At 38.4% G+C, this 144,179-nt stretch overlaps 3 protein-coding genes and 1 pseudogene across 3 annotated transcripts; 1 reads left to right on the forward strand and 3 right to left on the reverse strand.

Moving 5' to 3' along the window:
• The first annotated feature begins 31,549 nt into the window (after positions 1-31,549).
• On the forward strand, positions 31,550-32,507 carry LOC129250341 (uncharacterized). Its single transcript, XM_054889973.1, has 4 exons — positions 31,550-31,602; positions 31,666-31,862; positions 31,915-32,097; positions 32,229-32,507. Exons 1-4 carry the CDS (start codon positions 31,590-31,592, stop codon positions 32,505-32,507), a joined length of 672 nt encoding a protein of 223 aa, XP_054745948.1. The 5' UTR covers positions 31,550-31,589.
• A 56-nt stretch (positions 32,508-32,563) lies between these two features.
• On the reverse strand, positions 32,564-34,067 carry LOC129250342 (putative nuclease HARBI1). The gene is made up of 5 exons (XM_054889974.1): positions 34,055-34,067; positions 33,614-33,768; positions 33,365-33,555; positions 33,155-33,302; positions 32,564-33,082 (listed from the first exon to the last, which is right to left on the reverse strand). The coding sequence occupies exons 1-5, from the start codon at positions 34,065-34,067 to the stop codon at positions 32,564-32,566; spliced, it is 1,026 nt and encodes a 341-aa protein (XP_054745949.1).
• A 1,146-nt stretch (positions 34,068-35,213) lies between these two features.
• On the reverse strand, positions 35,214-43,371 carry LOC129250343 (uncharacterized; annotated as a pseudogene).
• A 2,572-nt stretch (positions 43,372-45,943) lies between these two features.
• On the reverse strand, positions 45,944-89,842 carry LOC129250821 (metabotropic glutamate receptor-like). The gene is made up of 4 exons (XM_054890405.1): positions 88,845-89,842; positions 88,106-88,625; positions 87,754-88,049; positions 45,944-46,671 (listed from the first exon to the last, which is right to left on the reverse strand). Exons 1-4 carry the CDS (start codon positions 88,932-88,934, stop codon positions 46,006-46,008), a joined length of 1,572 nt encoding a protein of 523 aa, XP_054746380.1. The 5' UTR covers positions 88,935-89,842; the 3' UTR covers positions 45,944-46,005.
• Between the last annotated feature and the right edge of the window lie 54,337 nt (positions 89,843-144,179).

Genomic DNA, 144,179 nt, shown 5'->3' on the forward strand with positions numbered 1-144,179 from the left:
AATTTCGAAATTTTTTTTTTAACATAATACTAATTTAAACTACTTATTTGTTTCTATATTGTCTGTAAATTGCATTGAAATCCATCCAACGGTTCAAGAAATATTGATTTTTGAAAAAACACGGTACCGATTTTCAACATGGCGTAGATGACTCAATTTTGAAAATTTTTTAAAATCCTTTTAGGCTCGAATGTATCTTACCTAGAACTAATATTTCCCAAAGTTTCAAAGAAATCGAAAGACCACTTGCAAATCTCATATTTTCTGACGGAGTCTTACCCATTAAGGGTAAAATACGCACGAAGTTATGGCGGCCAGCCAACGACGGGCAAACAAAATGGCTGCACATACAATTCTCCTCAGTGGCTCGGCCGGTACTCAGACAAGCCACCAGCAGCAGCTGGTGTTCACCCCGAGGGTGAGCAATGGACAGCGAATTGTGACAATTAGTAACCCTGCGCCCAAAACAGGGGTGTTAGCGGAGTTGATAGTACGGAGATACAGTACGTTGAATCACGTCGAAATGTACATGGCGACATCAGAAAAATGTGTAGCATTATAAAATGTGCACACACAGAGGTAACAATACAACTGAAAATCGATGAGTGCACCACCGGCGCTTTGACTGCACCAGCGCATACAAACAACGGCGGCTGAAAACACTTCAACTCTATCCGCAAAAAGAGATAGAACTAAAACTAGTCCTATTGCAGGTCATGGAACAGAAATATCGCCAGACACCAAGAGGAGAAGGTCGAAATCTCCACAGAATTTACCCCCCCAAGGATCATAGAGAAAAATGGTAGAAAGTGCAAAGCAAAAAGAAGCCGTCAAACAATAGGAAGACCAAGGGTTCACTCCGCCCGCGTTCCGATGTCATCATTATCGAAAGAAAGGAGGAAGGAACAACATACGCGGAAATGCTTCGCGCTATCAAATCGAACCCTATGCTAACCGCATTCGGCAATAAAGTTAAGTCAATGAGACCTGCGCAAAAAGGAGGGCTATTAAAAGAGCTCAAAACAAACAAGGACAGCGAATCATCTAGTTGTCAATCTGTTTTCAAAAAAGCCCTGGATGGTGTTGCAACAGTCAACCTAAAGACCCATTGCATCACACTGCAATGCAAGGGTTGCTGGACGCGATAGCAGAGCAAGCTCAGATAAAGAGGCCAGATAAATCCGCCATTAAAAGTATGCGTGCCACGTACGGCGGTACCCAAACAGCCTACATTTCATTGCGCGCTGTGGAAGCCAAAAATGTTCTGGCGCTCGGTTCCCTTAAGGTGGGATGGGTACGCTGCCGGGTATGAAAGGTCATATCTCCAAAAGCATGTTATAGATGCTGGTCATACGATCATGTAGCGACAGTGTGTGAGTCACCTGATCGCCCGAAACTCTGCCGTCGTTGTGGTAAGCACGGCCACATGGCAGCGAGAGAAATGCAGAAAAATGCGCCCTATGCGATTGAGCACACAAGGCTGGCAGCACAAAATGTCCGCGCTACCAAGAAGCGGTACGTAAAATCAAGCGATGAGAATCCTGCAACTCAACACCCACCACTGCAGAGCTGCGCAGGACTTACTCGGGCAAACAGTCGTCGAAAAGAAATTAGACATCGCAATGCTTTCGGAACCCTTCCAAATGATGGACGGTCACAGCTGGATAGCAGACACCGCAGAGCAAGCAGTAATCTGGGCGGTAAACGACAAAGTTAAATGCGGATGACTAAACCCATGGCCGAGAGGTTGGGGCAGCACGTATACAAACGCAAGGCGGAAAGTTGTAGAAGAAACGATTGCAGTAATGGAACTTGTATTGCTCAACACTCCGGGGGTATATACGTTTGATTGCACTAGAGGGCGCTCTATAATTGACTTAGCATTTGCTGATCGTACCACAACGAAACGCACAAAATGGAAATTGGGCGAGTCAATTTATACTCATAGCGACCACCTGGCCATTGTAATGGACGTACGTACTGTAATGCCAAGGTCTGCATCTAAGGCAGTCAAGAAAAGATGGAAGCAAAAAGATTTTAACGCAGTTGCTTTTGGACAAGTATGGACAGACACTTACATCCTCCGCAAATCAGCAGAGGAGATGACAGAAGAAATAGCCGTGCGATTCGAAGGACCTTGAGGCGCAACGACGCCAAGGTCTAGATACTGGGGAAACCGAAAACCAGCATATTGGTGGACAGATGAAATATATAAACTACGTAAGGACAGTAGCTCTGCTAGAAGAAACCCTCAAGAAGCGCGAGGTCGTACAAACTATTATGAACTACGTTAGGAATATAAATGCCGAAAGTTGTGGCTTAAAAACGCCATTCAAAAAAGGAAAAATCAGTGCTTTAAGGATCTGCGAGAGCAAGCCGACAACGATCCTTGGGGATTAGTTTACAAGATATTTATGTATTTATTTATAGACGTGGAATAATAATACAATTATTCTTACACGTAAAAAAAGGAGCACTGGCTGCCAGGACCTTGGGCTCGCTTACCAGATAGTTATGAGCAAAATTAAAGGAAAATTAATGGAAAAACAAGTTTCAGTACTCTTTCCCTTACAGGAAGCCGGGGACTCACAAAATGGCGTAATAATAGAAATTGCAATGGTTCCTCAAGTTACAGAAGAAGAAGTTCTTAGGACCTTAACGATGATAAAGGATAACAAAGCCGCCGGGCCTGACGGGACTCGCAATATAGCGTTAAAAGAAGCAATACGGTCAACTCCGAACATTTTTTCAGACCTTTACACGGCATGCCTTACCAAAGGAAAGTTTCCAGCGAGATAGAAAATACAATGTTTGGTTCTCCTGCTTAAACCGGGTAAACAATCCGATCTACCTTTGTCATATAGACCCCTATGTCTGCTGGAAACAGTGGGAAAGGTACTGGAACGCATTATCTGCGAACGACTTCAGGAGCATCTGGAAGGCTCGACAGGTCTCTCAGACAACCAATTCGGCTTCCGGAAAGCTAGATCTACGGTGGATGCAATGACAACTGTGGTGGAAATTGCACACAGGGCTATAAGTGCGGGAAGATCGCCAAGAAAGTTCTGCGCTGTGATCACCTTAGATGCTGGAAATGCTTTTAACTCGGCAAACTGGCCTAGCATCATCACGGCCTTCGAAGGTTTCAGTGTACCAGCCTACCTTGTCTGCATTATCACCAGTTATCTAAGTGACTGCATTCTGCCATATGAAACTGAAAATGGACAAAAAACGTACAAGGTCTCCGGTGGTGTACCACAAGGATCACTGCTGGGACCAACTTTGTGGAACATGATGTACGATGCAGTCCTGAAGGTGAAGCTTCCGCCAAACGCTGAAATTGTGGGATACGCCGATGATATTGTCCTGGTGGTAGTTGATAGGAAACTTCAGCACTTAAACGAAAAGTGTGAGTGCAACAATGGCTTACGAGGCTAAATAAGATTTAGCAGGTCCCGAAACCTCGAAAAAGGCGATCAAATATCTTGGGGTCTGGATCGACATAAGTTCCAAGGCGGCTTCTGTCAATGGTGGCCTGACGCGACTTCTCCCTAACACAGGAGGGCCGCAGGGAAATCGCAGACGACTACTGTCATTGGCTGCTGACTCTATAATTCTTTATTTAGCACCTATCTGGGCGGGAACCAAAAAGTCTAATCTATGGGAAGTCACCCAGACATACAAGCAAGGCGCGCTGCGTGTAGTTTGCGCGTATAGAAAGGTATCTGATGATGCAATCTGCGTAATAGCTAGAAAAATACATACAATCTGCCCGAATACTGACGAAAACGCAGAACACGTTTTATTGCGACCACTTTAGAGAGGAACGAGCTATCCTCCAGCACCCTCATACGAGATATGTGCGCAACCAGCGGTAAGTGGGAGGCAGCGCAAACGTTCGCAGGTAAGACTATGACGGGACTTCGCCATATTCACTAGGAATGCCAAGCGTTTCAGCAACAGTTGCAGCAACAGAGAAGGCGGTCAGTTTCTGACAAACTGACAACGTTTGAGTGAAACACTCAATACCGTATCGTTCAGAAGACAAGACGGTAGGGAGTTAAGATAACACTACTGCAAGTTTTCCGATGTCTCCTTTACTTTGGAACCACCTATAAACACAGTGGGAGTAATTGGGACTATCGACGGTGTATAGCCTGCATATGCCTGCAGAAGAGGAACCTGGAAGCAGGTACCTGTTGCGTCCTCGGACATAAACGCTGCTCTACCCAGAAGTTATACTTTTGTTGTCTCAGGGTAGAATTAGCTGAGGTGGAGGATTGTTATAGTATTAGTGGGAGCGTGTCCCACATACCATTGGTGTGACGGCTCCTTTGAGATGTTTCTGACATTTTGATTTCAACCTCCTTCCAAAAAAGCAAAAAAAAAAAAACAGTTCACTCTGCTAAAAGTATCAGTGACGATGTTGTCATTTCTCGGATAAGTTTCATTTGTATCCTGGACAGTGAAGCAATTATCCCTATCTTTTTGATTGCTGCGATAACCATTTACGCGATTTTGGTCGAGTTTAACAAAGCGCGTCAGACGTTTTTTTCTCGTGCTAACCGGCTCCGCTTGGAAACACCAAGTGAACCCAAGTATTTCTCCCCTTGATCTTGCCAACGTAAAGCAGGCTTTCCTCTTCCTCTGCTGCCTCCAATTGGTACCGCATAAAATACTTTTAGAGCTTGGGCGTTTGTATCTATTCGTAAAGCTCACACAGCTCATTGTTCCATCGCCTACGATATTCGCCGTCACCAACGTGGAAAGGTCCAAGCATCTCCCACAGAATATTTCTCTCAAACTCTCCAAGTGACGCTTCATAGTCCAAAATTCTGCGCCTTACGTTAGGACGGGCATGGTAAGAGCCTTATAAAGTGTAAGTTTTGAAGAAAAGAAATTCGAAACCAAAAATATTAAAATAAGAATAGGGATAGCAGCAATTCTTATTAGCATAATTGCAATGCTTACTTTTAGACAATAAAATAAATTCGAAACCAAAAATATTGCAATAATAGCAATAGCAGCAATTCTTATTAGCTATAATTGCAATGCTTGCTTTTGGACAATAAAACAAATTTGAAACCAAAAATATTGAAATAAGTTTAAGAGAAAAAGAAACAAATAAGAATAGCAATAACAGCAATTCTTATTTGTACAAGTGCAACTTTTGAAATTTTACCAACATAGAAAATAAGTTATTACGTAACCAAAAATAAATTGTAGTCAGTCGATGATTAGAGTTCAATAAAGTAACTTTTAAAATTAAGCGAGTTAAAATTTTTCAAGTGAAAACTTCTTTAGAATCGTTGGGAGTGATTTGAGACTCGATGAAATGAAAAAGCGACACTACGAAGCGTTATATGTTGATATACGTATATGTGTGGCTGCGTACTGCTGAGCCACGCTAGTATAGTGAGTATTGCAGTATGTATACTACACTGCCTATTACTTGCTTTGGTGTTTAGTTCAAGCGTCATACGTATGTATGTTTGTATGTATGCTAGTACGTATGTGTGCGCGCCTGTAATGTGTAACAATCGCACTGAATCGACAATACGATCAAAAACAACAATTGACGCGGTATTTCAAAGATAAGTTGACAACATCGAAACCAAAGCATTTGTATCATATAATATTTTAGCTATCATAAGCCACTCGTATCATTTGTTGAAATTGAAAACATTGAGGATGAATAATAATAAAATGAAGAAAATAAAATATGAACTTTATAGCAATATTATAATGAACCTATAATTATCCCGCTCCTAATGCTGCTTTCGTCTCATTCTCTCTCAATTTGTTTTACGGAAGGTTTCACTTCTATCGCGTCTAACCGTTAGACTGGTATTTTGTTTTTTTTTTTTTTATCATCGAACGGCTCGGAAGACGTTATTGGCGAGGTCGGCAAACCTCAAATCCGAAGATTTGAAATAAATAAAAAAATATATACATATATACATACTTCTTAACTAAGGACTAATTTTAAATAACATAAACAAAAAGGGAAAAATTTTTCCTCATACCCAAAGCGCAAAGAGAACGATTTAAGTAAACAAGTGATATATATAAATAAAACATCAAATATGCAACAAGCAACGAACACACAACCTACAATTGCATTAAGCATGCCATCTAGCGAACTAATAAAGGGAGCCACCAGAATTAGAGAATACAGGGGAGACAACAAATATGATTTAAAATCGTTTATTCGCGAAGTAGAAGTCATCTGTTTGAGAGCAACCCAGCGCTGCAGCTCTTCATATTACAAAGGTACATAATAAACAAAATTCAAGGAGAAGCCCTCAAAAGCTTTCGGGAACAACCTTACACGGAAGCAAATAAGAATTTCGAAATTAAGGATACTTACTTTAAACTACATCAGAAGGCACTATATTTAAGAAATTTTGATAATGTAAGTGATTATTTTAACAAACTAAAAAATATTTTTGATGGTTTAAACACAAAATATGAACTTAATACACAAAAACCAACTGAATTCTCACTAAATGCAATCGAAAGTGCAGTTCTTAGTACACTTTTAAGTGGTATAGATTCTTCATTATAAAGCATTATACATAGTAGGTACATTAAAACCCTTAGAACAAACTAACATTAGAACAAACTAACATGCACAGCCACTTCAACAACAAATTTTACAATGAGAAAAGTGATAAGGAAACAACTCTTTTAATATCAATCACCATCAACACAATCCATATCTTCAACATAAAAACCCACATTCAGGCCCTTCACAAAGCACGAACGATAGATTAACCCTAGAAATAACCAAAATCATAACCAGTATAACGACAGGGTATAACCAATAAAAACACCTCAAAATTATTACCAACAAAATCGTAGGGAAAATTCTAACCAATCCAAACAAAGCTTTAATATTCGATCAAGACAAATCAATCGCTATCAAGATACACTCCAACCAATGGACGTAGACTATATTCAAACACACCTCGGCTCGAACGAAAACGATGAGACTAATAACAATATTTACACGGAGGAAAATTTTCAATTGTCAAGCCATCAACTAATTTACCGGTAGTCGACGATAGTAGATGAAAAAATAAAATGTCTAATAGACACAGGGTCGACAACGTCACTTCTCGATGAAAACAAACTACTAAAATATAAAAGACTGAATTTAAAGACATCCATACATTTCAAAATACTTAACGGACTTACCGAGATATCAAAAGAAATTATAACTAACTACCATTGGAATTTAAAGAAAGAAACTTAATGAGCTGGAAAGTTACGAAACTTTCAAACAAACCTTTTGATGCTATAATCGGACATAATATCCTTAAACCAATGGAAGCAGTAATTAATGTTACAGATGAAGTCGTAGGAATTCATAACACAAAAATTGAATTTATTAAGGCTTGCTCTTATGATATAGATCAAATCTGTGAATTGAAAAAATGTCAACCAAATGACGAAATAATGAAAAAACTTATTCATGAAATGAATAAAGAAGAAATATTTCAACTGGAATAGATAAAATACAAAAATATCGACCTATTTTTTAAAGAAGCCGATAAACTTACTCACACACACGAATTTCGCATAAAATTATTACAACAATTAGTAAACCAGTTTACGCGAAAATATATAGATATCCACAAATACACGAAGCAGAAATAAAGACGCAAATAAAGACGAAATGTTAGAGCAGGGAATAATCAAGGAAAGCAATTCGCCCTTCAATTCGCCATTATGGACTGTACCAGAGAAAATGGACAATTCTGGGAATCGATTATAGAAAGCTAAGCGAGATAACCGAGAATGCCAAACATTGAAGGAATTCTCGAAAAACTCGGTAGAGCCCAATATTTCACAACGCTCGACCTCGCTAAAGGCTTCCATCAAGTCTCAACACCCCTAGGCCATTATGAGTTTGTAAGAATGCCGTTTGGTCTGAAAAATGCACCGGCAGCCTTCCAAAGACTCATAAACTCAGTACTCAGGGACTATATAAACCAAATAGTATATCTTGACGACATACTAATTTTTGGCACAAATATCCAGGAACATACAGAGAATGTACATAAAATATTCAATAAACTAAAGGAGCATAGTTTGAAAATACAAATAGATAAATGTGAATTTTTTGCTAAGACAACAGAATTTTTGGGCCCTACTCTGACACAGGACGGTTTAAGCCAAATATGGGAAAAATCGAAAAAATGCTGAAGCTAAAATTGCCGGAGTCAACAAAACAAATCAAATCAGGATATTACAGGAAATGCATCAAAGATTATGCCAACATCGCTCAAGGTATGACAAAATATTTGAGGGAAGGAGCGAAAATAAATAAAAAAGATTCCCAATACATATATGGTTTCGAAAAACTCAAACAACTTCTGACCTATCCTCCTGTCTCAAGATATGTAGACTTTAAGAACATCGGATAAGTTACGCCAGTAGAACACTTAATGATCAGGAGAGGAAGTATTCTACAACCGAACGGGAGTTACTTGCTATATTTTGGGCTGTTAACTATTTTCGACCTTACATTTACGGTAAGCCATTTGATCTTGTAACAGATCACCAACCACTAAGGTGGCTCCAATGTAAACAGGACGGGAAAGACATAAACTCTCGACTACAACGATGGATTTTAAAGTTGGGAGAATACAATATAAATATAAATTATATAAATGGAAAAGAAAATAACGCTGCAGACTTCTTAAGCAGAATCAACACAGATACGTTCGAAATAAACACTGGAGAACAATTTGATAACATTAGTACCTGTGCAACTATCCACTCCCAAGAAGAAGAACATAACGATCATTTTTCAATCTTATATACAACAGTTAACAGATTTCATACCCAACTAATCCTGACGAAAGAAAAAACAAGGGAAATCGACATAATCCACAACAATCGAAAAATTTCACATAAGCCCCGATGACATACAAAGTAATTTTATGACAGATATATTTAGACGTTATTTGCATGAAGGTAAAATAGGAATACATTCAACACTCACCGAAAATCAATACCATCTAGTTCAACAAAAATTAATAGAACTGTTTGACACACAATTGAAATTTTATAAATGCACATATCATGCTAAAGACATGGTGAATGAAGAAGAAACCCTAAAATACATAGCTTAGTTTCATAAAAATGAAACAGGACATGCAGGTATAAATGAAAATTATACCAACTTAAAAAACATCATATATTTTAAAAACTTAAAACATTAATCCAAAAATTTATTAATAATTGCGATGTTTGTAATGAAACGAAATACGGCAGAAATCCATTAAGGCCAAAATTCAATCTTACAGAAACCCCAAACGACATTAATCAGATCGTACATGGCGACACATACACCAATAGCAAACACCACTTCTTGACATTTATTGACAGATTTTCGAAACATGCGATCCCACTTCCGTTAACGGATAGAAACAGTATAACCCTAGTAGAAAAAATCAGGACCTTCTTATCCATAAAAGGTCAAAAGCCACAACTTTTAATATTAGACAATGAATTTAATTGCCTCAACATAAAAGATTTTCTCAGACAGGAAGAAATAGACGTTCATTTTACTAAGCCAAATAGCCATATAGGCAATTCGGTTATCGAAAGATTTCACAGTTCAATTCGAGAAAAAATACGTGTTTTAGAAGCTGAAAACTCACGAATTACTATAACTGAAAAAATTTTAAAAGGTACAGAATGGTATAATAAATCAATACACTCAACCAATAATGCTAGACCAATTGACGTAGTATATAGAAGGACGAATAGACAAACAAATACTTCACGAAAAATTGAAAAATGATAAACAAAAGAGAATTTCAAAACAGTATGAAAATAGAGAAGAATATCAACAATCACAAGAAGAAGGTTACGTAAAATATTACAAAACACTAAACTGAATTTAACAAATATACACCCAATAAACATTAAACGACCAACAAAATTTGCAGGTGCACTGGATACTAATAGATATGTAGATCAAATCTGTGATCTATGCTGATAATGGTGTTACATACAACTATTATAATAGTACACTGACGATACAACAAATAACCGGTAATGGATTCGCCCAAATAAAATTAGATGACGTCAATATTATAACGGAGAACGACATTGTTTTACACATCATCGACCCAAAAGAAATAGACACTATTTTGACATCTATAGAGGACCTTATTTTTGACACCAAATTAATGGAATATAAACCTTTACCCGAGAGTGAAATTAAACGCATCAGGATGAAATTACACACAATTGTACCAAACAGAGAGAAAAGGGGACTAATAAACATATTAGGAGCCGGTTTGAAATGGTTATACTATATTAATTTTTGAACAAGAAGATGTTATTGAACTGAATAATAGATTTTATAAACAGGGAAAAGATTTCTACAAAAACAATTTAAAACAAACTAAACTATGTATTTTTAATAAAAATTGTAGCAAAAGAAAAAATAATAGAGAGGGAACAGTAAGTATCGAAAACGGCTTGATATTATTAAAAACTATAAAAATAGCTATATACAAAGTACTTGCGACGAACGAAAAATGTATGTAAAGAAAAATTTTCTAATACTCTTTTATGATTGTGAAATATATATATTAACAATGTAACATATAAAAACCTAAACAGGAACTTTAAACAAAGTTTCGAACTAAGCAACATAAATTTCAATATGAATACCTAATACAAAACTGAAACCAACTTTTGATGAAATTATATTAAGACAAATAAAAAATATCGAAAAAAAGAAGAACCAAAAAAAATCAACACAACTTATAACTTACTAACATTTATTGCAATTCTGACAATAATAACAATTTTAGTTCTTTTATTCATTTGCCACACAAAAAAGAACACAAAATTTGCATTATATATAAAGTGAGCCAAAAAAGTTTAAGTACACCTGAAATTTTAGAAAATTATCAATAAAAACTCTATCATACAATCTAAAAATAAAATTTATTCTTCGAAATAGATATATTTAAAGGTTAACGAACACAAAATAAGCTTTTTCATGGGTTACGAACTTAAAACATAGAAATAGCTATACAAAAATGAAAAAAAGTCCTGAGCGCACGTCAAATAAGTTTTCGTACACTTAACCGAAAATATTAAAAACATTTGAAAATTTTTATAGGTTAAGTGTTATTAGTATTTCGTTGGCCCTCCCCGGCATCGATAACTGCTTGTAAGCGCCGCCGCATGCTCTTCACTAAGTTTCCGGTATCATTTTGGGTTATTTTCATCCACTCAGTCGATAAAGCCTTCTTTAGGGATTCCTTCGAAGTAATTGTGTGTTTACGTATTCGTTTTTCGAGCAGATCCCAGATGTGCTCGATAGGATTTCGATCCGGGGACTGCGGAGGTGTATGTAGTTGCTTGCAGTTATATAGAAGCCACTCTCTGACCAAATATGACGTGTGTTTCGGGTCATTGTCTCGTTGAAACAAGAACCCATTTTTTTCAAACCCCAATTGTGTCGCACTTGTCTCAAGATTTTCTCTCAGGATTTTTAGGTAGAGGTGCTTATCCATTACATTGTCAACAAACACAAGCTTTCCAACACCAGCTTCTGTCATACAGCCCCAAACCATAATGTTACCGCCACCGTGTTTCACTGTGGGTACCAAATTTTTCACTTTCATCTGCTCATTTGGTTTTCTCCAAACTTTTACGGCTCCATCTGGACCAAACAAATTATATTTAGACTCATCACTAAAAATTACGTTGCTCCAAAATGATTCGGGCTTGTTCAAATAGTCTTTAGCGAAGGCAATCCTCTTTTTTTTATTTACTTTAGATATAAAAAGCTTTTTACGCGGTGTTCGACCATTGTACCCAGCCTTATGGAGTACATTTCGAACAGTTTGTGGGTGGACGCTTATTCCAACGCTTTGAGAGTTTTTTTGGCCGGCCGGATCGCGGCTTTGGCCGAATATTTCCAGAGTTTATATAAGAATTAATTACTCCTTGCACGCTGGAATGTGATTTACCGATAATTTTGCCGATTTCACGCAAAGATTTTTTTTTCTAATGGACTATGAATAAGTTCGTGCGGTTTTTTTTTGAAATTTGAAACTTTATTGACGTAAAATGGTTACAAATTTAATATTCAAAGTATTGTCCATCGCTTACTACTACTTTTTCCCATCTTTCTGGCAATTCACGGATTCCCTTTGTGAAAAATTCGGTCGGTTTTGCCGCAATCCACGAATCGATCCATTTTTTGACTTCATCGTAATTACGGAAGTGCTGGTCAGCCAGGCCATGTTGCATCGTTCGGAAGAGATAGTAATCGGATGGCGCAAGGTCTGGACTATACGGCGCGTGGGGTAGGACATCCCATTTGAGCGTTTCTAAGTATGTTTTGACCACTTGTGCAACATGTGGCCGAGCATTGTCATGTTGCAAAATAACTTTGTCGTGTCTATCGGCGTATTGCGGCCGTTTTTCTCGCAGTGCTCGGCTCAAACGCATCAATTGTCGTCGGTACACATCCCCCGTAATCGTTTCATTCGGTTTCAGTAGCTCATAATACACAACACCCAGCTGGTCCCACCAGATACACAGCATAACCTTCAGGCCATGAATATTCTGCGCCGACGTCGATGTTGAAGCATGGCCAGGGTATCCATACGTTGCCCGACGTTTTGGATTGTCGTAATGGACTCACTTTTCATCGCCAGTCACAATTCGATGCAAAAAACCCTTTCTTTTGTGCCGTTGAAGCAGTTGTTCGCATGCCATAAAACGGCGTTCAACGTCTCTTGGCTTCAATTCATACGGCACCCAATGGCCTACCTTTCGGATCATTCCCATGGCTTTTAAACGTTTGGAAATGGTTGATTGATCAACTCCCAAAGTTTTTGCAACCTCTTCTTGCGTTTGAGCCGGATCTTGATCGAGCAATTCCTCCAATTCGGTATCCATGAACTTTGGCGGCGCACCCTCGCGTTCTTCGTCTTCCAAGCCAAAATCACCACTTTTAAAGCGTGCAAACCACTTCTGGCACGTTCGCTCAGCTAGAGCATGCTCACCATAAACTTCCACCAAGATACGATGACTTTCGGCTGCTTTTTTCTTCATATTAAAAAATTCCCCGCAAAAACACATTATTTGGCACGAAATTCGACATTTTCAAGTGTGGTAAAAATATTGTTGTTTACGCTTCAAATAAAAAACTTATACTGACGTTTGTGCCTTACGACAGTAGCTCTCCAATGAATGTTTGGAAATGTGGATCGATGGAATAATAATCAAGTTACGCCATCTGTTGTCAAAACGCACGAACTTATTCTTAGTCCTATATAATATAATATAATTTTATAATCACTTAACGCAAATCGACTGATATTTCACACCCGCGACCCATCATATACGTTAACTGTCACCATAAACACAAAACTATTAATAGTTATACATACCATTTGCATCAAAATACTATCAACTTTGATCATTTAAGCGATAATAAGAAATAACGGAGAAAAACCGTAAGTTTTGGAAAAAGAAACAACGAAAAAATAACAACGTACGTAAACTTTTTTTGGCTGTTTTAGCTCTCTCTCTCCCCTTTACGACAATTATTCTTCAACTCACAACAGTGAGAGAGGTGAAAGGAGTGAAACTAAGTTAACAATATTCTCTTTTTACACTACATGCCAAAAGTTTATGTTTATATTTAAAAATAAAAATTATTTTAGTAAATTTTTGAACAAAACTTAAGTGTACTTAAACTTTTTTGACTCACTGTAGCTTTGAAAACTCAGAAGAGTTTTCAATCAAAGAAGGGAGGAGTTAGTGCGGAGTCACACTGTGCGTTTTCACCGGAGCGGTTGAAATGCATGCGTTTTCACCGCACCGGATCGACCGGTCACACTGTACGGTCAGTCAGCGTCAATCTGCGTCAGTCTGCTGCATTCTGTAAGCGCAACAAGATGTCCCGGAAAATTTTGAGAAAAAAAATAATTGCAATTTCGCTATTGGAAGCGGAAGGATTATTGAGAGAGCCAGTGAATCGCCAACACTGGGTCCATCCATTATTTTCTCATCGTGAATCAACTGAGAAATTTCGACGGTTTTTCGAAAATATTCGCCAACTTCTATCCACGCTTTTTCTCTTGCATTCTTATCACTATATTCTTTTGCACTTTTATCCCAAAGGGCCGGCTTTTCTTGAATGCAAGTTATAAATTTATCCGTATCGAACATGATTGCAAAACGCTGCGTTTGAACTGCACAGTGTGACGGTATTCGTAAGAATACTTGTGTCGTCGATGTCCTCCGGTCTTGCGGTCAAGCCGGATCGCCGCAGCAAGTTGCGGCAACCGTCCGGTAGGTGCGGCGACAACGCATAGTGTGACAACTGTCATACAAACGCGTACGTCATTGCCATCCTTTCGCGCCGGAGCGTTTTCAACGCTCCGGTGAAAACGCACAGTGTGACTCCGCACTTACATCGCATGAAACGCCAACCACAATTCCCATCAATTGGGAAACATTAGAAAAGAAATTCGAAACCAAAAATATTGCAATAAGTGTTGGAAAGAAATAAACAAATAAGAATAGCAATAGCAGCAATTCTTATTAGCATAATTGGAATGCTTGTTTTTGGTTAATAAAATAAATTTGAAACCAAAAATATTGAAATAAGCTTAAGAAAGAAAAAGAAACAAATAAGAATAGCAATAACAGCAAGTCTTATTTGCACAAGTGCAATGTTTGCAATTTTATCAACATAGAAAATAAGTTATTTAAGTAAACAAAAGTAAATTGTAGTCAGTCGATAATTAGATAATAAAGTAACTTTTAAAATGAAACGAGTTCAAATTGTCTTTTTTGTCGAACGGCTCGGAAGACGTTATTCGCGCTAGGTCCTTGGACATTTTTTGCAATTCGTAATAGTTTTTCTGTGGCAAGTGCACACGGCCGCATATGTACATATTTAAATTCCCATATTTGTAACGGGTGATTTGTTAGCTATTATCTTTTTAAACAGTTGCTTTAAACAGGTGACGCACGTTTCGTGTTTTGTTTCACTGTCGAACATCTTCAGTTTGGTCTATAATTTAACCATGAATCGTATTACAAACGAACAACGCTTGCAAACCATTGAATTTTATTATAAAAATGCGTGTTCTGTTAAGAAAGTTTATCGCGTGCTTCTTCCATTTTATGGTCAGTTTAATCGACCCACTGAAGCGGCTATTCGAGCTATTGTGACTAAATTTAGAACATTTTTGGACATCAAGCCACCAACACGCTTACGTAGAGTGCGAACTGAAGAAAATATCGCAGCTGTATCGGCCAGAGTTAATGATGACCATCAATTATCGATTCGTCGCCGTTCGCAGCAATTGGGCCTCTGTTACTCAACAACGTGGAAAATTTTGCGAAAGGATTTATTTTAAAATACAGCTGGTGCAAGAATTGAAGCCGAACGACAAACTGCAACGCAGGATTTTTGGTGAATGGGTTCTTGGAAAGTTGGCCGAAGATCCACTTTTTTATCGAAAAATTGTGTTCAGCGAAGAAGCTCATTTTTGGATCAATGGGTACGTAAATAAGCAGAATTGTGGATTTTGGAGTGAAGATCAGCCAAAAAAATTGCAAGAGCTACCAATGTATCCAGAAAAGCTCACAGTTTGGTGCGGTTTATGGGCTGGAGGTATCATTGAACCATACTTCTTCAAAGATGCTGCGAATCGTAACGTAACTGTGAATGGTGAGCGCTACCGTGAAATGATATCGAGCTTGACTTGCATGGCATGTGATTTCAGCAAGACGGTGCCACATGCCACACAGCACACGTAACAATGGATTTGTTGAGAGGCGAGTTCGGTGAACATTTTATTTCACGTTCGGGACCTGTCAATTGGCCACCCAAATCGTGCGATATTACGCCTTTAGATTATTTTTAGTGGGGCTATGTTAAAGCTCATGTCTATTCAGACAAGGCTGCTTAAATTAACGCATTGGAAGACAACATTAACCGTCCGTGGTGTGAAAGTTTTATATTCTTTCGTTGTTTAAAATGGCCTGGCCAGGCCACCTATGAGAACACGTGCTTTATTTATAGGCTGGTACGAAAATTATGTCTGTAATCAATTTAATTGTAATACCGATTAAAAAAAACAGATTGATTAGTGTTAAAAGAAATTTATTTATCAAGGTTCATCCTTCTTAATGTTTTTTTAAAAATATTCAATTTATAAATAAATAAAAAAAATATAAAATTTTAAAAGTTGCTTATGAAGTAGGCGTAGTTACTGCAGCTATGCATATGCTGCAAGTGTAGGTTTTGGTTTCTAAACCGTGAGTTAAGCACATTACATCTTTGCAAATGTGGCAAGTGAATCGGGTTTTTCTTTTAAACTTATCCAGTTTGGTACATAGCTTGCACAATGGCCGGTACTGCGAGCTTACGGGCTTTGATGCAGTTTTTTGTGCTGCGGCCGTCGAAGTTGATGGCGGATCCTGTGAGACATACATTATTTAAATGAATTATATATTGCAGTACGAATTCGGATATTTGTATAAATACTTACATAAAATACATTGAACTTTTGCATTGCTATTTTAATTCCTGGTCTACCATATACCCTGGGATTTGCTGCACGTGTTTCCATAAGGGGGATTGTCAGTTGTTCAGCCAACTCTAATATAATATCCCTTCGTTGGTCTGACTTCTTGCTTGGTCGCAAATGCTTGTATATAATATAAGAAGCCAAGCCAGTAATGTCAAGCATATTAAAAAAAATGGTCAATGGCCACCGGTTTGTTGCGCGTTTGCAACTGTAGCCAGAAAGCATTTTGTCCATTGTATCAACCCTAGACTTATTTTCATTGTAGTCTAAGACAGCTGCAGGTTTTTTTTTTTGAAGTTTCTGTGGCTTGCGTGTAATGTTGTGTCGACAATACTAGCACACATTTGTCTACTTTGGCAACGTATAATAACATAGATACATTTTCATCCAGGAAAGCAAACAAAGTCTGATATAGAGGTCGAAACTTTTTATACGGCCTTGTCTTTTTGTTCAGCGGTAAAGCATAGAAGAACAAATTTTCTATTTGGGCGCACTGTGCCTACGACAGCTAATCCCTTCTGCATAAGACACTTGGCCAATTCGAGTGATGGGAAAAAGCTATCGCAATACACCGTTCGGCTGGAATTACGATACCTCTCTACCAAATCCAGTACCACTCTTTCACCTTGGTTAATTTCTCGTTCTTCATTTGGCCGTTTTCCTGTGTAAATCTGTCCCTTGAGAGGGTAGTTTGTTGAAGAATCGCAGACCCACCAAATTTTTATTCCGTACTTTGCCGGCTTAGACGGAATATACTGCGTAAACCTAGTTCGCCCACGGTACGGAAATAGTTGCTCATCTACTGTTATTGCTGCATTTGGAGTATATGCTTCTTGCAGATTGTGATTCATCATAGTCCAAATGTCGTCGATTGGTGCAGATTTCCTCAACAGCATACGTTCAGAACGAGTATTAGCTCCATCAAAACGAACAAACCGAAACAACATTTTGAATCGATCTAACGACATTGTTGCATTATAAATATCAAAATGCCGAGAATGCCATAGATCCTTTGCTTGCATATTATTACAGTGGAACACACCGGAAAATAATAGCAATCCAAACCAAGCATACATTTCCATTTCGTCTGTGGGCTTCCACTCTTTTGGTTTACATGTTGGATTAGTCTCGTTTCAGGCCTTGATCATTTCTCCTGCTTTCTGATTCGTCTGACGAACAATTATATCGACTATTTCAGGTGACATTATGTCACGAAAAATAGACACTGGATTTGGCAGAAATCGATGAGCAGGTCCCACTGGTCTGGTGCTGGTACTGGTAAATCGGTTCCAATGGCGTGCTCTAGGTTCTGGCGGTTCCTTTTTCCAAAACATATTGTCAATCTTGCACTCGTAACATTGCTCTTTTTCATCTAGTAATCGATTCACTCCACTGGTAAGATTTGAGACACTAGGCTCTGGTTCGATTACTTCATCCCATTCAACTTCATAAATTTCTTCGTTTCCAGGCAATTCTTCTTCAACCTCAAGCTCATTCTCAATATCAGACACCATCATTATCGTCGTCGGTGGCAAACGGATAATCTTCCTCATCCTCCGCTGCAATAAATTTGCTCAACACTTCCTCCACTAGTAAAACTGTCGAAAATGCGGTGAGAGCGACTAAAAATTCAACTTCTGAGTGAGAGAGAACCGTATTCACTCTTTCTTGTACTCTAATTAGTCAGAAGACCAAGTACGGTGCATGACTATACTAAAATTGCAGTGGTGGCCTGTGCAGGCCATTTACCCTAACATATGAAGTTTTTGTGTACCTTCTACTCAAATATGAACGAGACGATATCAATAAAACGGTCCGCTGATGACATATGGCAAAAAGAAATTTTTTACATGGCAAATTTCAGCGTGATATGTCACACAGTTTGTTTTCTGTGCTACTGTAAACAAGTCAAGCTCGAGTGTGTTCTTCGAATTTAACGATGGAAATTCAAGTTGAACAAAGAATTTGTTTGAAATTTTGTTATTCCAACAAAATTTCGGCTTCAGACGCCTTAAAAATGTTGCGGACAACCTATGGGAACTCTGCTCTATCGCGTGCACGTGTTTTCCAGTGGTACAAATCGTTCAAAGAGGGCCGTACATCGGTTGAAAACTTGCCTCATGAACGTCGTCCAGCAACATCAGTAAACGACGAAAACATTGGAAAAGTAAAGGAAATTGTGCTTGAAAATCGCACAAATCACAAAATCGGTTAACGCTGAATATTATTTAGACGTTTTAAAGCGTTTGCGCGAGAACATTCGTCTTAAAAGGAAGGAATTGTGGGACAACAAGTCATGGTTCTTGCATCACGATAATGCACCAGCTCACACATCACATCTTGTTCGCGATTATTTGAACAAAAATAATGTTAATATCGTTCCGCAAGCACCGTATTCGCCTGATATGGCTGCATGTGACTTTTTCCTGTTTCCCAAGCTCAAGTTGCCGCTCCGTGGAAAACATTTTGAGACAATTGAAGCCATAAAAGAGAATTCGAAGAACACACTCGAGCTTGACTTGTTTACAGTAGCACAGAAAACAAATTATGTGACATATCACGCTGAAATTTACCATGTAAGCTTATAACAGTCCTATCAAAAAATAAAAAATTTATTTTTGTCATATGTCATCCGCGGACCGTTTTATTGATACCATCTCGTTCATATTTGAGTAGAAGCTAAAATGTATTTTTTTTTATAATCACTTCGCTGGAAATGGTTATAAAATTTTCAGAAGATTCATCTAATAGACCTGTATGGTATATTTTCGCAGTTTTTTGAAAACTTAACGAAAGAAAAAGATATACCCATCTAAAATTCGGAATGGCCTGCGTAGGCCACATCACACAACGGACGGTTAAAGCATTTATATGTGAGATACCGGCCGAAACATTGGAAGAGTATGCCAAAATTGGACTAAGCGGATGGACCATTTGAAGCGCAGTCGCGGTCAACATTTGCATGAAATAATCTTCAAACATTAAATTATATGGACTGTACCATCGATTCAAATAAAAATTTCATGCATTTTTCTGAATTTTACGTGGGTTTTTTTGAAAAACTTTCCTATAGCTCTTAAAAAATCACGGCATAGGCCATCTTCCTGTGTACCTGAATCATTTCTCTAAAAAGATTATTAATTTGATATCCTGGAAGAATGTAAAATAAATCCCAATATACATACATACATATGACCTATGCTAATATATATAAACATGCATACATACAATTTCGCGCAATTTTCATTAAAAAAAAACCCAAAAAGACAAACATGCATACAAAGCATATCAAATGAACAAATCTTATGTACGCAAGCAAATGTAAGCCAATGTAAACTACATACATTCTTTTCCTCTCATTTCTCTCTGTCAATCATCTATAGTATTATTTTAAAACATGGTGCTTATTCTGACTAGACTAAAATATGTACAGATATGAAATATATATCAAAAGAAAGGTTTTGATGAGCATATTTCCGGAAAATTATAAAAATTAAAATTGGTTAATTTGTTCATGAAATATTTGCGTGTAAAGTTATCAAAATTTTCATATTGATAACAGCGATGTTTATGCAAAGCGGGACGACACACAAATATACGCATATATATGAGTACGTTTGCTTTGTTTAGCTCTCTTTCTAATGCGCACAGCATTGTATACATTTGGATTCTCAATAATGGTTTTGTTTTGTTCTCTTTACTAATAAATATGTATTCATGAACATAGTCCCAACGGGTGTTGCGAATTTTTTTCAAAATTTTGTTGTGATGGCAATAATTGGTATGAATCGAGAATTGACTTGAAATTTGTCAATTCACTTAAAACAACGGTAACAGTGAAATTAGAAAGAGTTTTGGACAGACGCAAAATAGAATTTATTTTAAGAAAAAAGTACATCCATATTTAATTTTAAAATATGCCTAGAGGACGACCAAGAAGAGTTCGTAGAAGAGTTCCTACTTTAAGTGGAGGAATAGAGCAGGTAAGTAAGTGATAAATGTTTGAAACGTCACGTATTGGATATGACTGGTAGAAGCATCCACTTTGGTTTTCGTTCATATATGGTACAATTGAACTACAATATATAAACGTATGTATGTATTTAAAAATTTTGGTTGCGTTTGATCCTTTTTGCAAAACTCAAAATATTAAATAGTTTTAAAAAAAATGAGGAGAGAGAGACAAATTAGTTATTTATTTGATACTATTTCAAAGGTAAACTGTATTTGAGCTATTCTCAGTAAAATTTTATAGTAATAGACGATGCCCAACGCCATTTAAAAGAACACTATTACCCATCAAATCAACGAACTTTTTGACACAGATATATGTACATTTTTAAGTGTTTTTTTTCTTTGTATTGTATTCTATGTGTGTACATGTATATTTTTATGTATGCAGCCATTATCAAATCATATACGAATATGAACTTTGAAATTTTTTTTTACCATTCTTCTTAAAATTTTTTAAAACGTAAAGATCTGTGAAAAAAAAATTTTTACTTTTGCAAATCCAAAAAATGTTACGAATGGCAAAAAAAAAATTGTATAATTGTGTTGGTGAAACTTGACGTTGAATGTAGTTTATAATGAAGTAGTTTAAAAAACAAAATTACTGATTTAACTGAAAAAATTTTTAAAAATGTTATATTCATAAGTTCTTACATATTACATATGAATAAAAATATACACTTTTCTAATCAGCATAACTTTTAATATATAAAAGTGTCACATATGCTGCTTACTTTCCCACCCGATTTTCGGGGGTTACATACTAGTATTAATTAATTTCCTACTGTTAACTTGTGGTGAGCCTTTTGTTAGAGCCCAAAATTACGTTCTCTGAACTCATGATGGAAAGAATAATGAGATGGCTGTTATCGTGCTAGCGTTACTTTGCTCTTAGCGCATTTGATGAGTTACGTCGTATTAGCACCAGTATGGAAAATAGGTGTCTTTTCGTAACTTGATTTAGCTTTTTTTTTGTTATTTAGTCTAGGAGTTTTAGTTCTTTCTTCATGTCATTTTTCTAGCTTTTTCTAATTAAAAGTAATGTTTATAATTTTGTAAAATATACATTTTGTAAAAAGTGGTTCAATAATTCACTCAGTTTTATTTAGCTTTACTTTTTTTTAACATCTGGTCGCATTGCCGCGATTGCAGCTTTTGTTGGTGTTCTTCTGCTTTCAGCAGTCAAATCTCTCTCTCGCTATTGAAGTGTTGCCTAGCTTTGGATATAAAAACGTTCTAAAATGCCCATTTAAAGAAAATAAAACAACAAATCTGAATCTATTGAATTACTTAAAGAACTTTGTATGCGTGACAAATTGTCTTTGAAATGTGCGTTTTTTTAAATAAATGTGTCATGGTTATGTACAATTTAATTTAAGAGTTTTTTTTGTAAAGACAAACTCTTTTGTTAAGGGGACGACTTTTACGCTTTTTGTAAGAATGCCGTTATAGTTTCTTCAGTAGTATTTTGTTGCTTATTTTTATTATGAATACACCTCTTGATGCTCTATGTCCCACTAAGGATTGATAACGGAAGAAACGATTACACCTCTATGGTTTCAATTCGCATTCAAACGCCTATTAAAATGTGTAAAAAGGTTTTCAATATTAATAAGAGTTGAGAGAGGGGCATTTAATATTCTTGCATAACTTTAAAAGGAGCAAAAAATTAAATTTACCCTTTCAAAATATCAAATTTTATAAGAACCAACAAATTTTCATTAACACTAAAATCTTCTCAGAGTGACCTTTTTGAACATTCTTTTGTTTAATAATAAAGTTTTTTTTTTTAATTAAAAATTTAAAAAGTTATAAATTTTCGCATTTTGATATATTATATGTATAAAAAAGCAGTATATTTATTGCGAAGAGCAAATGGTTAGCAACACTGCACAACTCGGCCAATGTGACGTCACGCACTCTCTGATGGGCGCAATCTTGTTTCTATCATTCTTGCTCTGAACTTAGTAGGGTGGAACGAAATGGAATTATCGAGAGAGGTCGCGGACCAATAGAGAGGGTATCAAATTTAGTAAGGGAAAAAATGGTAATTTGCGATTATGTATTGACCCAAAAGAGGTAAATGCTGATATTCCTTCCCTTGAATCAATTTTGGCACGTATTGCAAATAAGAGCATCTTTATTGTATTAGATCAGAAGGACGGACTCTTTCAAATTGGACAAAAGGCTAGTAAACAGTTTCAATACACCATTTCAATACACCAATCGTTCCAGAATTGTTTAAAAAATATAATGAAAGAAATTTTGAAGGTATAGAAAATGTTATTGTGTTTATTGGCGATGTACTGAATATGGCTGATACTCCCGAGGAGTGTTTGACAGAAAAAAAAATTTCAATACAAAGCTAAAGAGATAAGATTTCTAGGAAAGATTATATCAAGTGACGGCATGAAATGTGATCTAGACAGAGTGAGTCTTATTTTGGAAATTGGCCGAACGGAAAACAAGAAAGATTTGCAAAAACTACTCAATATGATCAATTATATACGAACGGGTGGGCCCCATAGCGTTTGCTTTTTGAACCACTTATTTTTTTGAGAACGGTAACACAAATGACATGTCAAATGTGTTCATAATTACCTTAAGGGTTTACGAAATAAGACGCTATACGCTTGAACAAAATTGGGAAATATTGAAAACCTATTTCCAAAGTGGTGAGCCTTCTTCTTCTTTTCTGATTTTCACATCGGTGGCTACGTCAATAAGCAAAATTGTCGGATTTAGGGCTCAGAAAATCCACACGTTACTGTAGAGAAGCAAATTCATCCGCAACGAGTCACTGCTTGGTGCGGTTTTTGGTCTGGCGGCATCATCGGGCCATTGTTTTTCGAAAATGAGGGAGGAGCCACGGTTACAGTAAACGGCGACAGTTACCGTGACATGCTGAACGAGTTGTTTCCAAAAATTCAAGACGATGACATGGACGACATTTGGTTTCAACAGGACGGTGCAACTTGTCACACTGCCAAAGTTACACTCGAACTTTTGGCTACCGTTTTTGAAAACCGAATAATCAGCCGAAATTCCGATATCAATTGGCCGCCTCGGAGCTGTGATTTAAGCCCGTTGGACTATTTTTTGTAGGGAGCCGTTAATGACAAATGCTATGCGAACCATCCAGAGACGATTGATGCTTTAAAACACGAAATCGAAGTTGCCATTCATGAAATTGGAGCCCAAACAATCGAAAATGTGATTAAAAATTAGGTTGATCGAATGGCCTACTGTAAAGCCAGTCGTGGCAGTCATTTTAACGATATTATTTTTCATTAATAAATGACAATGTTCAATCTTCAAAATAAAAAAAAAGTTTCAAAAAATATTGATTAGCTTTTTTTATAGCCGATTCAAAAAGCAAATTTTACATGGCCCACCCTATATATATATGTATATAATTGGTGCGTACACCCTTTTCGGGTGTTTGGCTGAGCTCCTCCTCCTGATGGTGGTGTGCGTTCCATACAACCGTATAATATGCCACATTTATCTAAACTATCAAGTCCACTACGAGAATTTTTAAAACGTAATACAATACTTAACTGGTTATTATTGCATGAAAAATGTCTAGATTCAATAAAATGAACTTATTGCCCATGCACCCATTTTACAGACATTTGATGAATCAAAAAATATAACGATTGAAAGGGACGCCTCCAAATACGGATTAGGTTGTTGCTACAAGAAGGAAAACCGATTGCATTCGCTTCGGGAAGTTTAACAGAAAGATAAGTCAATTACGATCAGATTGAAAAAGAGTTCTTGGTGGAAGTTTTTGCGTGCAAGAAATTCCAGTTCTATATATATAATATATATATTATATTTTCTCATAGTTCCTAGATGGAACATAGGGCTTCAATAAACAAGTTATAATCTCGTTTGTTTCGAGCTAGATGTTTAATTTGACTCCAGGAACGGCCTGCTCTTTCCGCCTCTGCTGCTTCTTGTCGCCTCCATGGGTTGGCTGGTCTCCGGCACCTTCACCTTCCTTGGAGTCTAGCCCTGTCCTTGCGATGTAATTCCGAGGTTTGCGCAATGTGTGTGAACCGGTGTTTGCCCGGTAGCCGCCTAAAGATCATCGTTGCTGATAATATCAGGCCAGAATATCCGCATTATCCTTCGTAGGCAACGGTTTAGGAAGGAGTGCAATGATTGTTATATGCTTGTTGTTAAGTTCCATGTTTCACATCCATACAGAACTTCACGACTTCACGTTGGTATCAAATATTTTCCGTTGCGTGTGCCTGGAGATGTGGGTTGATCACCATACCTTTCTTTATATGCGGCCGTAAACCTCAACCTGGAGGATGGTTCTATGTGTAGAAGTCCACGCAAGTGGGAAAAGTTACTGATCGCCATTCACTTGGGAGTGGCCAGGACGATTCTTCTACATATGGTTCAAGCAGCTCACAACGTCCGGGATTAGCCCACGTATCCTCTGGTTAGCTTCCGAACACCCGTTCGGGAGTGAGCTAACGTGAGAAGGCGAAGCATCCCAGCATAGCTGGTTGTGCGCTGGGTTTGGGACCCGCCACTTAAAAATCCCCCCCAATGAAAACAGCAACAAAGCCTCGGATGAGAACTTCCCACACTGATGACGACCACTGCAAACGAAATAAGGAACACGATTTGAGGGCATGCACCTGGAATGTCCGGTCCCTTAATGGGGAAGGTGCCTCTGCCCGGCTGGTTGATGTCCTCGTGAGAGTAAAGGCTGACATCACTGCCATCCAAGAGATGCGATGGACGGGGCAAGGCAAGAAAACCATAGGACCTTCCGACGTCTACTACAGCTGCCATGTAAAGGAGCGCAAATTCGGTGTCGGATTTGTTGTGGGAGAGAGACTTCGTCGCCAAGTACTGTCGTTCACTCCGGTGGACGAGCGTCTCGCAATAATCCGCATCAAAGCGCGATTTTTTAACATCTCGCTAATTTGCGCCCACGCCCCGACGGAAGAGAAGGACGATACGGCCAAAGATTCCTTCTATGAGCGCTTGGAACGTTCCTATGAGCGCTGCCGCCGCCACGACATAAAAATCGTGCTTGGCGACTTCAACGCCAGGATGGGCAAGGAGGGAATTTTTGGTCCCACAGTCGGAAAATTCAGCGTACACAACGAAACATCCGGTAACGGACAGAGGCTGATCGACTTCGCCGGGGCCCGAAACATGGTAGTCTGCAGCACCAGATTCCAGCATAAAAAGATACACCAAGCTACCTGGCTGTCTCCTGATCGAAAAACGCGAAACCAGATCGATCATGTTGTGATAGATGGAAGACACGCTTCTAGTGTATTAGATGTACGTACGATCCGAGGAGCCAACATCGACTCGGATCATTACCTTGTTGCAGCCAAACTGCGCACCCGCCTCTGTGCAGCAAAAAACGTACATCTATCTACGCAAAGAATGTTCGACATCGAAAAGCTGCAATCACAACAGACAGCCAGAAGATTCGGCACTCGACTCTCACTCCTGCTCTCGGAGAGCACTGCCCAACACACCGGCATGCGCGAGCAATGGAGCAACATTTCTCGTTCCCTACGTACCGCCGCCGAAGAAGAAATCGGATTCCGGCGAACCCGAAAAAACAATTGGTACGACGAGGAATGTCATGCTGCCGCCGAAAGAAAAGATGCCGCCTATAGAGCTACGCTGCGATCGGGCGCAACACGAGCCATGTGGGATCGCTACAGAGAGCTGAAAAAGGAAGAGAGACGTATTATCCGACAGAAGAAACGAGAGGCCGAAATACGTGAGTGCGAGGAGCTTGAGATGCTGGCCAATAGGAACAACGCCCGAAAATTCTACCAGAAAGTTCGGCGGCTTACAGAAGGTTTTAAGACCGGGGCGTTTTCCTGTAAGAACAAAGACGGCGATCTGGTGACTGACGTACAGAGCAATCTTAAAATATGGAGGGAACACTTCTCGAACCTGTTAAACAGTGACAGCTGCGCATGTCACAGAGAATGTGCAGATCCCGATACCCCAATCGATGACGACGGAATTGTAGTTCCGTTACCCGACCATGACGAGGTGAGAATAGCAATAGCACGGCTAAAGAACAACAAAGCCGCGGGCGCCGACGGACTGCCGGCTGAGCTATTCAAACATGGCGGCGAGAAGCTGGTAAGGTGCATGCATCAGCTCCTATGCAGAAAATGGTCGGATGAAAGCATGCCTGCCGATTGGAATTTAAGTGTGCTCTGCCCAATCCATAAGAAGGGCGATCCTGCAATTTGTGCCAATTACCGCGGGATTAGTCTTCTAAATATCGCCTATAAGGTTCTAGCGAGCGTATTGTGTGAAAGGCTGAAGCCCACCGTCAACCAACTGATTGGACCTTATCAGTGTGGCTTCAGACCCGGAAAGTCTACCATCGACCAAATATTCACAATACGCCAAATCTTGGAAAACACCCATGAAAGGAGAATCGACACACATCACCTTTTCGTCGACTTCAAAGCTGCATTCGACAGTACGGAAAGGAGTTACCTGTATGCCGCGATGTCTGAATTTGGTATCCCCGCAAAACTAATACGACTATGTAAGATGACGTTGCTCAACACCAGTAGCGCCGTCAGAATTGGGAAGGACCTCTCCGAGCCGTTTGATACCAAACGAGATTTCAGACAGGGTGACTCGCTGTCGTGTGACTTCTTTAACCTGATGTTGGAGAGCATCGTACGAGCCGCAGAACTTAATCGCTCAGACACAATATTTTATAAGAGCGTACAATTGTTGGCGTATGCCGATGATATTGATATCATCGGCCTTAACAACCGCGCTGTTAGTTCTGCCTTCTCCAAACTGGATAAAGAGGCAAAGCGAATGGGTTTGGTGGTGAACGAGGACAAAACGAAGTACCTCCTGTCTTCAAACAAACAGTCGGCGCACTCGCGTATCGGCACCTACGTCACTGTAGACAGTTATAATTTCGAGGTTGTAAAAGACTTCGTTTATTTAGGAACCAGCATTAACACCGACAACAATGTCAGCCTTGAAATCCAACGTAGAATCTCTCTTGCCAACAAGTGCTACTTTGGACTAAGTAGGCAACTGAGCAGTAAAGTCCTCTCTCGACGAACAAAACTAACACTCTATAAGACTCTCATCATGCCCGGCCTGACGTATGGCGCAGAAGCGTGGACGATGACAACATCCGATGAAGCGACGCTTGGAGTGTTCGAGAGAAAGATTCTGCGTAAGATTTTTGGACCTTTGCACGTTGGCAACGGCGAATATCGCAGGCGATGGAACGATGAGCTGTATGAGCTTTACGACGACATAGACATAGCGCAGCGAATAAAGATCCAGCGGCTACGTTGGCTGGGTCATGTCGTCCGAATGGATACAAACGCTCCGGCTTTGAAAGTATTCGATGCGGTACCAGCTGATGGTAGCAGAGGAAGAGGAAGCCTCCTCTGCGTTGGAAAGATCAGGTGGAGAAGGACTTGGTTTCACTTGGTGTGTCCAACTGGCGCCGGTTAGCACGAGAAAGAAATGACTGGCGCGCGTTGTTAAGCTCGACCAAAATCGCGTAAGCGGTTATCGCGCCAATTAAGAAGAAGAAGAAACCTCAACCCGTAGTGATCACAGACCGTTCGTCTCGATTTTGAAAAAAGAATTTTCTAAGACTCCGTCGGCTATGTTAGAGCGTATGAAGCTTGCCCTGACCGAATTCGACATAAACCTGATTTACGTGCCCGCTAAAGAGCTATATATTATAGGCTTTTTGTTCCGTTACTATGACAAAAAAACTTTAGATAACGACGTTCAAAATTTCACTGAGTTCCTACACTCCCTCAACGTTACCTACGAACGTCTTGAATCACTTAGGAAAGATTTGCGAGATGACCGCTCTCTGCAACAATTACAGCAATTTCTACAGAACGGATGGGCAAATGACAAAAAGCAGCTATATGAACTACAATATACTATTGGAAGTATAGTAATGAGCTAATATTAGATAATTATTCATTATTGTGTATCATGTGTCATGTATCATTGTTTCAAGTAGCTAGAGAGAAAACGTTCTAATTCAGTTGCACATCTCACATTTGGGAATAGAAAAAACTAAAAGGAGAACGCGCAGCTGGTCGGCAATAGATGATAACATCAAAAAAGTAGGGTCTCAATGTACGATATGCCAGAAAAGTCGACCATCAAATGCCAAAGCACCTATATACTTAGATATATAAGTATATAGTTCCCCTTAGATCAAAAACGGGCAGTGAATACATAAATAAATTTAAGATTTACTTTTCAAACCTTCGTATTCTACTGAAAATCATATGCGATAGCATGCCGTTCAACTCAGTTGAGTTTAGAAAACTTTGTTAATCGTTCGAAACCACAAATCCGGGCTACTCGCAAGAAAATAGTTTCGCTGAGAAGAAGTTTCGCGAAGGCCTTAATTAAAAAAATCCAAACAATCCAAACGTTCTTCCTAAAATAGAGAGAAATTTGGAAAATTCTAATAAACTTCACAAGATGACCGCACTACCAAAACAAACTGGATTTTACCAAGGGACAACAAGTATAGTATCAAAGAAAACCATTGGATTGGGTTAAAGCAGTGATTGTCCACGTTGATGGTCCTCCGATCGTATTGGATACAACTAAAGGATGAAACGATACTGCGTCCAAATTCAAAATGGCTCCGGCCCCGAAATGGTTTTTCCTTTTTTATTCTTTATAAACACGCTGGCACGTACACCCTTTTTTTTTGTGTTTGCCGAGCTCCTCCTCCTACTTGTGGGGTGCGTCTTGATGTTGTTCCACAAATGGAGGGACCTACAGTTTCAAGCCGACTCCGAACGGCAGATATTTTTTTATGAGCAGCTTTTTCATGGCATTGCCTGCCGAGGGGCGACCGATATTAGAAAAAACTTTTTCTTCATTTTGGTCTTTCACCGAGATTCGAACCTACGTTCTCTCTGAATTCCGAATGGTAGTCACACACAAACCATTCGGCTACAGCGGCCGCCAACACGGTGTATAGTAGCAACAAAACTAACATGAATTTGATAAATTGAACTTATGCAACTACTATAATAAGTACTATTTCACGATATAAATCATCAATGATTTTTATATTAATATTTGTACTAGTATGTAACCCCCGAAAATCGGGTGGGATTTTTGCCCACGGAAAGTAAACAGCATATGTGACACTTTTATATATTATATTAAAAGTTATGCTGATTAGAAAAGTGTATAATTTTATTCAAATGTAAGATGTAAGAACTTATGCATATAACATTTTTAAAATTTTTTTCAGTTAAATCAGTAATTTTTTTTTTAAACTACTTCATTATAAACTACATTCAACGTCAAGTTTTCGTTATTGCCCATTTGAACTCGTATATTTTCCCAGGATCTAACCCGGCTTAACGCAACATAAAGTTGGCCGTGAGCAAAGCAATCCTCCTTTAAATGAAGGCCCACCTTTGATAATGTTTGCCCCTGGGTCTTATTTATTGTTATGGCGAAGGCTATTGTAGTGGGAAATTGGCGCGCTTCAAGGAAGTGTGGTTTCGCTCGGCTGCAAACTTATACGAGGCAATAGAAATCGCCTTCCCTGAGCCTCTCCGCATAACACTTCCGCGTGCAAACAATTCGGATGCAATTGTTTTATGATAAGTCGTGTGCCATTCACCAACACAATTATACAATTTTTTTTTTGCCATTCGTAAAATTTCTTGGATTTGCAAAAGTAAAAATTTTTTTTCCACAGATCTTTACGTTTTAAAAAATTTTAAGAAGAATGGTAAAAAAAAATTTCAAAGTTCATATTCGTATATGATTTGATAATGGCTGCATACATAAAAATATACATGTACACACATAGAATACAATACAAAGAAAAAAAAAACACTTAAAAATGTACATATATCTGTGTCAAAAAGTTCGTTGATTTGATGGGTAATAGTGTTCTTTTAAATGGCGTTGGGCATCGTCTATTACTATAAAATTTTTCTGAGAATAGCCCAAATACAGTTTACCTTAGAAATAGTATCAAATAAATAACTAATTTGTCTCTCTCTCCTCATTTTTTTAAACTATTTAATATTTTGAGTTTTGCAAAAAGAATCAAACGCACACAAAATTTTTAAATACATACATACGTTTATATACTGCTCTATCACACAATCCATCGTAGCAAATCTCCAAATGTAAATGTCCGCTCCGAATCGGAGCAATTTTTTATCATGCAATCCATGTGAATTCGAAAAAGTTGTTGCCATACGCATATTTTAAATTTTGACGTTTCGAGATCAAATGTTTTGCAATAAATTGAAATTTCAATAAAGACAAGCGTAAATAAATTTAATTACACTGAAATATATATTGGAAAAACAAAGCTTTTAAGTGTTATGGATTCTTCGTTGATATTTTCTATAATTTTGGTGGAGGCGGAGGGTGAAAGAAGTAGATCGAATATGAAAATTCAACGAAAAATATTAATCGAGGACACAATGCAAGTATAGGAATAACTTCATAACTTCATAGGTTAACTTTATGCCGGAATTCTGTAAGCGAATCTCATCTCAAGTCACTAAAATTGAGATTATAAATTAGTGACTCTTTTTGTGACTTGAGACGATTTTGGTATTCAGTAAGCGAAAGTCACAAGAAATTCACCAAATATCATGGTGAAAATAAATAGAGACAGTCAGCTGATGGCACGTATCGGCTAGAGATAGTCAAAAAGTTTAGCAAAAATTCCCTTATCGATTCCATACGTAATGTAATTTTTTAAGCTCATTTTCAAGCGAAATTCTTCATCAAAAACATAAAAAAAATATGAATATTACTAAGTTCATACAAAATAACATTTTTAATATCTGTTTTATAAACCTTTTACCTGAATCGGATTATCAACAATTCAATTGAGACAAACAAAATTAGTAATCGATAAATGTTGAATTGCATCTTTATATACAATCCGTTGAAATGAACGAGCTGGGTAAGTAGTAAAATAAAATAAATTTCCTAATTTCTTTTAAAATATGTATTATCTGTTTTACAGATATACATTCTAAAACCAAGCGGACAAGCAAGGAGCAATTAGATTGCTATCTTGCTTTTGTTAGGAGCCATCCAGAAATCAAGCTCCACAAAAATGATCCTACGTGCCCAAAAAGGATTGAGGAGCTGTGGAAGGAGATCGCGGAGCAGCTTAACGCTCTTAAAGGCCCAAAACGAACAGCGGCTAAATGGAAAGATGTATGTTTTAAATATACCAAACAAATTGCTTAATAAAATATTTATTTCACAGTCGCTAAACCATTGGAAAAATCAAATCAGAAGCAGAGCTAGGAAGTCAAAGGCTGATCGACTAGTGACAGGTGGAGGTCCCCGGTTGCAAGAGGAGTTGACAGAGAGGGAGAATCTCGCTTTGGAAACGCTCGGGTCAGTCGTGGTCGACGGAATGCCAGATATTCCAAATATTGGGGCCGAGGTAAATAGACGTGTACATATAATTATATATATATATATGTGTTCATTTCAATGATAAAAGGTCATAAAATGAACATTTTTGAATTGAAAAAATTTGCACATTAATAACTTAACTACTTTTTATTTTTTCAGAGCGAAATAGTAATTACTAACGACCCCGTGACTCCTTCTGTGGAATCAACCGACGAGTCACTTAACAGTCCACGACCTTCACGTCGCCGCAAAACCAATTCGGATGACTTGATCAAACAAATGATTAAATCCTTGAACGAAAGGAACGAGGAAGAAAAACAATTTAGAGAGCGAAGTCTTAACTGCATGGAACAGTTTTGTAACTCCATGAACAACGTGGCCAATGCTATTCTAGCTTTATCGCAAGCCGTTGTAAATAAAGACAATAATAATACATAAAATAAAGTGTATATATGTTATGTTATAATTCATGAATTTTATTTTTTACAAAAGTTTTACAGTATAAGTGCGTTTATGCAATTTTGCCTCGCCCTTCTGCCTTCAGAATAATATTCTGTTGACCTTATTGGTTCACTAGCTTCATCATTCGATGGGTCTTCTGGTGGCATGGCCTCATCAGTGAATATGCCACGTTTTTGCAGCATATTGTGGAATATTACACATGTATAGATGATAGCTGCCGCATTTTTGTGTGAATATCTAAGAACGCGCTCTTTGGATAGACACCGAAATCGTGATTTCAGGACTCCAAAGGCACGTTCAATTGTGTTCCTTGCTTTTATATGTGTTTTATTGAAAATCTCTTCGCTAGCGGAAGAAGGTGTTGCTATTGGTGTTAGAAGCCATGGCTCCAAAGGATAACCTGAATCACCTAAAAGCCATTTAAATGCCCCCACAATGTGTTCCCTGATGAGTTTGATTCTCACCGGCGAAGTTGTCCATATACCGGCGTCATGACAAGATCCTGGGAATCGTGCATTGACGTTTTGAAAAATTAGTTCGTCGTTGCAAATCTAGGAATGGGGTTATTAGTTATAAACATTACAAAATGTTGATAAACCAGTATTTATTTTTTATAAACTCACGGCTTCAACATTAATGCTGTAGTATCCCTTGCGATTCATATACTCATGAGGTACTACTCCAGCAATTAAAGATTGCGGGGAAAGTATTGCAATATGTGTGCAGTCAATAGCACCTATGACGCCTTTTATTCCGAATTTGTTGTGGAAACTGCAAATTTTAAGCCGTTGAAATGGTGCAAATGCATATTTTGTACCATGTTTAAAACTTACCCCCTCTTTATGCTGTTGTAATGCTCCGCCTCATTGGGAAAACTAATTTCAAAGTGTTTGTGTTCCACTACCATCTTGCAAATTTGCTCAATACATCTCGACACGCTTGGTTGACTCATTGCCGAGAAGTGGCAGTTTCCAATAACGCTTTGGTAGGAGCCATTTGCCAGAAAATATAGTACTGAAACAAACTTAAAGTAATATGTTGTAAAGCCTACCTATATATTTTTATTACTATATCAAGCCCACCCGAAGTTCAAATGGAATTCTCGAAATCCGCTCAAACTTGTCAAGTGGTTTGAGATCTTGAATAAGTTCCCAGCAGAAGGATTTCGGGAATCTTAAAAACCTCCTGAAAACGTCTTCTTCCAGAAGGAATGGGTCTTCCGCGCTGCGTAAACTTGCTACGCATGTTTCTAAAACGTCAATAAATACACAATTATTCGTGTTCTTAAGAAATTTTTACCCAAAACATATTACTTCGCTTCATTTTCGCGTTTTTTTTGCAATATATATAAAATAATTAATTCCTCTTCCATATTTTTCGTTTTGTGAGCTGCTCAGAAGTAGATCACTAATTAGTGACTTTTTTTTGAGACTAATGACGAGAGATTGCTTACTGAATACCAACTAGTCTCAAAATCAAATTTCACCACGAAAAGTCTCAATTAGTGACTTGAGACTGCTTACAGAATTCGGGCATTATTTTATGAAACAGGTTTACTAAAAATTACCGTTTGAATAAGGCGGCGTTTTTGTACGTCTTAAGTGTCCTAGATGGAAATGCACGCTCAGTGAGGTCGTACTCCAGCATGGAGTGGGAAAGGACTTTGACATTCCCATGGCTCAATCCACATTTTGTGGCGTATTAAAAGACGTGTTACACACTCTTCAATGTCACCTATGTCCTCAGTGGGTGAATCTTGATTTAAGCAACGAAGAAAAAAGACAAGCAAAGATGGACTTTTATCAAAAATATGGATTTCCTGGTGCGATTTTATGTGTAGACGGAACACACATTAAAATTGTTGCGCCAGCTAAAGACAAATTCCTGTATTTTAATCGTAAAGGGTACTATAGCATCAATGCTATGATTGTAAGTCTTGCAAAAACTGATATTTCAAATATCTTTCTAATTTTTTATTTATTGCAGATATGCGATAATAAAATGAGAATTCGCTACGTGAATGCACAGTATCCTGGCAGCAACCACGATGCTCATATTTGGAACGTAAGCAGCGCGCGAAATTTTTTTGAAAATAAATACCTAAACGGCGAACGAAACACTTGGCTTTTGGGTATGTGCATACACATATAGACCGTTTAAATAATTTTTTGCTAAAATGATTTTATTTATTCCACAGGAGACGGATATGCTCTAGAGCCATGGTTAATGACACCTTTTCGTTCACCTACAACGGGAAGCGCCGAAGGAAACTACAATATAATAAAATACATTCAAAAGCCAGAAATACTATAGAAAGGACCATAGGTGTATTTAAGAACCGATTCAGATGCCTTCTGGGTGCTCGTGAGCTTTATTATGAACCCATGAAGGTTTGCCAAATAGTGAACGTTGCCGCAGCATTGCACAATGTTTGTATCCATTATCGCGTGGTTGATGATTTTTCAGAAAATGTTGAAGAAAACCATTTTAATCAAACGTATGAACCTTCTCCTTCAACATATACTGATGCAGCTATTCGGATAAGGGCATCTATATCTTCAACATTAACACGACTATAATATTCAATTAAAAAATAGCAAGACTTTTATATGTATTATGTATTATATGTATGTCTGTTTTTTTTGTTTCCCGCTAGCTTCCTTTTAATATACACCTTCCAGTCTAGCCATACCTAGTAAATACGATATATATACATATATACACACAAGTAAGGCACAGTAAACATTTGTAGTTTTCAATAAAAAATGTGTATTAATTTTTTTTTTTTTTGACAACGCTTCGAGGCTCTTATTTTCTACTTCTAACATTTGTTGTTTTATTTGATTTTTTGCTGCATTCAAGCACTCCATGTTTCTATGGTGCCTACGCGTTTGTTCCAGGTCGGCTGCTTTCAGGTCGCACATTTTTTCCACTGCCGAACACATTCTCTGCATAGTCGAAGCGAGATTGTCTAGCTTCATATCTTGCTGTTCAAAATGCTGCAGACTCTTTGCTTGGAAATCCTTTTGAAGCGCTAGCTGCTCTTTAATAAGATCTGCAGTACTTGTACCGACTCGCTTTTGGACAGTTGGTTCACGTCTCGTGAAAGAAGGACTGCAGTTATCCGACAGCATGGATATGTCGGGATCGGGTCCACTATTCTCTGCCTCGACAGTAGCAGGTAGTCCCACACTTACTGTGCCTGTGATACCGTGCGTGCTGGTCTCTAAAGCGGTTAGTCTGATGACTTCTTCTTCCATCTCATTAAAGTGTTGCTGCTTATATCGGCCACCGCCAGTTGTTGTTTGCTCTCTCTTGTTTTCGGACAATTTTCGCTTTATATAAGCCTTCCAATCTAACAACACCTGAAAAAAAAATATATATATACAAACGGTTAATGTACTTATATACAGCCCTTTATTACCTTTTTCCAGCTTGATACATCTTTGGTTGGTGGGCCTATACTGTTAAGCTGCTTCGCAACATTTTGCCAAAACTCGGCTACCTCTTCCTTCGAGCATTTGGAGAACCCCTGAGCAATTTCTGGCTTCTACTTTATTAGTTCCAACAAACTGGCATACTGCTGACTTGTTGTTACAACTTTGTACCTGTAAAAATTAAATAAAAGTACATATACTTAAAAAATTCCTTTTTGTTTATAGTTTAGTTAATATAGGACTTACATTTTACAGCTTTCTTATTTTTCTCCTTTTAAATTTTCTTTTTATTATTACATCTAATTTTTGTCCGTTAGTCTAACGTTGTCGTAGAAAAATTGTACGAAACGATAAGATTTGACGCTACGAGTGTATTCAGTGAATGCTACTCTACGAATTTCGAATGTGCGTTCGGAGCTATTCGAATGGTATGATTACAATTTCTTAGTTTCTACGAAAAACAGTCTACGACGGATTCTATGATAGGGCTGATATTGTAGTTCAATTGTACCATATATGAACGAAAACAAAAGAGGATGCTTCTACCAATCATATCCAATACGTGACGTTTCAAACATTTGTCACTTACTTACCTGCTCTATTCCTTCACTTAAAATAGCAACTCTTCTACGAACTCTTCTTGGTCGTCCTCTAGGCATATTTTAAAATTAAATATGGATGTACTTTTTTCTTAAAATAAATTCTATTTTGCGTCTGTCCAAAACTCTTTCTAATTTGCACTGTTAGCGTTGTTTTAAGTGAATTGACAAATTTCAAATCAATTGTCAATTCATACCAATTATTGCCATCACAACAAAATTTTGAAAAAAATTCGCAACACCCGTTGGGACTATGTTCATGAATACATATTTATTAGTAAAGAGAACAAAACAAAACCATTATTGAGAATCCAAATGTATACAATGCTGTGCGCATTAGAAAGAGAGCTAAACTAAGCAAACGTACTCATATATATGCGTATATTTGTGTGTCGTCCCGCTTTGCATAGACATCGCTGTTATCAATATGAAAATTTTGATAACTTTACACGCATATATTTCATGAACAAATTAACCAATTTTAATTTTTATAATTTTCTGGAAATATGCTCATCAAAACCTTTCTTTTGATATATATGTTTTTTATATCTGTACATATTGTAGTTTAGTCAGAATAAGCACCATATTTTAAAATAATACTATAGATTAAGTACGAAGACTTAATTTAAATTAATCTATAACTTTCTATACAATAAGGTAACTTTCTTTTAATTAATACTGTACGTAAGTGATTCTTCTTCTTTTTTAATGGCGCGATAACCGCTTCGCGATTTTGGACGAGTTTAACACAGCGCGCTAGTCGTTTCTTTCTCGTGCTAAACGGCGCCAGTTGAAAACACCAAGTGAAATCAAGACCGTCTCCACCTGATCTTTCCAACGTAGAGGAGGCCCTTTTCTTGATCTGATGCAACCAGTTGGTATCGCATCGAATACTTTTAGAGCCGGAGCGTTTGTATTCACTCGGACCACTTGACCTACCCAACGTAGCTGCTGAATCTTTATTCGCTGCACTATTCCTATGTTGTTGTCAAGCTCGTTCAGCTCATTATTCAATCGCGTGCGATACTCGCCGTCACCAACGTGCAGAGGTCGAAAAATCTTGCGTAGAATCTTTCTCTCAAATAAGAGACGCCTCATCGGATGCTGTCTTCGTCCAAGCATCTGCGCCATACGATAGGACAGGCGTGATGGGAGCCTTATAAACATTTAGTTTTGTTCGTCGGCAGACTCAATTGCCTAGGTAGTCCAAAGTAGCACTTGTTGGCAAGAGAAACATTGAAACGAAGTCTCTTACAACCTCGAAATCTTAACTGTCAATAGTGACGTGGGTGCTAATACGCAAGTGCGCCCACTGTGCCTTTGATAACGATAGGTACTTCCTTTCTTTCCCCGTTCACCACCCAGCCCATTTGCTTTGCTTCTTTGTTGTAAGTGATAATATAATTTAAGAAAGGAGATGTTATATAAATTATATTTAGTAAGATTACTTTGTACGTAGTAGGTAGGTAGTACTGTAGGTGAAATGGTTAAAATGCCAGTCTGGCACTCCACGAGTAACACTACAGCGCAGTTTTGATACCATTATGAGAACTCCAACAGGCAGATGTCTACAGCCAGCCAGAGCTGTTCATATAATGGAAAAGATTGATGGGATTTCGGTTGGCGCACTGCCGCAGGCTGTCGAAGAAAGGAGGAACGTTAATCGTCTAGCTGCCAAGCCCGCACATTTACAGAGAAAGTGCTCAATGCTCTCCCTCTCACAAAGGTCCCCATAGCTTTTGGTTGTTAAATGGTAACACTAGCTTTTTCGCGTGTGTGGCGATCATCCAGTGCCCGGTAAACACAGCTACAAGTTTGGAAATTGAATGGCGAGGAGTCCAAAGGACTTTCTGAGTCCTCCGTATATTGTACTGGGCCCAAGGGTTTTCGAAATGGCACATGAAGAAATGGAGCTGCATCATTTCTGTGCTTTCCTAAGAAATAATTTATGCAGTTCCCCTTTAACAACTGTTAGGGAGTTGCCGATGACCGGGTAGGAGGTCTCTGAGGCCAATCAAGTACTCTTCCTGGCAAGCTCATCAGCAATTTCATTTCCCTCTATGTTCTTATGTCCTGGAACCCAGATCGAAGAAAGATATCCCAAGAGATGTGATCTCCGCCTTACAGGAGGCTTGACTATCGGAGAAAATGTTAATATCTCCCTCGCGGGAGAACGTGGTTGTTTAATTTGGGAAGCAGAACGGGTGGAGGTTTATATTTTCTGCTAAGTGTTGTCAGAGTTGACTCGGAGGCCACAGGTGATAGCCCAGCGACTGAGTACAGCCAGCGACCTTTCCAAAATCTCTGTCCCAAGACTGAGGGAAACGGTCCCGATACCATTAGGACCAACTCATCGGCGTATGGTAGTCCTTATTTAGCATTATCAGAACTTTGTCAATAGCAATTAGCCGAAGTAAGGGCGAAAATACACCACCCTGTGACGTAGTACACATAAGTAAGTATCATGGCATATGGCACATGAGGGGCATTCTCTAAATCCTGCCTTGGATCGGAGCCGACTTTATCATATTTATCTACGGAATGCTTAGGGACGGTATGGTCATAGCAGATTTTTGATGTCTCTATCCGCGGCCGATCGGTAAATTTAATTACAAGCAGCTCTACTCCCCTCAATAGAGGGCGCTTCATTGCTGCTTTCTGACAAAGTGAAATAGTTAGGTCTAATCCTTGGCAGAAAGTTAACGCGGAATCCCAACATTGAGGAGAGGATAAGGTAGGTAACAAGACCTTTGTATGGTTGCAAGGGCGCTATAATACCTGTACTCATTGCCGGCAAAGCTGCCACTCCTCGTGCCGCAATCAGACTGGAAGGCTCAGGCTACAGGTTTGACCTCAATTACGGACACCCAGTTATCCTTTGAAACTTTGGGCTCATACCCTGCTTAATCCAAGTGGAATATTTTCCACTCACATTCCTTCAAAGAAAGAGTGAGCGTGATGCAGTATTTGGGGGCAGGGCTTCCGTGAGCCCCGAAAGCGAGAGTAATTTTACAAAAATGGGCGTAGAAGAAAATGTGTGAAAGGTGATGAAATACTCTTTGAACTAAACTACAAGTAAAAGCACTGACTGCAAATTCGAAATCAAAATACCCTCCAACAATGAAGAAGAAGAAACAATTCTTGGATGTGTACTTATAGATGATACAATTAAAAATTCTTGTAAACAATAGGCAAGTAACTGGGCTCACTTGACTAAAACTTTGCATGTGAAAGCAACAAGAAAGTTAACGAGTAAGATTCGACACTAGAGGGTATGGTATACCTCATAAAACTGAGTTATATCAGTTACAAAGCTACCAATTCTCTCTCAAGATAGTTTCAAGATTATACCACGTTCATAACATAAATTCTCTTTTGATATTCCCGTCTTTTTCAAATACTGCAGAGAACGTTAATGTATAGAGAAGTCTCAACGACAGGAAGGTATGGAATTTTGAGGGGTACTCGTTTTGCGCACGGATTTCACCACAGACATATTTTTCACCAAAAGTTAACAGAAATATACTCAACTCGTCAAATTAAATAGCTGTTCAGTAAAATTCGTTTGCATGAATGAATGCTGTAGGCTAGCTACAGGCACTTTATCATAGAAAACAAATACATATGCTAAGTTCAAAAGTGACTTAGAAAGAGCAAATCATCCCAAAATATATACACATATTTTGTCTCTAACGTATCTTCGTAAAACTTTGTTGAATTCCCTTCAACCAAATCAAATCCTTCATAGAGAATTGATTTAGTACCAGGCACACAGAAAGGTGGCATATGCAAATTTAAATATGTGAATTTATATGCATATGCGCATATATACATATATGCTGTGTGTATGTATGTGCAATTGCGACAGCAAAAATATTACGGTAAAACTTCTCAAGAAATCCAGCGCGCATTCATAGGCCCAGCATTGTATGTACAGTAACCTTCAAATATGGACATTAACCTTCAAATACTGTGATTTCAGAGTAAATTTCTACCCTTGCAGACATATGCATATGTGTTTGAACACTTTTTATCAATTGAAGAACTACATACGTAAAGTACTATACTAATTAACTATTTACCTACTATCAGTGAACATAAAATAATTGTTTCGAGATCTTCTCTCAGTATTGAAATGTCCGACACAGAACATTTTTATATGCTACTTATGTTATTTTCTGCAAGTTATTGTATGCTCATGCGCGCACTTGACGCACAGCAGCTGCGGTTGTCGAGCATTTAGAAAGACATATTTACGTACATATATTGATGCAAACGTATGTACGGAGCCGCGGACACTCGACTTGACAAAAATTCAAGATTTACCAAATATTAGCAAATATTGTAATTCTACGCGAAATATTCCATATTGATGCATACGTATGAACGGAGCCGCGGGCACTCGACTTGCCAAAAATTTAAGATTTACCAAATATTGGCAAATAATTCAACGCGAAATATTCCAATATTGACTATTTTCGAATGGTCGAGAAAATTGGCATATAGGCGGCTCGTTTTTTGAATAAAAGTACTTTGCTCTTAGAACTATGAGCTCGAATTTATGAATGAACTTTTTGGTGAGGTGTTTTTGTTGTACAGTACAATAGTTGAAACTGTTCGGCGCCGCCGCGACTATTTCAGACTGTTCAGCACTATGGCAACTAGAATGATGGCCGCTACGGCTGCGCCTATGAATGCATTTTATTCTTGTAGTCGCTAGGCATAGAAATTTAGCTTTGAACGGCATACGCATTTAGAGGAATGTAGTGAGTGCCCTGTGTGTGCGGTTGTATGTTTTGCTAGAAGTTCAGAACACAAATATGTACGTACATAGGCTAGGGCATCAAGTGTGCACATACAAATATGCGTGTAGCATAGTATGTAAAATAGAATTTTTTGAGCATTCGTTAGGCAGGAATTGCTTCAGTACATAAATACATATGCGTGCAACACTATATTTAATAACGATAATTGAGCTTAGTTGTCCCATATATGCAAATACGTTTCTTTGAAGTTTTCCTTTATTTATTTCAAAGTTTTATACTATCTAGAAAATGCATGCATATATTATTCCCTGTAATAAAATTTAAATTGAAAAAAATTTCGTTTGCCAAAGGAATGTATATTTTAATGTAAATATGATAAGGCGATGCGTCGTGATTCCTGCAGTGCGTATGCACATATGAACATATGTAATATAAAATACATAATATAATAACATAATATAACTTCTGCTCAAATATGAACATATGGCAAAAATAAATTTTTTGTTTTTTTGTAGGACTGTTATAAGCTTACATGGCAAATTTCAGCGTGATATGTCACATAGTTTGTTTTCTGTGCTACGAAGAACACACTCGAGCTTGACTTGTTTACAGTAAATATGAAAAGGCCATGTATGCTTATAACAGTCCTACCAAAAAACAAGAAATTTATTTTTGCCATATGTCATCCGCGGACCGTTTTATTGATACCGTCTCGTTCATATTTGAGTAGAAGCTATGTATGGATATATTGGTATACATATACATATGTCAATATACCAAAACACTTGTATGCTCTATTAATTAATTTCGACTCAAAAAATTAGTAAAAATTTTCATAAAATTTGTATAGTTTTAAATTTACTAAAACGCACACACCAAAATGTGAGGTCGTTTTATAATGTATTTTTTTAAATTAAATCAACAAACATTAAAGTTATTTTGATTTTAAATGTTGGAGCGAATTGATACAATATCAATACCTTTCGGTAGGAGTCCTCGAAATGTGGACTGGGACAGGTATGGCGAGCTTGTAATAGAGCGATTACCAAAACTGAAAAAACTCAAATCCGTAGAAATGATTGAAGATGCTTATTATTATAGAAATTGGAAGGTACTTTAATCAATTGCTTTGAGGAACTGTGTCCACTCAGGCAAAGTAACAGGGGAAAGCGGTTCCTTTGTGGATTCCTGAACTGTCGAAGCTTCGTGTACGGCCCAGAAAACTTCTTAATAAGACCTTAAGAACCAAACAGAAGAGGACTGGGCTAATCATCGGCTTACACAGAGAGAGTCTCAGAAAAAAGAACGGAAAGCCAAACTTCAATCCTATAGAAATTTCTGCAGTAACGTCGAAGAAATGAAGGAAATAGCGAGACCTTGTAAGGTCCTTCATCTAGACCGCTCAGTAAGGCTGGATTTCATTCGAAAACCTTATGGTTCGTACACCATTTCCAAATCGGAGACGTTTAATGCTCTACTCGAAACCCATTTTCCGGGTATTAGAACTCTCTCTGAAGTAGAGAGTGGCATAAACAATAACGGTAGCAACGGTGGAACCTCTAGGTACAGCTGGTATATTGCTATTCGGATAACGACAAAAGAATCGATAAGGTTTTCCTTGTCTTCCTTTGAGAACTTTAAGTCCCCTGGACTGGCCTTGCACGAAAGTGCAGAGGATTCTTGACAAAATCGATGACTGGTGCATGAGAAAAGGTCTTTCCGTTAATCCGAACAAAACAAACATAGTCTTGTTTACGAGAAAACGGATTTTGGATGGACTCAGTCTTCCAACACTGAAAGGTGTGACACTTGGTCTTTCCGATGAAGTTAAATATCTACGAGTAATCTTGGATAAGAAGCTGACTTGGGAGACACACGTTTCACTGAAGGTGAATCGCGCATTGCGGATTATTCAGCAATGCCGTAGAGCCTTTGGTAAAACCTGGGGTCTGAAACCTGCTGTGGTACTATGGATATACACAGCACTTATCAGACCAATCATCACTTACGCTTCTGTGGTCTGGTGGTGACGGATCATGGTTAAGTCCACCATCCGGGCTACATACATACTACATACAGGCTACAAAGAAGTGTATGTTTATGCATCACGGGTGCCATGAGTACAAATTATGGTGATGCCCTAAGTGCTATGCTTGATTTGCTCCTCTTGGATCTTAAGATACAACAGGAAGCAATAAAAGGAATGTGCAGACTCCATAAATATGGTTTCTGGCACGAAAACGGAACTTCGATCTGGAGCCTCATGGTACTTAAACGATAGTAATAAGTATCACTATGCTATGGGGGGAAATGGCAACTGTTTTCCAAACAGAAGCTTTTCCCATCCTGAAAGTAGCCGATTGGATAATCGAGAGGAGATGGGGCGGGAAGCAGACTGGAGTTTTCAGTGACAGTCAGCCTGCACTGAAGGCCCTGGAGAACGCGAAGCAAACTTCAAAGATTGTTCAAGAATGTAAGAAGAAGCTTAATTCTGTCGTAATACAAAACAGGCTTGTACTTATATGGGTTCCTGGACCCTCCGGTGTTCAAGGAAACGAAATCGCCGATGAATTGGCCACCCATAGATCAGCGGTGCCCCCACAGGGGCCAGAGCCAATAATCGGAATCAGTTCCGTACGAATCATGAATTGGATCAGCGATTATGTAGGCAATCTACAGAAAAAGCGATGGTCCGGTCTAGAACGCTGCAGAACTGCAAAGTGTTTTGTGACTAGTCCGAACAGAAAATGGTCAAACTTTCTACTAAAACTTAGAAGGAAAGACGTTCGGTTGATAGTCGGTATCATTACACGACACAACTCATGGGGTCAGCATATGACCACCATTGGAATCATTGAGGACCCAATGTCCCTGTCATGCTTGGAGGAGGCGGATAGCACTGAGCACTTTCTCTGTGAATGTCCTGCCTTTGCTAGAGCACGGCTACAAGTTTTGGATTCCGATGTCATGAGAATGAGTAATATTCGTTCCCTAAAACTAGAGGATATTTACAGATTTGCCGAAGAATCTGGAAAATTCTCACAGAACTAACTATCTCTATCTCTGTCTCTATTCTTTTCTATCTCTTTCTCTGAGACTTTTCTCCTTCCCTCCTTGACTATCTACCCCCTTTCCAGAGGTTTAAATACAATGGGCCTCTTAGCCTGAGTATTTTAGGAGCCACCAAATCCCCTGGTGCTCCTTGGCTCGACCTTCTCGAATTTCAAATTTCAATTTCAATGTTGGCGCATATAATAAATTCAAATTTGTTCTGCATTCATCAGTCATTTAAGTTTGTTTGAAAATACAAATTAAATAAATATTCGTTTATCAAGGGAACATAAAAATCCACAAGCAAATTCCTTGCAAAATGCTGTCGGCTATTCGTCAATTTGATTTCCTACAGAAGCTAAAAACTGTGCAGAGCCAATATACTAAAGAGAGAATTCGCTGTAATCAGCTCTGTTAAAAGTTTTACCACACTCCGGCGGTGGTTAGACTTCATTTTTGACAATTCACACTATTCGTAGCTCGTGAGACTTCTCTATACATTAACGTTCTCTGCATACTGTCGTGAGCAGAAAAGTCGCGAATCGAAGGCACCTATTACTTTATAATCAACGACCCTTAATTAAATACTATTGGGCCTGCTTTAGTTAACAAATATTCTTTGTTTACGGTATTCTTTGAGGATTCTAAAACCTTAAAATAATAATGGGAGCATTTTAAACTTAATTCTCGTATATTGTATTTTCTATATAATATTTAAATCTTACTTCGTCCGATATACAGATAAAGTATATATATAAATACATTGTGTTGTATAGAGAGATACCAGCAAACGTAGCAAACGGCCCGAAACATGGGCAAACAATTCTTGGATTTTGCATGACGATAACGCGCCATTCGACTGAGCCCAAACTGTGCTGGATTATTGGACCAAACACCAAGTAAATACCATCGTGCAAGCACCGTATTCACCTGATATGGCCCTTGCGGCTTCTTTTTGTTTCCGAAGTTGAAGTTACCACTTCGTGGAAGGAGATTTCAGTCGATAGATCAAAGAGAATGCGACGATGGAGCTGAAGGCCATCCCTTCGTCGGCCTACCAGGGTTGCATAGAGGACTGGGTTAAACGTTGGCACATGTGTGTTGCTTGGTCATATTTTGAAGGAGATAAAATAAACTTGCCTGAAATTTAACTCTGTTTAGTTTTATTTAAACATTCCCGATACTTTCTGATCATAGGGTATACGATCATAGGGTTATAAGAGTTCTTTGTCAAAGTCAAAGTAGATATTATGTGAGTATGCGGAAGAGTCGGAGGGAGAATGTTCTTTGCAAATGGCTGGAACTGTAGAGAAACAATTCACAATTTCATCAATAGGACAATGAACTAGCTCATGTAACTCATTTATACGTAACTATTTGACCAAAAACAACGCTAATATAATTCTGCAAACTTCATATTCACGGAATGGCTCCGAGACACATTTTGCACTTCCCATGCGGAGTTCAAAATCGACTTATGAATAGTGCTTTAAAGTTATGAAGAAACATTAGAATTTTGTGAATTGGTTTCGTTTTATTGATGAATTCCGAATGTTTATTGAACACAAGATATTTTTAATTTATAATTGTAACCTTAGCTCTTATTGTTAACGCATATTATTTAGCCTTTTACTGATTTAATGCTGCTACTACTTGCGCTGATATTAAGCATTGCACGATCATCCAGTTTTTGATCAGTAATATTGACACATTCGCATCCGATAGCTGTGTCTGCTATAGCAGCTCCATTTGTGCTGGTGCTTGCATTAAGTCGCCGCCGAATCGTTTCTGCCATGGCCAAAAATTCGGTTGCATGTTTATCATCGTCAGAAGCGGTTAATTGTAAGTTCGCACAAATATATATATCGTTTTCCGCTATATTTTTTATATAGCCTGCTTTCTCAATTTCTGGAGTTAACTGTTGATTTTCAGAAGGTTGTGCGGCAACTCGATCGCTTTGTGCTATCATTTGTGACTGTCCATTTTTGTTGATTGTCGAACCAGACGTGATGACTGCATTGGCGCTACCAGTGACTCGACTGCAGCCCGAAGTGCTGCCAGTCCCACCACATCCGAAACCACCAAAAGTGCCAATGGGAGCTCCTTGACCTGTGGTTCCGCCACCAAAAGCTCCCGCTGAACGGCGATAAACTGTGCTGTTCATAGTAAGTTTGCGCACATTTTTATCAGGATGGAATACTAAAATGTATACCTTTGGAGAATATAAGCAAATGAGGGCTACTGATGCGCTTAGGCTTATCGATATGCATAACGTTGTTATTTGTATCTGAAACGAAAAAAAGGAATACAAAATATTATATACATAGGTATATATATAAGTGTTTTTTCAAAACTAAATTTTTCAAGGTGACCGAGCCTATGACTTGTACACTTTTTAACTGTATTTACATATTCACAATTGCAGTCCATACGCTTCAGAAAAGGCCTCACTAAAGAAAATTTGTGCAGCCTTACTGTTTGGTTATGCAGCTCAAGCAAGCAGTGAAACAAGCACAAGCAGCGCAGTCAACAAATTGACTTAGCGGCATGGCTCTCACCTTCATACTAGTGCTTAATCTATATATCACTACTAGTCCAGTCAAAAGAGGATTTAACTTCGTAATTTTAGGAGTATGCGAGTTTATGGTTTTATTATGTAAAGCCCATCACTGTGAACTTAAGTTTGAGTTTTCGGGGTCGGGGGTTGTGTCCCGCGGCCGCCATCTTGGAAATAAGGGTGCAACTGGTTTTTTGCATTTATCTCGTGAATTTCGAAAGTTACGAAAATTTTGTAAAATACTTTTTTGTAGATAATATTATTATTTAGATAAGGTTTGAGGGCATGAAATATATGGATTAATAGTATGTAAATTTGGAGTTTGTGGGAAAGCCTGCTCGCGGTATGATAGGTTAGGGCTGTTGTGACTCGGTACCCAAAGGTTAGATAGTGTAGGGATGTGGTGAGTCAGGACACTTATGGTGTGAGACAAAATTTTAAGAAAAATAAGACTCAATTCAAGAAAATTAGTAATCGAATATATCATGTCTATGTTATCTTAATCGATTTTCAGGTGTAGGAAAATTTCGAAACATGAAAATTTCAAAATGCGATATCTCTGCGAAAAAAATGATATTTGAGCAAACAAAACGCCATTTGAAAAAAGAAGGATTGTATTTAAAGATGCCATCCTTTAATTTTGGTGAAAGAAAACATCTGTTCAAGTTCGCGGAGTTATCTTGCAATGTCGCCAAAGTCAAACGAAACTAGGAGATTAATAATAAATATGAACAAAAACGGAAAGTCTTTACGCGAAATTGCGAGAACATTGCAGAAAAGTGTGTCTACAATACAAAACTTAGTCAAAATTTTTAGAAGCAGTGGAAGGATTGACAAAAAGCTTCGAAATGTGAACAGGGCGAAGCTTGGGCAGAGGCACAAGACTTATTTGAAACGCCTTATGAGAAAAGACCCCACCGTCAGTGGAGTTTCACTAGCTGCAGAACTAGAAAAATACTTTTCTATCAAAGTTACACCTCAAACAGTGCGCAGTTATGTAAAAAAATTGGGATTTAGAAGCAGAACTGCGGTTAGAAAACCGTATGTAAGCTCAGTCAATAGAAGAAAGCGTGTTATATTCGCCAGGCAATATTTAAACAAAAATATGCGGTTTTGGAAAAGGGTAATTTTTTCAGACGAGTGTGAATTTAATATAAAAATGTCCGATGGACGCATAAAAATTTGGAGAGAGTGTAATACTGGCCTTCAAAAACGAAATCTGCAGCCTTCTTTCAAGCACGGTGGTGGTTCTCTGATGGTATGGGGATGTTTCGGGGCAAACGGAGTAGGAAAGTTGCATTTTATTGATGGAATTATGACTGCGAGGCAATATATTGATATTTTAAAAAAGAATCTACGCAAAGGTGCCAAAAAATTGGGTTGCAAAAAAAAAATGTATATTCCAACAAGATAACGACCCTAAGCACACGGCGTTGGATACAAGGTTATGGATGCTTTATAACTGTCCAAATTATCTCAAAACACCACCACAAAGCCCGGATATTAATCCCATAGAAAATGTATGGTCGATTTTCAAAAAGCAGCTGGAACATCATCAAATAAGGAACCGAGAACATTTAAAAAAAGTCCTCAAATCAGAGTGGAAGAAGATTTCTCCAAATCTCACAAAAAAATTGGTGGAATCTATGCCGAAGAGATTGTCTGCTGTTCTAAGGCAACGAGGGTATCCTACAAAATATTAATTTTCTGAACTATTTTTTATTTACTCTTTAAATCATTAAAAATACATGTGTACTAATACGAATTTTGCTTCTGTGAAAAGTGTTCATTTTTTTCTTTCTTATTTTTTTTTTTGCATTTCAATACACTTTGTGAGCGGTTTTTTTATTTGGCCTTATTTTAGTTAATTATCTATAAAATAAAACGGTTTCAAGCATTTGTTTTAAAATTAATTTGAAAATATACGTGGTTTTTTTATTTATTAGGGGGTGTACTAATACGAATTTTGCATACTGTAATTAAAATACAGTTTTTGAATAGTTTTTATTGATTCGGAGCGCGTTTAGCTTGCTATCGATTCCACACAATAACATTTTTTGTCATTTACTTTTTACGACAACTAATAGCTTATTTTCGAAGCGATTTCAACAAATAGGTACAACATTAATCCTTATCCAATTAAATACCTTAAATACATTTTTGTTTTCATATAGATCTATGTATATGGCTCTTTACAGCATATAATTAAAAACAATATTTTTCAAGATATTACATCAGTAGTTAGTATCTACCGGAAAAATTGCGTTAGCTGTTGCGTCATCCGGCATTGCCGCTACTCCTTTGGAAGGAGGCCGAACCGCACACTCTACATTCAAGCTCCCGCTGAAAATCGCAACCGATGATGATAACAGCGTCTGTAGTGTTTCTAGACAGAGCAATACAGGAAAATTGATGCGTGACTGCTCATTAATAGTCTGGGACGAAGCTATCATGTCAAACAAGACGTCTGTGGAAGCATTGGATAGGACAATGCCCGATTTGAGCAACAAAAATTCACCTATGGGTGGATGTACAATTCTGTTCTCAGGAGATTTCCGTCAAATCCTACCAGTTGTGACTCGAGGAACACGTGCTGACGAAATAAATGCTTCGCTAAAAAGATCCCACCTTTGGTCGCATGTCAATAAATTAGATCTTAAAACTAATATGAGGGTTTCGTCATCTTCACGTGAGAACAGGCTATTTCCAGAGATCCTGCTAAAAGTTGGCAATGGAGAATTAACACAAAGTGAGGGAAGGATTAACCTAGAAAACCTTTGTGTTTTGATAGACAACATCCAAGAGTTAGTCAACAATGTTTATCCTGACATTGATAACATAAGTTATAAGACAATATCTTGGTTTAAAGAAAGAGCTATTCTGTCACGAACAAGTAGATAAAGTAAATAACTTGAATAACAAGGTCGCAATTGGCAAAAGATGGGGCCTCTCGCCTCGAGTTGTTTTCTGGCTGTATAATACCATTGTAAAGCCTATCTTGTTATATGGAGTCATAGTCTGGTGGAACTCACTAGAGAAGACGACATTGATTAAGAAGCTGGAAAGAGTTCAGAGGTCGGCACTCATTGGAATCAGTGGGGCGCTTCGAACGACTCCTACTCTGGCGCTCAACGCAATGTTAAATGTGGTACCCGTAGATATCGCAGGCAGAACTGCCGCAACACGTACCGCAATCAGACTGAGGGGCTGGAGCTATAAGCTCAATCTCCCTTATGGGCACTCAAGCATCCTCAGAAACTTTGAGTTCATCCCTCTGTCAACAGACCAGTGTATACCCTCATTTAGTCCGACCGGAACATTCACCACTCACATCCCGTCAAGGGAAGAGTGGACGGGGGGCTACACTTGGCGGCAGGGCCTGGTGAACTTGTTCACGGATGGATCGAAGTTGGAAGGAAAGGTTGGCGGAGGAGTCTTTTGCGAAGGGCTCCCCATCAGACTTAAATTCAGGCTACCGGACCACTGCAGTGTGTTCCAGGCAGAGGTAGCCGCAATCAAGGAGGCAGCTGATTGGCTGCTCAAATGTGTACTAACAGTCAAGAAGGTAAATATTTACTCCGATAGCCAAGCGGCAATAAGGGCCCTCGGGTCTATGACGGTGCATTCGGAATTGGTCAAGGAATGCTTGACCTCACTTTCGACTGCGTCCGAATTCTTTGACATCAGCCTCATCTGGGTTCCCGGTCACAGCGACATTGCGGGAAACTGTGAGGCGGATGAGCTGGCTAGACAAGGGACATGTGAGGCGATTTCCCCGCGGAGGGAGAAAATTGGAATCCCCCTGACTACCTGCGGTCTGCTCCTGGAAAGATGGGCATCGGGCAAACTCAGCGAGCGCTGGGAAAATGCACAAACGTGCAAAGTTGCGAAATCCTTCTGGCCACGTGTGGACCAAAGGCGCTCGGGTGAGCTTCTGAGGCTGACAAAATATCAGCTCTCCAATCTAGTGGGTTCTCTCACAGGACACAATGCGCGAGGAATGCATGCTGTGAGACTTGGAATCATCTCGAGTCCTTTCTGTGCTGGATGTATGGAGGATGAGGTGGAATCATCTCAGCACCTTCTCCTTAGCTGCCCTGCCCTGGCGGGGCTAAGATTCAGGCATCTTGGGTCTTACTTCTTTGCCACGCCTGCTGAGATAGCTGGCGCTGACATTAAAAATCTGATGAGTTTCATCAGCAGCATTAAGCGGTTGACGCAAACATAGTCATCGTTCATAATCCGCACGCTCCTAACCTTCCCATCACCACCTCTCCCCGCCCTCTCCCTACACCTCATCGGTCCTTCCCCTCTCCTCACTTCCTTGACAATGGTATCACAAAGGACGAATTTCTCTTCGTCCAAGTGTGCCCACTCCCTGGGCAACCATACTAACCTAAATAACTTGATTATTTCAAAGATTGATGCGCCGACGAAAATATACTACTCGGTCGATACTGTTCTCGATTTGGAAGAAGCTGTTCAATTTCCTACAGAATTTCTAAATTCTTTGAACCCGTCTGGACTCCCTCCTCACAAAATGGAGCTGAAAATAGGTTGTCCTGTTATTTTATTAAGAAACCTAAGTCCACCTAAACTTTGCAATGGCACGCGTTTGCTGGTAAAATCACTGAAAACTTTCATAATAGAGTGCACAATACTCACAGGATGTGGTACCGGAAAAGATGTATTGATTCCCCGAATCCCTCTGATACCATCGGATCTACCACTCCAATTTAAACGCTTACAATTTCCGGTAAAGACATCTTTTGCAATGACCATTAATAAATCTCAGGGTCAAACCTTCAACGTTGCAGGCTTAGATTTGAGTGTTGACTGTTTTTCACATGGCCAACTGTATGTCGCTCTTTCAAGAGTAACCTCTAGAGAAAACATGTTTGTATTGTCTAATGACAAGAAGGCTATGAACGTTGTATATAAAGACATTCTGTAATATAGTAATTGTTGTAAAAATAAAATAAATACATATGTAAAAATGCAAAAAGTTAATATGCAAAAATGTAGGGTATGAATTTAGATATCCCAAAAATAGCAGGAAATCTTCTTGCTATAAAGAAAGGGGAATTGTTTTACTCCAAATTTAACGCGGGCGGGCCACGGGCAGTAATGAATAAGCCAAAACTACTGGATCGATTTTAATCATTTTTTCAGTGAGTGACATAGGGTATATATTTTATACCCGTGCGAAGGAGGACGAGTTGCTAGTTATATATAAAAATTCAGCCGTTTTTCGCGTTGTGATGAACTTTACGGAGAATGGCTCAACCGATTTTAACCAAACTTTGCCACATTGAAGAGACACATTTGGAGAAGGTTTGTAACTATGTTTGGTTAAAATCTCCTTTACTTCTTCGTCAACACACAGTATACACGAGGCAGCGTTCTTTTTACGCGTGTGGTTGTTATTGTAAACGGTTGCATGGAGCGTACATTTTACTCACATATGTACAAGTTAACGCAGCAGTATTTATGCCTAAATTTTCATTCCATTACATACATTTCAATGGAATGCAAACATACATGCATATACATATATTCATACAGCAGTGGCTGCACGTCTGCATTCGCATAGAATAGAAACATACAAATTAGCAGGCACAGCTGTAGCTGACCGTCTGCAATAATTAATCGTAACACAATGCTGCTGTGACTAACTTAACACTTTGCTTAAATACTTCTTCTTTACACCCACACTTCGGGATAACCGAAGCAAAACCATTAGCTCAACGAACCTGAACAGGTCGTCGCTAAAAAAGTACTTAAGCAAGGCCGTTTTCTTAAAAGATTACCAAAGGTTATCAGTAATAGTGCATAGTGAAAGTAAGTGTTAAAACTAACAAGAAAGTGTTTTATTTGGTAAAGTGTTCAAGTGAAGCAGTTTTCAGGCATCAACCAAAGAGATAAAAAAAGTGCGTCAGAAATATTGAAGAGAAGAGATTGTTTTCACATTTTCTAACGATATTTTCACGAAAAATTTTAAAAATAATGGACTATGAATAAGTTCGTGCGGTTTTTTTCGAAATTTGAAACTTTATTGACGTAAAATGGTTACAAATTTAATATTCAAAGTATTGTCCATCGCTTACTACTACTTTTTCCCATCTTTCTGGCAATTCACGGATTCCCTTTGTGAAAAATTCGGTCGGTTTTGCCGCAATCCACGAATCGATCCATTTTTTGACTTCATCGTAATTACGGAAGTGCTGGTCAGCCAGGCCATGTTGCATCGATCGGAAGAGATAGTAATCGGATGGCGCAAGGTCTGGACTATACGGCGGGTGGGGTAGGACATCCCATTTGAGCGTTTCTAAGTATGTTTTGACCACTTGTGCAACATGTGGCCGAGCATTGTCATGTTGCAAAATAACTTTGTCGTGTCTATCGGCGTATTGCGGCCGTTTTTCTCGCAGTGCTCGGCTCAAACGCATCAATTGTCGTCGGTAGACATCCCCCGTAATCGTTTCATTCGGTTTCAGTAGCTCATAATACACAACACCCAGCTGGTCCCACCAGATACACAGCATAACCTTCAGGCCATGAATATTCTGCGCCGACGTCGATGTTGAAGCATGGCCAGGGTATCCATACGTTGCCCGACGTTTTGGATTGTCGTAATGGACCCACTTTTCATCGCCAGTCACAATTCGATGCAAAAAACCCTTTCTTTTGTGCCGTTGAAGCAGTTGTTCGCATGCCATAAAACGGCGTTCAACGTCTCTTGGCTTCAATTCATACGGCACCCAATGGCCTACCTTTCGGATCATTCCCATGGCTTTTAAACGTTTGGAAATGGTTGATTGATCAACTCCCAAAGTTTTTGCAACCTCTTCTTGCGTTTGAGCCGGATCTTGATCGAGCAATTCCTCCAATTCGGTATCCATGAACTTTGGCGGCGCACCCTCGCGTTCTTCGTCTTCCAAGCCAAAATCACCACTTTTAAAGCGTGCAAACCACTTCTGGCACGTTCGCTCAGCTAGAGCATGCTCACCATAAACTTCCACCAAGATACGATGACTTTCGGCTGCTTTTTTCTTCATATTAAAAAATTCCCCGCAAAAACACATTATTTGGCACGAAATTCGACATTTTCAAGTGTGGTAAAAATATTGTTGTTTACGCTTCAAATAAAAAACTTATACTGACGTTTGTGCCTTACGACAGTAGCTCTCCAATGAATGTTTGGAAATGTGGATCGATGGAATAATAATCAAGTTACGCCATCTGTTGTAAAACCGCACGAACTTATTCATAGTCCTATTATATATATACTATATATATTAATTTTGCAAATGATTGATAATAAGTAAAACAGTGAATAAATGGTGTGAAAAATAAACACAACAGAAATCGGCAAAAATAATTAATATTTTAGAAGTTTTTACTTAAGATATTTAAGAAAAGACATTGTTTTCACACTTTCCGTAGATATTTTCAAGAAAAATTTCAAAAATATATATTATTTTTGCTGATCATTTCCCATTTCTGTTCTGTGTAATTTTCATTTCAAAGTGTGCTCACAGTTCAATTATATTTTTAAAAGATGGCGCTAACAGTATGTTAATTTGAATTCCAGTTTAAAAACAAGAAAAGTAGCAATCAAGAGCGCAGAGTGACATAAAGAAGACCACTTTGATTCGGTAAAAGAAATGCCAAGAGGTAGAAGACATGCTAACATCGGACGTAATACACGTCACAATCGAAATGTGCAATATCACAGACAAAATGAAAGTGAGCAAAATCATGCTGATAGATTAAGTCAACAAAGAGATCATACTAGGTCACGTTCTCAAAATCGGCCAATAAATATCAATTCTGTAAATTTGAATGGTGCAGCATTTCAATATAATCCACAACTTGATTATTCATCTCACAAATACGTTGTCATTGGAAGTATGGATAAAATTTGCGGATTTGGTCAAGCATTGAAATTCAAAACTGAAACACCAGGCATGTGTTGCGCTGCAGGAAAAGTTCGTTTACCAGACATACAATATCCGCCCGAGCCATTAGCTACATTATTATCGGGAACATCACTCGATTCCAAACATTTTCTTCAATAAATTTCCACATATAATTCATGTTTTCAAATGACATCTTTTGGTGCTGGAAAAATTATAACCGATAACTTCATGCCAACGTTCAAGGTAATACATAAACTTCAACGTTCAACAACATTCGCTGACACATCTAATGAATCATTAGATTTTATGGACACAAATTATGGCTTTTTTCAGATTCAAGCATATCACTTAATAGGCTCATTACTACCACTACCCGATCAAGAGTCAAAATTTTTGCAAATTTATTTCATTAATGACAACGATGAAGAACTTGAAGCACGGTGTGCATTTTCCAGAAATATAAACAGAGTCATTATGAGAGAGTTACAAGATTTATTACACACACACAATGTTTTGGTGGATTGTCATCTGTCATTGAAAACGCCTGCCGGCGAACATCGTGGAAGATACAATCAACCAACTTCAAGCAACGAGGTTACAATTGTTATATCTGGAGATGAATTTCAACCAAGAGATATTGTTTTGCAAAGAAGGAATGATACACTGCAACGTGTTAATGAAACGCATCGAAAATATGATGCATTACAATATCCTCTTATGTTCTGTCGTGGTGAAGATGGTTATTCGATTGATATAAAACAAATAAATCCAGCTAATGGTCAAGAAACAAATAAAACTGTAAGCGCAATCAATTATTATGCATACAGAATCATGATAAGAGAAAATCAAGAGTATCACATTTTAAAATGTCGTAAATTATTTCATCAGTATATTGTTGACATGTATGCGAAAATAGAAATAGAACGATTGAATTACATTAGATTCAACCAAAGAAAATTACGCTGTGACGAATACATACATTTACGAGATGCAATTAACAACGGTACCAACGTTAATATATTAACATTGGTCAAATGGTAATATTACCTTCATCGTGTACAGGCAGTCCAAGGCATATGCATGAATACGCCCAAGATGCAATGTGTTATGTCAGAAATTATGGTCGACCCGACTTATTCATAACTTTTACATGCAATCCGAAATGGGATGATATTAAGAATCATTTATATACTGGGCAATCAGCTACTGATAGGCATGACATTACTGCAAGAGTGTTTAGACGAAAGCTACAGTCTCTAATGGATTTCATTGTAAAACATAAAGTTTACGGAGATGTACAATGTTTCTTGTATTCTGTGGAATGGCAAAAAAGAGGCTTGCCTCATGCGCATATTTTGATTTGGTTAAAACAAAAACTAACCACAGATAAAATTGATCATATTATATGTGCTGAAATTCCAGATATAAATGAAGATCTAGAATTACATACTACTGTAACCAAAAACTTGATTCAAGGACCGTACCACACGGTTAAATCAAAATTCTCCATGTATGGTCGATGGTAAATGTTCAAAAAACTACACAAGGCAATTAATTGCTGAAACAATGACTGGAAATGATGGATATCCATTGTCCGTAGAAGATCACCAGAAGATAATGGAAAAACAGTCACTGTGAAAATAAATAATCAAGATGTGGAGATCGATAACCGTTGGATAGTTCCGTATTCCAAATTATTATCAAAAACATTTAACGCACATATAAATGTTGAATATTGTAACTTCGTAAAATCCATCAAATACATATGCAAATATATCAATAAAGGAAGTGACATGGCAGTATTTGGAGTTGTAAATCGAAATGATGAAATTACTAATTACCAAATGGGAAGATACATTAGTAGCAACGAAGCAGTTATCATCAATCATTTCCAATTCGTGATCGCCATCCAGCTGTTATTCATTTGTCAGTCCATTTAGAAAATGAGCAAAGTGTTTATTTCACTGAAAATACTGCTCAACAAATGACCGAACGACCACCAGCAACAACACTAACTGCATTTTCCAACTTATGTGAAACAGATTCATTTGCAAGAACATTGCTTTATTCAAATGTTCCTAAATATTATACTTGGAATGCATCATCAAGGTCCTGGGTACAAAGGCAACGAAGAATACCTGTAGATGGATATCCAGGTGTTCATTTGGGTGATGCAATTGGACGACTTTACACTGTGCATCCAAGTAAAGTGGAATGTTTCTATTTACTTTTACTCTGAGTTGATATTCCCGGCCCAAGATCATTCGAAAGTTTGAAACGAGTTAATGGTCATCTTTGTTGTATTTATCAGAAAGCATGCAAAGAATTGAATTTGCTTGAAAATGATAATCAGTGGGATGCAACTCTTATGGATGCATGTGCAACAAGTTCTCCACACCAAATAAGAACACTATTTGCCATCATTATTGCTACAAGTTTCCCAGCAAACCCAAAAGAATTGTGGAGTACTTACCAAGAATACATGACTGAAGATATCCTACATCAAGTACGTCGCATTACTGCAAATCCAAATTTGAATTATACAGATGAATTATATAATGAGGCATTAATTAAAATCGAAGAATTTTGCCTGATGATTGCAAACTCTGAGTGAGTTAGGTATGATCGCAACAAATCGTCCGATGCATGATGCATGCAATGCAGAATTAAGACGTGAAAAAGAATATGATCGAAATGATCTGAACACATTTGTAACAACAAACCTATCAAAATTAAACACAGAACAAAGGCAGGCATATGACACAATTATAGACAATGTTGCAAATGAAAGAGGAGGAATATTCTTCTTAGATGCACCAGGTGGGACTGGAAAAACGTTTTTGTTTTTGTCGTTAATTTTGGCCACCATTCGATCACAGAATAATATTGCATTGGCTTTGGCATCGTCTAGAATAGCGGCAACTTTGTTGGACGGCAATCGCACTGCAAATTCTGCATTAAAGTTACCATTAAATATGCAAATAAATGAAGAACCCACTTGCAACATTTCTAAAAATTCTGGAATGGGAAAGGTTTTACAAACATGTAAAATTATTGTATGGGATGAATGTACGATGGTTCATAAAAAATCACTGGAAGCCTTAAATAGAACACTGAAAGATTTTCGAAATAACACAAACATATTTGGTGGTGCACTAATTCTATTGGCCGGTGATTTTCGACAAACTTTGCCTGTTATTCCCAAATCAACAGCAGCTGATGAATAGAGAGCGTGCCTTAAATCTTCTAATCTGTGGAGATATGTTCAAAAACTCACATTAACTACTAATGTTCTTGTGCAGTTACAGAATGATCCAACAGCTGCTGAATTTTCCGAACATTTGTTGCAAATTGGAAATGGACGAAAGCCAATTGATAAGAATACAGGCATGATTACACTTCCAACTAATTTTTGTACCGTAACAGAATCAAGAGTACAATTAGTGCAAAATGTATTCCCAAATATTGCACAAAACTATCGAAATCAAGATTGGCTAAGCGAGAGAGCTATATTAGCTGCCAAAAATGTCGATGTCAATGAAATCAATGCCAGTATTTTGACTCAAATTCCAGGTGAAGTTGTCACCTATTAATCAATTGATTCAATCACTAATCCCGACGATGTAGTGAATTATCCAATTGAATTTTTGAATTCACTTAATTTGCCTGGCTTGTCACCACATCGTTTGCAATTGAAAGTCGGCGCAGTGATCATTATGTTGCGAAATATCAATCAACCGAAACTAGAACTAGAACTAGACAGTGAAACGGACAATGAACAATGTAATTGAAGCAACAATTTTGAAAGGCAAATTTAAAGGTGAAGATGTTTTGATTCCGCGTATTCCAATGATTTCAACAGATTTGCCTTTTGATTTTAAGCGACTTCAATTTCCCATTCGCCTTGCTTTTGCTATTACAATAAATAAGTCTCAAGGTCAAACACTGCAATTATGTGGAATTGACCTAACTTATCCATGCTTTGGACATGGGCAACTGTATGTAGGATGTTCTCGAGTAGGGAAACCATCGTTACTTTATATTTATACACCGCATGAAAATAAAACCAAAAATTTTGTGTATCAGAAGGCTTTAGAATAAGTTGTTAGTTTACAATCATTAGAGTAAGTCACTAAAATAAATAAAACATTGTTATTAGAATAAGTCACAAAATAATGGCCGAGCATGAAATAAACGATGAAACAAGAAAAAAACAAAGAACACTTTTCATTTATATATTTTATTTTTCTTTAAGCCAGCGAAGCGGGTGAGGGTCCGCTAGTATTATATATGTACATACATACATATATATACATCCATATTGTAACTTGCTCTGCGAAGCAAGGTTCACAAAGCGGCATGTAATGTAAATAAGCAATATTTATTACTATCCACTACGCTCGCCTTTAAGCACGTTTACATATTATGAGGTTAAGGTTATTTCAGAGTTAACCCGAAAAGATAATCTATAGCAGGCCCGTGCGCAGACCCTAAGATTTAGGGGGGGTTCCAACTTTTGTTGCAGCGCAATTTTTTTTTTTCATATCGATTCATATCAAAAATTTTTTTAAAACTTCGTCTGGGGGGCTTAGAACCCTGCAAGAAAAGCTGAAATCGCCAAGCGAGATTCTTTCTTTAGAAACTTCATACAACTGGAGAAGAGAGTTGCTATCGCCTTATACACACTGCGATCTTCCGCAGGGTATGAAGCAGTAGGACGTATTTTTGGTGTTTCTAAGGCGATTGTATTTAACATGTTGCAGTCATTCTGCTGTGAGGGGTGGAAAGTCCTTGCTCCTGTTTATTTGAGTGGAAATATCGTTAATGACGAAAAAGTGGACGACTGTTTGAAAGGCTTTGAGGCCCCAGGTTTTCCCCAATGCTTTGGAGCTATAGACTCCTGCCATATCGAAGTCAGACCCTCTGCAAAGGACTGTACGGACTACTACAATTATTTATAAGGGGTGGTATTCCACAGTATTACTGGAACTTGTTGACTGTAGGATTGTAATTGAATAACTGTTTGTTAAAAATGTACACAATAATTCTTCATTTGCAGATATCGCTTTCTTTATGATGCTTTCCATTTCAATTCAACCGGGCTATTCGGGTCATGTTCTTCGATTTCGATGTAACTCAAATATGTTGCTCTCTGGTCAAAATAATGAGACACGTATTTTTTTGTTCGCCCGAAAAACATTTTTTTCAAGAGTTATCGGCAATTTTGTTTTTCGGCTCAAATTCGATTTTTTTTAATTATGTAAGAAAAATTTTTTTTTAAATGCCCATACCTTAGTCAAAAATGAACCGATTTTAATAATTCTGGGTTCAAAATGATCGCAATTACTTACACGAGCGACTTCATGTAGAAACAATTGCAAAAAAGTAGTTGAAAATTTTTTTTTTAGCAAAAAAGAAAAAAAATTTAAATTTTTTCGAAATTCAATATTTCAAAAAGCGTATTTTTGTTTTTTTTATAACTTTTTTTAAATCAAAAGGACATCTCAAACTTTAATTGAGCTGAATGCCTAGTAGCTAAAATGCGTTGTTTTTGAGTAATGAATTTTTGAGTAAAAAACCGTGTTTCGCACTTTTTGTTTTTTGCAAAATAAAACATTTTCAACTTCTTTATTGCAATTGTTTCTGCATGAAGTCATTACTTATACGAGCGATTTCATGTAGAAACAGTTGCATAAAGATAGTTGAAAATTTTTTATTTTGCAAAAAACAAAAAGGGCGAAACAGGTTTTTTACTCAAAAATTCATTACTCAAAAACAACGCATTTTAGCTACTAGGCATTCAGCTCAATTAAAGTTTGAGATGTCCTTTTGATTTAAAAAAAGTTATAAAAAAAACAAAAATACACTTTTTGAAATATTGAATTTCGAAAAAATTTAAATTTTTTTTCTTTTTTGCTAAATAAAAAATTTTCAACTACTTTTTTGCAATTGTTTCTACATGAAGTCGCTCGTGTAAGTAATTACGATCATTCTGAACCCAGAATTATTAAAATCGGTTCATTTTTGACTAAGGTATGGGCATTTAAAAAAAAATTTTTCTTACATAATTAAAAAAAATCGAATTTGAGCCGAAAAACAAAATTGCCGATAACTCTTGAAAAAAATGTTTTTCGGGCGAACAAAAAAATACGTGTCTCATTATTTTGACCAGAGAGCAACATATTTGAGTTACATCTAAATCGAAGAACATGACCCGAATAGCCCGGTTGAATTGAAATGGAAAGCATCTTATATAAATGTCGGGTGCCCTGGTCGATGCAAGCTTTCAATTATTTTCGAAAATTGCAAGATGAAAAGCACTTTACAGAACCATATCTTCAAAGAAAAAGGAAGAATAATTTCTGACGTTAAAGTTCTGTGGGCGTCATAGGTGATTCGGCTTTCAGATTCTCGGAAACTTGCATGAAACCCTAACCGTTTAGCATTGATTCTCCTATGCACGAAAAGTGTTCAATCACCAGCTATCCAAATGCTACAGGGTAGTTGAAAATGCTTTTGGCCATCTGAAAGCCCGCTTCAGAAGAATCGGAAAGGTAATCGACAATGAAATAAAAAACGCTCCCATGTCCGATTTCAATAATGATGCTGAAAACATAAGAAAGGCTATTGCAACGTTTTTATGTAAGTATTCCAATTTATTTCTCGTTTGCGAAGGAATAAATGAAACAAATATGTAGCTTCAAATTTTCTTTAAAAGCTGCGTGTAAAAGCTGTTCGAGTTTTCCTTCATTTCCTCCAAAATAGTATTCTTATTTTCATCTACAGTCAACGCCTTCTTCGTAATATCCATCATTGTGGCTTGAATTTCTTTGATATCGGTCAAGCCTTTTTCTAGACATGCAGTCGAACGCTCCAAGCAGTTAAGAATCGCTTACTGACTCATTGTTTTATTTTTTTTAGATTCAGTCGAAGTTGCTGGCACTGGAGATGGCAGCGATGTTCTTGTTTATTTGTTGTTTATTGCCGTGAAGACTTCGCGGGTTGATTCAAACCCACCGGCAGTAATTTAATCAGAAAATAAATAAATTGAAAATATTAACCTCCGAAAAGGCTCACTGGCTAAACACGTACTTTAAAAAATAATTTATAGAGTTAAGATATGTAAAATAAAGTAAATTTTTCATAATTATTATTTACGTATTTCATTGTAATGAAATTTTTGGGAACTTGAAAGCATTGGCTCTCCAAGGTAAAAAAAATCATGCAAGAACTTGTAAAGTTATAAAAGCTAATTACTAAATTTTATATTTCAAAATCAGCTGGATATCATAACATCGGAGCACGTTAAATTTGCTATCCATTCCAACGACTATATTACTTTACTTTACAACACTACAACTAATGGGTAATTTTCGAAGCGATCCTAATCCAATTAAATACCTTAAACACATTGTTGATTTAATATAGATAGCCCTTTAGAGTATGCATATTACATCAGTAATTATCTTTTGTTTTTAAATGGTAAGTATTTATTTAGATATGTTTTACTGCGGCACATACTAAATAATAATATGACAATTTGTTCATAGAACTGAGTAAATTTTGTACAGAAATCATAAAGTTATGTCTGGAAGACGTCGTCGTTCGAACATAGGTCGTAGTACAGTGAATGTTACAAGAGTACGTTCAGCAAGAGGTGAATAATCGTCAATGGAACGAGAGGTTCGACTCAGTACGCTTCGGGATAGATATAGAGCTGAGAGAGAGAGAGAATCTTCAGTAGAGCGCGAGGTTCTCCGCAGACATAGACATCGAGTACAAAGAGCCAGAGAATCATCAGCATGAGTTACTAATTCCTGGGTAAGTAAAGAAAATTCTGCCATGAATTACGATCCTTCGATTTCTTACAAGGACGATCGTATAGTATCAATAGGTACCATGTCAGTAGTGTGTGAACATTGCTTGGCATTGAAATTCAAGGACGAATCGAAAGGCATATGTTGCTTACAAGGAAAAGTCAAGTTAGAAGAATGGACTCTGGAGTCCCCAACCATTACCCAAGACTCTCAGCTCTATGAGCGAGAGCGCATCCTGGAGGAGACGGCGGTTACTATCGCAATCTCCTCTTCTTCAGAGACGGAAAAACGTTTCCCAGTTTCGGAGGCCTGAGTTGTGAGGCTGCTTCGGTGGCGGCACGACCTCCCAAAGGAACCGGGAAATCGAAGAGAGAGAGGAAAGAAGAAAGTGGCAGGGAAGGCTCATGCGGGAGAAATCCTCATGCGGCTCTCTCGGCCCTTCTGCGTCTGTATCCTCCCCCCTGCCTTGAGGCTGATGCTAATATCCACGCCACGACCCCCCAAGGTACGGCGCCAGTCAGTGTGGTGGGCGATGGTTCTACTGTGCCGCGGTCTAACCGCCCCTCGACAACAAATCCAACACAGCTGTCTGCAAGGTGAAAATTTTGTCAGTGGAGGATGGCGAGCTGGATTTTCGCCCGAGCACATGCAAGGGTGTGGTGAGAAAGCTGCTGGCCCACGACCTATGGCTGTGATTGGAAAGCTCGGGCCTGACCATCAGCTGACTGATGCAGAAATTAAATACTGCAAAAGCCGGCTGATGCGTTGGGTTGCGTCCTCCGGTCCTAAAGCCGCGAAGGGCTATGAGACAAAGTACGGCAACATAAGGATGACGTGCGCATCTCTGGCCACCTTCGAGTGGATCAGCATCGCTGTAAAAAACGTGCCCCACATGAGGACCACTCCTTTCGCGGTCTACAGGGAGGAGAGTGTATCATTCAGGAAGGTCATCTGCTGGATTCCGGATCCCGATCTGTCCACAGCTGATGTCCTGTCCTGCCGGCGGGCCCAGAACCCGGGCATCAAAACGAGGCTTTGGCCGACCCTCTCGCAAACCAAGAGTAGTAACCGGGAAGGAAAGGAAGAGGCTTCTCTTGTGGTAACTTGCAGCATTCCATAGCCGCTACTGCACTCTTATGTAGACAGATTACCCAGCTGCTCACATTACCTCATATAACAACATAAGTGCGAGAGCCCTGGGTCTTTAGGGGCCGCCTCTGTGGCCTTAGCGCGTTGAAAGGGGCCACGGTATTAAATGACAGGAGTTCGAATAGACCTTGGACCGGTCTTATAGTATCATCCCATTTCACTGTGACGAGTCTTCTGTTGTTAGGACCTGGTAGCTGCTGAAGTGTGTTATAAGGGTAGAAGCGGATGGGTGAGATTTGGGATTCCATCTGCTTATTTTCCTTACGCAGGGCCAGCAGCAAATGCAATGAGCGGGACTCTCGGCTTTTCGAGTTTATCGCTTCCTCTTGCCTAAACATACACAACTAGGGCAGACAGCCCATGTGTGTATCAATATCAAAATTTGGGTGGTCAATCAGGAACTGGAGAGTCCTTGCCGAAGGTTCGAGCTCGGACCACAGGTAAATTGAGTTTCAGTGTGTCGAGGAGGCACAAATACCATTGCCCCCTAGAAAGCCCAAAAAAATAAACTGGCTGAAGTTTAGGGGGGCGTTGCGGAACACAAAAATGAACACAAAAATGAATGTTTGGAGTCAGCTTGTCCAATTCGACCTCTCCTTGATCGGACTACCGTTCCGTAGTGGAACCGAGAGCTCCAAACATTGAGGCGTGAGTCGAGAAAACTTCTAAACCGCGCCCTCAAGACTAATCTTGCAGAGGACTGGGAGCGATACAGCCATATTCAGACGAACTACAAGAACCTAATTCATGAGTCGAAAAGGGCTTCGTTTAGGGAATTATGCGGCTGTGATAGGATCCTGAAAAGGGATCCAACCGCAAAGGTGGGGTCACTTGGGAAATCTGATGGCTCCTTCACAGAGAAGCAAAGTGAGACATTCAGCTTGTTAATGGACTCTCATTTTCCAGGAAATCAGATAAGCATTGGCCGGCAGCAGCCTTTAACGAAAGAGGCTGCTGTCAGAGCTGCTACACCTTCTCGGTGTGACGGGTACGTTACCAGGTCTGTGGTGAATGAAGCCGCTATTCGATTTGCCATCGAACCTTTTGGCGGCTATAAGTCTCCCGGATCAAATGGCATTTATCCCGCCATGTTGAAGGAAGGCATAGAGCCAGTGACTGCAGCCCTGAAGAAAATATTCACTGTATACTTGGCATTGGCTTTTATACCACGCTCGTGGAGGATGGTGAGAATCGTTTTCATCCCTAAGGTTGGGAGAGATGACTACTGACATGACCTCATACTGAAAAGTCTCGAACGGGTAGTGGAGTGGCATATGCGTCAGAGGTCGCTGAATGTTCACCCTCTCTCCATTTCAGCATGCCTATCAAAGCGGAAAATCCTGCGAGTCGGTACTGCAAAACCTTGTTGCTAGTATAGAGCGGGCCATCGAAAGGAGAGACTACGCTTTGGGCATTTTTTTGGATATAGAGGGGGCTTTTGATAAAGCTAATTTTGACAGTATGTGCAGACATCCAAAGCACTGCAAGCTTTCTAGCTGGATGAGTAGACTCTCTCTCGTGGGAGTCAGGAGGGCCTTATCGAGACTGCAATGCACTGTGGTCACCTGTTGCTCCGGAGCATTTCCGACTACTTCAGGCCCGGCTTGATGCTCTCATTCAAGGAGAGACCTTGAAGGCCATCTGCAGGCTGAAACACAATGGGAACTGGTAGGGCCCCTGTCTTGCATTGGAAAACAGAGAAGGCATAGACTTCGATAGAACGATTCTCTCTATGCCATCAAGAGTCGTACTTGAAAAGAGATACAGAGTAGTGCTGCCAGAGGCTCAGTTGTAGTTAAACTCTGAAAATGAGCCCGGCAAACACTGTTTCACGGATGGCTCCAGGACCGAGCTTGGCTCCGGCTCTGGGGTCTACGTGGAATCCAGCAGGACAAAACTACACTTTGCTCTTGGAATGCATGCATCTGTTTTTCAAGCGGGGGTGTATGCGGTTCAAGAAACGATGAACTTTGTTGTGGAAAAACAATGGAGCGGCAGATCTACTATATGTGTCTGCCCCCAACCACATCAGGGGTAGTTGAGTCCTGTAAATCCAGGCTGAACTATGTCGGTAGACATAATAGCCTGCTGCGAACATGGGACCCGGGACTGGTGGGTATCGTGGGAAACGAGACCTCTGACTCCTTAACTAAGATGGGCTCTAAGGCCAACTTTTTTGGCCCAGAGCCCGTTTCGCCACTCCCTTTTTTCAGCCATCAAAGCCACGGTTAGCTTCACCCCACAAGCGAGCTTGGCAGGCTGAGAGAGGCTGCAGTTCGATCGACTGTCGCAAACCCTCTTGTCATTAAGGAGAAGGGAGTGCAGACGGCTGGCTGGACTGATGATGGGCCATTTTCTGTGGGCGAAGCACATGGAAAGGTTGGGCATCTCAGATAGTGTTCTCTACCCAGCTTGGGAAGAGGAGGATGAGACGGTGGACTACTTCCTGTGCGTCTGCCCCGCCTTCGCTCGAATCAGGTTTGAGGTCTTTGGCACTGATTTGTTAAGAAGCGACCATCTTGGCTACTTGGCACCACAAGATCTACTCAGATTTCTTCGGAGATCGGGTAGATTTAAAGAAAATTAAAAGGGAATCCAAGACTAGTTCAAAGGGCTTAGTTAATGTCTGAGTGCTACACTTGCTAGTTGTCCCGAAAAGAAAAAAAAATAAAAATAAAAAAGTCGTTGAGCATGGGTTCATGCCTACATGTAAAATTCAAGGGCAAGTGTTCCACTTAGGTGGGAACGTGCTACCACATCGACCTGATAGTTACAAATTTCTGCAAATATACATTCTCATAATTGCTATATACAGTCTTTCAAAACTGCGATTGAGAGTGTTCCAGCAGATACTCCTGACTTTAATGTCATAATCCATTGAAATAAAGTTCCTGTTGCAGAGCACAGAGGACGAAATAATGCGCCTTCCCCGAGTGAAGTAGCAGTGGTGATAGCTGGTCAGCAATTTGGCAAGAGAGATATTGTATTGCATAGTTGTGATCATAATCTTCAAAAAATTTCCTTTGATGCTATGTTGCCAAGAAAATGGTTATGCCATTAATACTTCTAAAGTTGACCCAATGTGTGGTACACCTCTGCGTAAAACCGTGTCATGTATGAACTACTATTGCAACCGTATAATGACAAGACGTAACAATTTCAACACTTTGGTTAGATATGGAATGTTAACAAACCAATACTTGGTAGATCAACATGCGAAAATTGTATCTGAGAGATTGGTCTACATCCGTAATAATCAAACGAAATTGAGAGCCGAAAATTACGTTCATCTTCAGGATGCTTTACAGGCGAATGATCACCGCAACGGCAGTTGGTTGTACTACCTTCATCATTCACAGGTGGACCTCGATATTTACACGAAAAATCGCAAGACGCCATGGCTTACGTCAGAAATTACGGCAAGCCTGATTTATTTATAACTACAACATTTAACCCAAATTGGTCGGAAATCAAAGAAAATATTAAGTATTATCAATTTAAAAATTAAAGTAATATCAATTTAACTCCACAAGACAGATACAAAATAATTATCAAAGTATTTCATTTAAAAGTACAGAAACTCCTGCACCTCATTAACAAGTCTCATTTATTCGGTCCGCCGCGCTGTCATATATGTATACACAATAGAATGGCAGAAACGTGGCTTATCACATGTACACCTGCTGGTGTGGTTAGTGAACAAAATTAGACCAAACCAAATTGACAGGGTTATTTCAGCTGAATAACCGGGTTAAGATGAAGATCCTGTCCTGTAAGAAATCGTAAAGAGCCATATGGTACACGGCCCTTGCGGGACTTTAAACCCGAATTCTCCAGGTATGTGAGATTCTAAATGCAGCAAAAAATTTCCGAAGCCGTTCCAAACTCAAACAAGTACTGTCGATGACGGATATTCCAAACATCGTCGACGATCGCTAAAGCAGGGTGGGCAAAATGCTACCGTCCGAAACCATGATATTGATAACCGATGGAGCGTTCCCTATAATCCACTTCTTTAGAAAATTTTTAATGCACATATCAACGTAGAGTTGTGCAATTGAATAAAGTCAATCTAATATGTTACTTAAAACATTAATAAAGGCAGTGATCAAGCCACTTTCAGTATACAATTACCAAATGAAGTGGAAATATATCAGTCTGGACGTTGCATCTGCAGCTCTGAAGCTGTATGGAGGATTCTATCATTCGAAGTGCACGACCGGGCACCCACAATTGTCCACCTTTCAGTTAGTTTAGAAAATGGACAAAGAGTAATTTCACTGAGAACAATATACGAGAAGTTGTTAATAAGCCTTTGGATACAACGTTGACAGCATTCTTCAAGTTATGGGCTCAAGATGATTTCGCGAAAACACTGACATATGACAGAGTTCCAAGTTACTATACATGGAACCAGTCTACAACTTTTCAACGGCAAAAACAAGGTACTGAGGTTGATGGTTTCCCCGGAGTAAAAAAAACATATGCTCTTGGCTGAGTCTACGTGATTCATCCCAACAACAGCGAATGCTTTTATCTGAGAATGTTACCGCATATTGTAAAAGGCCCGACATCCCTTGCACACCTAAGAACTGTATAAGGTGTTGTTTACAATACTTATCAATCAGCATGAAAACATAATGGAAAGAATAATGAGATGGCGCCTATCGTGGTATCGTTACTTTGTTCTCAGCAAATTTTACAATGAATTACGTCGTTCTAGCACCAGGATGGCCGGGTTACCTTTTTCGTAACTTAATGTAGGATTTTTTTTGTTCTTTCTTCATGACATTTTGTTAGCCTGTTCTAATTAAAAGTAATGTTTATAATTTTGTAAAATATACATTTTTTTTTAATTAGTTCAATAATTCACTCAGTTTTATTTAGCTTTACTTTTTTAACATCTGGTCACATTGCCCGCGATTGCAGTTTTTGTTGGTGTTCTTCTGCTTTCAGCAGTCAAATCTCTCTCTTGCTACTGCAGTGGTTCCTAGCTTTGAATATAAAAACGCACTAAAATGCCCATTTAAAGAAAATAAAACTCCAAATTTTTATTGAATTACTTAAAGAACTTTTGTATGCGTGACAAATTGTTTTAAAATGTTCGTTTTTTTTTTTAAATTGTGATATAGTTATGTACAATTTTATTTATAAGTTTTTTGTTAAGAGAAACTCTTTTGTTAAGAGAACGACTCTTTTATTATATTTGAGGTTATGTAACAAGATAAAGTGCTCTTTTTGAAAAAATGTCTTTATAGTTTCTTCAGTATTTTCTTTTTTTTTATTTATTTTTACTATGAATACACCTCTTGATGCCCCATGTCTCACTAAGGATTAAGGACCGGAAGAAACGATTACACCTCTATGGTTTCAATTCGCATTCAGTAAATTCAAACGCTTCTTAAAATGTGTAAACAGGTTTTCAATGTTAAGAGGAGTTGAGAGAGGGCCATTCTTATTCTTGCATAGCCTTAAAAGGAGCAAATAATTAAATTTACACTTTCAAAATATCAAACATTATAAGACCAACAAATTTTCATTAACACTAACACTTAATAATACAGTTTTTTTTAACTTACAGTTTCGGTAGCTTAATTAAAAATAGAAAAACAAACACCTTAAAAATTTTCGCATTTTGATATATAAAAAAGCACTAAATTTATTGCGAAGAGCAAATGGTTAGCAACACTGCACAACTTGGCAAAAGTGACGTCACGCACTCTCTGATGGGCGCAATCTTCTTTCTATCATTCTTGGCATGCAAAGCTATGGGACTCTTGGAAGACGATTCTCACCGGGAAAACACATAATCAGAAGCAGCTGTTTGTGTATAGTTCAGCTACATCATTAAGATATTTATTTGCTGTCATAGTAGTGTTTTATCAAGAAACTGATTCTGTTAATCTATGGAAAAAAATTTGAAGAAAATATGGCCAATGATATTCTGATTCGACGACGGCGAGAGTTAAAGCAATACAGGATTTGCGCAACAAAAATTCACCTATTGCTGGATGTATAATTCTGTTCTCAGGAGATTTCAAAGTAGACAAAGTAAATAACTTGATTCTTTCAAAGATTGATGCGCCGACGAAAATATACTGCTCGGCCGATACTGTTCTCGATTTACAAGAAGCTGGCTTAGATTTGAGCGTTGACTGTTTTTCACAAGGCCAACTGTACCTATGTCGCTCTCTCAAGAGTAACCTCTAGAGAAAGCATGTTTGTATTGTCTAATGACAAAAAATCTGTGAACGTTGTATAAAAAGACATTCTGTAATATTATATATTAACTGTTGTAATTGTAAAAATAAAATAAATAGGTAAAAAGTAAATACATATGTAAAAATGTAGAATATGAATTTAGATATTCCAAACATAGCAGGAAATCTTCATGGTATAGGGAAAGGGGGATAGTTTTAATCCAAATTTAACGCGTGCGGGTCACGGGCAGTAATGAATAAATCAAAACTACTGGACCGATTTTAATATTTTTTTCAGTGAGTGACATAGGTTATATACATATTTTATACTCGTGCGCAGTCGGGGCGGTAGTATTGGATAGCTGATGTAAGTAAAAATGTATCCAATGAGAATTAAGACTTTACCTCAAAATGAAATGTAATTTTGCTCCCTCAGTTTGCCCTTCCTTTCAAGTATCTTCGGACAAAATACACTAAAAATGTATCGTTATTGTTCGTCGATAGCTGAAATATTGTATTTTCAACTGATAATAAAAGTAATTTTAGAAAAAAAAAAATAATAACACAAAGAGACGATGTAAGTATTAAAACTTTATAACTTTAGCGCGTTTCACATAATTATAATACAAATATTAAACCAATGTTCCTTGAAAGTCTACACATGGATTCATTTGAATGATGCATGAAATACCAAATTATAGAACAAGTTTTCCTAATAGCAGTTGCGCCTTGGCAGGAAATCACACACCTCCGAGTGTATTTCTGCCATGACAAAAACCCTCATAAAAGAACATCTGCCGTTCGGAGTCGGCTCATATGCTGTAGGTCCCTTCATTTGAGGAATGACATCACTATACATGCCACAAATAGGGGGAGGAGGAAACTGGCCAAACACCCGAAAAGGGTGAATAACTGAAGAGAAATGGCAACACAGTTTGCCATTCTCAGCTGTCAAACCATAGTTACTGATATCGGTAGTTCTTATATATACAGTTAAAAAAACACGCTATATTTCCGGAAATTATGCTACAATTTAAAAGTAAATGCAAATATCGAAAATCAGCCTCTTGTGCCAAGTGAAAATATTTGTCGCCACTGCACTTAAAATTGGGCTAGTCAAAACTATTTTTTCAAAAGTAAGTACTACAAAAATTGGAGGAGGTATTTGCAATTTTTTGAGGAATTTTATTAATGTTTATTAATTGAGTTAAGGTGTTTTCATGGATCTCAAAAAGCCAAAACACCCATTTTTAATCCCCTTTTTAATATCCAGTTAATAAATAGGATGGTTCCATATGTAGAAGTCCAAGCAAGCGGATAACGTTCCTGATCGCCATTCCCTTGGGAGTGCCCAGAACGGCTCTTCTGCATATGGTCCAAGCGGCTCCCAACTTCTGGACTTCACCCCAGCTTTGGTTAGCTTCCGAATATCCGTTCGAGAGCGAGCTAATGTGAGAAGTAGAAGTAACTTAAGATATCTAGTTGTGCGCTGGGCTTGGAATTCTCCACGCCAGGGAATTTTTGGTCACATAGTCAGAAAATTTAGCCTGCACAATAAAACCTCCGGAAACGAAAAGAGGCTGATCGACTTCAGCTCGAAACATAGTAGTCTGCAGCACAAGATTCAAGTATAAAAAATACAGATCACTCATTTTGTGACAAATGGAAGACACGCTTCGAGTGTTTTAGTCTTATGTACGATCGAAGGACCCAACATCGACTCTGATCGTTACATTGCTGCAGCCAAATTACACACATGCCTCTGTGCAGCAAAACACGTATATCTAACTATGCAAAGAATTTTCGACATTGGAAAGCTGCAATTGCAACAGACAGCCAGAAGATTCGCCACTCGACTTTCACTCTACTCTCGGAGAGTACTACCCAACAATCTGGCATGCGTGAGCAATTTAGCAACATTTCATCTTCTTTACGTACTGTCGCCGAAAAAGAAATTGGATTTTGGCGAGACCGAAAAAACAATTGGTACGACAGGGAATGCCTGCTGCCGCGCAAAGAAAGGATGCCGTCTACAAAGCCATGCCGCGCTCGGGCGCAAAGCGAGCCATTTAGAATCGCTGCGAGTTAAGCTGAATGAATAAGAGAGACGTATTATCAGAAGTAAGAAACGAGAGGCTCTTCGTCGGCCATCCAGCGTACCAGCACCCACGCTGGCAGTTACGATTTCGCGGTTGTAAGAGATAACAGGCTTGGAATTTAACGAAGAATCTCTCTTACCAGCAAGTTCTACTTTGGACTAAGAAGACAATTAAGTATTCAAGTATTCTACAGGGCTTTTATCATGCCCGTCCTAACGTATGGCGCAGAAGTTTGGGCGATGACAATCTCCGATGAGGCCTTTCTTGGATTGTTTAAGAGAAAGATTCTGCGAAAGATGTTTGAACCTTTTCACGTTGGCGATGATGAGTATCGTAGGCGATGGAACAGTGAGCTGTATGAGCTTTCCGACGACATAGACGAATAAAGATCCAGCGCCTTGGTTGGCTGGGTCATATCGTCTGAATGGATACAAATCTTCCGGCTTTAAAAGTACTCGATGCGGTACCAGCTGTTGGTAGCAGGGGAAGAGGAAGACCTCATCTGCATTGGAAAGATCAGGTGGAGGCACACTTTGCTTCAATTGGTGTGTCCAACTGCCGCCGGTCAGTGCGCGAAAGAAACGAGTGGCGCGCTCCTCTAAGCTCGGCCAAATCGTTTAAACGGTTATCGCGCCAATCAAGAAGAATAAGAATAGATGAATAAATACATGAAATAAATAGTTGTGGTTTTAAATCTAGAGATAACGAAGAAGAAGATAATATTTATTTATTTAAATATATGTACAACAATCCTCCACCTTGGCTAATTCTACCCTGGGACCACAAAAGTATAACTTCTGGGTAGAGCCGCGTTTATGTCCAAAGACGCAACAGGTACCTGCGTCCAGGTTCCTCTCTTGTAGGCGTATGAAGGCTATATACAGTCGGTAGTCCAATTACTCCTACTACGTTTATACGTGGTTCCAAAGTAAAGGAGAAATCGGAGAACTTGCAGTAGTGTTATCTTAACTCACTACCGTCTTGTCTTTTGTACGATACTGTATTGAGTGTTTCACTCAAACGTCTGTGCTTGTTGTCAGTTCGTCAGAAACTGTCCGCCTTCTCTGTTGCTGAAACGCTTTGCGTTCCCAATCAATATGGCGAAGTCGCGTCAAAATCTTACCTGCGAACGTTTGCGCTGCCTCCCACTTACCGCTGGTTGCCAACATATCTCATATGAGGGTGCTGGGGGACGGTTGATAATCCAGGGCTTGCTCTAGTATAGCTCGTTCCTCTCTAAAGCAGTCGCAATAAAACGTGTTCTGCGTTTTTGGGCAGTTTAGACAGAAAGGGCTGTCTGCCAGCTTAAAACGGTGCAAGTATAATATTTCTGAAAACAGCCATATCCGCTGAGCAACTGCGAGAGGTGATAAATGTTTACTCATTAACCACTCATCCACACGTGGTATGAGTTTGTAGGTCCAACGACCGCTTTGTGACTTATCTCACCGCTGCTGCTACAGGCCTTTTTCATACCTCCTGGTGTAGGCCGCGCTCCTTGTCCGTTATAGAGCCAAAACATTTCATCTGCCAAGAGGTTCAGATGTATCTTTTTAGCTATTACGCGGATTGCATCATCAGAAACCAGCGCGCCTTGCTTGTATGTCTGATTGACTTCCCATAGATTAGACTTTGCGGTCCTCGCCCAGATCGGTGCTGCATACAGAACTATAGAGTCAGCAACCAATGACAGTAGTCGTCTGCGATTTCCCTGGGACCCGCCTATATTAGGGAGAAGTCGCGTTAGGGCACCATTGATAGAAGCCGCCTTGGAACTTTTATTTATTAAATGCTGTCTGAAACAAAGTCTTGTGTCGATCCAGACCCCAAGATATTTGATCGCCTTTTTCGAGACTATACGGTGTGTACCTATGGTCAGCTCAAAGGACTTTCGCCCTCCAGCCGTTATTAGAACTGCCTCGGATATGTGACCGGCTAAATCTAACTTAGCCTCGTTCAGCCATCGTTGCACTCTCGCTGCAGCATCGTTGCACTTTTCCTTTAAGTGGTCAAGTTTCATATCAACTACCACCGGGGCAATATCATCGGCATATCCCACAATTTCGGCGCTTGGCGGGAGCTTCACCTTCAGGACTGCATCGTACATGATGTTCCACAAAGTTGGTCCCAGCAATGAGCCTTGTGGTACACCACCGGAGACCTTGTACGTTTTTTGGCCATTTTCAGTTTCCTATCTCAGAATACGGTCACCTAAATAACTGCTGATAATGCGGAGAAGGTAGGCTGGTACTTTGAAACCTTTGAGATACTAGGCCTGTTTGCCGAGTTAAAAGCATTTCCAGCATCTAAGGTGATCACAGCGCAGAACTTTCTTGGCGATCTTCCCGCACTTATAGCCCTGTGTGCAATTTCCACCACAGTTGTCATTGCATCCACCGTAGATCTAGCTTTTCGGAAGCCGAATTGGTTGTCTGAGAGTCCTGTCGAGCCTTCCAGATGCTCCTGAAGTCGTTCGCAGATAATGCGTTCCAGTACCTTTCCCACTGTGTACAGCAGACATAGGGTTCTGTAACTTCTGGAACCATTGCAATTTCTGTTATTACGCCATTTTTTGAGTCCCCGGCTTCCTGTAGGGAAAAGAGTACTGAAACTATTTTTCCCATTAGTACCGGACAGGTCGGCTGTGGCGCTCTTGTTCCTTTAATTTTGCTCATAACTATCTTGTAAGCCAATCCGCAAGAATCGTTGTCGGCTTGCGCTCGCAGTTCTTTAAAGCAACGATATTTGCTTTTTTGAATTGGGTTTTTAAGTCACAATTTTCGGCATTTATAATCATCCTGAAGTCCATCGTAGTTTGTACGACCTCGCGCTCTTTGAGCTTTTCTTCTAGCAAAGTTACTATCCTAACGTAGTTTAGATATTTCATCTGTCCACCAATATGCTGGTTTTCGGTTTCCCCAGTATCTAGATCTTGGCATCGTTGCGTCGCAAGCTCTTTCTAATCGCACGGCTATTTCTTCTGTCATCTCCTCTGCTGATTTGCGGAGGATGTAAGTGTCTGCCCATACTTGTCCAAAAGCTACTGCGTTAAAATCTTTTTGCTTCCATCTTTTCTTGACTGTCTTAGATGCAGACCTTGGCATTACAGTACGTACGTCCATTGCAATGGCCAGGTGGTCCCTATGAGTATAAATTGACTCGCCCAATTTCCATTTTGTGCGTTTCGCTGTGGTACGATCAGCAAATGCTAAGTCCATTATTGAGCGCCCTCTAGTGCAATCAAACGTATATACCCCCGGAGTGTTGAGCAATACAAGGTACATTGCTGCAATCGTTTCTTCTAAAATTTTCCCCCTTGCGTTTGTATACGTGCTGCCCCAACCTCTGGACCATGCGTTGAAGCGACCTGCATTTAAGAAAAGGTCGCTTACCCCTAAATTCTTACTCTAGTGCGCCATCATCGAAGTAGAGTTTTCGATTGACCATTGTGGAGGTGCATAACAGCTCACAAAGAGAATGCCGCCCAACTTCATCCACGTGAACCTCTTACAAGGTGTGGACATTCTGCTCTGGGGAGCTTTTGCAGAGCGACGGCAGAGTTTCGTGCGATCAGGTGATTTACATACTGTCGCTACTTGATCGTATGACCAGCATCCATAACATCTTTTTGGAGATATGACCTCTGATACCCGGCAGCGTACCCATCCCACCTTAAGGGAACCGAGCGCCAGAACCTTTTTGGCTTCCACAGCGCGCAATGAAATGTAGGCTGATAGGGTACCGCCGTACGTGGCATGCATACTTTTAATGGCGGATTTATCTGGCCTCTTTATCTGAGCTTGCTCTGCTATCGCGTCCAGCAACCCTTGCATTGCAGTGTGATGCAATGGGTCTCTAGGTTGACTGTTGCAACACCATCCAGGGCTTTTTTGAAAACAGATTTACAACTAGATGATTCGCTGTCCTTGTTTGTTTTGAGCTCTTTTAATAGCCCTCCTTTTTGCGCAGGTCTCATTGACTTAACTTTATCACCGAATCCATATAGCATAGGGTTCGATTTGATAGCGCGAAGCATTTCCGCGTATGTTGTTCCTTCCACCTTTCTTTCGATAATGATGACATCGGAACGCGGGCGGAGTGAGCCGCTAGTCTTCCTATTGTTTGCCGGCTTCTTTTTGCTTTGCACTTTCTACCATTTTTCTCTATGATCCTTGGGGGGTAAATTCTGTGGAGATTTCGACCTTCTCCTCTTGGTGTCTGGCGATATTTCTGTTCCATGAGCTGCATTAGGACAAGTTTTAGTTCTCTCTCCTTTTGCGGGTAGAGTTGCAGTGTTTTCAGCCGCCGTTGTTTTCCTTGTATGCGCTGGTGCAGGCAATGCGCCGGTGGTGCGCTCATCGATTTTCAGTTGTATTGTTACCTCTGTGTGTGCACATTTTATAATGCTACACATTTTTCTGATGTCGCTATGTACATTTCAATAGGATGCAGCGTACTGTAAAAGACCGTCGATATCCTTTCCCATACGCTCTATCAACTCCGCTAACACATCTGTTTTGGGTGCAGGGTTACTAATTGCCAGAGTTCGCTGTCCATTGCTCACCTTTGGGGTGAACACTAGCTGCCATGTTTGCTGAACTATTTTCCGCTGTTACTGCCACCGGTGTATTACTTGTGGTTGCTGCTTTTTCTGGAGGTGTCCTGCTATTAACAGAGGTCCTCCTGAAGGGCGGTGCAACTTCGTCCTTGTGCTTGTAGGTTATTTTACTGCTTTTTTTCAATTAATTTTTTATTATTTTCCATGCTACAGGGCCCAAACTTACAGACGCTATGGCCGCGCGTGTTTGTAGTACCCGTAAGTCCTATGATTATCTATGAAAGCAGGGAGGCCATACTAGGGTTGACAAGGGTCCTTATGGGTACCTGTGTTCAGAGCCAGACTTCGAAACGGGACTAATGGGGAGTTATCTCAAGCCAACCTACATGGTAAATTAAGATTACGCGCCTTGAGCGCTCTGTAAGACCTCTCAGGTTTTAATAGGGCAGAGAAACAGAAAACCCTTCTGTAAGTTGTTTCAGTAAGATTTCACGCTTACTTGGATTACAGAGGTTCACTGCTCCAGCCCGCTTGCAATCTGTTTCAACTCCAGTATGCCGGGATCAGGATCTTACTGGAATCGATCCTGATGGCCCTCAGGCCCCACCATTGTTTTGTAATCAGCCGGTCCTAACGTGAAGAACAGACGCCGACCAGGATAACCGCTCATTCTGGGTCCGACGCTCCTGGATTTTTTTTTTTTACATGGACTGTGCGTAATGAAAAATGTTTAAATGTTTTGCTTGATTTGGTCCACGAGTGGTATTTTATTTCTCACCTAACCAGCATATCTGCCGAGCATTCCCCAATCCGCCGGCTGGGGACGCATCCGATGAGAGACAAGCAACTCCGCACGGGATAGAGGTGGGGTAGAAGCGGTGGCGCGCGCTGATGAGGTGGTGCTAATGGCATCAGGACTGTGTCCAAACATGATCAGTGGGATCATTCAACGGGCGGTGGGTGAGCTTAATTCTTCACCATAGGCTGTGGCTGAAGCTTAAAGCGCGTAAAACGGAACTTATGAATTTTACCACCAGATATAAGGTACCAATTTTTACCCAACCAAATATAAATGGACAAATTCTGTCAATTTCAATCAGAGCAAAGTACCTAGGAGTAATTCTGGACTCCCAACTTAGCTGGAAATCAAACATTGAGGAACGGGTAAAGAAAGCAGAAGTTGCTTTATATGCTTGTAAACGTATGCTAGGAAGAAAATGGGGTATTCAACCATAGTATACATTATGGGCATTATGGGACAGACGTTATTCCGGTAGATCTACATATCAAGAAGATGGCAACCATGAGTGCATTTAGGTTAAATGAAGCGGGTCGCTGGAATCAAAAAACTTATGATCATGCTAGTCTATTATTGCGACAAACTCAGTATACCGTGGAGAGGACGTCTTATATCATCCCTAAGGTAATATTCAATAGAAACTTTGCCACTCTCATTCCATCTCAGAAGGAACGGTGTAAGGGATTCTCACTTAATAACTTCGACACTACTGTCTACACATATGGTTCAAAACCGATTGTGGTGTTAGAGCAGGTATATATGCATTCTCAGAGACTTAGAATTGAAAAATCTGTACGTCTTCCTAAGACTTGCAGTTTCTTTCAGGCGGAAGTGCTGGTAATCGGGGAACTTTTTAGGTTACAAATCTCAGATTTCTATTTTAAGGGCAATATCGTTATTCTTTCGGATAGCCAAGCTGCAATCCAGGCAGTGCACTACAACAACCTCTAAACTGGTGGAACAAAGTAGCAATAGCCTTACCGCCTTGAGTTACCTTAATCTGGGCCCAGGACATTGGAATATTGTAGGTAACGAAAAAGCAGATGACTTGGCAGGAGGGGGATGTGCCATGAATAGCGCTTGAATCTTGCACCATTAGGTGCAGTCAAAAAGACAATTTCCCTAAAATACCTCCGGATAGCGGATTGTAGATGGAGAGATCAGGAGAAGTGCAAAATTAGCAGAGCGTTATGGCCCACCTACAACTTCAAAAAGTCATCAACACTGATAAACATGAAACGATGGCACACCTGGAGACTCTCGACTTTTGGTCTGCCAGAGAACAGGCAGCCAAAATGGGCATCCCTCACAACACATAATGTCACAGATGCAAATAACCGGAGAAAAAGGAAACAATCTTCCATTTCCTCTGTGGATGCCCTGCCCTATGGAAGGACAGAATGTTAACCCGGCGCAAACCGCTGTTCGAGAGTCTCAAACAAGTGTCCAGAAGCGCTAGTCAGATTCTGAGTGAATCACTAATTTAACCAACCAACCAACCATAGAATTGTTCGAATTTGGCAAATGGTGATGTTTTTGCTATGGCGAGTGCGTGCCCGTGCATATGCATATATGTATGCCGACCTATATGTGCGTACATTCATATGTATGGATTAGGGACAGGGAAAAATTGCCGCAGGGAATAGTGCATGCTTTATTGTATGTGTGTTTTTTTTTCTACGTTTTCATAAGAATGATGATATTTCGTATGCACATACATACTCGTACATACATTCACATCTGTTTATAAGTACAAAAATGCGAAATGGTGAAAATTATGAAGTTTGTTTAAATCTGAACCAGAAGAACTTGGAACTTTGGATTGATAATTGATAAATGTTTTTATTTACACCTGGCTGGTTTACTGGTGAGTGTCGAGAACCTAGGATTCAAATATTAGACCTTTTCGTCCTAGTGTTTCTGGGAAAGCACTGCTCCTGGGCCGTTGAAAAAGTTCGACGGACCAAGTAATGTTTTCGTATCGCATCCTATTTAATTCGAATTTCAAAGAGTGTTGGTTCGACTCTTTGGTAATATCATAATACAGGGTTTTCCAATAAGAGGTGTAATTTCCGTAAAATATCATTGGTTTCGTTGCTTGTTTTGCACGTAGCGCCGTCTTGTTGAAAATAAACGTTGTCCAGATCAATACCATCCAATTTTGGTCGTAAAAAATCGTTTATCATCTCTCGATAGCGCAATCCAGGATAAGGATAGAGATGTTTTTCAACCATAACTCTTGGATTTTCTGAGCCCCAGATCCGACAATTTTGCTTGTTGACGAAGCCACCGAGGTGGAAATGGGGCTCATCACTCAAGATGATTTTTCCATGGAATTCCGGGTCATTTTCATGCATTTCAACGACCCAATCAGCAAAGACACGACGTTGTTGATGATCGGCCGGCTTGAGTTCTTGTGTTAACTGGACTTTATATGCCTTAAGACCCAAATCTTTATGCAAAATACGGTGTAATGACGTTTATGGAATGCCTAATTCCAAAGAACGACGAGGAATGGACAAACAGCAATATTTTCGGCTGTTCTTGAGCGACGTGCACGGGTTTTATTCTTCACATCACTAACTTATCCTAACAGCTCGTATTCTCTCACGAATTTCTGTATTGCGGTCCAAGAAGGTGCTTCACGATGACCCAAAAATGTTCGAGTTTTACGAACCGTCTCTGCCAAATGTTCACCATTTTTATAGAGAATTTTAATAATTTCAATGCGTTGTTTAATCGTGTATCGTTCCTTACTTGTTATATATTAAAAAATTACAGCTTCAAAAGTGACATCTACCGAAATAGCGGGCTATTCAAAATAACACCTCATGTTGGAAAACCCTTTATTACATACCCAATGCATAAAGATACGCAAACCATCGTGCCGAGTACAGGGTCCGGCACTCGAAGTGGTATATCCATATACATATTTTATATGGTCATTACAATAGGTACAAATTTGTCGCTTAGTAACTTGGACTGTTCAAATATTTTGTTGTAAATGCTAAGAACATAAAATCCAGCGAACGGTGGTGGCAAGTTGAAAACGACTGGCACTACATACTGATAATTTAGTTGTGACTCTTGCCAAGACGAATCCTTTTAAGTCCCAAAGGCCATCGCAGCGGAAATCAACAACGTTGTATCACCGAGAACTGTACGGCATCGATTATACAACATGAACCTACCAGGAAGAATAGCTCGTAAAGTTCCTCTCTTGAAGTAAGCAAATTTAAGGAAGAGGAAAAGTCTTGCTCAAGAGCAGAAATCATGGTGTGGACCAGAGGGTGTGAAAGAAGAGGTATAATATACTTTGGGGCGATAAACCAAAAATAAATTTATTTGGAAATGATGCTGGGCGATACGTCAGACGTCCAAAAGGACAAGAGTGTTCACCGCGGTTCACAAAAAACAAAACAGTTAAGTGCGGTGGCGGCGACATATTGATTTGGAGATGCTTCCCTATTAACCTGATAACCAACGAAGTGGGAAAATTTATTCACAAGGCCATACTTCAAGACCTCATACTGCCTCATATTATATTGAGGCCAAAAATGTCCAGTGGAGCAGAAGCCCATAGAAAGGCTAACCGCAAACAGAAGGCTGTATATCTATTGTGTGGCGGGTCGCAAAGTCGTTATAGGAAACGAAATAGTAGATAAGATAGCTGTGTTGTGATAGTAGTGGTGTTAACCTACCATTTGAACAACAGAACGACATACAAAACCACTAAATATAGGCAAGTGAAAGCTAGGTGGACTAATCTGACCATATGCAAAATTGCAAAACTCATGTGTAGAAAAGACTGCAGATCTATTAAAGGTATGCTGACAGGTCATAATCTATTGTCTGCACACGCTTACAAGATAGGGATTGCTAGCAACGACAAAAGCAGGAATTGCATAGAGGATATAGAGGAAACTTTAGAGCACATTCTAAGTCTTTATATGTAGGTCGGTCTCCATCTGGTATCACTAAGGACTAAATGGTCTATGCTTGACTTAATGCCAGCCAGGTTAACCTAACCTAACCTAAATTTTATCTTCGTTAATCGTTACTTTTATTTTTATTTTGCTTTGACTTATGCTGTTCCTTGTTTTACAAATATGTTTTTGTTACACACTTTTTATGATAATACATATTCAAAAATTGTAATTTATATACATATGTATGTATTTTTTCATATCTATGTTTTTTGTACTGACTACTTTTATGTTGGGTAATTTAATTTAAATCGAATAATTTGCTTATTTACATATTTTATACGGATTGGGCTGATATTTATTGTATTTATGTGTATACGGGTGGTATAAATCTTCTGGGGAACCGCACACTAAATACTAACGTGTGGAAACGGAAAATTCCCAATTGCTTAAAAAATACCCAATCGATGTTTCTTCGGGTGTGGCATTACTGACGAATGTTATAAAAAAAGTGCGTGTAGCGTAGTACACATAACAGAAGTGAATCTGTCAAGAGTCCTGAGGGAGAAAGAGAGAGAGAGAAAGAGGAAGAATATATATCTAAATAAATTCACAACATTTGCAGAGGATTCAAATAGACAAAATTTACAAAAATAATTTTAGACGAGAATTCATAGAGCACACAAGTAAGTGTTGCACAATATATACATAGATATGTATATTATGTTATTTATGTTTGTGCTAAAGTTCAATTGCATCTTCAATTCGTATAGTGTTACATAGTACGTGCGTACGCACTGCAGCAACCATGATCTAAATATTTTTCGATTTACATTTTACTACATATATGTATGCATTTTCTAGATAAACTATTAACTTTGAAATTTAAAAAAAAAACTTCAAAGAAACGTATTTGCATATATGGGACAACAAAGTTCAATTGCATCTTTATTAAATATAGTGTTGCGCGCAAGCAACCATGACCTACCTCACGAGCATCGTCTTATAATATTTCATGCAATAATTAGGGAGTAAATATCCGAATGATCAAATTCCTGCCTAACAAATGCTAAAACAATTATCTTTTGCATATGCATGTAAAGCGTTTTTCAGTAAGAGCGCTTCAACTTTTTTTTTTGAATAAAACACAAACGGTTTGACTTTTTTAACTAATTTGAACATATACATACATTTAAGTATGAAATTCGATTTCTTTTGCATGACCACCGCGTGCACGTTTTACGAAGTCCAATCGTTGAACCCAATTTTCGACCACTCTTTTGCATAAATCGCCCGAAATTCCAGCAATTTCGCGTTCAATATTTGCTCTGAGCTCACAAATCGTCGCCGGCTTGTTACTGTAGACCAATGACTTCACATAACCCCAAAGAAAATAGTCCAGAGGCGTCAAATCACACGAGCGCGGCGGCCATTCGACCGGTTCATTTCTGGAAATAGTGCGCTCATCGAACTTACTCTTCAACAAATCAATTGTAGCGTGTGCTGTGTGGCTTGTGGCCCCGTCCTGTTGCAACCACATGTCGTCTAAGTCCATACCATTCAATTGCGGCCAAAAATAATCGTTTATCATGTCGCGGTATCGATTTCCATTCACAGTAACGTGGCTATCGTTCTCGTCAACGAAAAAATATGGGCCAATTACGCCGCCGGCATGTAAACCGCACCAAACAGTGATTTTTTCGGGATGCAACGGTGCCTCATGAATCACGCTTGGATTGCTTTCAGCCCAGTAACGCATATTTTGCTTGTTGACAAAGCCATTGAGCCAAAAGTGAGCTTCATCACTGAAGATGATTTTTCGACTTTAAACTTTCTTAACAGAACACGGATTTTTATAATAAAATTCAATGATTTGCAAGCGTTGCTCAAGTGTGTAGCGTTCCATGATGATATGTATACTAATGAAGTTTACAAATGACAAGCGAAAAATAAAAAATATTGCGTCGTTCGCCCTCCCTATCGGAAATAAAAAATAGTTTAAAAAAACTAAAAAGTAGAAAATAAATTTTAATGACAAAGGGACCTTTAATGAAGTAATAGCAAATCGAACGATCAGTCATGGTCAACTGCCTCAGAACAGAGTTATAACAAAAATTAAGATACAAATAGAGTAATTCAAATTAGAGTTAAAAGCGTGGGATGCATTTTGCTTCACTTTCATAACCTTCTGTACATAGGTAGTTGCCAATAGAATGATGGTAATATTTACTATATCAAGCATCCCACGCTTTTAACTCTAATTTGAATTATTCTATTTGTATCTTAATTTTTGTTATAATTCTGTTCTGAGGTAGTTGACTATGACTGATCGTTCGATTTGCTATTACTTCATTATAGGTCCCTTTGTCATTAAAATTTATTTTCTACTTTTTAGTTCGATTAGCAATAAAAGCGTGTTTTTTAGTTTTTTTAAACTATTTTTTATTTTCTACTTCTTAGTTCGATTGGCAAAAAAGCGTGTTTTTTAGTTTTTTTTTAACTATTTTTTATTTTTAGTATATGTAGGTGTTTACGAGTAATATATAATACTATTACACAACCGCACACTAAATACTAACCTCAATGGTGGTGTGGAAACTAAAAATTCCCAAGTTTTGTTTAAAAAAAATACCCAGTTCATGTTTCTACCGGTGTGGCAATATTGGCAAATGTTATAAAAAATGCACATTTTTCAGCGCTCTCACGAGAAAAAGAGTTTCCCATCTAGTCATCTATGTTGTGTGTTCCGAGTCGATCAGATTTTTAGAAGCCAGTGAAAATTAGGCTCAAAGATTCCGTTACATACATACAACCCGAGCTAATAAAAGTGTGTTAATTATTCTTTTTGTATCTTAATTTTTGTTATAATTTTGTTCTGAGGTAGTTGACTATGACTGATCGTTCGATTTGCTATTACTTCATTATAGGCCTCTTTGTCATTAAAATTTATTTTCTACTTTTTAGTTCGATTAGCAATAAAAGCGTGTTTTTTAGTTTTTTTAAACTATTTTTTATTTTCTACTTTTTAGTTCATTAGCAAAAAAGCGTATTTTTTAGTTTCTTTAAACTATTTTTTTTATTATGAATGAAAATTATTGTTATCATTGCAGTCAGTGAATAAATGATTCGATATATTCGTGTTATATTTAATTCCTTTCTTATCGACTGTGAGTCTAAAGCTATTCAGTTATCGGCCGTGATAAAGAAGTAATCGGGATGAAGAACTTATTTCGTGGAGGGAGCCTGAGAAACTGATTTGCAAGAATAAATAAAGATTTTTCATTTTACAACCAAATTCACCTTACTTTTTGCCCACAGTAAAAAAAAGAAAATATTAATCCTGGCAATCCTAATAAGGATAATGGAAAACTTTTATCAGATTATTGCATTGTCATCGGTCCTTGATATTTCAAGTCGATGAGATTTTTAGAAGTCAGTGAAAATTAAGCGCAAAGATTCCGCTACATACATACATACAACCCGACCTAATAAAAGTGTGTTAAAAAGTTGAAGCGCACCTATTGAAAAACGCTATACATATTTGTATGTGCGTATGCACACTTGATGCCATAGCTTATGTACGTAAGTATATATTTGTATTCTGAACTTCCAGCAAAACAATGCTTATTAATATACACATATGCACGTACATATAACCGCACACACAGGGCACTCACTTTATTCCTCTAAATGCGTATTATTCCTCTAATGCATTAATAGGCGCAGTCGTAGCGGCCATCATTCTAGTTGCCATAGTGCTGAACAGTCTGAAATAGTCGCGGCGGCGCCGAACAGTCATAAAATATATATAAGGTATAGCTCTCTCTCTCCTTTTCCTCTACGTTAAATCTTTTTTCTCTCTCGTGGAACGATAATGCCCAAAACGTTGCATGTCCTTGAATATTTACACTCCATTCTCGCTCGTCCATCGACGCCTAAGAAGTTTCACTTCAAAAATGCACATTTTAAAACCACTCTCACGAGTGTCGCATCTAGTTATCTATGGTGAATAACTCCAGTGATGTCCATTGTGTGTGTGCAGATTCCCTAACCCTAAGAGTGTATGGACGAATCGCAGAATCCCTGAAGTTTATTTATGGTAATTTTTTTAATACTATGCTGTTAATTTTAACACTAGATTAACCAGACCATTCAAAATTACATATAACATTTTCTTTCCGTAATGATATTAGTGTAGCTATAACTAAATAATCAGTTTTATGAACTTTATATTATTTCATATATATTCGTAAAAAATATATATTTCTGTTATTGACAATTATACCAGTGCCAGTAAAAGCAGGAAATGTGGTCGCTCCTTGCTGCAACTTATTTTTATAGTTATCACCATGCTTTGAAAATGGTTAAATGAATGAAACTAATGAAACCTTCTGCGTATATTGCGTAAAATCGAATTTGCATACCTATGCAATGTCTTATTATTATTGTTATTATTAATTGGTAATTCCCATAAATCTATTTATTTATTAGAACTTATTTTGTCACTTTTAAAGGTAAATAAAGGCTGGAAACCTCGCTAAGCACTTCTTTTAACGACTTGTCATTTTTAATGGTTTTGGTAAAAACAAGTATATTCAAACATCTGCTAAATCTAGTATTAACGTTACGCTACTAACGCTAATATCATTACACTATTATTTATATCGACCTTGTTATAACTCCTAGTTCATTTATTATAGCTCTACATTCAATTGCTACTTTAGAGGAAGTATTATGGTAATGTAGAGATTCCATGCCAGCTGCGACAGATCCCTGATCAACAACGCAGCCACTTTTTCGGTTATTAACTCAACTTCAAAGAGGCTGCAATAGTGAGGTAGCTGTGTGACTGGATGTTAATTTCGACCATATTATTTAGTTTTGAACCATAAATAAAGATTTTCATTGTGTAGAAAAAAGTATTATATTTTGAAAACAGAATTGTGGAGCAGTGTAATATAGCTCATGTGTTCCTAGACAACATGAAATGTTTCCAGGGTCGGCATTCATGCAATCTGTTTGAGATGCAGTTAGACCTGAATTTTCATTAGATATTTATGAATATAAGGTCTAATAGAGTCTAAAGATCCTTGATTTGGGTTCTTGTGATAAGAATGTTCCCTTTCCAGTTGGATCTTGGTACTTGACCCCGATAGCAAGTGTAAGAAGTGAAGAGACTTGAAAGCAGGTATTTTATAATTATTTGTGAATATCACTATTATGATTTCTGTGGCATTGACATTCAGCCCACTCTTCCTAGACCAGCTATCCATAAGGTAGGGAGAATTCTTTCACAGCTCGGTTAGAATTTGGAGACGCCCTCCTGCTGTTAGCGTAAGGTCGTCCGCACAAGCGATGACATTACCGCCAGTACTTTGAAAATTTAGGAATAGAGTATTTACAGTGAGAAATCTTATGTATGTCCTAATTCTTAGTAGACCGCTCGAAAACGAGCAAATACTCCTATAGATGTGCATAGAAGTTTTTGTGTAAAAGTGCCGTAACAAAACATTTTCTGCAGGTTTTTTAAAACATTATCAAATTATTAGGATTTTTAACACTGTAAGACAAAATCGAACTTTAATTACATATGCATATTGGAATTTTACCGAAACTATTTTTTCAATACACGCTAACGAGGCTTAAAAAAATGCAACATACCATAGTAAGTTATCTACTATATAGTATATACATTACGCTTTGACTTATTTCTGCCATTTAAAAGCTCTTCATAGAAACAACCTTATGCCGTTTAGAGACGGCATGAAACTGAAGGCTTATTTGCGGTGGGTCCTACATTTGTATACATACATTTATGTACATATGTACATATATGTCCTCTGCTATGAGTATTTCTTGCCCTTTTCCACAAAAGAGGCAAAACAACCCGAGTATTGAAGAGTTAAAAATGTAAAATGTTAAAGGAAAATGTCCCCTGTTGTTTTTTTTTTACGTAGAACTGATAAACACATGATATGGTATATCTAAAATGTAAAGATCCCTTACGAATGTGCAAAAATCGCAAACTTTAACCAAAATGAAAATCCGACGTAAATGTAATATAAATGCCGTTTTTTTGCTCCCTTTACCAGTTTCCTATGCCGATTTACCATAAAAAATGCACAAAAGGTGGAAATTTTGACTTCCTTCCGCCCCTTCAAAATTCTAACGTAAACTTTCAAATTGGCGATACACGTATATTTTCTTATCACCTCTACCAAAAATCGTTGTCGAAATTAAGTTCTTTTTATATATTGTAAAGTGTAATTTGAAAAATAGCTCAAAATTTCAATACACAATTTTCAAGGGATCTATGTGCTTTAACGTTAAAAATGTACTTACCTCGTATGAATTTCCCGTTCCGAAATAAATAGGTATAAATGCCAGCCATATTATGCATGTTGTGTACATTGTTAATCCAATAAATTTGGATTCGTTAAAGTTTTCTGGTATTTTACGTGTTTTAACGGCATAAAGTGTGCAGACCGTAATCAATATCATATTGTATAGTTGAGAGAATAAAAATGACATATCTTGCATTTTGCATTTTAAAATAACTTCTTTTCGATCAGGATAATAAAAACGAGTCCCTGGCGGTTCGACTACCATCCAAACCATGGTGATCAGCACTTGTATAGCTGTGAGATTAACATATCATCAATTAAGGTTTTCTAGTTCATAGTTTCATATTTACCTATAAGGGATACTGTTATAAACACCTGAGATTGTGGACTTATATACTTTAGTCGTTGAGCCGATTTCGACGCTGAATGAAATATACGCGATATTCGGTTGGTTTTTGTTAATAGTGCGCTATAAATGATGGAAAATCCGACACCAATACCAAATCGTTGTAAAATACATGATACTATCGTAGGTTTGGCTATCAAAACAAAAGTATTACAATAGCAAACTAAAATTCCAAACAACAGAGTATAGCTTAGTTCGCGTCCTGAAGCCCGCACCAGCGGCGTGTCATGGTTCTTAGCAAATAATACTATAACGATGACGGTCATTATAATGCCAAATAAAGCAATTGCCAATGGGATCAAGGCAAATAAGGATTGCCAGCGAATGTATAACACCTCCAACGCAAAGCACGATAATTTATCCGGATATGGCCAAAAGCCTGGGCCACAGTCCTTACATGTAAACTCATTTATTACATATTCATACGGTTCGCAGTTGTCACATATCCAACAACATGTGTCCCCCTTGAATGAAAAGAAGTTAATAATTATGAATATATCTACAACGGGCATTACGTTTTTTTTCTATTTATGATTTAAAACTAACTCCGGTTAAGAGTTAAGTTAAAAAGGTCATGTTTCACTTTTTATAATTGTTATAACGTGGTATGAAAATAAACATACATACGATGCATGCACGCTTTTCTCTAAGAAGTTTGATATAGGTTTTTCTGTAATACTTACATCTTCTATCGGGTGTTTTCTAGCTGTATGAGAGTTCCTGATATCGATAACTCTGGTTAGACAGCTGAGAATGGCAAACTGTGCTAGCATTTCTGTTCAGTAATGTTCGGTAAGTCTTCATGAATCGCGCCTCTGAATTGTAGGCATTTCATTTTAAATAAATAAGTCTGTTCGTGAAGTTCATAAAGCACTTCGCCTATTTTGCGTGCGCTTTACACGCTGGCAGCATCATCGGTTTTTATTTCTTCTAAATATGTTTTGAAAAATTATTCACTTAAACATCGACGACAACAAGTTGGCGCAACTTGCCATACAGCGCACTTAACAATCGATTTATTGCAACATTCAAACCACCTTGCACGCCATACGGCCCGGTTTATTGGAAGAAGTAGTCAAAAAAATAGGGGTTTTTAATAAGAGGTGTTCTTTTGATATTCAAAGAAAAATGTTATTTTTTACATAATATAAATGATCGGATGTTTATTTCATTAGAAAGAGGAAAGTATGCCGTTAATAGTAGAAAATAACATTAGGCCAATGACCACCGCGACCATGCTTACAGGACAATATCCTTTTCTGAAATTTTCCATAACCCTATGTCCTCAATAGCCTCACGAATTCCATGTTTGTGGTCTTGAATCAACCCTGGGCTGTTGACGTAGACCTTCTCTTTCACGTGGCCCCAAAGAAAAATGTCACAAGATGTTAAATCACAAGATCTCGGTGGCCAATTGTGATCACCTCTTCGAGGGATAACACGGTCCGGAAACTTTTCCCGTAAAAGATCAATGGTGTGGCACGTAGTGCCGTCTTGTTGAAAATAAACGTTGTCCAGATTAATACCCTTCAATTCTGGCCATCTCTCGACAGCGCAATCCATTCACCTGTAACACCTGTTATTGGAAAACCCTTTAGGACTGATGGAATTGACCATGCATTATTTTCAAAAAATAAATGCCATTAATTTATGGACCATCCCTACTAATATTATAAATGTGAATGTAAGTTTGTTTGTTACGCTTTCACGCCAAACTACTTAACCGATTATTATGAAACTTTGTACACATGTTTTTGGAGGTATTATATTAGAAGTAACATAGTATACTTTTTATTAAAAAAAAATATTTTTTTTGAATGATAAAAAAATTGTTTGTCAAAAAATCTCAAAATTTCAGCTGTTTGAAATTTTTCTATATATATTATTCTTTTATTAAACAGTTTTATTTAGCTTGCCCAGTTTATTAATTTGTTTGTTTGGGTCATATTTAGTAATTGAAATTTTACCCTTTTCTTGATGACAGATTGATCTGATATTTGATATTCTTCTGTCATTTTTATATTTTTATATAAAATATATAAAATTTTGATTTTTGAGATTTGGTGTCATTTTTGTGGTTAGATGTCACTTGATTATTTTAAATCTTACCATTGATTTTAATTCTTACTCTGTTCTTCTTTAAAAATGCCTCGGAAACGGAAATCTGATCTATCCAAAAATTCGTCGCGGCAAAAGTTTCACGAAATCAAGACTCAGAAAGACAAGCTGAGCTGCAGGCAGCTAGAAGAGCAATAGAAACGCCAGAGCAATCGCAGGTGAGAAGAATTCATAATGCAGAAATGCAGAGCACGCGGAGTAGAAATTTTATAAGTAAGGATTGGTCTGTATTTAATGGTACTGGATTTCAATATGATCCTTCAATTGAATATCATAATCATCCTTTAATTGTTATTGGCACAATGGATAAAAAATGTCAGTATTGCGATGCTTTCAAGTGGAAAGACGAAACTGCTGGAATGTGTTGTTCCAGTGGTAAAGTTTCACTTCCAGTACTTGGTGAACCAGAAGAGCCTTTAAAAACTTTATTGTTAAATGTTACAAATGAGTCAAAGCAATTCTTAAGCAAAATAAGAAAGCATAACTTTTGCTTTCAAATGACATCCTTTGGGGTTGATAAAGTGATAAGAATGCCCGGATTTTCACCAACTTTTACTGTACAAGGGCAGATATATCAAATTGGATCACTATTTCCGGAAGAAAATGATCAACATAAATTTTTGCAAGTTTATTTTATGGGTGATGAACAAAATGAAGTCAACCATCGTTGCCAATATATTGAAGGAGTAGGAAGAGAAACGGTATTGAAAATTCAACAAATGTTACACAGTCACAATAATGTGGTGAAGATCTTCAAAAGTGCAATAGACAACTGGCCTTCAGATAATTATAAAGTTGTCATTCATGCTGATCGAACTCCACGTGGTGAACATGAGAGGCGTTATAATACGCCGATGGTCAATGAAGCTGCTGTTTTGGTCACTGGTGACCCGTGCTCTCCACGGTGTTACGGGCACATGATAACACGCTACAGCGTGTTGTCGATACTCATAAATTTTATGATACTTTGCAGTACCAATTAATTTTCAGTAAAGGTGAATCAGGATATCATTTTAATATTCCAGTTATTAATCCAACAACAAAACAGCCAATTTCAAATAAAAAAGTTTCCTGTATGGACTTCTATGCGTATTACATCATGATTCGAGGATTCTGGGTACAAGGCAACTTTTCCATCAATTCTTGGTAGACATGTATATTTAAGTAGAGAGCAAAACGTCTTCGTTACATTTCCCTAAACCAGAAAAAATTACGAGCTGAAAATTATATACATCTACATTGTACTGATGAAAGAAACTGTTCACAGTGATAAGGGTTACCCGTTACATAGACGAAGGGCGCTTGCTGATGGTGGTAAACAGGTTGACATTCGGACTCACAGTGGGGAAATCAAGAGTTTTGATAATAGCTGGGTTGTGCCCTATTCGCCGATTTTGTGTAAATTATTCAACGCCCACATTAATGTTGAAGCCTGCAATTCTGTGCGTGCGATTAAATATATTTGCAAGTATATCAATAAAGGAAGCGATCAGGCGATCTTCAATCTGCGTAATGAAGGTGTTGTACAGGCCCTCAATGAAGTACAAACTTATTAAGCAGGAAGATATGTCAGTAGCAATGAAGCAGCATGGCGGCTGCTTGGCTTTTATTTACATGGAAGACATCCCACTGTTATACATCTTGCAGTACACTTAGAAAACGGACAGCGTGTTTTTTTTATGAAAATACCTTTCTGCCTTTTTGCACCTTTGTCAGAATGCTACTTTTGCAAGGACATTATTGTACTCTGAAGTTCCCCGTTATTATACATGGAACACCTCAAAAAAAGAGTGGCATCGTCGTGTTCAAGGTACACTTGTTGAAAATCAACCTGGGGTAAAGCATCGGATGCTCTTAGTCGTGTCTATACTGTACATGTTACAAATTTCGAATGCTTTTGTCTGCGTATGTTATTGCATCATGTTAGAGGTCCAACTAGCTTTACACAACTTAAAATTGTCAATGGTCAGGAATGTCAAACATACAGAGAAGCATGTGAATCTCGGCGATTGTTAGAAAACGATAATCATTGGGACGAAACTATGGAGGAAGTGGTACAATGTAGATCACCAGATAAAATCAGGGAACTTTACGCTACGCTTTTATCTTCTTGCGGTCTTTCTAATCCTCAAACTCTTTAGGATAAGTACAAAGAATACATGGCCGAAGATATTTTACATCAACTGCAGCGAGTACATACAGATATGACTTTCAATGAAGATATCTACAACGAAACGCTAATTATAACCGAAAATAAGGGTTTTACAATGGTTGGAAAAAAATTAAATGATTTTGGGATGCAGAGCCCTCGACGAAAAAATACAGATGACTTTAATAATGAAATTGCTGGAGAGCTAGATTATGATTTTATAGCACTGCAACATCAAGTAACAAAATTAGTCGCTCAATTAATTCCAGAGCAAAATCATGTTTTCCACCAAGTTTTACGTAAAATAGACTTCGGCAATGATGGACTCTTCTTTCTCGACGCACCAGGAGGAACCGGAAAGACGTTCTTTCTTAACCTATTATTAATGTCCGTCAGAAAAGACAAACAAATAGCAGTTGCTGTAGCCTCTTCGGGTATTGCCACGACGCTATTAAACGGCGGCCGTACAGCACATTCTGTTTTAAGATTACCATTAAATCTGGCACAGGAAGATTCACCCATCTGTAATTTCAGTAAAAATAGTTCGCGAGGTAAGATTCTGCGAGAATGTAAGCTTTTAGTGTGGGATGAAAGTACAATGTCTCACAAGAAGGCTATAGAAGCTTTAACCCGGACTCTCCAGGACTTGCGAGATAGTTCAGATATAATGGGAGGAATGGTAGTTTTATTGGCTGGTGATTTCCGACAAACCCTCCCAGTCATTCAGAGAGGGACACCAGCAGATGAAATTCAAGCATGTATTAAATCATCATGCTTATGGTCGAAAGTTGAAAAACTCAGCTTGAAAACGAATATGAGAGTTCATCTTCATAATGATGTGGACTCGGGACTTTATGCAGAAATGTTGTTGAAAATTGGTGATGGTTGTTTTTATACTTTTACAAAGAAGGTTATATATCACTATCAAGAGAATTTTGCGATTTAGTAGAAAATGATGTGGATCTCATCGCTCATGTTTTTCCGGAATTGCAACAAAATTTGAGTTGTGATCAGTGGTTGTGCGCAAGAGCAATATTAACGCCAAAAAATGAAGTAGTTTCTAGGATCAACACTGACATTTTAAAAGAGGTGCAAGGAGAAATGAAGGAATATTTGTCAATGGATACAATTATGGATACGGAACTAAGTACTTCATATCCTATGGAATTTTTAAACTCACTTGAACTGTCGGGTGTACCGTCACATAAAATTCAATTAAAATTGATTGTACCAGTGATGCTTATACGAAATCTAAATGCTCCTCTGCTATGTAATGGAACAAGGCTTCGGATAACAAAATTGGGGCAAAATATACTTGGTGCTACTATTTGAACAGGTATGGATAAGGGAAAAAGTGTTATCATACCTCGCATTCCAATTATTTCCACTGACCTTCCTTTCCAATTCAAAAGGGTTCAGTTTCCCGTTAAGCTTAGCTTTTCTGTTACCATAACCAAAGTACAAGGGCAGACATTGCAAGTAGCGGGAGTGCATTTAGAAAAGCCATGGTTCTCTCACGGTCAACTATATGTAGCATGTTCGCGAGTGTCTAATTTTAAATACTAAATCACATTGATTCAGCCCTATTGAAATGTAATGATCTTTGATATTTATTTAATAGCTTCAACGCGAGTGAAGCCGCGGGTAACAGCTAGTATTATAATAAATAAAAAAAATATTTCAACAATATTTCTGTTTTGTATTATCATTTTATGTTCTCAAGCTCTTAAAGAGCATCTGATATAAGGTTATGCGTCTTTCAAGTTCGAAAAGAAATGGGGATTCCTTGTACATATAGTCTCCTTCCATCCCTCTATAGTTATTTGTTTATTTTTATCGGGATAGTAAATAAACTGCAAAAGTTCTTACTGACTAAAACGATAATCTAGATTGAAATATTTTGAGGAAAATATTAAAAAGAAAAATCAAGCGGAGTACAATTTAAAATCTCATTTAGTTCTCGTACTAAATCTCTTGATATAAGAAGAAAATAAGAACCTAGAACCTTGTTTAAATAAGGAACAAAATATCCCGGAGAATTTAGGGGAAGTCAGTATTGTCATTTATCACGCCAACCACAAAATATAGAGAGAGTCCTTCTGCTTTCAAGGAACTTTAGGTAAATTAAAAAGAGAGGGATTTGTAGGGAAGGAAGTCATGTGATTAGAAAATTTAAGGGAGCAGCATATTAGAACTTGAGACGAACGAAAGATGTTAGAAATGTTTGAAAAAACTAGATCCAAGTTAAAGCTACAACACCAAAAATATAATTTAGTAAAATCATACATACATCTTCAGAATTTTTACAGTCGAAAAAACTTGTTGATTTTCCGCTTAGAGCAAGGATCTTGAAAACGTGAAGTACATATATTATTTATATAAATTTAAATAGTAAAGGTCTTAGAATACTTCCTTGGAGCACGCCTCAGGAAGGGAGTGGAGAATACCTTCGTCGAGACACGCAGACCTGTTAATCATACTGAGAAATATAGAATAAAATCTGAGATAAGCTTGTGAAAGGCTTTTGAAAAACCAATGTATAGGTACGTAGTCAACTTGTAGCCTATTAAAAAATCCATCTGTTCAAAGGTGGCGACGCAAAATGAATATTGTGTTTTTCACGGTCGCCCAAATGATTTTTGATTTGAAAAGGAAAGCGTATTATTTCTATCCCATCACCACTTTATTTTGTAGTACAATATATACCTACAGTACCTACTGAGTAGTAAATATAAATTTGGTATAATTAAAGTTTTTTTTTTGATAGATTCCTCGCTTCTGAATTTCAAGCATTGCTTTATAGTTAAATTTAAAAGAAAGTAACCTCGCGGCCGCCGTAACCGAATGGCTTGGTACGTGAATACTATTCGGAATTCGGAGTACGTTGGTTCGAATCTCCGTGAAACACCAAAATGAAGCAAAAGCTTTTTCTAATAATGCTTGCCCCTCGGCAGGCAATGGCTAATAGAAGGAGGAACTCGGCCAAACACCTAAAACACATACATATACAGGTAAGTATAACCAGAGAATGTTAATGCAATGAGAAGGTGCAAATGTTACTGTGAGCTTCTTTTTTGGTACAATTGAGATTTGAAAGATTTGAAGCAGAGAATGTTAATGCAATGAGAAGGAGCAAATGTTAAATGAGCTTTTTTCGAGTACTATATTAATTTGTAGATTCATACTAAGGTAATTTCAGATTCAACTTTTCTCACTAGTGGGGAATTGCAGATATTTACCACGCCAGTGACGCAAGTGGAGGGTTTCTATATTTACTTACCATGCTAGGACAGGAATTCAGATTTTTTCTGCGTTTACCAAACTACTGAGGAATTTCATAAGATTTTTCGGCACACTACTAAGGAAATCAACTTATTTCATGCCCACAGCGAAGCGAATAAATTTGCGATTAAGAAGGCCGCGCGGTTAATTTGTGGTGCAGAAGCTAAAGTCGGCGGAATTATTCGTTTTGTTTTTTGGCACGTATTTAATTCAGGTTCAAGTCCTGAAGTCATATTTTTTTTTCTTGCATATTTATTTTTTACAATTCAAACCAGGAAAGTTTGGTAAAATTTTTGAGTTTATTTTAATCAAAAATTTCTTTAAAATACTGTTTTTTTTGTATTTCATAAATGGAAATTTCTTTTCGGTATAAAATTGTTCATACTGGATATGACCTGATTTTTATATAAATCAATCAAAACAGAAAATATGTACATATGTCTTTAATCTCTTTCATCAAATCCAAATTATATTGATGAGAAAATATCATTCTAATATCCGTCCAGAAAGCCAAACGCGCATACACAGATACATATGCATATAATTACGCATACAAACTTTCAACTAACGCAGAATATGTGCATATAAAACTGCGAATCGAATAAATGAGTGACTTAGAAGACTTCATTACTAATTATGGTTTAGCGCAATCTTGAAAGACGTGTCGTATATGGAGTACATCGTCCCATATTTGACTCAGGTTCAAGTCCTGTACACACTTTTCTTTGTTCGATATTTTTATTTAATTTTTTTTGTATTTGGTTTAATTAGAATTGATTTAAAATAGTGTATTCAGGTTTTTCTAATACCTGTTATTTAGAAATTTTATTTTCTATATAACATTATTCAATTCTTTTGAATTGATTTATATGTAAAACGGCCACAAAGGCAATCATATGAATATGCATTCCTGTATTTAATCTCTTCAGTCAAATCTGAACTACTTACCTACATACACATATTGATGAGAAAATATTCTAATATCCATGGATGCATCCAGAAAGCCAAACGCGCATACACGCATATGTATATAAATATATATAAATATATACAAACCTTCAACGAACGCAAAATGTATGCATTTAACCCTTAACTGGTATCGTAAATTTGACTAACGAAACTAGTATCGTGGGGGCCGCGCGGCCCCCTATTAAAATTAGATTCTAGGATACAAATGTCTACATTTTTTTTCAAGAATTATTTTGACAGGACAAATAACAAGCTTGTTTTATGAAATTAATAAGTTTTTATTCATATACTTCTTTTAACTTATTTACTACAAGAGATCACAAATTTTGGACAATTTTTTGGTATTTTTTTCTTACCACTATAAAAATAAAAAAAAACTATTATTTCGAAAGTCTTTAGCTAACATATGTATGTTTTCTTATTTCTTATAAAATCAACTTTGAAAAAATAAACTAAAACATAAGTATTTCAACGTATAGTGGGGGAATAGTGGGGTCCGCACGGCTCCCGCAACGTACGTAGCTCCGCTCTGGTAAAAGCTTCAGCGCCGAACGTCCGACACCCGCCGCGTGTCGCGACGTAATGAGATTACTCGAAATGGCAGCCGCGTACTATGCGTAGTTTTTAAGAAATTCAAAAAAATAAAACGCGTGGGGTCTGCGCGGCCCCCACGATACCAGTTAAGGGTTAAAAAACAACAACTGCGACCGTCTTCTTGTCCCTCAGTGAAAAGATGGGATATATATACCCTATGAGCAAAAAGAACCGGGAAGGTGATGTTGACTGTTTTCTTCGATTGCCAAGGCATAGTCCACCATGAGCACCTTCCATCGGGCCAGACAGTCAATAAAGAATATTATTTATCCGTTTTGAAGCCTTTGAGAGATGCTGTATATTGCAAACGGCCGGAAATGTGAGCAAACAATTCTTGGATTTTGCGTGATGATAACGCGCCATCGCACCGATCAAAGAGATCAAAGAGAATACGATGAAGGAGCTGAAGGCCATGTCGGCCTACCGGGGCTGTTTGGAGGACTGGGTTAAACGTTGGCACATGTGTGTTGCTTCAGACGGGTCATATTTTGAAGGAGGTAATATAAATTTGCCTGAAATTTAACTCTTTATGTTTTATTTACACATTCCCGGTAATTTTTGATCATAGGATACATATATGCGGCTTTGCGGACAGAAATATGTGATTCGCTGGAATTGTTCAAGGAATCTCAGTCGCATTAACTCGCGACTGTCGAACAGTTAGAAGACATATTTACATACATATAAGGGTGCATACATACATACGGAGCCGCGGCCACTCGATATGACAAAAATTCAAGATTTATCAAATATTGGCAAATAATTCCACGCGAAATATTCCAATATTGACTATTTTCGAATGGTCGCGAAAATTGGCATATGGGCGGCTCGTTTTATGAATGAAATTGAAATATGAGCTCGAACTTATGAATGAACTTTTTGTTTTTGTTCTAAATTGTTCAGCGCAGTCGCTGATAGAATCATGGCCGCTGCGACTGCGTCTACGAATGTATTTTGTTTTTGTAGTCGCTAGGCTTAGATTTTAGCTTTGGGCGACATGCACATGTGAGGTATGTGTTTTTGTTGTGTTCTAGAACATTTTAGAATGTGTGGTGGCAAAGCGGTCATCGCGGTCCCCTTGCTGTTGCTTTTGCGTCTATCAAAGTATTGTGTTTTTGTAAGTACAATATTAGGAATATCGACTGGTGAAAGACAAAAGCACACGGAAGCAAGAAGGGAGCGCTGTGCTCGCGCATATATGTATGCATGAATGTATGAACGTGCATGGATGTAGTAACATATGAATACAATTATTTTGTAGGAAGTTTAGAAGGCAAGTAGGTAGGACATAAAGTGGGTATATATAAGTTAACACACAATATATTTTGCCTAACGTACAATCGTACAATCACCTTTTCCCAATTAATTCACTCAGAAGTAGCGCAAACCCTCAAGCGGAAGCGTTTACTGTTTCACAATATCGTTGTCAATTCTTTTTGCAATAAAATTCTTACTAATTAAAACTTGGGAAAATAAATAATGCTTGCGTAGGAAACTCACTCAGCAGTAGCGCAAACCCTCAAAGCGGAAGCGTTTACTGTTTCACAATATCGTTGTCAATTCTTTTGCAATAAAATTCTTACTAATTCAAACTTGGGAAAATAAATAATGCTTACGTAGCGTCTGGCTTGAGCAACGCCTTCCTGTAGAATTAAGTTATTCGTAGGTGTAGAGTTAAGTAATTTTTGTAAAGTTTTTGAGTTTGATTCGGACAGTTAATAAAGGCGCACGCACCGCACCTAGTAAATTACCGTGTTTTCATTTTCATTAAGGTTTTCCGCGCAAGGAAACCTAACTGGCGCCCGGGCGAAGTATTTTGCTAACTCGAAGTTAGAAGAACCGCGAGTGCGAGGAAAGAGGTCCCAGAGTAGTTTTTTTCTTTTCTTTTGATAAGAAAGTAAAAAACAAAAAGGACGCGTTTGAACGCAAGCCGCCTTGCCCGCGAACAAACATTTTTAATAAAGAAAACGGTACTAGTGTGTCCAGTGCGTGCGAGGGAAAAGCTAAAATTACTCTAACAACCAACCGAAAAAAAAAGATTTAGGCGAATCAAAGTCAAGGCGCGACGCCATTGAAAAAGCTAAACAAAATATACTTTGAACAGAAGCAACCAACGGAATATAAAAATCAACGTAGCGGTATTACCAGAAACAACCAACTGAGTGCATAATCTAAGGCAGCATTATGAAATTTATAGCCGAAATTCTAACGTAAGTCATAACGAATTAAATAAAGAAATATTGTGGAAAAATAAATCATTGAATATTAAAAGAAAAATTTTATAAATCCTGAAACGAAAGAAAGGATAAAATTAGGAGATAAGACATATTGATATTGTTTAGAATTTTTTTAAATAATTGAAATAGAAACAAAAAGCCGAAACAAAGCTTCAAAGAAATTTATTATAAATACAGAAATTTTTTTTTTTTTTTTTTTTTTTTTTTTGTATTCATTTTTATTGTAACTAGGTTACAAAAATAAACTAACGAACAATTTTCTTCGGTTTTTGAATGATACAATTAATATGATGGTGCTTTGCACAAAACTTGCAAAGGAGTTGATTACTGCACGAGGTGGTGCGGCTTTTTGCGTTTCAGCCTTACAAACCATTTATGTTGGTCAGTGAGGGCTGAGGCTTCGCTGTTGACATGATGAGATAGCCTATTTATATGAGATAGGGCATTTTTTTTAATTACGACGGCAACTGGTTCTATGCCGAGATCGCGTTCGAGATCGCTGATGCGTACATACCAGGGCGCGTTAGTAGCGCATCGCAAAACTTTATTCTGGATCCTTTGAATTTGAAGTATGTTGCTGGAGCTTGAGCAACCCCATAGTTGTATCCCATACGTCCAAATTGGTTTAAGTATTTGCTTGTAGAGAAGTACTTTATTGTACATGGATAAAGCAGATGTTTTACCCATAAGCCAATACATGTTTCTGAATTTAATATCGAGTTCTTCTCTTTTCTTCTTTACGTGAGAACTCCATCTCAGTTTAGTGTCAAGAGTCATACCCAGGTATTTAGCCGTGTTATGATATGGGATTTGCACTCCATTTATATATAGTGGGAGATATCTGATTTTATTGTACGTAAAATCAATATGAACGGATTTGGTTTCATTTAGTTTTATTCGCCAAGTAACTGTCCACTCATATATTCTGTTTAAATGTTTTTGAAGATTTGCAGTTGACTCAATTTGTGTATTTCCAACTGACAAGATAGCGGTGTCGTCTGCAAACGTTGCTGTGACGCAGTTCTGATCGGTAGGCAAATCGGATGTGAAAACTAGATAAAGGATGGGCCCCAGAACGCTACCCTGTGGGACACCAGCTTTAATTTTTTTTCAGGTCAGAATACGTGTCGTCGTATTTAATTCGGAAAAAACGATCGGATAGATAGGATTTTAAAATGTTATAATATTGAATTGGTAATAGCTCTCTTATTTTGTTGAGAAGGCCATCGTGACATACCTTATCGAAAGCCTTAGATACATCTAGGAAGACAGCTGAGCACACTTTTTTCTTTTCGAAGGCATTTTCTATAACTTGAGTTAGCCTGTGAACTTGATCGATTGTCGAATGTTTTGGGCGAAGGCCAAATTGATGCGCTGGTATCAGATTCCTCTGCTCAATAATATTGTTAAGGCGTTTGGCAAGTAGTTTTTCCAATAGTTTTGACAAAATGGGTAGGAGGGATATAGGTCGATATGATGAGACGTCGTGTGCTGGCTTTCCTGGCTTGTTGACCATGATCACCTCGACAGCTTTCCAGTATATAGGGATGTGTTTCAATCTGAAGATAGCATTCATAATTTTGGTTAATTTCATTAGAGTAATTGGTGGGAGTTGTTTTAAGATTTCCCCGGTGATGAGGTCAAAGCCAGGTGCCTTTTTGGATTTTATTTTTTTTATTTCCTCACATAATTCAGAATCCATTACTGGAGGAATTTCGTCGTGATCTTTGAGGTACCATGATTCCATTTCAGCCGCTCTTGATACGTCGTATGGCTTGAAGATATTTTCAAGGTATTCAGAGAAAGTATTCGCTTTCTCTAAATTGGTTTTTGCCCATGTGGTATCTGTTTTTCTTATTGGTGGATATTGTATAGCTGGTTGTGAAAATCTTTTCACGCATTTCCAAAGTGAGTAATCGGTGCTGCGTTCATTTGTTAGCCTTTTTAGGTAGTCACTATGAGAGCGGTTTTTAAAAGCCTTTATCTTTTTAAAGAGTTCTTTTGTTATTTTATTTAAAGTTATTTTATCAGGTGGGGATCTGGATTGCTGCCATCGTCGGCGTGCTTTGCGTTTTTCTCTAACCATTTCTTTTATTTCTCTAGTGTACTTATGTCCCGCTGAGATAGTTCTTGTAGCTGGGGTACTGCGCCACGCTGCGCGTTGTATGCTGTTTGACAAGTTCAATACTTCATAGTCAAGAACCTCATTACTATTTATTTCTGGATTGTCTTTATCATCCGACAGTATCTTTCTAAAGTAATCCCAGTCAGTGTATTTATTCGATAGTGTAAATTGTGGTTCTCGGGTAATTACACTTTTATGTATTGTTAAGTATATTGGAGAATGGTCCGAGTTTAGATCTAGTCCACTTTCTATGTGCATATATTCTGAAGAAAAATTTCTTGTTATGAAGAAGTCTATAAGATCAGGAATCTTCTGTGGATCTGTTGGCCAATACGTTGGTGCTCCAGTAGAAAGTGTGCTGCATCCAGTACTTTGGAGCGCCTTGTATAATTCTCTGCCTTTTGTTGTGATAATTCTCGACCCCCAATGGGTATGCTTAGCGTTAAAATCCCCGCCCATTATGAATCCATGTTTATGGTTATTGATTAGCCGCAGGTATTGATCACATGTGATCATATGTCTGAGAGGGCTATAGACTGCTGTAAGTGATAAATTTTTACCGCAATTAATCGAAATGGTTATCGCTTGAAATTCATTTGTAGAGAGTCTACCGTCTTCAAAATGTTTTATGCTTTTTTTTATAATGATTGCAGCACCTCCACGTGCGCAGTTATTTGGATGTATTGTATGGTATGTCACAAAATTTGGTAAACTAAAATATGATTCCTTGGTAAAATGAGTTTCCGAAATCAAACAGATGTCGATTTTTTCAGAATTGAGGATTATTTCAAGATCATTTTGATGCTTCATTAAGCCGTTTGCATTCCATAGCATAATTTTAAAAAGATTGGTCATTGGGCTTGAGCAAAAATTGTTTCAAGTTTTAGTAGCTGCTTTTCAAGTGCTAGCGTGAACTCATTTTGTTTAGTTAATTTCTCTAGGATTTGATGCAAAATATTAGTATCTTCCGAATGATCATTCCCTTTTACTATTTGGCAGTATGTTGGTCCATTAGTTATTGATGCAGTTTTTTGAAGAGTGGGATTACGTGCAGATATTTTTGGATTGCTTTCGGTGGGTTTTATAGCTGGTTTTTTTGCATTAATATCTTTATTTTTGATATCGCTTTTTTTGCTAGATCTTTGATTTCGTATCTTTTGCAACTCCTTAGTAACAACACAGCCTCTATAACTAGCTGGGTGAGCTTCACCACAATTGCAGCATTTTGGTTGTACTTCTTCAGGCTTATTGCAATCAATTGTTTTGTGTTTTCCAGTGCATTTGACGCACCTTGGCTGTTTGCCGCAATAATTTTGCGTATGACCATAAGACTGGGAAAGTGGAGCTCAGGTGGCACGGACTACATGACTCCGTACTTTAATTGGGAGAGAAGGTTTCGCACTACAATTGAAGAGGAGGGATGGCACAAAGGCATGAAGCCTGGCCATAGAACTTTTCACATCTATACAGACGGCTCGAAAACTCCAGACGGAGTGGGAGCAGGTATTTACTGCTCAAAACTAGGAATAAGGCAGCCTATCAAGCTACCAGACCACAGCAGTATTTTCCAAGCGGAAGTTTTTGCTGTGGGGAAGGCCGCGGAGCTAGCCTACTCTAGAACAAGAAAGAACTCAACAATTAATATATACGTGGATAGTCAAGCAGCAATAAGAGCAATAAGCTCATATTGTATTAAGTCCAAAAATGTTCGACGGAGCAGGGAGGCCATAGAAAGGCTAGCCGGAAACAATAGGCTGCATATCTACTGGGTACCTGGTCACAAAGGCATTATGGGGAACGAAATAGTAGATGAGATAGCAAAAAGTGCTGTGAGGCTACCATTTGATCAAGAGAACGACATACCAAAACCGCTAAACACAATATACAACGAAATGGACGACCACATGAAAAGGCAAGTGGAAGCTAGGTGGACTAACTTGACCACATGCAAAACAGCAAAAGTCATGTGTAGGACTAACGACAAAAAACTGACTCCATTCGTACTTACGCTCTCGCGAAAGGAATGCAGAACTATCATAGGTATGCTAACAGGCCACAATCTACTGGCTGCATATGCGTACAAGATAGGGATTGCTAACACGGACAAATGCAGGAAATGCAGAGAGGATGTTGAGGAGACTTTAGAACACCTTCTGTGCGCTTGTCCGGCATTACTAAAAACGCGACTAAAATGCCTGGGAGCACCACTGTTTGAGGGTCTGGAAGACGTCTCTAAAGCGGAGCTCCCAGCCCTACTTAGATTCGCTAAAAGCGCTGACATCCTACATGATGTCTACTTCAGGTATTCATAGAGGTCGGTCTCCATCTGGTATCGCTAGGGACCAAAAGGTCTATGCGCGGCTTATTGCCAACCAGGCTAACCTAACCTAACCTAAGACTGGCATGATTTACATTGAGGAATTAGTTTCGATTGTTTCACAGCCTCAATCTTAACTACGGAGTGCAGAATAGTTTTTATTTCATAAATTTTTTTAATGCTTTCACTTTCATCAAAGGTGAGAAGAAACATATCTAAGGGTTCTTTTGATTTCCACTTTAATTTATTGACGGCGTTTGTGGCCTTTAATCCTTGGTTTTGCAGATCAGCGACTATTGCTTTTGCATCGTTTGAGTGATGCAAATTTTTCACAATCACTTTAATAGGTCGAGATTGCTTATTTTCGTATGAGTACCATGAAAGATTCATGGTAGATAACGTTTTCGTTAATTTTCTATGCATTAATTTTGTATACGTTATTGTTGAGAAGTTTAATAGAGAACGATTTTTTTGTCTCTTTTTTGGCAATACTAAAGATTTTTTGGTATTCGCATTCTTCCGATATCATTATTGGTGGGGGCCGTGGAACCCTCTTTTCTGGTTGACCGCCGAGCGCGTCGGGTAGATCCTTCGAGATAGTAGGCCCTAGGGCTTCAGGTAATAATTCCGGTGATAATTCAGCCTTCCTTTTCTTACTGGGTCTCTTTTTTAATATCCAGTCCGTTTCGCGGGCAAGTTCATCTTCATCTGTTTCGTACGTTTTATTTATTTCGTGTTTTTTGGAAATTGTTTTATTCGATTTCAGATTTTGGTTTTCTGCTTTGAGTAGAGCTATTTCATTTTTTAATTTGATACAACATTTTTCCATATCTTCCAGTTTTTTAGCTTGTTGTTTAATTAATGTTTCATATTGGTTTGAATTAGTGAATCCACCTCCTGGTGGAGGAGTTCGGAAACTTTTCATAATTTGGTTAATTATAAATATCTGGCAACACCAAAATGCGCCTATTAGAGGTCGATCGCTAACCCAGTATTTGTGGGACAAAGTCAGCTGATTGTTTAGTGTGGACTTTAAATTTGTATATGTGCGACAGAGTCAGCTGATTGTTCAGTGTGGAATGCAAATTAGCAAGTTTTTTTTTGTTGTTTATTTACAATATGCGCGCTTTTGAAATAAATAGGAATATTTCAATAGTTCAATTTCGGCAAATTGCACGATGAGAAACTGGACAGCAGCAGCAGCTACCGCCGTTGTTATCGCACCACCTCAGCCGGCTGCCCGTCGGGTTTGTAGATTTTAAAATGTTGCTATCAGAGTTTATTTTGCAGTTAAAGCAGGAACACCTCAGCAACACGTCCGTTCACTTTGCAATTGAATTAATTTGATACAGAAATTTAACCGAAAAATAAATTGGTGAATATTGAAAAGCAAATTTTGTAAATTTTAAAACGAAGAAAGGGCGAAAGTAAGAATCGCAGACTTTAATTTATTATTAAAAAGGAAAAAACATTTATTGTCAAAACTAAAGTTGAAATAAAGCTTCACGGGAATTTATTACTCGAAAAATGTCAAACCCAAGCAATCTGGTACGACCAGCTAGGCTAAGCACAAATGACACAGCCAATCCAAATCCTCAGGACCCATCCGACTCCAACAATTCTCCAACCCAAAGGCAAATAAATTTTTCAGATCTAAGAGAACTAGTTTCACAGATAACCTTAGAAGTCCTTAGCAGTCAAGCACCAACAATTGTGCAGGCCGCACTCAATCCCAACGCGAATTTTGTTAACATGGTAGACCAAACAATAGAAACACAACATCTAGATAGTTTAGGCGACCTCGACAGAATTCCCGACGTTGTTAAATGCTTAAGGGAATTTTCAGGCAGACCAGGGGAGTTTAACTCTTGGAGGAAGAGCGGGGAAAGAATACTCAGAATTTTTGAGCCCTTACGCGGAACAGCAAAGTACTATGGAATCCTAAACATAATTAGGAACAAAATCGTAGGAAACGCTGATATCGCGTTAGAGTCGTACAATACGCCGTTGGACTGGACAGCTATCGCCAAATTCCTTACACTGCATTACGCAGATAAGAGAGATGTGTCAACATTGGAATATCAGATGACAGGACTCGTTCAAGGCAACTCTACAGAACAACAATTCTATCAGGCAGTGTACTCTCATTTATCCCTTATCCTCAACAAATTAGGTAGTCTGGACACAGGAAAAGAAGCCTTAAGCTTACTTACCGAGACTTATCGAGGAAAGGCCCTTGATACGTTTATCAGAGGTCTCAACGGAGATTTACCGAGACTGCTAGGTATGAGAGAGCCTGCGGACCTTCCGCAAGCTCTACATTTGTGTCTCAAACTAGAGAATCAGAAATTTCGAACTCATTATGCTCAAAATCAAAACGACTTACCACTAAGGAAGCAGTCCTACTATTCACCACCACCTTTGCCACAGAGAGGCCCCAATAATCAAAGACAAAGACAGACTTTTTACCCCCAATTAGCTCATGTACCTAGATTCCAAATTAACCCAAGATTTTTTAATTACGAGCAAGTACCAACAAATAGCAACCAGCCAAGACAAATCCCACCTAGACCCATAGCACCCAAACCACTACCACCGCCAGAGCCGATGGATATCGACCGAAGCATTCGCTCCCAACAAATAAATTACGCGAACAGACCTCAGGCAAATCAATTCCTGGGAAAAAGACCACCCCAACCATCCTCTCAAAGGAATATCCAGCCTAACAAAACCCAACGCGTATTTCACATTGACGCAGGCAGCGAAGACACTTACGAAATAAATGACGATTACGACCAGACATTGACAGAATACGTCGATTCCATAGAATCGGAAAACAGGGACGAAGAATTGGTATTAAGCGACGTAGATTTTTTAGGATAACCAGCTCTTCGTTATCATACTTCGAATGTAGAACGAAGAGCGGAGAAGTGTTAAAATTTTTGGTGGACACAGGCTCCAGTAAAAACTATGTCCAACCGAGGTTAGTAAAAAAAGAAATACCTAATGACACCCCATTCTAGGAGACATAAAAATTCAATCGCATACTTATGCTAACTTATTCAATTTAGACGACAAGCTCAAATTTTACGTCATGCCTACCCTAGAATCTTTCCATGTAATACTGGGAAACGACAGCTTGAGAGACCTGAATGCAGTCATTTTTACTGACAAAAACCTCATGGTTATCCGCGACAGAATCAAAATTCAACTTAAGCAACTTAGTAGCCAAAGTATAAACTCTATCGGACTACAAGACGAGCACTTGACTGATTACCAAATGGAAACTGTAGACACTTTAGTAAAGCAATTTCCGAATCTCTTTTCGGAACCCGACAAAAACTAACTTACATGACAAAAGTCACTGGAGAAATACGAACTACTATGGACACTCCTGTTTACAGTAAATTTTACCCATATCCAGCTTCGCTTAAAAGTGAGGTAGAAAAACAAATCAGTAAACTTCTAAGTGATGGAATAATACGACCATCACGATCGCCGTATAATTCCCCAATTTGGATTGTGAATAAGAAACCAGATTCACAGGGGAATAAGCAGTATAGAATGGTGATCGACTATAGAAAGCTAAATTCACTGACAATACCAGACAGATATCCTATCCCAGAGATAGCAGACGTCCTGTCTCAGCTAGGCAATAGCAAGGTATTCTCAGTGCTCAATCTCAAAAGTGGATTCCATCAAATTCCACTTAAAGCCTCGGACGTAGAGAAAACCGCACTTTCCATAAACAATGGAAAATTCGAGTTTACCCGTCTGCCATTTGGCTTGAAGAACGCACCCGCGGTATTCCAGCGTGCGTTAGACGACATCCTTCATGATTTTATTGGAAAGATATGTTACGTCTATATAGACGACATCATCATTTACAGTAAGTCAGAAGAAGAGCATGTACGTCACATCGAAAGTATTTTTAAAACTTTGGAAAACGCCAATATGAAGGTACAACTCGACAAGTGCCATTTCTTCAACAGGAAGTGGAATTTTTGGGGTTTGTAATATCACGAACCGGCATAAAAACTAATCCAAAGAAAGTCGAGGCGATAGTTAATTTTCCTGTACCAAAAACTTTGAAAAACTTAAGATCGTTCCTTGGCCTCTCCGGCTACTATCGTCGGTTCATAAGAGACTACGCTAAATTGACCAAACCTTTAACAACAATGCTAAGAGGCGAAGAAGGCCATGTGTCAAAACGTCAATCCTCTAAAATTGCGATAAACCTCGATAGCGCAGCAAAATAAAAAACTCCCTAGTCTCAAAAGACATTTTATTATCATACCCTGACTACGACAAAGAATTCGAACTCACGACGGACGCATCGGATTTCGCGCTTGGAGCTGTCCTTTCCCAAAAGGATAAGCCCAAAACTTTTATTTCTCGGACATTGAGTAAAGCGGAAGAGCATTACGCGGCAAATGAGAAGGAGATGCTCGCCATCATCTGGGCCCTAAACTCTCTTCGAAATTACTTGTATGGTTCCGCCAAAGTAAAGATCTATACAGACCATCAACCGCTTACTTATGCGCTCAGCCATAAGAACAATAACAGCAAAATGAAGCGCTGGAAGGCTATACTCGAGGAGTATAACTATGAGCTTCATTACAAGCCAGGAAAAAGTAATGTTGTGGCTGACGCCCTGTCAAGAATTCCATTAGAATCGGGAGTCCACACTATGTCAGAAATGACTAAAAGTGACAGCAGTTCAGGACAAAACCTTATCTGCAGCGTCGAAACCCCATTGAACGTCTTCAAGAATCAAATAATTCTAAACATAGATCCAACATCGGCATATGAATTCCAAATCGTTTTCCCTACAATTCACCGCCATACTATTACAGAAAATGAGTTCACCTCCAAGAAACTCGTTTCACTTTTAAAAAAATATTTAAAACCGTCGGTGATAAACGGCATCAAAGTTCCAGAGTCCCTGATGGGAAAGATTCAAGAGATTTTCCCAGATAATTTCGCAAAGTATAAAGTTAGGTTTACACAATTATTAGTAAAAGATATTAAAAATGAAAAGCAGCAGGAGGGAATTATTATATATTAGAAACACACACAAGAGCACATCGCAACGCTAAGGAAAACAAAGTACAAATTTTGGAAAAGTATTATTTTCCCAGCATGAATAATAAAATTAATAGAATTGTAAAACAATGCTCAATCTGCAAACTTAACAAGTACGACCGGCAACCAATAAGACCAGAACTGAGAAAAACCCCCATACCTACCTTTCCGGGTCAAATACTTCACATAGATATCTATAGAACTGAAAACAAACTGGTATTAACGGCAATCGATAAGTTCTCGAAATACGCCCAAGGACGAATTATAAACTCTAGAGCCATAGAAGACATTAAAGAACCCCTTCGAGAAATCCTCTTCCTATTCGGAGTACCGGAAATGGTAATATTCGATAATGAAAAATCCTTTAATTCCGCAGCAATCAATTTCATGTTAAAAGATCAATTAGGTATACAAATATTCATATCGCTGCCATATACGAGCTCTGTGAATGGCCAGGTGGAACGGTTCCATTCCACTCTTACAGAGATCATGCGCTGTCTCAAAGCTGAAGGCACTTACAAAATATTTTCTGAACTCTTAGAAAGAGCGTTATATGAATACAACTTTACAATTCATAGCACAACAAGAAAGAAGCCTTTAGACTTATTTTTCGGACGAAAAATTAATACTGATCCGAAAACACTCGAGAAAGTACGACAGACTAACGTACAGAGACTCATAGACAAACAAAATAATGACGTAGATAACCACAATAAAAATCGCCAACCATCTCGAAAATATAACCAGGGAGATATCATATATGTTAGAATAAATAAACGTTTAGGAACGAAGCTTACCCCGAAATTTAAAAAAGAGATTGTGAAAGAGGACAAGTCAACAACTGTCCTCACAGAAACAGGAAAAATTGTTCACAAGAGCAATATCAGAAGCTCAATATCCATTAAGCTTTTATAGATCACTCTTCATCACCAGCATATTGGCAAACGAACTGCAAATAACAAACTATACTCTATCGCACCTGGTCACAATTAACAATGGACAAGCAAAAATACAAGACGGGACATTTAAAATAATTCATGCTACAAGACTTGACCAATACGCATCATTCCTGAACAACATACGAACTTTCATGGAGGAAAACATCCCAAAAAGCAATTCCTTTTTCCCACTATTAAACCTTGAATTATCCCAAATTACCAATATCCTCAGCTCAATAGAACCAATCCATAAATTCCGGAACAAAAGAACCATTAATATGCTTGGTACGGCCTGGAAGTATATTGCTGGGACACCGGACCATGATGATTTCGAAATGGTCAAAGACATTATAGATAAAAATATCATAAATAACAATAAGCAAGTTTTGATAAATCAAGCATTTAGCGAAAGAATAAACAATTAGACAACAATAACGAATATGTTAAGTAACGCTATTAGAAAAGATAATAGACTTATAGATGAAATTGCATTACTTTTACAAACAAAAATTAGATTAGTTAAAGATGAACTGAAAGACGTTAAAAACGCAATACAGTGGGCAAAAAACAATGTAATAAATTCAAGCCTACTAAATAAAAAAGCAATTGATGTAACTCTTAGCAAGCTTAGAGAAGAAAACATTTTATTTACTTCAACAGAAGAAGCCCTTAGCTTTGCCGACGTTGATATTTTGTATTACGGCACTACTCTACTGTATGTTGTTAAAATCCCGCTCACAAGCAGGGAGAATTATGTTAACATTATTTTGAAACCCGTAAAGAAGGGAAATAAAATAATTAAATTGAAATACGATGAAATTTTAAGAAACGAGGAAAAAATATTTGGATTACTTGAGAATTGTAATCAAATTAATAGAATTAAATTATGTAAGAAAAGTCAATTGACTGACATTTCCAATGAACTTTGCATCCCCGCGCTCCTTAATGGTTTAAGCTCATCATGTTCAATTTCTGATGGGTACCATATTTCAACAATAGACAAAATTTCAACTGGCATAATACTTTTGAACGACTTTAACGGCACGGTCAATAATAACATGCTTAATGGCACATTACTACTAAAATTTTCAAATTCAACTGTAAAGATAAATAACCAATTGTACAGAAATTGGGAAACACCCCCTATGGAGGTTGCTCCACCGATAGTCCAACCATCGCCTATAGAAAAAGAATTCGTGAAAATACTTTCATTGGAGATGCTAAGTCAATTACACGTTAATAACACGGAGGAAATTAAATTGCTTAAGTCGGACTCTACGTTTAATAAATACATAAATATTTTCTTATTTGCTATCATAACAATTTGCCTAAATTTTCTGAGGTTTTCCTTTAAAAAAAAGAGGGAAGATATTTTTCAAACAACTATTCCGAGTTTAGAACAACCGCGACCCCCGGTAAAGCCTCGAAGTCGAAACTCACAAGTCAAAATTAACGACCTTCCGTACTTTTAACGATTGAGGACAATCGTTCTTAAGGGGGAAGAGTTAACACACAATATATTTTGCCTAACGTACAATCGTACAATCACCTTTTCCCAATTAATTCACTCAGAAGTAGCGCAAACCCTCAAGCGGAAGCGTTTACTGTTTCACAATATCGTTGTCAATTCTTTTTGCAATAAAATTCTTACTAATTCAAACTTGGGAAAATAAATAATGCTTACGTAGCAAACTCACTCAGCAGCAGCGCAAACCCTCAAAGCGGAAGCGTTTACTGTTTCACAATATCGTTGTCAATTCTTTTGCAATAAAATTCTTACTAATTCAAACTTGGGAAAATAAATAATGCTTACGTAGCGTCTGGCTTGAGCAACGCCTTCCTGTAGAATTAAGTTATTCGTAGGTGTAGAGTTAAGTAATTTTTGTAAAGTTTTTGAGTTTAATTCGGACAGTTAATAAAGGCGCACGCACCGCACCTAGTAAACTACCGTGTTTTTATTTTCATTAGGTTTTCCGCGCAAGGAAACCTAACTTATACATACATAGAGCAGAATTGTTTTTGCACTTGTTAGGAAGAAACTCGTTCACTAGTGCGTATGTGTATTTGATTTCTTGTAAGAATGTGATGTGCTGTGACATGTGTACATACATAAGTCAAGGTTATTGGGCATACAAGCATATGTACATATGTATGAAAGGAAGATGATGTTCTTGCGCTTGTGCATTATTGTTTTTCATATACAAATGTACATACATACATAAGTATGTAAATGCTGTCGAATATATAAACTATAAATTGACATACAATATAAAATAAGCGTTGATTTATCTTAAACCGTTAATTTTTTCTGAATGCAAATACTTCCTATTGACATGTACATACATACATAGTATGTACTTATATTGTCATATACCATCATTTATGTACGTATAAAGTATAAGTTCATTTATGTACATATGTATGTAATAAAAAACTTCATGAATTACTTTCAGAACTTTATTAAAATTAATTCGCGTCGCGCGCATGCTCAAAACCTTGGTTCACAACACAGGCGCAGAAACTAACGCACTGCGTATTTATCCTCCCCATGTGACTCTAAGTAAAGAAATTTAGCACACCGAGTTTATAGACACCTCACTGACTTTTCCCCGCACAAAAATTAGAAACACCACACATCTTTCACCTCAACACACAACACATTTCTCACCTCGACATTAAACCAATTAAATTTTTACTATTTTCGTATTTTTGAAATAATAAGCGAATACGTAAAATTTATTACATAATTTTTTTCAATTACATTAAAAAAAAAACGATTTAAAAAAAAAATTTATAAAAAAAAGTTTGCGCCGGGAATTGAAATCGAGTCTAACATGTGGCGAGGAAAAATGGGCGGTGCGTTTATTTCTTCGACTGCTTATTTTTTTACCATTTTGTTACAATACTTTTGAAATAATAAGCGGATACATAAAATTTATTACAATTTTTTTACGATTACATTAAAAAAATAAAAAAATTTAAAAACGAAAAAGAAAAATTTGCGCCGAGAATTGATGGCGAGTCACGTGGGGAGGATAAATACGCAGAGCGTTTATTTCTGCGTTGTGAACAAAAAGTTTGTGATGCCTTAGTAGATATGTATGTATGTATGCGCGCGACGCGAATAAGTTTTAATAAATTCTGAAAGTGATTCATGAAGTTTTTCATTACATACTTTCATACTCTATATGTACATAAATGATGGTATATGACAATATACATAATATGTATATATGTACATGTCAATAGGAGGTATTTGCATTCCGAAAATAAAACGGTTTAAGATAAATCAACACTTATTTTATATTTTACGCCACTTTATAGTTATGTATGTACATTTGTATATGAAAAAAAAAACAATAATGCGCAAGCGTAAGAACATCATTTTCCTTTCATACCTACATATGTACATATGCATGTATGCCCAATAACCTTGACTTATGTACATATATACACATGTCACAGCACATCACATTCTTACAAGAAATCAAATACACATACGCACTAGTGAACGAGTTTCTTTCTAACAAGTGCAAAAACAATTCTGCTCTATGTATGTATATATACCCACTTCATGTCCTAGCATATATATGTACATACATATGTATATACCTACTTGCCTTCTAAACTTCCTACAAAATAATTGTATTCATATGTTACTACATCCATGCACGTTCATATATTCATACATATATGCGCGAGCACAGCGCTCCCTTCTTGCTTCCGTGTACTTTTGTCTTTCACCAGTCGATATTCCTAATATTGTACTTACAAAAACACAATACTTTGATAGACGCAAAAGCAACAGCAAGGGGACCGCGATGGCCGCTTTGCCACCACACATTCTAAAATGTTCTAGAACACAACAAAAACACATACATACCTCACATGCGCATGTCGCCCAAAGCTAAAATCTAAGCCTAGCGACTACAAAAACAAAATACATTCGTAGACGCAGTCGCAGCGGCCATGATTCTATCAGCGACGGCGCTGAACAATTTAGAACAAAAACAAAAAGTTCATTCATAAGTTCGAGCTCATATTTCAATTTCATTCATAAAACGAGCCGCCCATATGCCAATTTTCGCGACCATTCGAAAATAGTCAATATTGGAATATTTCGCGTGGAATTATTTGCCAATATTTGATAAATCTTGAATTTTTGTCATATCGAGTGGCCGCGGCTCCGTATGTATGTATGCACCCTTATATTTATGTAAATATGTCTTCTAACTGTTCGACAGTCGCGAGTTAATGCGACTGAGATTCCTTGAACAATTCCAGCGAATCACATATTTCTGTCCGCAAAGCCGCATATATGTACCCTATGATCAAAAAGTACCGGGAATGTTTAAATAAAACATAACAGAGTTAAATTTCAGGCAAATTTATATTATCTCCTTCAAAATATGACCCGTCTGAAGCAACACACATGTGCCAACGTTTAACCCAGTCCTCCAAACAGCCCCGGTAGGCCGACATGGCCTTCAGTTCCTTCATCGTATTCTCTTTGATCTCTTTGATCGGTGCGATAGCGCGTTATCATCACGCAAAATCCAAGAATTGTTTGCTCACATTTCCGGCCGTTTGCAATATACAGCATCTCTCAAAGGCTTCAAAACGGATAAATAATATTCTTTATTGACTGTCTGGCCCGATGGAAGGTGCTCATGGTGGACTATGCCTTGGCAATCGAAGAAAACAGTCAACATCACCTTCCCGGTTCTTTTTGCTCATGGGGTATACATATCCCATCTTTTCACTGAGGGACAAGAAGACGGTCGCAGTTGTTGTTTTTTAAATGCATACATTTTGCGTTCGTTGAAGGTTTGTATATATTTATATATATTTATATACATATGCGTGTATGCGCGTTTGGCTTTCTAGATGCATCCATGGATATTAGAATATTTTCTCATCAATATGTGTATGTATGTAGGTAAGTAGTTCAGATTTGACTGAAGAGATTAAATACAGGAATGCATATTCATATGATTGCCTTTGTGGCCGTTTTACATATAAATCAATTCAAAAGAAGTATGAATAATGTTATATAGAAAACAAATTTCTAAATAACAGGTATTAGAAAAACCTGAATACACTATTTTAAATCAATTCTAATTAAACCAACTACAAAAAAAATTAAATAAAAATATTGAACAAAGAAAAGTGTGTACAGGACTTGAACCTGAGTCAAATATGGGACGATGTACTCCATATACGACACGTCTTTCAAGATTGCGCTAAACCATAATTAGTAATGAAGTCTTCTAAGTCACTCATTTATTCGATTCGCAGTTTTATATGCACATATTCTGCGTTAGTTGAAAGTTTGTATGCGTAATTATATGCATATGTATCTGTGTATGCGCGTTTGGCTTTCTGGACGGATATTAGAATGATAAATATTTTCTCATCAATATAATTTGGATTTGATGAAAGAGATTTAAGACATATGTCCATATTTTCTGTTTTGATTGATTTATATAAAAATCAGGTCATATCCAGTATGAACAATTTTATACCGAAAAGAAATTTCCATTTATGAAATACAAAAAAAAACAGTATTTTAAAGAAATTTTAATTAAAATAAACTCAACAATTTTACCAAACTTTCCTGGTTTGAATTGTAAAAAAAAATGTGCAAGAAAAAAAATATGACTTCAGGACTTGAACCTGAATTAAATACGTGCCAAAAAACAAAACGAATAATTCCGCCGACTTTAGCTTCTGCACCACAAATTAACCGCGCGGCCTTCTTAATCGCAAATTTATTCGCTTCGCTGTGGGCATGAAATAAGTTGATTTCCTTAGTAGTGTGCCGAAAAATCTTATGAAATTCCTCAGTAGTTTGGTAAACCCAGAAAAAATCTGAATTCCTGTCCTAGGGTGGTAAGTAAATATAGAAACCCTCCACTTGCGTCACTGGCGTGGTAAATATCTGCAATTCCCCACTAGTGAGAAAAGTTGAATCTGAAATTACCTTAGCATGAATCTACAAAATAGTACTCGAAAAAAGCTCATTTAACATTTGCTCCTTCTCATTGCATTAACATTCTCTGATATAATATCGCGGAACAGCGCTTTAGCATAGTTAACGTTGTACCAGTTCGGCGGGGAAATGGGTTAACGGCCTTAACATTGCAACGGCCAGAACCGGTTGGCTAGCTAAATGGTCGCATCAGCTTTAGGTTTTAGGATTTTAGGGTGGTGCTTAAACATACCGGCCCCCTTGCAAAGAACAATGGTTGTGTGAGGGCGCTGGTTTCAGCCATTGGAAATCCATCGTTAAGTTTGAGACATCTAAAGCCGCCCGAGTTGTTTCTTGCTGTAAGGGCGAAAAGAAATTAGTACAACGAAGTTTTGGCTTTAATTATTCGGTGTTTGCTTTTGTAGTTCATTGCTATTAATTTTTGATGTATGTTCACAAAAAATGTCATGTACATATGTGTATATATATATAATATCTAATTTTTAGGAGGGGCAGACCCCAGACAGTACCCAGCCAAATATAGTGCTTTGTGCCAGGAGGGTGCCGAAAGAGCCTGGTAGGATTCCTGGCATTATAATGTCGGATTACAGCTACGCACATACGTACATACATCGATGAGGGCGCGCACCAAGTGGAGCTGCCCTCCAGCCCTAGTTTTTACGACTGCTGCTGGCGCTGTTGAAGTCATCTGCAGTAGCATCTGTCGCGCAGCTAAGGTTCCCGCCCGGAAAGCGGGTGGCCATGGTAGCTGGCAAGGCCTAGACGCCAGTCAGTTGTCTTGTGTCTTCCTATTACGTCAAACCAACAAAAGAGACCTTGTTTCCGATCCACGCTTGCACCGGAAAGGACTAGTTTCCGCTCCAGTTTCTTCAGTTTAACGGTGAGACCTGGGCTCCGTGCCAATGTTCGATGCATAGACGGACATTTTATCATCGCTTCGCCGCATTGTCTGCATCTGCCCTCCCTCGTGCAATTGCGCGATACCGATAAGCAATTCGCCCAGTAGCGACCTAGGAGCGCTTCCCGTAGTTTGTCTATTAGCTTCTTTGCCCGGAAAACGGTGCACGGGCGTATAGGGTGCCTAGCGTTGAACAAGCAGCAGGCTGTGGAGTAGCGATGGGGGTGTAGTTCAGCTCTTTGGCGCATTGATGAGTAGCAAGGTATTTTTATGTATAGTATACCTGCAATGATAAATTGTTACTTGTAGGGTGGTGAAATGTTTTTGGAAACAAAATTGTGAATCTAATTTGTTAGATTCACACCTAAAATGTGTAGTGCTTACACGGCTTTTTGGTTGTTATATTACCTCAATGTACGACTGGAATTTGTAGGACACACTATCACTGGTGCATTTGCGGCCCAGTGTTGACAGTTTGTTTTTCTAATAATGCTTGTGAAAGTGTCCAAAAAAGAAGAAAAATAAAAGAACAAAAAATAACATTTGGCCATGAGTAAATTTAGTCCTAAGAGACACTCGACAATGTAACCTGCCGCCCACAAATTGTGCAGGTAGTTTCGGTTACTACCCTTAATTATTCTCGTCCGTCACTTTTGCATGTTATTGCTCATATTTAAGTATTTAAAACTATTCGCCACAAAAAGGAATAACGTCTTGGTTATGTGTACATCGTAACCAAGTGCAAGGTGGCCAGTAGTTCTAACTTTAATTTTTTTGTTGTTATTATTTGTCCATGATAAAAACAACACTGGTAAAACCTCTTTCAAATACACATATGTTTATTTAAATATAATTAGTTTAGCATGTGTATACATGAATTTATGATGCCTAAATTAGCAATAATATAGCTTGCGGCAGTTTGTGCAGACTATTTCTCTAAATTTTAAATAATGTTCATGTATCACCGGTACAGGTCGCAGCGATTCTCGATTATAAAAGTATTGGTATTTCAGTAGTGATCTCGGTAATTATCTAGTATACAGGCCAACGGCAATAATGTATTAAATTTGTTGTGGGTACCAAAGGAAGCGTTTTAGACCCATTATCAATATTCCAAAAACGGAGCGTAATATTTTTAAACCGTTCAAAAGTTATTAACAAAAAACAGTTTCGTAAAAGTGGTATTTTGCACATTAGTTTCTCATGCACTAACGCACCAAATCGCCGTAATACACCATCTTCTTTTTCTTCCCCAGCGACGCGACTATAGTCCTAAAGGCGCCACCATAGATACTCAATTCGCCTTGTGCTGCTACTCTCTGCATCATCGGTATCATCACCATTATGTGGCTCATCAACTGCTTCAGTATCCTTTTCACAAATGCTGCATTTACCTATTTTCTCGATGGATTTTGCCTCACCGATGGATTTTGTCTCATCGTCAATTTACACGATACATCCCTTGCCGCCCAGCATGCTATTACCGTTGGGCATTGCCCACTTAAGGGGGGGGTAAGGGATAAAAATCGATTTTTTTTTTTGCATGTTATTGTAGTAAAACATTTCAAAAAATACCGTGTTAAAATTTTAAGTCAATCCGAGCAAAACTTTTTAAGTTATAGAGCATAAAGCCGAGCCGCCTCAAACATCTGCCGAGACGCAGCAGTTGCGCGCGTAGTCCGTTACAAACTTTAAACGCGGTTTTCTCGAACCTTTTTTTTTTAAAGTGCGTAGTCATTGGCATTTGAAAACTACTCAACCGATTCTTTTGAAATTTTGCACACATATTTTACATATAAAAAACCTCCCCCCAACGTTTTTTTTCGCCATTTTTTTTATATTAAGGTGGTTTTACACCTACAAAATGGCGGCATTTTTTCGTCAAAAATCACTTTTTACTTCAAACGACTACCAAATGGCTGAAAATGAAAATAAATCGTCAAAATAAACGTTGGGGGGAAGTTTAACTCATACTTTAACTAAATTATTCGATTTTTTTGATTTCAGATGATTCTACGCTGAGATATGCTGACTACTGCAAAATGTATTTTTGAAAAGACGTCTACGTAAATGTGCTCTCATTCGCTCATTTTGCAATATTTTTACATGAAAATTTTATCAAATATTCTTGAAATGTTACTTTATAATATGCAATAACTTTTAATAAACTGACTTGAACCGTTTCGCTACAATAAATTCATGAAAAAAGTGTTTTTTTTTTTAGCGTTTATCCCTTTAAGATGTGTGGTGTTTCTAATTTTTGTGTGGGGAAAAGTCAGTGAGGTGTCTATAAACTCGGTGTGCTAGATTCCCTTACTTCAAATCTTTCAAATCTCAATTGTTCTAAAAAAAGCTCACAGTAACATTTGCACCTTCTCATTCCATTAACATTCTCTGGTATAGAGAAGTCTCAATGACTGGAACGTATGGAATTTTCGAGGGTACTCGTTTTGCGCGCGAAGTACACCACAGCCACATTTTTCACCAAAGTTAACAGAAATATGCTCAACTGGCGAAATATAACAGCAATTGAGAATTAAGAGCATTTATTTTGGAAAGTTTCCCTTTGGTGCGAAAGTTAGATCACAGGTGCTTCTTCATCTCTTTATTTGCATGCAAATTCAAATAATTTTTGAATTTGAATTGATTTTTGCGTTATTTGCGCCATCAAATAAACTTTAGTTTGAGAAAAACTTTTTTATTTCAAATGAGCAGAACGGGTCGTGTGCGCGGGTGCAATTTAAAAAATAGCGAAGTGAAGTTGTTTTCCTTCCCACAGGAGACCATACTAGCAGAAAATTGGAGTCAGAATCTGCATATTCCCTTACGGATAATCTTCCACCCCACAACTCATTTGTTTGTATAAAACATTTTGAGGCATGTGTTATGGGGGGACAATGCTTAAAGAAGTGTGCTATTCCCACCCTCCACTTAGGTAAGTTTTTCAATAACATGAAATGTGCAAACATAAACATGAATGTGCGTTTTTATATTGTGCTGTATTTCAGTAAAGTAAGCCTACTAATTGGCAAACACGCACATATGTATCGGGTGGGCCATGTAAAATTTGCTTTTTGAATCGGCTATAAAAAAAACTAATTAATATTTTTTCAAACTTTTTTTTTTTAATTTTGAAGATTGAACATTGTTATTTATAAATGAAAAATAATATCGTTCAAATGATTGCCACGACTGGCTAGACAGTAGGCCATTCGATCAACCCAATTTTTAAGCACATTTTCGATTGTTTGGGCTCCAATTTCATGAATGGCAACTTCGATTTCGTGTTTTAAAGCATCAATCGTCTCTGGATGGTTCGCATAGCATTTGTCCTTAACGGCTCCCCACAAAAACAGACCAACGGGCTTAAATCACAGCTCCGAGGCGGCCAATTGATATCGGAATTTCGGCTGATTATTCGGTTTTCAAAAACGGTAGCCAAAAGTTCGAGTGTAACTTTGGCAGTGTGACAAGTTGCACCGTCCTGTTGAAACCAAATGTCGTCCATGTCATCCTCTTCAATTTTTGAAAACAAAAACTCGTTGAGCATGTCACGGTAACTGTCGCCATTTACTATAACCGCGGCTCCTCGCTCATTTTCGAAAAAAAATGGCCCCATGATGCCGCCAGACCAAAAACCGCACCAAGCAGTGACTCGTTGTGGATGCATTTGCTTCTCTACAGTAACGTGTGGATTTTCTAAGCCCCAAATCCGATAATTTTGCTTATTGACGTAGCTTCTTCTTCTTAATTGGCGCGATAACCGCTTACGCGACTTCGGCCGAGCTTAACAAAGCGCGCCAGTCGTTTCTTTCTCGTGCTAACCGGCGCCAATTGGATACACCAAGTGAAGCCAAGTCCTTCTTCACGTGATCTTTCCAACGCAGAGGAGGCCTTCCTCTTCCTCTGCTACCACCAGCTGCTACCGCATCGAATACTTTCAAAGCCGGAGCGTTTGTATCCATTCGGACGACATGACCCAGCCAACGTAGCCGCTGGATCTTTATTCGCTGCGCTATGTCTATGTCGTCGTAAAGCTCATACAGCTCATCGTTCCATCGCCTGCGATATTCGCCGTTGCCAACGTGCAAAGGTCCAAAAATCTTACGAAGAATCTTTCTCTCGAACACTCCAAGCGTCGCTACATCGGATGTTGTCATCGTCCGCGCTTCTGCGCCATACGTTAGGACGGGCATGATGAGAGTCTTGTAGAGTGTTGGTTTTGTTCGTCGAGAGAGAACTTTACTGCTCAGTTGCCTACTTAGTCCAAAGTAGCACTTGTTGGCAAGAGAGATTCTACGTTGGATTTCAAGGCTGACATTGTTATCGGTGTTAATGCTGGTTCCTAAATAAACGAAGTCTTTTACAACCTCGAAATTATAACTGTCTACAGTGACGTGGGTGCCGATACGCGAGTGCGCCGACTGTTTGTTTGAAGACAGGAGGTACTTCGTTTTGTCCTCGTTCACCACCAAACCCATTCGCTTTGCCTCTTTATCCAGTTTGGAGAAGGCAGAACTAACAGCGCGGTTGTTAAGGCCGATGATATCGATATCATCGGCATACGCCAACAATTGTACGCTCTTATAAAATATTGTGTCTGAGCGATTAAGTTCTGCGGCTCGTACGATGCTCTCCAACATCAGGTTAAAGAAGTCACACGACAGCGAGTCACCCTGTCTGAAATCTCGTTTGGTATCAAACGGCTCGGAGAGGTCCTTCCCAATTCTGACGGCGCTACTGGTGTTGAGCAACGTCATCTTACATAGTCGTATTAGTTTTGCGGGGATACCAAATTCAGACATCGCGGCATACAGGTAACTCCTTTCCGTACTGTCGAATGCAGCTTTGAAGTCGACGAAAAGGTGATGTGTGTCGATTCTCCTTTCATGGGTCTTTTCCAAGATTTGGCGTATTGAGAATACTTGGTCGATGGTAGACTTTCCAGGTCTGAAGCCACACTGATAAGGTCCAATCAGTTGGTTGACGGTGGGCTTCAGCCTTTCACACAATACGCTCGCTAGAACCTTATAGGCGATATTTAGAAGACTAATCCCGCGGTAATTGGCACAAATTGCAGGGTCGCCCTTCTTATGGATTGGGTAGAGCACATTTAAATTCCAATCGGCGGGCATGCTTTCATCCGACCATATTTTGCATAGGAGCTGATGCATGCACCTTACCAGCTTCTCGCCGCCATGTTTGAATAGCTCAGCCGGCAGTCCGTCGGCGCCCGCGGCTTTGTTGTTCTTTAGCTGTGATATTGCTATTCTCACCTCGTCATGGTCGGGTAACGGAACTACAATTCCGTCGTCAACGATTGGGGTATCGGGATCTTCACATTCTCTATTGACGTAGCTACCGATGTGAAAGTCAGAAAAGAAGAAGAAGACTCACCACTTTGGAAATATGTTTTCAATATTTCCCAATTTTGTTCAAGCGTATAGCGTCCCATTTCGTAAATGTCAAACCTTTAAGTAAATTATATATGAACACATTTGACATGTCATTTGTGTTACCATTCTCAAAAAAATAGGTGGTTCAAAAAGCAAACGCTATATGGCCCACCCTGTACCTATGTATGTTCATATGATATAGTATTAGGAATTGCGAAACAATCGTGTAAAAAAATACATCTGATGGATAATTGATAATATGATGAATTATTTCATAAAAATTATTGTTTGAAATAAAACTCATAGTTCTTTACTGCATTAAGTCATTTATAGGACATCCAATTAATTTTGAATATGGTCTAAGTTTAGAGCTTTAAAAACCACATTTTCGTATGAAATTCATGAATGTATGTTCTCATCGCTCCTGTTATGCACAGAGCAGCGAGTCGTTGAATCCTTTCCAGTGGCATTAAGTATGTCAGTTTTCTTGTCGCAGTCTACCATACTAAGGCCCCATACAGCAATATCGGTCTAACTACTGCCGTGTAGCACCAATGCATCAGAGAGGGTGATAGACCCCAAGTAACGCCCGGCATTCTTTTACATGAGTACAACGCATTACTGGCGTTTTTCACCCATTCCTCAACATTATGGTTCCACATCAATTCACTGTCTAGTATTACTCCGAGGTACCTTGCATGATCTTTGAGAAGTAGTTCGTTGTTGCCTAGCTTCGGGAGGTTCCACGTCGGAACCTTGTACTTCCTGGTAAATGGTACCATGTCCGTTTTTCCGGCGTTTATCTCTAGCCCTGCGCGAGATGTCCATTGGTGTACCGTTTTAAGTGTGTTATTCATCACATTACTTTCCCGTAACTACTATAGCGGTGCCATCTGCATATGCCACTAGTTTTGGTGCCCCTCCGTCAAATTTCTTGAGCAGTTCGTTTACTACAAGTAACCATAATAGCGGCCATAGTACTCCACCTTGCGGAGTGCCTCTGCATGCATATTTGGTGACGTTCGTATCGTTCAATTCCGCTCTTCCTGCTAGCTACTAGCTGCCTTATCCATAGATAAATCGCGGGTTGCGCATTAAGTGACTCTATGCTATTTAAAATAGCATCTTTCGTCACGTTGTTAAAGGCCCCTGATATATCTAGAAATACTCCTAGAGCATACTCCTCATACTCTAACGCCTTTTCTATGTTTAGTGCAAGTGAGTGAAGTGCAGTTTAAGTAGATCTGCCTTTAGTGTAAGCGTGCTGCGCCTGGGACAATACGTCCGGCGCAATTGTGTTTCTAATGTATGTGTCTAGAATCTTCTCTAATGTTTTCAGGAGAAATGAGGTCAGACTAATGGGTCTGTATTCCTTCGAGTAGAGAGGGTTGCTTTTTCCAGCTTTTGGAATAAACACAACTCTCGCTTCTCTCTACAATACAGGAACATAGCTGAATCTCAAGCATCCCCTGAATATCGTTCTTAACCATGGTACCAAAAGATGGATTACCTTTTGGAGCATGGCTGGGAAGATTCCATCCAGTCCTGGCGATAATATAGGTCGGAACTTTGCGTAGCCCATTCTATCTTGTTGGTCGTAATTACGTTCGTCGGGATGTCGTGCACAATATCTCCTCTAAGTTCGAGATCTGTAGTGTCCGCACACCCTGGAAGATGTGTGCTGACTAGGTGTTCTAGAAAGTCCTCAAGGCGAACAGCCCACTCCCCGTTCATTTTTCGTATTGTTCTTGGCATAGACGGATTCTTGGATAACAGTTTCCTAAGTCTAGGCACTTCGTTAGTGTTTTCCATACTGCTAAAGATGTCCGACAGAAGTCATTGTCAGCAACTTTGGCTAACCTATAGAACTCATGTACCCTAAGCCTTTGTGCTCCTAATTCCTTGTTCCACCAAGTAGGTTTCACCTTGCGTCTATAACGTGCTGGGGGCAGGATCTTTTAAGGGCGTTGACGAGAGTAGTTCCAAACAATTCAACGCTTTTCTCAAGTGTGACGTGTGACCTGTATTTCCGGGGTATCATTGGTGTTTTTGATAGTATATCCCTATACAAGTCCCAGTTCGTATTCCTAGGATTTCTAAAAGATACAAGTTTATTTTTTGAGCGTAATATAACCTGAAAGCTCATGTATCTGAAAGTTCCATTCCTGTACCATAACATGCTTGCTTGTGTAAAGTGTTAAATCAAGTACATTCTACGAGGTTGGTCCAACATATGTTGGTTTCTCACCTCAATTAGCTATTTCTAGGCTACTCTGAAGAATATATATATAGTTAAATAGTGACTCACCTCGGTCTTTGATGTCTGCACTACCCCAGACCGTGTGATGTGCGTTAGCATCAGTTCCTACCACCAGAGCGTGCTTCTTTCTGGCAACTGTTTCTACCAGCTTTCGAAATTCTATCTGTGGTGCTACTTCATCATGTGGCATATAGCAAGACCCAAAGAGTAACGTCTCATCTCAGAACATATACTTTTTTTAAACATTATCGCGGTTTTTACCTTACTCTTTGCAATCGGGATGTAGGTGTTGTAGTTGTGTGACTTTAGACCGGAGACTATGTTGCCCTATGCTATCCATGGTTCCTGGACTAGAGCCACATCGTAGCCGACTGCCTCTATGTTGACCAGAAGCTCGGCTGAGGCGTTCTTACTTCTGTGGAGGTTTATCTCAAGGACCTTCAGCATCTGGCTTCAGCACCTTCTCGGGGTTGGATACTTCCTCCAGCTCACCCTTCTCCACTTCCTGTATATTGAGGGAGGCTTCCAGGAACTCTGAGGGAATGCAGCTGCGATCTACAATTTCTACTGATGCCCCCTCCCACAGGTTTTGAAACGTTTTTACTGATTCCTTTAGCTATGTGAGCGTGGGACCATCCGTAGCCCGCTACAATGGAAGTTTGTCGTTTAAACGAGGCGAGCGCAGTGGTCTATTTAAATAATTATGAATATGAAAGAATGTATGAATTTCATACGAAAATGTGGCTTTTAAAGCTCTAAACTTAGACCATATTCAAAATTAATTGGATGTCCTATAAATGACTTAATGCAGTAAAGAACTAGGAGTTTTATTTCAAACTATAATTTTTATGAAATAATTCATCATATTATCAATTATCTATCAGATGTACAATATTTTTTTTTACACGATTGTTTCGCAATCAATCAATCCTCCCTAATACTATATCATATGAACATACATAGGTACAGGGTGGGCCATATAGCGTTTGCTTTTTGAACCACCTATTTTTTTGAGAATGGTAACACAAATGACATGTGAAATGTGTTAATGTATAATTTACTTAAAGGTTTGACATTTACGAAATGGGACGCTATACGCTTGAACAAAATTGGGAAATATTGAAAACCTATTTCCAAAGTGGTGAGTCTTCTTCTTCTTTTCTGATTTTCACATCGGTAGCTACGTCAATAAGCAAAATTGTCGGATTTGGGGCTTAGAAAATCCACACGTTACTGTAGAGAAGCAAATGCATCCACAACGAGTCACTGTTTGGTGCGGTTTTTGGTCTGGCGGCATCATCGGGCCATTTTTTTCGAAAATGAGGGAGGAGCCGCGGTTACAGTAAATGGCGAGCGTTACCGTGACATGCTCAACGAGTTTTTGTTTTCAAAAATTGAAGAGGATGACATGGACGATATTTGGTTTCAACAGGACGGTGCAACTGCGACAAGAAAACTGACATTCTTAATGTTACTGGGAAGGATTCAACGACGCGCTGCTCTGTGCATAACAGGAGCGATGAAAACCACTCCAAAGGCGGCGCTGGAAATGATACTCAGCATGCCACCTATTGACCTTATGGCGGAAAACATGGCAGCGAAATCCGCGAGGAAGTTGGTGGCTGCTGGAGTATTCACCTGCAGAACTTTCGGACACAGCTCAATATTAAAGTGGAGCTCAGGTTGCACTGACTACATGACTCCGTACTTTAATTGGGAGAGAAGGTTTCGCAATACAATTGAAGAGGAGGGATGGCACAAAGGCATGAAGCCTGGCCATGGAACTTTTCATATCTATACAGACGGCTCTAAAAATTAAGAGGGAGTGAAGCGGGTATTTACTGCTCAAAACTAGGGATAAGGCAGCCTATCAAGCTGCCAGACCACAGCAGTATTTTCGAAGCGGAAGCTTTTGCTGTGGGGAAAGCTGCAAAGCTAGCCTACACTAGAACAAGAAAGAACTCAGCAATTAGTATTTAGGTGGATAGTCAAGCAGCAATAAAAGCAATAAGCTCATATTTTATTAAGTCCAAAAATGTTCGACGGAGCAGGGTGGCCATAGAAAGGCTAGCCGCAAACAGTAGGCTGCATATCTATTGGGTACCTGGTCACAAAGGCATTATGGGGAGATGAGTAGTAGATGAGATAGCAAAAAGTGCTGTTAGACTACCATTTGAACAAGAGAACGACATACCAAAACCGCTAAATACAATATACAATGAAATGGACGACTACGTGAAAAGGCGGGTGGAAGCTAGGTGGAATAATCTGACCACATGCAAAACAGCAAAAGTCATTTGTAGCTTTTACGACAAATTCATGACTCAATTCGTACTTACGCTCCCGTGAAAGTACTGCAGAACTATCAAAGGTATGCTAACACGTCATAATCTATTGGCTGCACATGCGTAGGGATTGCTTACATGGACAAATGCAGGAATTGCGCTGACATCCAACATGATGTCTACTTTCGGTATTCATAAAGGTCGGTCTCCATCTGGTGTCGCTAGGGACCAAAAGGTCTATTCGTGGCTTGTTGCCAACCAGGCTAACCTAACCTAACCTCATATTGATAATAAATTTCCAGAGAAAAATAAATTTTGTAACAAAATTATAAATTAAAATGTAGCAATATACAAATATTTTCTAACTCATTCAAAAGCAATTCATTAAATATCTCGAAACCATAAAATATATGACTGTGGTGTAACTTTCATAATTATGGGCGGGTATTTTAAATTTGGGGATATGTTTGTAAATATTTTTCAAAAAACCGTACAAAGAAGTAATAAAAAAAGTAATTTATTCAAAATATTTATAAATTCGTAAAAAGTAGTAATAAAATTTAATTTTTAAATAGGACAAGATGATGATCCTTTGTACGGTTGTGTAATCCCCTTTTTCCTGCACGAAGACACAAAGATTTTTTGCATGTACGATTATTGCCACTTGATAAAGTCCGTCCGAAATACCTTAATGAAATATGACATCTTAACATCAGATGGAGTGACAAGCTTCAAGGTGATGTTTGATATAGATAAAAAGAATCCCCATTTTAAAATTTGTCCGAAACTAACGGAGGCGCATATAACTATATATCCTATGTATATATGAGTAGTTAACTTACTTGTTGATAAAAATAAAAAATTAAAAAAAATAGTGTTTCAATTTTCTTAAGGATAATAATATTTATTTGGTAAGAGGAACTTAAATAAACATATACCAATAATATAATTCGACAGTAAAAAAAGAATAAACACATAAACATAGAAATTACATACATTCAAATGGCTGCAAAATGCCGTCGACATTCAGACAATTTTATTTTCAACCCACATACATTCACAATATACTTGTATTTATATACACAAACACCGGCAGGTTCTCTGAATCTCGCCTCATGAAATTTGTATTAAAAAACTAATCTATATATCTGTGGTCATAAGCAATAATCGCCTAAGTCGACTTAAGAAAGAAATGAATTATGTATACTAGCATATTCAACTAATAAAACTGTATATTTACGCGAAGTTCCTATCACTCTAACTAGTTTTTTTAGGGTAAATATTAATATATTAAAAACATATTAGCCTAACTCGCAACGAAGCGCTATTGCATTTACTATATGAGTCTAAGTACACTTAAGAAGATGGTCAATTACAATAATGTTATATTTAAATGGCCTATAATAACTTAAGTTGTTTTGGCACCTACATTTTTTTTAAGTTTGTCATACACAAGAGAGCTGACATAAGAGCCAACGTGAAGGTGAGTGTTTATTACAAATTGAAAATATATATAAGCATGCACTATCTCTTCAAAAGTTGTTAATGCATTTTTGTTGTGAGTTTTTAAGAGAGCTATATCTTCATACGCGACAAATGAGAATGAGATATGCTCTTATTCTTTTTTCAAAGTGCAGTTAGATTGGTATGCCTAAAGCGCCATTTTAAAATCATTTGAGTTAAGCAATTTCCTGTGGTTAATGCAGAGGTTATAAGAGGTCAGAAAAAAAAGTTCCGGTAAAATTGAATATTTTCTGAACTAAAAAAATATAATAAAGCAATTAATAAAAATATTTAAAATTAATGAAATTGGAAACGAAGTATGTCGTTTGTAGAGGGCAGTGGGACTGATTTATTAACAAATGTTTCTAATACTCCACTATGCAGTGAGAATGAGGCAGATAAATCAAATTTACAGGAAAATCTCCGTTTTGACAGTGATGACTCAGTCCTAGATTCCGACTATGAGGACTCAACTTCTACTAATAATGGAAATAGTAGCAATTTAGATGATGATGAACTGCTCAACGAGGCCCCGACTACATCCCAAAGAGCTTATTCGAGGAAACAATCATGCACAAGACGGAACTTGGGAAAGGCATACGTTAATGTAAAGGATGTTGTTGTGTCGGAAAGAAAATTGAGACCTCTTATTATTGATTGTCGCATGAAGTGCAAATCAAAGGTTCCGCTTGCATTTCAGAAAAGCATTTTTAATAAATAATGGTCGTTGGGTACGTACAATCAGAGAATTTTGTTCATTGGTTCCTTAATTGAAATCACCGACAAAAAAACTCAATATATGCAAAAACACCCTGAAAGGCCACGTGAGCGAAAATTTCAGGCTGCTTAGTATGTTGAGTTTGAAGGCCAAAGAGTGCAGGTATGCCAAAAATGCTTCCTTCAGTGTTTTGATGAGAGTACCAGTTTCGTCAAAACTGTTTTGAAGAAGAAATTACACTATCCTAACAGTGACCTTGTTGATAAGCGTGGATCAGGTAGAGGAAAAAATATACTTACGGATGATAAAGTTCAACTTGTAAGGGACTACATAAACAGCTTTCCAAAATACGAAAGTCACTATACCAGGAGAGATACAAATTGCCAATACTTACATGCGGTATTATCCCGGGCCAAATGTATACTTTGTTTTGCGATAAATACAAAGCCAACGTAGTTAGTGTTTCCTCATACAGTGGTATTTTTAAAAGTAAGTTACATCTTTAAGGCCTTTTTACACGATATGGTTTCTACATATGACTTGTCATTCTTTCTACACTCACGTATTGTCGTATGACTTCCAATGCTTTAAGTAGTTCAATTTATTTGCTTTTTTCTTACAATAAATAAATAACTCCAAAAAATGTTGCCAACAAATTAAGGAATAGGTTAATGTAGTTATGTGTCAAGCGAAAATAGAATCGTTTCTATTTTGTATCTGCATTTTTCTAAATAGACATACATATACATATGACAAAACATATAGTGTAAGAAGCCTTTTACGCTTCTTATAATTATTTAATAAAAAAATGTTTTACAGCCTGTTCTACGTGCGAAAAATTTAAAGCTAAAATTGCTATTGCTAAACAGGAATCCGATGATATTCTACTACGTGATTTAGAAAAGGAACTCTTAGCACATCAGAGTAAAGCAGATTTTGCATATGAGTCAAAAAGAAATGACAAAACTTGCGCTTCCGATGATCCCAAAGTTAAAGTGTATACTTTTGATTTGCAGCAGTGCTTGCCTACCCCATACTTAAGAAACTCAATAAGTTTCTACAAAAGGTAGCTTTGGACCTATAATTTAACCGTACACGACTGTACAACTGGCACCCCACATTGCTTTATGTGGCATGAGGCACTTTCTGCCCGTGGCAGCAATCAAATCGCATCATGCTTATTCAAACATATAAACAATCTTCCACAAGTTAATCATGCAATCTTTTACAGTGATTCCTGTATGGGACAAAATAAGAATTCATTCGTGTGTGCAATGTTCACATTGGCTCTTGAAATTAACCCCACTTTAGAAATTAATGATCACAAATTTTTAGAACCTTGGCACACGCACATGGAATGCGATGTGGATCACGCTGTGATAGACACAAATACATCATCCACGTGACTGGTACAATTTTATAAGAAGTGTACGTTGCAGAAATCCGTTCAACGTAATTTAAATGAACTTACAAGATTTTTTTTGATTTCCAGCTTTTCTTAAAAACAAAGCTAATGTGGAGAACCAATAATCTAGATGGGGGAAAATTCGTTTGGAAAGATATTAGATGGCTAAGATTTACAAAGAGAAATTTTGCAAAAATTCTTTATAAAACCACTTTAGACGAATATGCTCCTTTTAAAACATTGAACTTGTTACAACGTGGTGTAAATAGCAGTAAGCGACATATCAATGCTAACACAAGACATTAAGATCAGCTCAAAAAAGAAAAAGGATCTCCTTGATTTACTACCATTTGTAAATCCATGCTTTCATCCTTTTTATAAAAGTTTGTTAACAGATAACTCAACTGATGTACATCCAGATTTAGTAGAAGGTGAATCAGAAACGGAATAACTTCGACTGATATATTATACTTATACTTTTAAATAAATATTACATATAAATATTACAAAAATAAGTTTTCGGAAAATGTCATTTAGTTTAAAATAATGAATTTGTAAAATTCCTTTTTTTTTTTAAATAAACTCGTATTAGTGAAATGGACTAACTCTTTATCTTGATAAATTTATATATGCAATAGTTCCTTAACTCAATATGTGCCACACAAACAGGAACCAATTCTTTTACAATAAAAGCCTTAGTCAACATAGTCATTCTTATATCATATGTTATGTTTGCAATAAACACTTTTATTACTTTTTATTAAATATCTCCTAAACAAAGGCAAGTTTCATTATAATTGTTTAACTGAGCATTGTGCTTGAAATGATCAATAATTATGTATTTACAGTTTTTTAAAGCTTCTTTCTACATTTCTCAGAAACGCTTCTGAATATAAAAAGCTATTTATCTCGGAAGCAAAGTTAACGACTTAGGCGATTATTGCTTATGACCACAGATATATAAAAATTCAGCCGTTTTTCGCGTTGTGATGAACTTTGCGGAGAATGGCTCAACCGATTTTAACCAAACCTTGCCACATTGAAGAGACACATGTGGAGAAGGTTTGAGTTTTGAAATTTTTAGAATCTGATACCAGGGTCTCGAGAAATAGGCCAAAACGTGGACCGCTGTAACCCTAGGATGTGTTTGTACAATAAGGGTAGCAAATGGAAATGATTTCTATAGTGTAGAGTATTTTTCGTGCCGCTCCGTGAATGGGGTCGCGAGATATAGGTCAAAACGTGGACCCGGGTAACCTTTGGTTGTGTATGTACAATATGGGTATCAAATGAAAGCTGTTGATAAGTGCTTTAATACGGGGTAATTTTCATACCTATTGATGACTAGGGTCTCGAAATATATGCCAAAACGTGGACCCGCCGTGTCTTTGCACCGAATTAAACCAAACTTACACACATTGTTAAGTAAGTATTGAAAATGGTTTCGTAAAGTTTGGTTGTAATTCGGAACACCGGCAACGCGTACAGGTTCTTTTGAACCAGCCATAATGTCGTTTACTTTTTTAACGCTTGGGGCGGAACTGAACTGTCAAATTGACAGTGTGAGTTACAATGTGTCAATATGTGTCTTTCTGATTTGGACGCCATAAGGAGAAGACGTAAGTGCAAAGTGTAAAAATTTTTTGTGAATTTTTTTGAAGTGGATTTTGGAACAGTGAATAATTTCTAACGAAATTTGAGAATTTAATGTGAAATCCGAATGTTCAAATGAAATTATTATATGTTTTATGGATTTATTTTTTCGGTTCATATGCGATAAGCTACGATGCACCATGAGTGAAAAAAATGGTAAAAAAATGAAAAAACAACAGAAATTGTTAAAGGATGCAAAAGAAGAGCACGAAAAATGCGCAGCTTTGATGAAAAAATTAATAGTCTGATCATGCAAATTGTCAACAATTTTCAGAAGAAAAGAGATGATTTAAGAAAATCACGAGAAAATAAAATAATCCTGACCATGTGGACTTGGGCTTTTAAACACATATGCATCGAAAATATAATCCACAAAATTGAAAAAAAAAACATGTTTTAAAATCTCAGAATACCATAATTACAATCATGTTTATTACAGTACAAATGCCAAGACAATCACGTAATCATATTGGTCGTTCGACAAATAATAATAGGCGCATGAGAAATGCCTGGAATAACGCGACATCAGAAGAACGTCAAGAACAAAATGAAGTAGTCAAACGATTGATGAATAATGTTATCCAAGCAACTATTTTAATTGGCAAATTCAAGAATGAAGACGTTCTAATACCAAGAATTCCAATGATTCCACCTGAATTGCCATTTGAATTCAAGCGTTTGCAACTGCCCATTCGTTTAGCATTTGCAATAACTATCAATAAATCACAAGGGCAAACTTTAGAAATATGTGGGATGAATTTAGAAGAACCAGTATTCACCCATGGTCAACTATACGTTGGCTGTTCACGTGTTGGGAAGTCAACAACATTATATATTTACTCAAAAACAAATAGAAAAACAAAAAATATTGTTTATGCCAAAGCGCTTGAATAAAGAATAAAGAAATAAATAATATGAAAACCATATCTTTTCTGTTCTAAACCATATCTATTCTATTTTAGTGTGCCCAGCGAAGCGGGCCGGGCTTGCTAGTAATATATAAAATAATACAAAACGCACGTAATTTTTAACAAATTTCGTTTGTCAAAGAATGTCTGTCAAATGCCTTGCAGTCGGCCATTTGTCAATTTGATTTTCTACAGAAGCAAAAGCAGAGAACGTTATGATATATAATACATTACCGTTCTCTGGCAAGCAAACTGTGCAGAGCCAATATAGGAAAGAGAGAATTCACTGCAATCAGCTCTGTTAAAAGTTTCACCACACCCCGGCGGTGGTTAGATCATCATTTTTGACAATTCGCACTATTCGTAGGTCGTGAGACTTCTCTATACATTAACGTTCTATGGAAATACCACCACGCTTCAAAACTTGTCGAATTTTTAAAAGTTTAAGTACAGGCCATTATATCCACACTCATGAAATATTGTGAATAATTAAAATACATGTATTAAAATTTTAATATATAGTAAATATTATACTTTTTTACAATAAAGTGAAAATGTGTAATAAAAAATCGCGCCATTAAAATTTTAGTAGGTATAAATATTATTTTGATATATCTTAATATTTGAATATAAATGATGTTCTTATATATACTTATTTAAGTAAAATCACGTGATTTTACATTAAAAAAACTTGTTTTCTTATACTAAGCCGCATATATACATTTATTTACATATAACACATGAGCTGAAAAGGGTCTAACAAAGAAAACACGGTTGTTTTTTTGTTAAAAATTAGCTTTATTCAGCAATGTAATTTCTGTCAAGCAACGTCAATGCAATCATAGGTAGGTAGGTAGGAGAAATGGTAGAAGTGGACCGTAGATCTGGCTTTCCGGAAGCCGAATCGGTTGTCAGGGAAACCTGTCGAGCCTTCTAGATGCTCCTGAAGCCGTTCGTAGATAATGCGTTCGATTACCTTCTCCACTGAGTTCAGCATGCATAGGAGTCTGTATGACAGAGGTAAGTCGGGTTGTTTATCAGGTTTAAGCAGGAGAATTAGATGTTGAATTTTCCATCTCGCTGGGAACTTTCCTTCGGTAAGACATGCTGTGTATAGGTCCGAAAAAATAATCGTAGTTGGTCGTATTGCCTCCTTCAACGCTATATTAGGAATCCCGTCAGGCCCGTGGGTTTTGCTGTCCTTTATCCTCGCTAAGGTCTTAAAACCTTCTTCCTCCGTCACTTGTGAACCTTTTTAATTTTTGATATTAAGCCATTTTGTGACTCCCTGGCTACCTGTGGGGAAAGAGGACAGAAAATATTTGTACCATGAGAACCGGACAGCTATCACAATCACAGCTAATCACAACTATCTTCTAAGTTAATGCCTAAGGAACGAGTAATGAATTTTGCTTTTTTAGATGGCGTTTTTAAGCGACAACTTTCGCCATTTATATTCCGCCTGTAGTTCTTCGTAGTTTGTACGGCCTCACCCTCTTTGTGCTTTTCTTCGAGCAGAGTTTCTGTCTTCTCGAAGTTTGGCTATTTCATTCGTCCACCAATATGCTGGCTTTCAGTTTCCCCAGTATCCACGTCATTACAGTGGGTACGTCCATTACAAAGCCTAAGTGATCGCTATGAGTATAAATTGACTCGTCCAAATTCTAATTTGTGGGATTCGCTGTGGCATGATCGGCAAATGCTAGGTGAATTATAGAGAGCGCTCTAGTGCAATCAAAAATAAATACCCTCGCGTGTTAAGCAATACAAGATCCATTGCTGCTGGCGTTTTTTCTACAAATTTCTTCGTTGCCTTTGTATACGTGCTGCCCCAACCTCTGGACCATGCGTTGAAGTCACCCGCAAGTAGAATCGGTCGCTTACCTCTAAAGTCTATCGCTAGTGCCTCTACCATTGAGGTAAAGTTTTCGATTGACCATCGTGTTATGCGCCTCACAAAAAATATAATATATTCCAGCTTCATCCACGAATACCCCTTACAAGGTGTGGACATCCTGCTCTGAGTAAATTTGTCGTTTACTGCCCAGATTACTGCTTGTTCTTCGGTGTCTGCGGGCCAACTGTGCGAGTTCATCATTTCGAAGAGTTCCGAAAGTTTTACGATGCCCACTTTCTTTTCGACGACTGTTTGCCCGAGTAGGTCCTGAGCAGCATTGCATGCCCTGGGATAGTGCTGATTTTTCTACATTTCTAAAGCTCACTACCAAGTGGCCGTCCTCACCACAACGACGACAGAGTTTCGTGCCATCAGATGATTGAATACTGTCGCTACATGATCGTATTAACAACATCTGTAACATTTTTTTGGAGAGATGATCTCTGATACCCGGCAACGTACCCATTTTACCCTAAGGAAACTGAGCGCCTGAACCTTTTCGGCATCCACAGCGTGCAGCGAAATGGAGGCTGATTGGGTACCGCCGTATGTGGCATGCACACTTTTGATGGCAGATTTATCTAGCTTCTTCACTTGTGCTTCCTCTGCAATTGCGTTATAATGAGTCTTTAGGTTGATAGTTTCACAACCTTCCAGGGCTTTTTTGAAAACAGTAGGTGATTCGCTACGTAGATGATGGCGGTCCTTGTTTCTTTTGAGCTCTGTCAATAGTCCTCACTTTATCGCCGATTTCCCTCATTGGATTTAATATTCTGAAGCATGTCCACATGTGTGGTTCCTGCCGCCTTTTTTCGATTATGATCACACCGCAATGCGGGCGAAGTGAGCCGCAGGTCTTTCTATTGTTTTTACTCTGCACTTTCTGACATTTTTCTTTACGTTCCTTGGGAGGTAAATTCTGTGGAGATTTCGACCTTCTCTTCATTAGGTCTGGCGATATTTCTGTTCCATTAACTTCATTGGGACTAGTTTTAGTTCTCTCTCTTTTTGTGGATAGAGTTGCAGTGTTTTCAGCTGTCGTTGTTTGTATGCGCTGGTGCAGACAAAGTGCCGGTGGTGCGCTAATCGATTTTCAGCTGTATTGTTATCTCTGTGTGTGCACGTTTTTAGTGCTACACTTTGTACTGTAAAAGACCGTTGATATCCTCTCCCATGCGCTCGAGCAATTCCACTAACACCCCTGCTTTGGGCGCAGGGTTGCGAATTGTCCGAGTTCGCTGTCCATTGCTCTCCTTCGGGGTGATCACTAGTTGCTGCTGGCTTGTAGGAATACCTGACGAGGGTGGATATTGTATGAGCAGCCATTTTGTTTGCCCGTCGTTGGCTGCTCACCACCTGTGTATTACTTGCCGTTGCTGCTTTTTCTGGTGGGATCATGCTTATGATAGAGCTCCTCCTAAAGTAGTTTCAACGAGATTTCACTCCGCTTACACCGTCTGCAGAGATACACTGGTCCAGCCCGCTTGCAATCCTCTTCCACTCCAGTATGTCATAATCAGAATCTTACTGGAATCGGTCCTAATGGCCCGCAGACCGCGCCATTGTGCTGAATTCAGCCGCTCCTAACAAGAAAAACAGGCGCTGAGCAGGATAACCGTTAATCTGAGTCCGACGCTCCTGAATTTTTCTTCTTTTTTCATATCAACTGTGTGAAATGAAATATATTTTGCTTGTTGTGGCCCACGGGTTGTATTCTATTTCCCACCTACACTTAATATCTGCCGAATAAATCCCCAATATTTAGAACTTTGTGCTTCATCCGAAGGCTGAATGTATGTATAGTAACAGCGAAATATATCGCACCACGGTTTCAGTACAGGTTTCTAATTTTTCCATATGTTCATATAGTTCTGTGCACTTTTTATCAATTGAATAACGCCATACGTAAATGAACCTATTTACTTACTTACTTAGGTGGCCATAACAACCCGTTACCGAGTTACGGCCGACCTCACTAGCTCTCTCCAGGCGCCTCTGCTCCGCGCGTGCCTTCTCCAATTCTGTACACCAAGCGAGCATAGGGTTTCCTCCACTTGGTCTTTCCACCGGAGCAATGGTCTTCCTCTTCGCCGGCTCCCTTGGACTTCGCTCTCGAACACCTTCTTTGCTGGAGCTTCTTCATCCATACGCACGACATGCCCTAGCCAACGCAGGCGTTGGATGGCGATGCGTTGAACTACGTCAATGTCGGCGTAGAGCTCATACAGCTCGTGGTTCATTCCTGAACGGTAGTCTTCGCAAACGTGCACAGGACCGAAGATCTTACGAAGAACTTTTCTCTCGAACACCCCAAGAGCGGTTGCATCGCTTTGTGACACTACCCATGCCTCTGCGCCATAAAGCAACACGGGTATGATGGGCGTCTTGTAAAGTGTCAGTTTGGTAATGCGAGAGAGGGCTCGACTACTCAATTGCTTACTTAGCCCATAGTAACACCTATTAGCAAGAGTGATTCTCCGTTTGATCTCCAGGCTGATATCGTTGTTGCTGTTAACGGCGGTGCCAAGATAAACAAACTCTGGTACAACTTCGAAAGTATAGTTGTCCGCAATGACGTGCGTTCCTACACGCCGTGTGTTCCGCGTTGTAGACAACATATACTTCGTTTTACTCTAGTTCACTGCCAGATCCACTCGTGATGATTCCTTCTCGATAGCAGAAAACGCAGCCGTGGCATCTCGCTTACAGCGGCCGATAATGTCAATGTCATTACGCAAGGAGCTGGACACATTTGTAAAAAATAGTGCCATTACGATGCACACCTGCTTTTCGGAGCACCCCTTCCATCACGAAGTTGAAGAGGTTGCATGACAGTGGATCGCCTTGTCTGAAACTTCGAACGGTACTTAATGGCTCGGAGAGGCTATTTCCTAGCTTGACGGAGCTGGTTGTGTTGCTCAACGTCATTCTGCAAAGCCGTATGAGCTTCGCTGGTATACCGAACTCAGACATGGTGGCGTACAGGCAATCCCTTATCGGGCTATCGAACGCAGCTTTATAGTCGACAAAGAGATGATGGGTGTCGACTTGCTTTTCATGGGTCTTTTCCAAGATTTGGCGTAATGTGAAAATCTGGTCGATGGTGGACTTACCACTTCTGAAGCCGCACTGATAAGGTCCGATCAGTGTGTTGACAAACGGCTTAAGTCTTCCCCATAGGACGCTAGACAAGACCTTGTAGGCGATGGTTAGAAGACTGATGCCCCGGTAGTTGGTGCAGATCGTCGGCTCACCCTTCTTCAGTACAGGACAAAGGACACTGAGATTCCAATCGTCGGGCATGCTTTCTGCTAGCCATATTTTGCAGATGAGCTGAAGCATGCTCCCTATCAGCACATCCCCGCCAGTCTTGAACAATTCAGCGGGCAAGCCGTCAGCGCCAGCCGCTTTGTTATTCTTGAGCCGCTGAATGGCAACTCTGACTTCGGCATGACTAGGTGGTGGAACGTCCAAATTAATGTCGATTGGCGGTATCGGGTCATCTTCTACTGGGTCGGAATTGTGTGCGTCATCGCCAGCAAGTAAATTGCAGAAGTGTTCCCTCCATATGCCCAGTGTGGACTGTGTATCCATAACCAGATTTCCGTTTTTATCTTTGCAGGCTGATGCTCCGGTCTTGAAACGTAAATGAACCTATTAATTTAATATTTACGTATTATCAGAGAACAAACAATATTGGCTTTGAAGTTTCCCCAGCTTTCCATAGCTTTTTTAAAAGCTATTGCTCGTATTTTCTATATCTTATGCCTCTGCGCATACTTGACGAACAAACAGCTGCGGTTGTCGAGCATTTAATATAGAACACGTATTTACATACATGTAAAGGTGCAAACATACGAGGTGTGTTCAAAAAGTATCACGAATTTTGAAGTTTCGCAGGTTACGTATGAATATTCGAATTTCGATTTTTTTGTGGTGATATGTTGGTACTCATGTCGGTGGTACAAAATGTTCTCAGAAGGCCGAGAAGATGTGAACGACGAAAAGCGTGCCGGACGCATGAGCACTTCAACAACAGACGAAAAAATTGATGAAGTGAAAAAAATGGTATTGGCCAATCGCCGAATCACCTTTAGAGAAGTTGCTGAGGACCTAGACATATCGATTGAGACGGGTCGCCGCGAAATTCGTACCAAAACTGCTCAATTTCGACCAAAAGCAGCATCGCATGAACATTGCTAATGAGATGTTGGACTCTGTCCGCGACGACCCAAATTTGCTCCAGAGGGTCATAACTGGTGACGAATCGTGGGTTTATGGTTATGACGTGGAAACCAAAGCTCAATCATCTCTATGGAAGCTGCCGCACGAACCAAAACCGAAAAAAGCGCGCCAAGTTCGGTCGAATGTAAAAGTTTTGCTTACCGTTTTCTTCTATAGCAGGGGCGTTGTGCATCATGAGTTCTTGCCCCAGGGTAAAACGGCCAATAAGTAATATTACCTGCAAGTTTTGCGCAATTTGCGCGAAGCAATCTGCGAGAAACACCCGGATTTGTGGAAGAACAAAAATTGGGTCTTGCATCACGATAACGCCCCTGCTCACACATCGTAGCTTCTGCGCGGCTTTTTGACCAAAAACAACACACTATTCCCTCGATCTGGCTCCTTATGACTTTTTCTTGTTCCCAAAACTGAAGAGGTCCACGAAAGGACGACGCTATGCTATGATTGCCGAGATAAATACTGCATCGAAGGAGGAGCTGAACAAGATAAAAACTAAAATGATTTTTGAAGTGCTTCGAAGATTGGAAAAAACCATTTCGGCGTTGTCCACTGGTGGTAGTGCACCCAACGGAGTATGCGAATATTGTCGATTTCCGCATAATTCTGCATAAAGGTCTGCCAGTGGTCTAGCGCAGCTGCAGACGCGCTCTTGTCCTAATCAGTACCTGTTAACCAAATATGATATATCGGTTTATAATTTTGGCTGTAATTATTATTGGTGCGAGCCACCCGGCTGTATCGCTCAGTTTGTAACATCGTCCTGGTTTTCTATTGGTTTATCTATGAAATAGAGTAGGAATAAGCATTCCATCTTATATCAAGTGCCTTTACCGAACTAGTATCTTCGAATGCTCGAAAATCTTCACTGATCATATGAGCTCTTGGAATGCCCTTTAGAATTTTGTTATACTTGAAAATCTATTTTCGTATACTAGCATGCTATAAAGCTTGCGATATTTCATCCCTAGTTAGTATTGCGCAGTCAATGCTATGTGCCCCGGTAAGAACGTCGTCGACATATGTACATACATGCATTTTCGAAGGATGCTACATCGTCAGCTTATTGGAGTAATGCCCTTATTGCTAGGTAAGTATCACAATTAATGCCGAAAATAACAGTATTTATTTCGCATAGACTGATTGGGTGGTGAGAAACTATTCGCTGGTATTTTGTATGTGTATCAGAGTTGGGCATTTTGCACTGCAACTAATTTTGTAGTGGATGCTTTCCATTTCAATTCAACCGGGCTATTCGGGTCATGTTCTTCGATTTCGATGTAACTCAAATATATTGCTCTCTGGTCAAAATAATGAAACACGTATTTTTTTGTTCGCCCGAAAAAATTTTTTTTCAAGAGTTATCGGCAATTTTGTTTTTCGGCTCAAACTCGATTTTTTTTAATTATATAAGAAACAATTTTTTTTAAATGCCCATAACTTAGTCAAAAATGAACCGATTTTAATAATTCTGGGTTCAAAATGATCGTAATTACTAACACGAGCGACTTCATGTAGAAACAATTGCAAAAAAGTAGTTAAAAAAAGTGTATTTTTGTTTTTTTTATAACTTTTTCCAAATCAAGAGGACACCTCAAACTTCAATTAAGCTGAATGCCCAGTAGCTAAAATGAGTTGTTTTTGAGTAATGAATTTTTGAGTAAAAAACCTGTTTCGCACTTTTTGTTTTTTGCAAAATAAAAAATTTGCAACTACTTTTTTGCAACTTTTTCTACATGAAATCGCTCGCGTAAGTAATGACGATCCTTTTGAACCCAAAATTATTAAAATCGGTTGATTTTTGACTAAGTTATGAGCATTTAAAAACAAAATTTTCTTATATTATTAAAAAAAATCGATTTTGAGCCGAAAAACAAAATTGCCGATAAAGCTTGAAAAAAAATTTTTTCGGGCGAAAAAAAAATACGGGTCTCATTATTTTGACCAGAGAGTAACATATTTGAGTAACATGGAAATCGAAGAACATGTCCCGAATAGCCCTTTTGAATTGAAATGGAAAGAATCTATATAAGAAATTTTTTTTTATTTACTCATAACTTAGTCAAAAAAAAGCCGATTTGAATGATTCTGGGTTCAAAATAATCGTAATTACTTACACGAGCGACTTCATGCAGAAACAATTGCAAAAAAGAAGTTGAAAATGTTTTATTTTGCAAAAAACAAAAAGTGCGAAACAGGTTTTTTACTCAAAAATTCATTACTCAAAAACAACTCATTTTAGCTACTGGGCATTCAGCTTAATTGAAGTTTGAGGTGTCCTCTTGATTTGGAAAAAGTTATAAAAAAAAACAAAAATACACTTTTTGAAATATTGAATTTCGAAAAAATTTCAATTTTTTTTCTTTTTTGCTAAATAAAAAATTTTCAACTACTTTTTTTGCAATTGTTTCTATATGAAGTCGCTCGTGTAAGTAATTACGATCATTTTGAACTCAGAATTATTAAAATCGGTTCATTTTTGACTAAGTTATGGGCATTTAAAAAAAATTGTTTCTTATATAATTAAAAAAAATCGAGTTTGAGCCGAAAAACAAAATTGCCGATAACTCTTGAAAAAAAATTGTTTCGGGCGAACAAAAAAATACGTGTCTCATTATTTTGACCAGAAAGCAACATATTTGAGTTACATCGAAATCGAAGAACATGACCCGAATAGCCCGGTTGAATTGAAATGGAAACATCAGTGGTAGTTAATATAAGACTTTCATTATCACTAAATTTTCATTTTTCAGAGTCTTTCTTCGCTTATTGTAGTAATTATTTAGGGTACTATGCCCTACTCTGATATTTATTGCTGACTATTTGGCGCTACATCTTCTCAATATCAGTATTGAAGACATAATATACTTGTGTAATCACCAGCGGAGGATCAGGATAGTCATATCAGATTGGAGTACCGAACCTGGAGCAAGGACGCCGTAAAGTCTCATTCTATTGGCATTCGGGCATTGGGCGTTGGGTACAACTTGCAGTTTGGTGGAGGTTCTCTCTTCTTCATCACGATGTGGTGAAGTAAAAAGTAGTTGCCACTGGGTTCTGTTGGTATGTTGGCTGTAATTTTGTCCATATGACGGAATAATTCATATTCTAACAAAACTCTAATGTATTCCTTTTGCAGGGATGGTTTTTTGGCAAGACGCGTCACATTCCGGAAGAATTGAGTGACGGTCCGAACTTAATATTTGATAGAAAATCGTGTTTGAATGGTGTCTAAGATTATGAAATTATCTTAAACTATGTCATTGGAATTACCCTGTAGTTTTATTTCTTTTGCTATTATTTATTCTTCTTTATTTTGCTGTTTACTGTTCGCCCATTTGTCGTTCTCTTTTTAATTTGGTCTTTGAATAAACTGGATGTGCAAATAAGCTGAGCTCACGATTTTTATTAAACATTTTTGGGTGCCTCCTGTGGGGACGATAAATTCACTATAACATCAGCTTAATTCGCACGATTACGGTGCACAAAGGCTTCGCGTTGGATTAGGCCTGATTTCCTGGATAATTGCAGATAACTTATTCGAGTTGGAACATGTCGGAATTAAATCTACGCCAGTTCCATGCGGCCACTATTTTGCGGATGTATGACCAAACGAAAGAGGCGAAGGCTGGTGACCTCATTGTCACTCAAATTGATCAGGAGGAGGACTTAGAGGTACATTCAGGATGGTGGGACTCCACCGAAGCTACCTACATAGATTTGTGCGCAACGCTGAATCAACGACGAAAGGAGTTGGAGGGTGAACCTCTGCCTGCCAATACTTCGCACAAAGTTTCGCCAATGGAATTAAAATTAGAGCCGCTTTGTATACCATCGTTTGACGGATCCGCTTATAAGTGGCTTACATTTAAGGATGCATTTGAGACATTGACTCATCAGCGGGATTTGCCGGTGGCATATAAGTTGGGGAAATTGCGCCAGGCAGTTAAGGCAGAGTCGGTTCCGTTGGTAGGAGGTTTGTATCGGGTGGGTATGAAGAAGTGTGGACGGCGCTGAAAAATCGATATGACAACCCTAAGCAATTAGCGGAGATCCACGTTGCTAGATTTCTGAACATGAAGTCACAGACTGAGGATGCGTCCAGGGCGTTACTGGGTGTCGTTGATATGGTAAAGGAGTCCTTGCGAGCGTTAGCGGTCGTGAAGTTACCTGTCGACAAGTGGGACGCCCTTACCGTCCCCATTGTGGTTTCTAAACTCTCTACTCGTACACAGGGAGAATGGTGCATGAATTGCTCCCCTACTGAGCTATCCACTTTAAATGAGTTGCTTGCATTTTTAGAAAAACGAGCGCACAGTCTTTCGACAGAATTTTTCCTGGTAGCGGATCATCATGAAGTGCTGCATTCTTCGTCAAAGCAGAAAAACACACTCCGTCTTCTAAAGTCTAACCTCGCCACAACTGATGATGGCAACTGTCAACACTGTAGAGGATCACACAAGGTTATGCGTTGTCCGGTGATTCTAGCTTTGAAACCAGAGCAACGTTTTGAAGCTTTAAAGCGATCGAACTTATGCTTTAACTGTTTGCGGTCCGGGCATTCATCCAAGCTTTGTTCCTCTGGTAACTGTCGCCAGTGCGGCCACAGACATCATACTATTTTTTGCCGCCACAAATCAGAACAACCTATTTCAAGCAACGAGGTAGACTCTTCTGTGGCTAAGCCAGACATTATATCCCATCTGCCATCATTATGACTAGCAAGCAATACAATCGTTACTAGCGTCGAAAAAGGAATCCAGACTGTTCTATTAGCTACAGCACGTGCCCACGTCATCGGCAAGGATCTCAAGCAACGGGTGTCTCGTGTATTATGAGATCCTGGATCTCAAGTAAGTCTGGTCTCGGAGGGTTTGGCTAATGGTTTGGGTAGGAGCAAGTGTGAGATTATGGTGGAGGGAATTAGTGGAGTTGCATGTTCGAGGACCAAGGGTAGCGTCCGATTTACGATAAAAAGCATTTTTTCTAAATTTAAACTGCACATTCATGCATTGGTTATTGGTTCGATTACTTCAGTTACACCAGC

Source organism: Anastrepha obliqua, chromosome 6 (assembly GCF_027943255.1).
Source record: "Anastrepha obliqua isolate idAnaObli1 chromosome 6, idAnaObli1_1.0, whole genome shotgun sequence".
NCBI lineage: Eukaryota > Metazoa > Arthropoda > Insecta > Diptera > Tephritidae > Anastrepha > Anastrepha obliqua.

Excerpts from the sequence above, each read along its gene's own strand:
- LOC129250341 (XM_054889973.1), top strand. Across the intron at positions 31,863-31,914 it reads CAGCGGCTAAATGGAAAGAT|TCGCTAAACCATTGGAAAAA; the intron begins GTATGTTTTAAA and ends TTTATTTCACAG. Across the intron at positions 32,098-32,228 it reads TTCCAAATATTGGGGCCGAG|AGCGAAATAGTAATTACTAA; the intron begins GTAAATAGACGT and ends TTATTTTTTCAG.
- LOC129250342 (XM_054889974.1), bottom strand. Across the intron at positions 33,556-33,613 it reads GAATTCCATTTGAACTTCGG|TTTGTTTCAGTACTATATTT; the intron begins GTGGGCTTGATA and ends TATTACTTTAAG. Across the intron at positions 33,303-33,364 it reads TACAACAGCATAAAGAGGGG|TTTCCACAACAAATTCGGAA; the intron begins GTAAGTTTTAAA and ends TAAAATTTGCAG.
- LOC129250821 (XM_054890405.1), bottom strand. The coding sequence starts at position 88,934 with ATGCTAGCACAGTTTGCCATTCTCAGCTGTCTAACCAGAGTTATCGAT. Across the intron at positions 88,050-88,105 it reads TATAACAGTATCCCTTATAG|CTATACAAGTGCTGATCACC; the intron begins GTAAATATGAAA and ends TTAATCTCACAG. Across the intron at positions 46,672-87,753 it reads GAACGGGAAATTCATACGAG|ATACAAATAACAACGTTATG; the intron begins GTAAGTACATTT and ends TTTTCGTTTCAG.